The 144,179-nt window shown below is 35.4% G+C and overlaps 2 protein-coding genes and 4 non-coding genes across 6 annotated transcripts; 2 read left to right on the top strand and 4 right to left on the bottom strand.

The window, feature by feature from the left end:
• The first annotated feature begins 1,614 nt into the window (after nt 1-1,614).
• Nucleotides 1,615-1,687, top strand: TRNAK-UUU (transfer RNA lysine (anticodon UUU)). Its single transcript has one exon. It is a non-coding gene; the product is annotated as a tRNA-Lys (tRNA).
• A 301-nt stretch (nt 1,688-1,988) lies between these two features.
• On the bottom strand, nt 1,989-2,059 carry TRNAG-GCC (transfer RNA glycine (anticodon GCC)). The gene has a single exon. It is a non-coding gene; the product is annotated as a tRNA-Gly (tRNA).
• A 46,332-nt stretch (nt 2,060-48,391) lies between these two features.
• TwdlE (TweedleE) lies at nt 48,392-77,539 on the bottom strand. The gene is made up of 3 exons (XM_073966387.1): nt 77,330-77,539; nt 76,886-77,106; nt 48,392-49,574 (listed from the first exon to the last, which is right to left on the bottom strand). Exons 1-3 carry the CDS (start codon nt 77,345-77,347, stop codon nt 49,214-49,216), a joined length of 600 nt encoding a protein of 199 aa, XP_073822488.1. The 5' UTR covers nt 77,348-77,539; the 3' UTR covers nt 48,392-49,213.
• A 17,744-nt stretch (nt 77,540-95,283) lies between these two features.
• On the top strand, nt 95,284-95,356 carry TRNAK-UUU (transfer RNA lysine (anticodon UUU)). The gene has a single exon. It is a non-coding gene; the product is annotated as a tRNA-Lys (tRNA).
• A 286-nt stretch (nt 95,357-95,642) lies between these two features.
• On the bottom strand, nt 95,643-95,713 carry TRNAG-GCC (transfer RNA glycine (anticodon GCC)). The gene has a single exon. It is a non-coding gene; the product is annotated as a tRNA-Gly (tRNA).
• Nucleotides 95,714-110,138: 14,425 nt separating this feature from the next.
• LOC141395460 (uncharacterized) lies at nt 110,139-122,636 on the bottom strand. The gene is made up of 3 exons (XM_073971336.1): nt 122,308-122,636; nt 112,328-122,238; nt 110,139-112,258 (listed from the first exon to the last, which is right to left on the bottom strand). Exon 2 carries the CDS (start codon nt 117,522-117,524, stop codon nt 116,139-116,141), a length of 1,386 nt encoding a protein of 461 aa, XP_073827437.1. The 5' UTR covers nt 117,525-122,238; nt 122,308-122,636; the 3' UTR covers nt 110,139-112,258; nt 112,328-116,138.
• Nucleotides 122,637-144,179: the final 21,543 nt, after the last annotated feature.

Genomic DNA, 144,179 nt, shown 5'->3' with positions numbered 1-144,179 from the left:
CAGATATAATTGATTTTGGAGATGAAAGCACTTGTTTTGTGTATATTAAAAACCCTGAAGGACAGATTTGCCGTGAGTCGAACTTCCTCGTTATGGCGTGATGAAGTTTTTGCAAGAGACCCTGTAAGCCATCATGAATTAGCATTATATCTTTGTTTGTTGTTTCTGTAGAGCACTTAAGCAACAGTGAACAAAGATATAACGCTAATTCCTGATGGCCCACAGGGTCTCTAACAAAAATTTCATCAAGCCATAGCGCGGAAGTTCGACTCACGGCGGATCTGTCCTTCGGGGTTCATAATATACTCACCAAGGCCTTTCTTCCCCAAGAGGAATTTTCCGTGCCCCAAACTTTCACCTCCATTTTGTTGCACAGTGTTATCTAATCTAATCTAAAAAAATGTGTTCAGCTAGGTGAAAGGTGCCATTTACGGGGCTATATGAAAGAGTCAAACTATCTTTACATTTTTTGACGGAAAAGTTTTATAGCTGCAGGGAACTTCAGGAGTCAAATTGAGGTTAGTTTCATCAAAACAATGTAGACCCTCAAAAATGGACCCATGTTGACGAATTTTAGTGAAGAAATTTCGTGACCACTGAAAATTCCCGAAAATCGGGAGGTACAGTTATATGGGATGATATACCAAAACATAGACCTATATTGACGCTTATTTTGTGAATAGACAAAATTGTAGCTAAAATTCTCAAAATACCGATCATTACAGCTAGTTCGGTTAACAATTGCAGCTAAAATTCTTAAAATACGGAAAATCGGGAGATACCGTTATATGGGGGCTATACCAAAACATGGACCTATGTTGACGATGTTTGGTGGAGATGTTTCATGACCACTGAGAACCTCAAATAGCAAATTACAGCTAGTTCGGTTAAAAATTGTAGCTAAAATTCTCAAAATACCGAAAATCGGGAGGTACCGTTATATGGGGGCTATACCAAAACATGGACCTATGTTGACGATGTTTCGTGGAAATGTTTCATGACCACTGACAACCTCAAATGTCAAATTGCAGATAGTTCGGTTAAAAATTGTGGCAAAAATTCTCAAAATACAGAAAATGGGAGGTACCGTTATATGGGGGCTATTCTAAAACATGGACCTAGATATGTTGATAATAACGTCAAATGTAAATTGCAGTTAGTTCGGATAAAAATTGTAGCTAAAATCCTAAAAATACCGAAAATTGGTAGGTACAGTTATATGAGAGCTATACGTAATCATTGCCCTATGTTGAACATATTTGGTGGAAACATTTTGTGACTGCATGGAACATTAAATGTGAAATTACTGGCAGTTCAGACAAAAAATGAAGCTAAAACCCTAAAAATACCGAAAATCGTGAGATACCATTATTTGGGGGCTATACCTAAACAGGGACCTAAGCTGACAATTGTTTATGGATAAGTGTTGAGACCCCCATGAACCTCAAAAGTCAAATCACAGTCAGTTTCGCTTTGTATCATCAACTATTGTCAACTAAAATCAGTATTAAATCCAATGTATTCTTCTAAATAAAGAACGGATTTAAACATTTTCGTGACCGGCTTTAATTTTGTCCACATTTAAAATTAGAATGGGATAAGCTCCCAGCATGTGCCCGGGTAGCTCAGTCGGTAGAGCATTGGACTTTTAATCCAAGGGTCCAGGGTTCAAGTCCCTGCTCGGGCGAAAGTTTTTTTTTTATTTTATAAGAAAAATAAATCTATTATATTAAAACTGGCCTTTTAATAAAGCTTCATGATACACATTTTTTTGATTGCTGCTCATTTTTTGTAAATTTCACCATTTCTATGTTTAACCGCCATACACACCACATTAGACCTTTTCGCCGAATTAGTCAATCTCATTTATGAAGATTTATTTGACGTATACGTAATGGAACAGAAGCTTGAAATCCAGGGGTTTTATTAACTGCTTATTTTAATAACATTTACCTATTATTTTTTTTTTCTCAATAAAAAACCCATTCTGCATCGGCCGGGAATCGAACCCGGGCCGCCCGCGTGGCAGGCGAGCATTCTACCACTGAACCACCGATGCTATATACAAAGACGTGTTTACAACAACATTACAATTTGTTATATATTTGATAAAAATTCCATAGTTAATAGAAATATTTTGTTTTGAGAATATTTCTATAAATGGAAACAATTTTAAAATCTTTAAAATTTTTAAATTCGCTTTCTTGAGTGGGATTTAGTACATTGAAAAATTACCTACTAATTCTCAAAGACGCCACCTCATTCACATTTTGTGCAATCATTTATTGTTATTGCTTTATTTTGCGGTCTTTGCTGAGACAATGCCGAGATGACACCCCAGACTACAATGACCCTCATATTCACACGAAAATTAATTTTCCAAAAAGCGCTGCAACGCACAAACAAATAAGTGAATGACGAAAAAAAAGGTTCCCCTAATGTTCATTGTGATGATTATTGCATTGTTTAGTGATATGTTAAACATGACATCTAACAGCCTACCAGAAAAACAGAAACAAAAACAATAAAAAAGTAATCAAATGAACATTCAACGGCAACAGCAGCAAAGCAAACATCAGTATTGTCATCCAAACGTTATCGCCATCATCCATTGTCGTCGTCATCGTCATCTATATATATAAAAGAGTAGTGAGGTGAGTGACTGACTGACTGACTGACTGACTGATTGACTGACTGATTCATCAACGCCCAGACGAAACGGCTGAAGCTAAAAACTTGAAATTTTTAGTGTGGGTTGCTGTTGGTGTGTAGGGGTGAGATAAGGCTGGATTTTTCGAAATTCGAACTGGAAGGGTACGAAAAGTACCAAAAGGTACTAAATATGGTACCCTTTGTATTACGCGAACGCGTAGAGCTAGAACTCTGAAATTTGGAACGTGGGTCCCTATTTATGTGTACGATAGATGTACCAAAAGGTTTTTGGAAAATCGTACTATAAGTGTACGAAAAGTACTGAAATGTACTAATTTTGGTACCATTAGGTATCATGTGAACGGATAGAGCTAAAAGCTTGAAATTTGGAATGATAACTAAGGTTGAGAACTAACGATTATATAAGGAGTTGTTTTCTGGTTGTGAACTCATGTGTACTAAATGTACTAAATGGTACTAAATTTGGTACAATTTTGATTGTGGGTGAACGAATAAAGCTGAAATCATGAAATTTGAATTTATGATTACTGCAGGAATGTAGTCTTGAGATATGGAGATACTTTTGGAAATGGATACTTATGTGTACTAAATGGTACTAAATTTAGTACAATTTGGATTTTAGGTGAACGAATGGAGCTGGAATCCTGAAATATGGAATTAAGATTATTGTTGGAGTTTAGGATTGAAATGTGGAGGCAGTTTTGGAAAATCGTACTTATGTGTACGAAAAGTACTAAATGGTACTAAATTTGGATTTGAGTGAACGAATAGAGCTGGAATCGTTAAATTAGAACTATGATTACTTTTGGAGTGTAGGATTGAGATATGGAAATAGTTTTGGAAATGGGTACTTATGTGTACTAAATGGTACTAAATTTAGTACAATTTGGATTTGAGGTGAACGAATGGAGCTGGAATCCTGAAATTTGGAATTAAGATTATTGTTGGAGGGTAGGATTGAAAAGTAGAGGCAGTTTAGGAAAATAGTACGAAAAGTACTAAATGGTACTAAATTTGGATTTGAGTGAAAGAATAGAGCTGGAATCATGAAATTTAGAGCTGCGATTACTATTGGAGTGTAGGAGTGAGATATGGATGTAGTTTCGGAAATTCGTATTTATGTATACTAAATGGTACTAAATTTTGTACACTTTGAATCTGGGTGAACGGATGGAGCTGGAATCCTAAAATTTAGAAAAAAAAGATTACTGTTTTAGTTTAGGATTGAGATATGGAGGTACATTTAGAATGTCGTAATTATGTGTACTAAATTTGGTACAATTTGGATTTGGGTGAATCGATAAAGCTGGAATCCTGAAATTTGGATTTAAGATTACTACTGGAGTTTAAGATTAGATTTGGAAATTCGTACTTAGATGTACCAAAGAGTTTTCGGAAATTCGTACTATAAGTGTACGAAAAGTACTGAAATATACTAAACGTGGTACCACTAGGTATAATGTAAATGGATAGCGCTATAAGCTTGCAATTTGGATTGATAATTAAGTTTGAGAACTAAGATTTATACAAGAAGGTGTGTTCTGGTTGTGAACCCATGTGTACGAAAAGTACTAAATTTGGTACAATTTCGATTGTGGATGAACGAATAAAGCTGGAATCCTGAAACTGGGAATTAATATTACTGCTGGAGTGTAGGATTGAGATATGGAGATAATTTTTAAAATGCGTACTTATGTGTACTAAATGGTACTAAATTTCGTACAATTTGGGTGAAGTAATAGAACTGGAATCCTGAAATTTTGAATTAAGATTTCTGTTGGAGTTTAGTATTAAAATGTGAAAGGAATTTTGGAAAATCGTACTTATATTTACGAAAAGTACTAAAAGGTACTAAATTTGGATTTGAGAGAACGAATTGAGCTGGAATCATGAAATTTAGAGCTGTGATTACTATTGTAGTGTAGGATTGAGATATGGAGTTACTTTTGGAAAGTCGTATTCATGTGTACTAAATGGTACTAAATTTTGCACAATTTGAATCTGCGTGAACGAATTGAGCTGGCATCCTTTAATTTAGAACAAAGATTACTGTAGGATTTGGATATGGAAATAATTTTGAAAATGCGTACTTATGTGTACTAAATGGTACTCAATTTCGTACAATTTGGGTGAACTAATAGAGCTGGAATCCTGAAATTTTGAATTAAGATTATTGTTGGAGTTTTGTATTAAAATGTGAAGGCAGTTTTGGATAATCGTACTTATGTGTACGAAAAGTACTAAAAGGTACTAAATTTGGATTTGAGTGAACGAATTGAGCTGGAATCATGAAATTTAGAACTATGCCTACTATTGTAGAGTATGAAATATGGAGGTGGTTTTGGAAAGTCGTACTCATGTGTACTAAATGGTACTAAATTTTGCACAATTTGAATCTAGGTGAACGGATGGAGCTGGAATCCTGAAATTTAGAACAAGATTACTGTTGGATAATTGTACCAAATGGCACTAACTTTGGTACAATTTGGACTTGGGTGAACGGATAAAGCCGGAATCCTGAAATTTAGAATTAAGATTACTACTGAAGTTTATGATTAAAATAATTTGTACTCATATGTAGTAAATGGTACTAAATTTGGTACAATTTGGATGTGGGTGAACGGATGGAGCTGGAATCCTGAAGTTGCAATTATGCTTACTAAATAGTAATAAAAATTTGGATTTGGGAGAACGAATAGAGCTGGGCGTGTTGGATTTGAGATATGGAGGTAGTTTTAGCAGGTGATACATATGAGTACTAAATGACACTAAATTTGGATTTGAGTGAACCAATAGACCTGAAATCCTGCAATTTAGAACTATGATTACTATTGAAGTGTAGGATTAAGATAAATGGTACTAAATTTGGTACACTTTGGATTTGATAAGTGAATATAAGAACTTGAACACTGGATCTGGATTGAGAAATAAAGGTAATTTTGAATATTTATACTAATGTTGACGCGTTATATACGGTCTACATTCCCATGCTCATTAAGTACAATTTTTTATTAAATTTTTTTTCTAACCTTTCATGCCACAAATTCCGAATTTCGGTTGGAAAATGTGCAGAAGATCTTCAAAATACTCTAAATATTCAAAATATCTTTTCTAATAAACGTGGATTGAAGTGGGCATTTTTTTATTAAACTTTTATATCCTCTGAGTAATCAAGGTCCAAATTTAAAGAAAATTGGACGATATAGATTTGTTCTTCTTTTAAAATACACTAAGTCGAGGGGTGCCGTTAAATGAGGATATACGAAAACGTGGGTTTTATGGCCATTTTGAATGCCGAAAAATTTACGGACCTATTCGGGTTCTGGCGAAACTGCTAAAGCTGGAACCTTGAATTGTGAATGTGCGTGATTGTTGTTATGAAGGGGTGATATAAAGTTTAGTGTATGGAAATTCGTACTGGAAGGGAATACTGTGTTAGTAAAGGGGTAAAACCAGGAGTCAAGTCTGAAATTTGCAATATGAGTCGCCGTTGGTATATGTCTGTGATATGAGGTCGTAGTTTTGGAAATTCGAAATAAAAAATATGATAGCTGTTTAGGGACTACAGTGTACAGTACTAAAAGGAATTAAATCGAAAAAAATATTGCTAATAAAAATAGGTCTTAGTACAACAGAATCTCCAGAGTTCACCATTTCCATATTATGCTTATATATATTTTGTTGATATATATTTTGTTCCCTTTCCGCATACGAAGTAGCGGGCATTTGCTAGTTATGTTTATAATTGTGTTAAAAGTATGATGACGAGTTTTTTGTTCATCATCTCCCTGGGCTCTTCCAATACTCCAAAGTAAGCAAAGCCTTAACAGATTACCTACATGCGCCATCTGGGCTACGTGCAACATGCAACAATTGTTTTTGTTGTATTTTCCAAACAACAACGAAAAAACTAATCGTGCTTTAATAATTACATTTCAACAAATGCTAAACCATGGGTCTATGGGAGCGATAGGCATGGGCCGGAATATCATTAGCAAGTTGAAAAAAGTTAAGCATGGTAGTTTGTGGGTGGTTGCGGGTTTAGTGTTGCAACATAATCAATTAAAGTGACATCAATCACATTATGATAGACAAATATTGGATTTTTAAAGCATCTTTTTGGAGAGACATTAGACCACGTGGATTTTTTAAAGAATATTTTTTCAACGACTATTAGACCACGTGGATTTTTTAAAGAATATTTTTTCAACGACTATTAGACCACGTGGATTTTTTAAAGAATATTTTTTCAACGACTATTAGACCACGTGGATTTTTTAAAGTATATTTTTCATCGTCTATTAGACCACGTGGATTTTTTAAAGAATATTTTTTCAACGACTATTAGACCACGTGGATTTTTTAAAGAATATTTTTTGTCAACGACTATTAGACCACGTGGATTTTTTAAAGAATATTTTTTCAACGACTATTAGACCACGTGGATTTTTTAAAGTATATTTTTCATCGTCTATTAGACCACGTGGATTTTTTAAAGAATATTTTTTCAACGACTATTAGACCACGTGGATTTTTTAAAGTATATTTTTCATCGTCTATTAGACCACGTGGATTTTTTAAAGAATATTTTTTCAACGACTATTAGACCACGTGGATTTTTTAAAGAATATTTTTTTCAACCACTATTAGAGCACGTGCATTTTTTAAAGAATATTTTTTCAACCACTATTAGACCACGTGGATTTTTTAAAGAATATTTTTTCAACGACTATTAGACCACGTGGATTTTTTAAAGAATATTTTTTGTCAACGACTATTAGACCACGTGGATTTTTTAAAGAATATTTTTTCAACGACTATTAGACCACGTGGATTTTTTAAAGTATATTTTTTCAACCACTATTAGAGCACGTGCATTTTTTAAAGAATATTTTTTCAACCACTATTAGACCACGTGGATTTTTTAAAGAATATTTTTTCAACGACTATTAGACCACGTGGATTTTTTAAAGAATATTTTTTGTCAACGACTATTAGACCACGTGGATTTTTTAAAGAATATTTTTTCAACGACTATTAGACCACGTGGATTTTTTAAAGTATATTTTTCATCGTCTATTAGACCACGTGGATTTTTTAAAGAATATTTTTTCAACGACTATTAGACCACGTGGATTTTTTAAAGAATATTTTTTGTCAACGACTATTAGACCACGTGGATTTTTTAAAGAATATTTTTTCAACGACTATTAGACCACGTGGATTTTTTAAAGTATATTTTTCATCGTCTATTAGACCACGTGGATTTTTTAAAGAATATTTTTTCAACGACTATTAGACCACGTGGATTTTTTAAAGTATATTTTTCATCGTCTATTAGACCACGTGGATTTTTTAAAGAATATTTTTTCAACGACTATTAGACCACGTGGATTTTTTAAAGAATATTTTTTCAACGACTATTAGACCACGTGGATTTTTTAAAGAATATTTTTTGTCAACGACTATTAGACCACGTGGATTTTTTAAAGAATATTTTTTCAACGACTATTAGACCACGTGGATTTTTTAAAGTATATTTTTCATCGTCTATTAGACCACGTGGATTTTTTAAAGAATATTTTTTCAACGACTATTAGACCACGTGGATTTTTTAAAGTATATTTTTCATCGTCTATTAGACCACGTGGATTTTTTAAAGAATATTTTTTCAACGACTATTAGAGCACGTGCATTTTTTAAAGAATATTTTTTCAACCACTATTAGACCACGTGGATTTTTTAAAGAATATTTTTCAACGACTATTAAACCACGTGGGTATTTTAAAGAATATTTTTTCAACCACTATTAGAGCACGTGCATTTTTTAAAGAATATTTTTTCAACCACTATTAGACCACGTGGATTTTTTAAAGAATATTTTTTCAACGACTATTAGACCACGTGGATTTTTTAAAGAATATTTTTTGTCAACGACTATTAGACCACGTGGATTTTTTAAAGAATATTTTTTCAACGACTATTAGACCACGTGGATTTTTTAAAGTATATTTTTCATCGTCTATTAGACCACGTGGATTTTTTAAAGAATATTTTTTCAACGACTATTAGACCACGTGGATTTTTTAAAGAATATTTTTTGTCAACGACTATTAGACCACGTGGATTTTTTAAAGAATATTTTTTCAACGACTATTAGACCACGTGGATTTTTTAAAGTATATTTTTCATCGTCTATTAGACCACGTGGATTTTTTAAAGAATATTTTTTCAACGACTATTAGACCACGTGGATTTTTTAAAGTATATTTTTCATCGTCTATTAGACCACGTGGATTTTTTAAAGAATATTTTTTCAACGACTATTAGACCACGTGGATTTTTTAAAGAATATTTTTTTCAACCACTATTAGAGCACGTGCATTTTTTAAAGAATATTTTTTCAACCACTATTAGACCACGTGGATTTTTTAAAGAATATTTTTTCAACGACTATTAGACCACGTGGATTTTTTAAAGAATATTTTTTCAACGACTATTAGACCACGTGGATTTTTTAAAGAATATTTTTTCAACGACTATTAGACCACGTGGATTTTTTAAAGAATATTTTTTCAACGACTATTAGACCACGTGGATTTTTTAAAGAATATTTTTTCAACCACTATTAGACCACGTGCATTTTTTAAAGAATATTTTTTCAACGACTATTAGACCACGTGGATTTTTTAAAGAATATTTTTTCAACGACTATTAGACCACGTGGATTTTTTAAAGAATATTTTTTCAACGACTATTAGACCACGTGGATTTTTTAAAGAATATTTTTTCAACGACTATTAGACCACGTGGATTTTTTAAAGAATATTTTTTCAACGACTATTAGACCACGTGGATTTTTTAAAGAATATTTTTTCAACCACTATTAGACCACGTGGATTTTTTAAAGAATATTTTTTCAACGACTATTAGACCACGTGGATTTTTTAAAGAATATTTTTTCAACGACTATTAGACCACGTGGATTTTTTAAAGAATATTTTTTCAATGACTATTAGACCACGTGGATTTTTTAAAGAATATTTTTTCAACGACTATTAGACCACGTGGATTTTTTAAAGAATATTTTTTCAAAGACTATTAGACCACGTGGATTTTTTAAAGAATATTTTTTCAACGACTATTAGACCACGTGGATTTTTTAAAGAATATTTTTTCAACGACTATTAGACCACGTGGATTTTTTAAAGAATATTTTTTCAAAGACTATTAGACCACGTGGATTTTTTAAAGAATATTTTTTCAACGACTATTAGACCACGTGGATTTTTTAAAGAATATTTTTTCAACGACTATTAGACCACGTGGATTTTTTTAAAGAATATTTTTTTAACGACTGTTACACCACGTGGATTTTTTAAAGAATATTTTTTTAACGACTGTTACACCACGTGGATTTTTTAAAGAATATTTTTTCAACGACTATTAGACCACGTGGATTTTTTAAAGAATATTTTTTCAACGACTATTAGACCACGTGGATTTTTTAAAGAATATTTTTTCAACGACTATTAGACCACGTGGATTTTTTAAAGAATATTTTTTCAACGACTATTAGACCACGTGGATTTTTTAAAGAATATTTTTTCAACGACTATTAGACCACGTGGATTTTTTAAAGAATATTTTTTCAACGACTATTAGACCACGTGGATTTTTTAAAGAATATTTTTCAACGACTATTAGACCACGTGGATTTTTTAAAGAATATTTTTTCAACGACTATAAGACCACGTGGATTTTTTAAAGAATATTTTTTCAACGACTATAAGACCACGTGGATTTTTTAAAGAATATTTTTCAACGACTATTAGACCACGTGGATTTTTTAAAGAATATTTTTTCGACGACTATTAGACCACGTGGATTTTTTAAAGAATATTTTTTCAACGACTATTAGACCACGTGGATTTTTTAAAGAATATTTTACAACGACTATTAGACCACGTGGATTTTTTAAAGAATATTTTTTCAACGACTATTAGACCACGTGGATTTTTTAAAGAATATTTTTTCAACGACTATTAGACCACGTGGATTTTTTAAAGAATATTTTTTCAACCACTATTAGACCACGTGGATTTTTTAAAGAATATTTTTTCAACGACTATTAGACCACGTGGATTTTTTAAAGAATATTTTTTGTCAACGACTATTAGACCACGTGGATTTTTTAAAGAATATTTTTTCAACGACTATTAGACCACGTGGATTTTTTAAAGTATATTTTTCATCGTCTATTAGACCACGTGGATTTTTTAAAGAATATTTTTTCAACGACTATTAGACCACGTGGATTTTTTAAAGAATATTTTTTTCAACCACTATTAGACCACGTGGATTTTTTAAAGAATATTTTTTCAACCACTATTAGACCACGTGGATTTTTTAAAGAATATTTTTTCAACCACTATTAGACCACGTGGATTTTTTAAAGAATATTTTACAACGACTATTAGACCACGTGGATTTTTTAAAGAATATTTTTTCAACGACTATTAGACCACGTGGATTTTTTAAAGAATATTTTTTCAACGACTATTAGACCACGTGGATTTTTTAAAGAATATTTTTTCAACCACTATTAGACCACGTGGATTTTTTAAAGAATATTTTTTCAACCACTATTAGACCACGTGGATTTTTTAAAGAATATTTTTTCAACGACTATTAGACCACGTGGATTTTTTAAAGAATATTTTTTCAACGACTATTAGACCACGTGGATTTTTTAAAGAATATTTTTTCAACGACTATTAGACCACGTGGATTTTTTAAAGAATATTTTTTCAACGACTATTAGACCACGTGGATTTTTTAAAGAATATTTTTTCAACGACTATTAGACCACGTGGATTTTTTAAAGAATATTTTTTCAACGACTATTAGACCACGTGGATTTTTTAAAGAATATTTTTTCAACGACTATTAGACCACGTGGATTTTTGAAAGAATTTTTTTCAACCACTATTAGAGCACGTGCATTTTTTAAAGAATATTTTTTCAACCACTATTAGACCACGTGGATTTTTTAAAGAATATTTTTTCAACCACTATTAGACCACGTGGATTTTTAAAGAATATTTTTTCAACGACTATTAGACCACGTGGATTTTTTAAAGAATATTTTTTCAACGACTATTAGACCACGTGGATTTTTGAAAGAATTTTTTTCAACCACTATTAGAGCACGTGCATTTTTTAAAGAATATTTTTTCAACCACTCTTAGACCACGTGGATTTTTTAAAGAATATTTTTTCAACCCCTATTAGACCACGTGGATTTTTTAAAGAATATTTTTTCAACGACTATTAGACCACGTGGATTTTTTAAAGAATATTTTTTCAACGACTATTAGACCACGTGGATTTTTTAAAGAATATTTTTTCAACGACTATTAGACCACGTGGATTTTTTAAAGAATATTTTTTCAATGACTATTAGACCACGTGGATTTTTTAAAGAATATTTTTTCAACGACTATTAGACCACGTGGATTTTTTAAAGAATATTTTTTCAAAGACTATTAGACCACGTGGATTTTTTAAAGAATATTTTTTCAACGACTATTAGACCACGTGGATTTTTTAAAGAATATTTTTTCAACGACTATTAGACCACGTGGATTTTTTAAAGAATATTTTTTCAAAGACTATTAGACCACGTGGATTTTTTAAAGAATATTTTTTCAACGACTATTAGACCACGTGGATTTTTTAAAGAATATTTTTTCAACGACTATTAGACCACGTGGATTTTTTAAAGAATATTTTTTTAACGACTGTTAGACCACGTGGATTTTTTAAAGAATATTTTTTCAACGACTATTAGACCACGTGGATTTTTTAAAGAATATTTTTTCAACGACTATTAGACCACGTGGATTTTTTAAAGAATATTTTTTCAACGACTATTAGACCACGTGGATTTTTTAAAGAATATTTTTTCAACGACTATTAGACCACGTGGATTTTTTAAAGAATATTTTTTCAACGACTATTAGACCACGTGGATTTTTTAAAGAATATTTTTCAACGACTATTAGACCACGTGGATTTTTTAAAGAATATTTTTTCAACGACTATAAGACCACGTGGATTTTTTAAAGAATATTTTTTCAACGACTATAAGACCACGTGGATTTTTTAAAGAATATTTTTCAACGACTATTAGACCACGTGGATTTTTTAAAGAATATTTTTTCGACGACTATTAGACCACGTGGATTTTTTAAAGAATATTTTTTCAACGACTATTAGACCACGTGGATTTTTTAAAGAATATTTTACAACGACTATTAGACCACGTGGATTTTTTAAAGAATATTTTTTCAACGACTATTAGACCACGTGGATTTTTTAAAGAATATTTTTTCAACGACTATTAGACCACGTGGATTTTTTAAAGAATATTTTTTCAACGACTATTAGACCACGTGGATTTTTTAAAGAATATTTTTTCAACCACTATTAGACCACGTGGATTTTTTAAAGAATATTTTTTGTCAACGACTATTAGACCACGTGGATTTTTTAAAGAATATTTTTTCAACGACTATTAGACCACGTGGATTTTTTAAAGTATATTTTTCATCGTCTATTAGACCACGTGGATTTTTTAAAGAATATTTTTTCAACGACTATTAGACCACGTGGATTTTTTAAAGAATATTTTTTTCAACCACTATTAGACCACGTGGATTTTTTAAAGAATATTTTTTCAACCACTATTAGACCACGTGGATTTTTTAAAGAATATTTTTTCAACCACTATTAGACCACGTGGATTTTTTAAAGAATATTTTACAACGACTATTAGACCACGTGGATTTTTTAAAGAATATTTTTTCAACGACTATTAGACCACGTGGATTTTTTAAAGAATATTTTTTCAACGACTATTAGACCACGTGGATTTTTTAAAGAATATTTTTTCAACGACTATTAGACCACGTGGATTTTTTAAAGAATATTTTTTCAACCACTATTAGACCACGTGGATTTTTTAAAGAATATTTTTTCAACGACTATTAGACCACGTGGATTTTTTAAAGAATATTTTTTCAACGACTATTAGACCACGTGGATTTTTTAAAGAATATTTTTTCAACGACTATTAGACCACGTGGATTTTTTAAAGAATATTTTTTCAACGACTATTAGACCACGTGGATTTTTTAAAGAATATTTTTTCAACGACTATTAGACCACGTGGATTTTTTAAAGAATATTTTTTCAACGACTATTAGACCACGTGGATTTTTTAAAGAATATTTTTTCAACGACTATTAGACCACGTGGATTTTTTAAAGAATATTTTTTCAACGACTATTAGACCACGTGGATTTTTTAAAGAATATTTTTTCAACGACTATTAGACCACGTGGATTTTTTAAAGAATATTTTTTCAACGACTATTAGACCACGTGGATTTTTTAAAGAATATTTTTTCAACGACTATTAGACCACGTGGATTTTTTAAAGAATATTTTTTCAACGACTATTAGACCACGTGGATTTTTTAAAGAATATTTTTTCAACGACTATTAGACCACGTGGATTTTTTAAAGAATATTTTTTCAACCACTATTAGACCACGTGGATTTTTTAAAGAATATTTTTTCAACGACTATTAGACCACGTGGATTTTTTAAAGAATATTTTTTCAACGACTATTAGACCACGTGGATTTTTTAAAGAATATTTTTTCAACGACTATTAGACCACGTGGATTTTTTAAAGAATATTTTTTCAACCACTATTAGACCACGTGGATTTTTTAAAGAATATTTTTTCAACGACTATTAGACCACGTGGATTTTTTAAAGAATATTTTTTCAACCCCTATTAGACCACGTGGATTTTTTAAAGAATATTTTTTCAACCCCTATTAGACCTCGTGGATTTTTTAAAGAATATTTTTTCAACGACTATTAGACCACGTGGATTTTTTAAAGAATATTTTTTCAACGACTATTAGACCACGTGGATTTTTTAAAGAATATTTTTTCAACGACTATTAGACCACGTGGATTTTTTAAAGAATATTTTTTCAATGACTATTAGACCACGTGGATTTTTTAAAGAATATTTTTTCAACGACTATTAGACCACGTGGATTTTTTAAAGAATATTTTTTCAAAGACTATTAGACCACGTGGATTTTTTAAAGAATATTTTTTCAACGACTATTAGACCACGTGGATTTTTTAAAGAATATTTTTTCAACGACTACTAGACCACGTGGATTTTTTAAAGAATATTTTTTCAAAGACTATTAGACCACGTGGATTTTTTAAAGAATATTTTTTCAACGACTATTAGACCACGTGGATTTTTTAAAGAATATTTTTTCAACGACTATTAGACCACGTGGATTTTTTAAAGAATATTTTTTTAACGACTGTTAGACCACGTGGATTTTTTAAAGAATATTTTTTCAACGACTATTAGACCACGTGGATTTTTTAAAGAATATTTTTTCAACGACTATTAGACCACGTGGATTTTTTAAAGAATATTTTTTCAACGACTATTAGACCACGTGGATTTTTTAAAGAATATTTTTTCAACGACTATTAGACCACGTGGATTTTTTAAAGAATATTTTTTCAACGACTATTAGACCACGTGGATTTTTTAAAGAATATTTTTCAACGACTATTAGACCACGTGGATTTTTTAAAGAATATTTTTTCAACGACTATAAGACCACGTGGATTTTTTAAAGAATATTTTTTCAACGACTATAAGACCACGTGGATTTTTTAAAGAATATTTTTCAACGACTATTAGACCACGTGGATTTTTTAAAGAATATTTTTTCGACGACAATTAGACCACGTGGATTTTTTAAAGAATATTTTTTCAACGACTATTAGACCACGTGGATTTTTTAAAGAATATTTTACAACGACTATTAGACCACGTGGATTTTTTAAAGAATATTTTTTCAACGACTATTAGACCACGTGGATTTTTTAAAGAATATTTTTTCAACGACTATTAGACCACGTGGATTTTTTAAAGAATATTTTTTCAACCACTATTAGACCACGTGGATTTTTTAAAGAATATTTTTTCAACGACTATTAGACCACGTGGATTTTTTAAAGAATATTTTTTGTCAACGACTATTAGACCACGTGGATTTTTTAAAGAATATTTTTTCAACGACTATTAGACCACGTGGATTTTTTAAAGTATATTTTTCATCGTCTATTAGACCACGTGGATTTTTTAAAGAATATTTTTTCAACGACTATTAGACCACGTGGATTTTTTAAAGAATATTTTTTTCAACCACTATTAGAGCACGTGCATTTTTTAAAGAATATTTTTTCAACGACTATTAGACCACGTGGATTTTTTAAAGAATATTTTTTCAACGACTATTAGACCACGTGGATTTTTTAAAGAATATTTTTTCAACGACTATTAGACCACGTGGATTTTTTAAAGAATATTTTTTCAACGACTATTAGACCACGTGGATTTTTTAAAGAATATTTTTTCAACCACTATTAGACCACGTGGATTTTTTAAAGAATATTTTTTCAACGACTATTAGACCACGTGGATTTTTTAAAGAATATTTTTTCAACGACTATTAGACCACGTGGATTTTTTAAAGAATATTTTTTCAACGACTATTAGACCACGTGGATTTTTTAAAGAATATTTTTTCAACGACTATTAGACCACGTGGATTTTTTAAAGAATATTTTTTCAACGACTATTAGACCACGTGGATTTTTTAAAGAATATTTTTTCAACGACTATTAGACCACGTGGATTTTTTAAAGAATATTTTTTCAACGACTATTAGACCACGTGGATTTTTTAAAGAATATTTTTTCAACGACTATTAGACCACGTGGATTTTTTAAAGAATATTTTTTCAACGACTATTAGACCACGTGGATTTTTTAAAGAATATTTTTTCAACGACTATTAGACCACGTGGATTTTTTAAAGAATATTTTTTCAACGACTATTAGACCACGTGGATTTTTTAAAGAATATTTTTTCAACGACTATTAGACCACGTGGATTTTTTAAAGAATATTTTTTCAACGACTATTAGACCACGTGGATTTTTTAAAGAATATTTTTTCAACCACTATTAGACCACGTGGATTTTTTAAAGAATATTTTTTCAACGACTATTAGACCACGTGGATTTTTTAAAGAATATTTTTTCAACGACTATTAGACCACGTGGATTTTTTAAAGAATATTTTTTCAACGACTATAAGACCACGTGGATTTTTTAAAGAATATTTTTTCAACGACTATTAGACCACGTGGATTTTTTAAAGAATATTTTTTCAACGACTATTAGACCACGTGGATTTTTTAAAGAATATTTTTTCAACGACTATTAGACCACGTGGATTTTTTAAAGAATATTTTTTCAACGACTATTAGACCACGTGGATTTTTTAAAGAATATTTTTTCAACGACTATTAGACCACGTGGATTTTTTAAAGAATATTTTTTCAACGACTATTAGACCACGTGGATTTTTTAAAGAATATTTTTTCAACGACTATTAGACCACGTGGATTTTTTAAAGAATATTTTTTCAACCACTATTAGACCACGTGGATTTTTTAAAGAATATTTTTTCAACGACTATTAGACCACGTGGATTTTTTAAAGAATATTTTTTCAACGACTGTTAGACCACGTGGATTTTTGAAAGAATTTTTTTCAACCACTATTAGAGCACGTGGATTTTTTAAAGAATATTTTTTCAACGACTATTAGACCACGTGGATTTTTTAAAGAATATTTTTTCAACGACTATTAGACCACGTGGATTTTTTAAAGAACATTTTTTCAACGACTATTAGACCACGTGAATTTTTTAAAGAATATTTTTTCAATGACTATTAGACCACGTGAATTTTTTAAAGAATATTTTTTCAACGACTATTAGACCACGTGGATTTTTGAAAGAATTTTTTTCAACGACTATTAGACCACGTGCATTTTTTAAAGAATATTTTTTCAACCACTATTAGACCACGTGCATTTTTTAAAGAATATTTTTTCAACGACTATTAGACCACGTGGATTTTTTAAAGAATATTTTTTCAACGACTATTAGACCACGTGGATTTTTTAAAGAATATTTTTTCAACGACTATTAGACCACGTGGATTTTTTAAAGAATATTTTTTCAACGACTATTAGACCACGTGGATTTTTTAAAGAATATTTTTTCAATGACTATTAGACCACGTGGATTTTTTAAAGAATATTTTTTCAACGACTATTAGACCACGTGCATTTTTTAAAGAATATTTTTTCAACCACTATTAGACCACGTGGATTTTTTAAAGAATATTTTTTCAACCCCTATTAGACCACGTGGATTTTTTAAAGAATATTTTTTCAACGACTATTAGACCACGTGGATTTTTTAAAGAATATTTTTTCAACGACTATTAGACCACGTGGATTTTTTAAAGAATATTTTTTCAACGACTATTAGACCACGTGGATTTTTTAAAGAATATTTTTTCAATGACTATTAGACCACGTGGATTTTTTAAAGAATATTTTTTCAACGACTATTAGACCACGTGGATTTTTGAAAGAATTTTTTTCAACGACTATTAGACCACGTGCATTTTTTAAAGAATATTTTTTCAACCACTATTAGACCACGTGGATTTTTTAAAGAATATTTTTTCAACGACTATTAGACCACGTGGATTTTTTAAAGAATATTTTTTCAACGACTATTAGACCACGTGGATTTTTTAAAGAATATTTTTTCAACGACTATTAGACCACGTGGATTTTTTAAAGAATATTTTTTCAACGACTATTAGACCACGTGGATTTTTTAAAGAATATTTTTTCAACGACTATTAGACCACGTGGATTTTTTAAAGAATATTTTTTCAATGACTATTAGACCACGTGGATTTTTTAAAGAATATTTTTTCAACGACTATTAGACCACGTGGATTTTTGAAAGAATTTTTTTCAACGACTATTAGACCACGTGCATTTTTTAAAGAATATTTTTTCAACCACTATTAGACCACGTGCATTTTTTAAAGAATATTTTTTCAACGACTATTAGACCACGTGGATTTTTTAAAGAATATTTTTTCAACGACTATTAGACCACGTGGATTTTTTAAAGAATATTTTTTCAACGACTATTAGACCACGTGGATTTTTTAAAGAATATTTTTTCAACGACTATTAGACCACGTGGATTTTTTAAAGAATATTTTTTCAATGACTATTAGACCACGTGGATTTTTTAAAGAATATTTTTTCAACGACTATTAGACCACGTGCATTTTTTAAAGAATATTTTTTCAACCACTATTAGACCACGTGGATTTTTTAAAGAATATTTTTTCAACCCCTATTAGACCACGTGGATTTTTTAAAGAATATTTTTTCAACGACTATTAGACCACGTGGATTTTTTAAAGAATATTTTTTCAACGACTATTAGACCACGTGGATTTTTTAAAGAATATTTTTTCAACGACTATTAGACCACGTGGATTTTTTAAAGAATATTTTTTCAATGACTATTAGACCACGTGGATTTTTTAAAGAATATTTTTTCAACGACTATTAGACCACGTGGATTTTTGAAAGAATTTTTTTCAACGACTATTAGACCACGTGCATTTTTTAAAGAATATTTTTTCAACCACTATTAGACCACGTGGATTTTTTAAAGAATATTTTTTCAACGACTATTAGACCACGTGGATTTTTTAAAGAATATTTTTTCAACGACTATTAGACCACGTGGATTTTTTAAAGAATATTTTTTCAACGACTATTAGACCACGTGGATTTTTTAAAGAATATTTTTTCAACGACTATTAGACCACGTGGATTTTTTAAAGAATATTTTTTCAATGACTATTAGACCACGTGGATTTTTTAAAGAATATTTTTTCAACGACTATTAGACCACGTGCATTTTTTAAAGAATATTTTTTCAACCACTATTAGACCACGTGGATTTTTTAAAGAATATTTTTTAAACCCCTATTAGACCACGTGGATTTTTTAAAGAATATTTTTTCAACGACTATTAGACCACGTGGATTTTTTAAAGAATATTTTTTCAACGACTATTAGACCACGTGGATTTTTTAAAGAATATTTTTTCAACGACTATTAGACCACGTGGATTTTTTAAAGAATATTTTTCAATGACTATTAGACCACGTGGATTTTTTAAAGAATATTTTTTCAACGACTATTAGACCACGTGGATTTTTTAAAGAATATTTTTTCAAAGACTATTAGACCACGTGGATTTTTTAAAGAATATTTTTTCAACGACTATTAGACCACGTGGATTTTTTAAAGAATATTTTTTCAACGACTATTAGACCACGTGGATTTTTTAAAGAATATTTTTTCAAAGACTATTAGACCACGTGGATTTTTTAAAGAATATTTTTTCAACGACTATTAGACCACGTGGATTTTTTAAAGAATATTTTTTTAACGACTGTTAGACCACGTGGATTTTTTAAAGAATATTTTTTCAACGACTATTAGACCACGTGGATTTTTTAAAGAATATTTTTTCAACGACTATTAGACCACGTGGATTTTTTAAAGAATATTTTTTCAACGACTATTAGACCACGTGGATTTTTTAAAGAATATTTTTTCAACGACTATTAGACCACGTGGATTTTTTAAAGAATATTTTTTCAACGACTATTAGACCACGTGGATTTTTTAAAGAATATTTTTTCAACGACTATTAGACCACGTGGATTTTTTAAAGAATATTTTTCAACGACTATTAGACCACGTGGATTTTTTAAAGAATATTTTTTCAACGACTATAAGACCACGTGGATTTTTTAAAGAATATTTTTTCAACGACTATAAGACCACGTGGATTTTTTAAAGAATATTTTTCAACGACTATTAGACCACGTGGATTTTTTAAAGAATATTTTTTCGACGACTATTAGACCACGTGGATTTTTTAAAGAATATTTTTTCAACGACTATTAGACCACGTGGATTTTTTAAAGAATATTTTACAACGACTATTAGACCACGTGGATTTTTTAAAGAATATTTTTTCAACGACTATTAGACCACGTGGATTTTTTAAAGAATATTTTTTCAACGACTATTAGACCACGTGGATTTTTTAAAGAATATTTTTTCAACCACTATTAGACCACGTGGATTTTTTAAAGAATATTTTTTCAACCACTATTAGACCACGTGGATTTTTTAAAGAATATTTTTTCAACGACTATTAGACCACGTGGATTTTTTAAAGAATATTTTTTGTCAACGACTATTAGACCACGTGGATTTTTTAAAGAATATTTTTTCAACGACTATTAGACCACGTGGATTTTTTAAAGTATATTTTTCATCGTCTATTAGACCACGTGGATTTTTTAAAGAATATTTTTTCAACGACTATTAGACCACGTGCATTTTTTAAAGAATATTTTTTTCAACCACTATTAGAGCACGTGCATTTTTTAAAGAATATTTTTTCAACCACTATTAGACCACGTGGATTTTTTAAAGAATATTTTTTCAACGACTATTAGACCACGTGGATTTTTTAAAGAATATTTTTTCAACGACTATTAGACCACGTGGATTTTTTAAAGAATATTTTTTCAACGACTATTAGACCACGTGGATTTTTTAAAGAATATTTTTTCAACGACTATTAGACCACGTGGATTTTTTAAAGAATATTTTTTCAACCACTATTAGACCACGTGGATTTTTTAAAGAATATTTTTTCAACGACTATTAGACCACGTGGATTTTTTAAAGAATATTTTTTCAACGACTATTAGACCACGTGGATTTTTTAAAGAATATTTTTTCAACGACTATTAGACCACGTGGATTTTTTAAAGAATATTTTTTCAACCACTATTAGACCACGTGCAGTTTTTAAAGAATATTTTTTCAACGACTATTAGACCACGTGGATTTTTTAAAGAATATTTTTTCAACGACTATTAGACCACGTGGATTTTTTAAAGAATATTTTTTCAACCACTATTAGACCACGTGGATTTTTTAAAGAATATTTTTTCAACCACTATTAGACCACGTGGATTTTTTAAAGAATATTTTTTCAACCCCTATTAGACCACGTGGATTTTTTAAAGAATATTTTTTCAACGACTATTAGACCACGTGGATTTTTGAAAGAATTTTTTTCAACCACTATTAGAGCACGTGCATTTTTTAAAGAATATTTTTTCAACCACTATTAGACCACGTGGATTTTTTAAAGAATATTTTTTCAACCCCTATTAGACCACGTGGATTTTTTAAAGAATATTTTTTCAACGACTATTAGACCACGTGGATTTTTGAAAGAATTTTTTCAACCACTATTAGAGCACGTGCATTTTTTAAAGAATATTTTTTCAACCACTATTAGACCACGTGGATTTTTTAAAGAATATTTTTTCAACGACTATTAGACCACGTGGATTTTTTAAAGAATATTTTTTCAACGACTATTAGACCACGTGGATTTTTTAAAGAATATTTTTTTAACGACTGTTAGACCACGTGGATTTTTTAAAGAATATTTTTTCAACGACTATTAGACCACGTGGATTTTTTAAAGAATATTTTTTCAACGACTATTAGACCACGTGGATTTTTTAAAGAATATTTTTTCAACGACTATTAGACCACGTGGATTTTTTAAAGAATATTTTTTCAACGACTATTAGACCACGTGGATTTTTTAAAGAATATTTTTTCAACGACTATTAGACCACGTGGATTTTTTAAAGAATATTTTTTCAACGACTATTAGACCACGTGGATTTTTTGAAGAATATTTTTCAACGACTATTAGACCACGTGGATTTTTTAAAGAATATTTTTTCAACGACTATAAGACCACGTGGATTTTTTAAAGAATATTTTTTCAACGACTATAAGACCACGTGGATTTTTTAAAGAATATTTTTCAACGACTATTAGACCACGTGGATTTTTTAAAGAATATTTTTTCGACGACTATTAGACCACGTGGATTTTTTAAAGAATATTTTTTCAACGACTATTAGACCACGTGGATTTTTTAAAGAATATTTTACAACGACTATTAGACCACGTGGATTTTTTAAAGAATATTTTTTCAACGACTATTAGACCACGTGGATTTTTTAAAGAATATTTTTTCAACGACTATTAGACCACGTGGATTTTTTAAAGAATATTTTTTCAACCACTATTAGACCACGTGGATTTTTTAAAGAATATTTTTTCAACCACTATTAGACCACGTGGATTTTTTAAAGAATATTTTTTCAACGACTATTAGACCACGTGGATTTTTTAAAGAATATTTTTTGTCAACGACTATTAGACCACGTGGATTTTTTAAAGAATATTTTTTCAACGACTATTAGACCACGTGGATTTTTTAAAGTATATTTTTCATCGTCTATTAGACCACGTGGATTTTTTAAAGAATATTTTTTCAACGACTATTAGACCACGTGCATTTTTTAAAGAATATTTTTTTCAACCACTATTAGAGCACGTGCATTTTTTAAAGAATATTTTTTCAACCACTATTAGACCACGTGGATTTTTTAAAGAATATTTTTTCAACGACTATTAGACCACGTGGATTTTTTAAAGAATATTTTTTCAACGACTATTAGACCACGTGGATTTTTTAAAGAATATTTTTTCAACGACTATTAGACCACGTGGATTTTTTAAAGAATATTTTTTCAACGACTATTAGACCACGTGGATTTTTTAAAGAATATTTTTTCAACCACTATTAGACCACGTGGATTTTTTAAAGAATATTTTTTCAACGACTATTAGACCACGTGGATTTTTTAAAGAATATTTTTTCAACGACTATTAGACCACGTGGATTTTTTAAAGAATATTTTTTCAACGACTATTAGACCACGTGGATTTTTTAAAGAATATTTTTTCAACCACTATTAGACCACGTGCAGTTTTTAAAGAATATTTTTTCAACGACTATTAGACCACGTGGATTTTTTAAAGAATATTTTTTCAACGACTATTAGACCACGTGGATTTTTTAAAGAATATTTTTTCAACCACTATTAGACCACGTGGATTTTTTAAAGAATATTTTTTCAACCACTATTAGACCACGTGGATTTTTTAAAGAATATTTTTTCAACCCCTATTAGACCACGTGGATTTTTTAAAGAATATTTTTTCAACGACTATTAGACCACGTGGATTTTTGAAAGAATTTTTTTCAACCACTATTAGAGCACGTGCATTTTTTAAAGAATATTTTTTCAACCACTATTAGACCACGTGGATTTTTTAAAGAATATTTTTTCAACCCCTATTAGACCACGTGGATTTTTTAAAGAATATTTTTTCAACGACTATTAGACCACGTGGATTTTTGAAAGAATTTTTTCAACCACTATTAGAGCACGTGCATTTTTTAAAGAATATTTTTTCAACCACTATTAGACCACGTGGATTTTTTAAAGAATATTTTTTCAACGACTATTAGACCACGTGGATTTTTTAAAGAATATTTTTTCAACGACTATTAGACCACGTGGATTTTTTAAAGAATATTTTTTCAACGACTATTAGACCACGTGGATTTTTTGAAGAATATTTTTCAACGACTATTAGACCACGTGGATTTTTTAAAGAATATTTTTTCAACGACTATAAGACCACGTGGATTTTTTAAAGAATATTTTTTCAACGACTATAAGACCACGTGGATTTTTTAAAGAATATTTTTCAACGACTATTAGACCACGTGGATTTTTTAAAGAATATTTTTTCGACGACTATTAGACCACGTGGATTTTTTAAAGAATATTTTTTCAACGACTATTAGACCACGTGGATTTTTTAAAGAATATTTTACAACGACTATTAGACCACGTGGATTTTTTAAAGAATATTTTTTCAACGACTATTAGACCACGTGGATTTTTTAAAGAATATTTTTTCAACGACTATTAGACCACGTGGATTTTTTAAAGAATATTTTTTCAACGACTATTAGACCACGTGGATTTTTTAAAGAATATTTTTTCAACGACTATTAGACCACGTGGATTTTTTAAAGAATATTTTTTCAACGACTATTAGACCACGTGGATTTTTTAAAGAATATTTTTTCAACGACTATTAGACCACGTGGATTTTTTAAAGAATATTTTTTCAACGACTATTAGACCACGTGGATTTTTTAAAGAATATTTTTTCAACGACTATTAGACCACGTGGATTTTTTAAAGAATATTTTTTCAACGACTATTAGACCACGTGGATTTTTTAAAGAATATTTTTTCAACGACTATTAGACCACGTGGATTTTTTAAAGAATATTTTTTCAAAGACTATTAGACCACGTGGATTTTTTTAAGAATATTTTTTCAACGATATTAGACCACGTGGATTTTTTAAAGAATATTTTTTCAACGACTATTAGACCACGTGGATTTTTTAAAGAATATTTTTTCAACGACTATTAGACCACGTGGATTTTTTAAAGAATATTTTTTCAACGACTATTAGACCACGTGGATTTTTTAAAGAATATTTTTTTAACGACTGTTAGACCACGTGGATTTTTTAAAGAATATTTTTTCAACGACTATTAGACCACGTGGATTTTTTAAAGAATATTTTTTCAACGACTATTAGACCACGTGGATTTTTTAAAGAATATTTTTTCAACGATTATTAGACCACGTGGATTTTTTAAAGAATATTTTTTCAACGACTATTAGACCACGTGGATTTTTTAAAGAACATTTTTTCAACGACTATTAGACAACGTGGATTTTTTAAAGAATATTTTTTCAACGACTATTAGACCACGTGGATTTTTTAAAGAATATTTTTTCAACGACTATTAGACCACGTGGATTTTTTAAAGAATATTTTTTCAACGACTATTAGACCACGTGGATTTTTTAAAGAATATTTTTTCAACGACTATTAGACCACGTGGATTTTTTAAAGAATATTTTTTCAACGACTATTAGACCACGTGGATTTTTTTAAGAATATTTTGTCAACGACTATTAGACCACGTGGATTTTTTAAAGAATATTTTTTCAACGACTATTAGACCACGTGGATTTTTTAAAGAATATTTTTTCAACGACTATTAGACCACGTGGATTTTTTAAAGAATATTTTTTCAACGACTATTAGACCACGTGGATTTTTTAAAGAATATTTTTTCAACGACTATTAGACCACGTGGATTTTTTTAAGAATATTTTGTCAACGACTATTAGACCACGTGGATTTTTTAAAGAATATTTTTTCAACGACTATTAGACCACGTGGATTTTTTAAAGAATATTTTTTCAACGACTATTAGACCACGTGGATTTTTTAAAGAATATTTTTGGAACGACTATTAGACCACCTGGATTTTTTAAAGAATATTTTTGGAACGACTATTAGACCACCTGGATTTTTTAAAGAATATTTTTGGAACGACTATTAGACCACCTGGATTTTTTAAAGAATATTTTTTCAACGACTATTAGACCACGTGGATTTTTTAAAGAATATTAACTCAACGACTATTAGACCACGTGGATTTTTTAAAGAATATTAACTCTACGACTATTAGACCACGTGGATTTTTTAAAGAATATTAACTCAACGACTATTAGACCACGTGGATTTTTTAAAGAATATTTTTTCAACGACTGTTAGACCACGTGGATTTTTTAAAGAATATTTTTTCAACGACTATTAGAGCACGTGGATTTTTTAAAGAATATTTTTTCAACGACTATTATACCACGTGGATTTTTTAAAGAATATTTTTTCAACGACTATTAGACCACGTGGATTTTTTAAAGAATATTTTTTCAACGACTATTAGACCACGTGGATTTTTTAAAGAATATTTTTTGAACGACTATTAGACCACGTGGATTTTTTAAAGAATATTTTTTCAACGACTATTAGACCACGTGGATTTTTTAAAGAATATTTTTTCAACGCCTATTAGACCACGTGGATTTTTTAAAGAATATTTTTTCAACGCCTATTAGACCACGTGGATTTTTTAAAGAATATTTTTTCAACGACTATTAGACCACGTGGATTTTTTAAAGAATATTTTTTCAACGACTATTAGACCACGTGGATTTTTTAAAGAATATTTTTTCAACGACTATTAGACCACGTGGATTTTTTAAAGAATATTTTTTCAACGACTATTAGACCACGTGGATTTTTTAAAGAATATTTTTTCAACGACTATTAGACCACGTGGATTTTTTAAAGAATATTTTTTCAACGACTATTAGACCACGTGGATTTTTTTAAGAATATTTTTTCAACGACTATTAGACCACGTGGATTTTTTAAAGAATATTTTTTCAACGACTATTAGACCACGTGGATTTTTTAAAGAATATTTTTTCAACGACTATTAGACCACGTGGATTTTTTAAAGAATATTTTTGGAACGACTATTAGACCACCTGGATTTTTTAAAGAATATTTTTGGAACGACTATTAGACCACCTGGATTTTTTAAAGAATATTTTTGGAACGACTATTAGACCACCTGGATTTTTTAAAGAATATTTTTTCAACGACTATTAGACCACGTGGATTTTTTAAAGAATATTAACTCAACGACTATTAGACCACGTGGATTTTTTAAAGAATATTAACTCTACGACTATTAGACCACGTGGATTTTTTAAAGAATATTAACTCAACGACTATTAGACCACGTGGATTTTTTAAAGAATATTTTTTCAACGACTGTTAGACCACGTGGATTTTTTAAAGAATATTTTTTCAACGACTATTAGACCACGTGGATTTTTTAAAGAATATTTTTTCAACGACTATTAGACCACGTGGATTTTTTAAAGAATATTTTTTCAACGACTATTATACCACGTGGATTTTTTAAAGAATATTTTTTCAACGTTTATTAGACCACGTGGATTTTTTAAAGAATATTTTTTCAACGACTATTAGACCACGTGGATTTTTTAAAGAATATTTTTTGAACGACTATTAGACCACGTGGATTTTTTAAAGAATATTTTTTCAACGACTATTAGACCACGTGGATTTTTTAAAGAATATTTTTTCAACGACTATTAGACCACGTGGATTTTTTAAAGAATATTTTTTCAACGACTATTAGACCACGTGGATTTTTTAAAGAATATTTTTTCAACGACTATTATACCACGTGGATTTTTTAAAGAATATTTTTTCAACGTTTATTAGACCACGTGGATTTTTTAAAGAATATTTTTTCAACGACTATTAGACCACGTGGATTTTTTAAAGAATATTTTTTCAACGACTATTAGACCACGTGGATTTTTTAAAGAATATTTTTTCAACAACTATTAGACCACGTGGATTTTTTAAAGAATATTTTTTCAACAACTATTAGACCACGTGGATTTTTTAAAGAATATTTTTTTAACGACTATTATACCACGTGGATTTTTTAAAGAATATTTTTTCAACGTTTATTAGACCACGTGGATTTTTTAAAGAATATTTTTTCAACGACTATTAGACCACGTGGATTTTTTAAAGAATATTTTTTCAACGACTATTAGACCACGTGGATTTTTTAAAGAATATTTTTTCAACAACTATTAGACCACGTGGATTTTTTAAAGAATATTTTTTCAACGACTATTAGACCACGTGGATTTTTTAAAGAATATTTTTTCAACGACTATTAGACCACGTGGATTTTTTAAAGAATATTTTTTCAACGACTATTAGACCACGTGGATTTTTTAAAGAATATTTTTTCAACGACTATTAGACCACGTGGATTTTTTAAAGAATATTTTTTCAACGACTTTTAGACCACGTGGATTTTTTAAAGAATATATTTTCAACGACTATTAGACCACGTGGATTTTTTAAAGAATATTTTTTTAACGACTATTAGACCACGTGGATTTTTTAAAGAATATTTTTTCAACGACTATTAGACCACGTGGATTTTTTAAAGAATATTTTTTCAACGACTATTAGACCACGTGGATTTTTTAAAGAATATTTTTTCAACGACTATTAGACCACGTGGATTTTTTAAAGAATATTTTTTCAACGACTATTAGACCACGTGGATTTTTTAAAGAATATTTTTTCAACGACTATTAGACCACGTGGATTTTTTAAAGAATATTTTTTCAACGACTATTAGACCACGTGGATTTTTTAAAGAATATTTTTTCAACGCCTATTAGACTGCGTGGATTTTTTTAAAAATATTTTTTCAAAGACTATTAAACCACGTGGATTTTTTTAAGAATATTTTTTCAATGCCTTTTAGACTGCGTGGATTTTTTAAAGAATATTTTTTCAATGCCTTTTAGACTGCGTGGATTTTTTTAAAAATATTTTTTCAAAGACTATTAAACCACGTGGATTTTTTTAAGAATATTTTTTCAACGACTATTAGACCACGTGGATTTTTTAAAGAATATTTTTTCAACGACTATTAGACCACGTGGATTGTTTAAAAAATATTTTTTCAACGACTATTAGACCACGTGGATTTTTTAAAGAATATTTTTTCAACGACTATTAGACCACGTGGATTTTTTAAAGAATATTTTTTCAACGACTATTAGACCCCGTGGATTTTTTAAAGAATATTTTTTCAACGACTATTAGACCACGTGGATTTTTTAAAGAATATTTTTTCAACGACTATTAGACCACGTGGATTTTTTAAAGAATATTTTTTCAACGACTATTAGACCACGTGGATTTTTTAAAAAATATTTTTTCAACGACTATTAGACCACGTGGATTTTTTAAAGAATATTTTTTCAACGACTATTAGACCACGTGGATTTTTTAAAAAATATTTTTTCAACGACTATTAGACCACGTGGATTTTTTAAAGAATATTTTTTCAACGACTATTAGACCACGTGGATTTTTTAAAGAATATTTTTTCAACGACTATTAGACCCCGTGGATTTTTTAAAGAATATTTTTTCAACGACTATTAGACCACGTGGATTTTTTAAAGAATATTTTTTCAACGACTATTAGACCACGTGGATTTTTTAAAGAATATTTTTTCAACGACTATTAGACCACATGGATTTTTTAAAAAATATTTTTTCAACGACTATTAGACCACGTGGATTTTTTAAAGAATATTTTTTCAACGACTATTAGACCACGTGGATTTTTTAAAGAATATTTGTTCAACGACTATTAGACCACGTGGATTTTTTAAAGAATATTTGTTCAACGACTATTAGACCACGTGGATTTTTTAAAGAATATTTTTGGAGCGACTACCAGACCACGTGGATTTTTTAAAGAATATTTTTTCAACGACTATTAGACCACGTGGATTTTTTAAAGAATATTTTTTCAACGACTATTAGACCACGTGGATTTTTTAAAGAATATTTTTTCAACGACTATTAGACCACATGGATTTTTTAAAAAATATTTTTTCAACGACTATTAGACCACGTGGATTTTTTAAAGAATATTTTTTCAACGACTATTAGACCACGTGGATTTTTTAAAGAATATTTGTTCAACGACTATTAGACCACGTGGATTTTTTAAAGAATATTTGTTCAACGACTATTAGACCACGTGGATTTTTTAAAGAATATTTTTGGAGCGACTACCAGACCACGTGGATTTTTTAAAGAATATTTTTTCAACGACTATTAGACCACGTGGATTTTTTAAAGAATATTTTTTCAACGACTATTAGACCACGTGGATTTTTAAAGAATAAAATTATTCACCATGTTTGCAAGTTACGATGAATAGTTGCCTTAAAACTTTTTGACACATGTGTGAATAGCCAAGTTTGACAAATATGAGTGCAAATGATTGTCCAAAGCGCACATACCTTCCTTTTGATGTCGTTTCGACTGCACATCTATCTGCTTAGCAAAAACTAATATCACGACTAAGATCAGAAAAATGCAACGACTACAGTCGGGTAGATTAAAAAATGTAACTTATAACCTGTTGTTGCTTATAAAAATTGGAGGATGGAACCTCAAATGAGAGGTTCATTTGAAAGTTTAAAGATAAATAATTTTCTATGTGACACTTTGATTGTTGACAACATGAAAATTCATTCATTCACACATGCAAAGGCAATTAATTACCTACGTAAAATAATTATATGTGCAAACTAATATTGTGATATTTATCGTCGAAAACAAAATATATTTCCAATATTATTTTTACATTGTAGTTAGTGCTTGCGATTGCTTTTAAAATATAAAAGAAAATTGCGTTCTTATTAATTTAATATTAGAGAAAAATAATTTATAAAAAATTTGTCATAGAAAATAATTATATGTGCAATAACGAAAATTTTTAAAAAATGCATAATAATGAACAAAATTGTTGTACATTTAACATGATATTGTATTGTCCTTGTGGATTAGGACTTGTTGTAGCCTTCGTCTCATAGAACCGACTAGGTTTCTTAAGGTGTTAGTGGTGATATACTCCCATTCCGCCAATAATGCACATTTCAATGCTTTCAGCTTCGAGCACTCCTTTGACTTCGCGAAAACTTTGGCGGATAGTATGCCCCGAAGGTCTTCAATGGGTTTGTGGCCATGAGTTATAGCTGGCCACTCCAATAACCGTACATTTCGTGCCTTTAAAAACTCCTTTGTAGGTCCAACAGGGTGATTCGGGACAATATCCTGCTGGAAAGTCCAATTATATCCGTACAGTTCTCCAGCAATATCTATTAAGTTGTTCTCTAACAACTCAACATATGTTTCGGCATTTATTTTTGTCGGAACAAAACTTAAATTAGGCTTTCGTCCAGCTCTGAATTCAGAGCTCCTCCTCGAAAACTTCCCAATTCTCAAATAAATTCTAACGGTATTAAATTTCAATTTTTTTCTACATTTTGCTGATGTCCTCTCACTTTTTGCTTAGTGGTAATACCTTAATTGGATTTAATTTGTAATCCCGTTAGTTGAGACATTCGATTTTAATTTACAAACCAATAAAAAATAATTATATGAGAATTATAAAACATTCGCATCTGTCACGTCATAAAGGGAACACTTAACATCGACGAAAGTCTACTTTAAGTTTTGTTCCGACAAAAATGAGTGCCGAAACATAAATTTAGTTGTTAGAGAACAACTTAATAGATTTTGCTGGAGAACTGTAAGTATAAAATTGGACTTTCCAGCAGGATATTGTCCCGAATCACCCTGTTGGACCTACAAAGGAGTTTTTAAAGGCACGAAATGTACGGTTATTGGAGTGGCCATCTATAACTCATGGCCACAAACCCATTGAAGACCTTCGGGGCATACTATCCGCCAAAGTTTTCGCGAAGTCAAAGGAGTGCTTGAAGCTGAAGGCATTGAAATGTGCATTATTGGAGGAATGGGAGTATATCACCACTAACACCTTAAGAAACCTAGTCGGTTCTATGAGACGAAGGCTACAACAAGTCCTAATCCACAAGGACAATACAATATCATGTTAAATGTACAACAATTTTGTTCATTATTATGCATTTTTTAAAAATTTTCGTTATTGCACATATAATTATTTTCTATGACAAATTTTTTATAAGTTATTTTTCTCTAATATTAAATTAATAAGAACGCAATTTTCTTTCATATTTTAAAGGCAATCGTAAGCACTAACTACAATGTAAAAATAATATTGGAAATATATTTTGTTTTCGACGATAAATATCACAATATTAGTTTGCACATATAATTATTTTACGTAGGTATCTAGAAATTGCATGTAGACATAATTATCAAAACAAAAATGATAATGATGTTTGTAATGTTACTTCTATTTATAATAGTGTTGATGATGATGGCAAAATGAACATTCAAATGGTTTTGTGGTGGTTAAATTATTTGATCATTCACAACCATAATTAAAATTAGACGACGGTAATGTCTGATGAAATATGAATAAATTTAGGGTTATATTACCTCATTTCTGGGGGCGTACTATGATATTGTGGGTAGTGAAAATTGAAAGCAATTAGATTAATATCAAGGGTTAATATGGGTATATTATTGTCACGAACATATGGAAGGGGTGTGTCATTGTTAGCAAAATTTATGCTGGTTTCGAGAGTGACATTAAGGGAAATATTCGGTGGCAATATTTGTGGAGATCCTGTTTGATTATAAAAAAATAAATAGAAAGATCGAACAAATCAATAATTAATTAACGAGAAAAAATATTTTTCCCCTTAACTTCTAATCCAGCAACTCTAAATAAACACATTAGGTCCCATATGTGATCGAGTTTCCACGTGCCACCACCATTTCTTGCAACATTATTCATCAAACAGAAGCATATACCCCATTAACATACATATATTTTATAGTTAATAGACAAACCCTCGATTCTCCTACGAACCATGATCCTAGAAAATAACACCCTTGCACTTTACATAAGTGCCGCCACCGAAAAATCCACCCACCTCATGCAGTCAATTGTATGGTTGGTTTATCAACACCTTAAGGAACTCCTTGACTTCTGTGTCAATGATTTGCCTCACCTTTCATCTGGCATATTTTTACATCTTTATGATTTCTTCAAATACTGTTAACCGTGTCTATGGATGGCTTCCACACACTAGCACTTGTTGAAAATCTCCTTCTCTGCTTTGGTATTTACATTAGTCAAATCATATCCTGTTAGCAGCACCATATTGAGAAAATATAAAGTGAAAAATGTAAAAAGGATTTTGAAAGGCAAACACTTGTCTTGTGGTTGTCACCCAAGTTAGTTGAGGTTTGAAATGGTTTCTGCATTGTAGACACTTTTGTAGTAGCACATTGCCACACCATTAAACGCTTACAACTGTAGTAAGTTGTGTTCTTAACATCGACATTCGTTAACAATAGATTCGCAACTTAAGGATTCGCTACAAAGTGGTTGAAGGTGTGTAACAGGAATGGAAAGGAATTCCCAAATTGTTAAGAAAATAGGAGTGGAAAACACTAAACTGAATTTTTTATTCTAATTGTCGAACAATAACTATTGAAATGTCTCTAATTTTTCAAAATTGTTTTGACAAGTAAAAACGAGTCGTAACACTTTGCGCTTGTAATTTCGGCTGAGCCTATAATGGCTATAATGAAATATTTTTTGATACAATTTTACAACAGTTTGGGAATGACTGATATGTAGCATTAATTTACTTACATTCATAATGCTGGCGAATAAATATAACAATACATATTGTTAGTAGACGTCATATAGTTTTAAGTTCTTTTCTTTACATTTACAATGCAGAATACTGGGTACACTAAGAAAGGCCTAGTCAAGGACCAAGGCAAGTAAGTGTTGAATCCTTTTAAAGTTTATATTTGCCTTTGTAAAAGAGTAAAGAAAACTAAATATGTTAATATGTATAACTGAATGTGAGGTATAATCGGTTTAGTTGATTATGTGAAGGAAAGATTTTGTCGCTCAGTACATTGGCATTTAAGATCTGAACGTATACTGAAGGCAAACCTGTATATCAAGGAAAATGTACAAATCTTTCAAAATTGACCCCGGCCGCGGGGTATAAATTGTGTATCCTATGTGGAAGCAGAGCTGAATGCTATCGGGTGCGTCAACAGGTTGCAGATAGTGAATCGCTCTGTTTATAAACGGAATATTTGCAGAAATGTAGACACGGACAGTCAGCGGTTTTGGAAGCAGGGTTTCAGGGGGTCTCCGATCAGGGGGTCTCCGATTTGGATCGGATTCCAATCAAATCCTGAATACCCATGATACTCGAAGTGACAAGACGGATATTTGGCGCCTTTAAACATAGATGGTAAAAAATACTCTTAAATATGTTTTAATGGAATAATTAAAACAGCGTTTTTGATAAAATTTTTTACATTTTAAATATTTTTAAGAAACGGGCGGCATCTTAAACATTACAAAAAAAATTTTATTAAAAATACAATAACAAAACAACCCATAAATGTTTATTTATGTTGTTACAACGAAGAGAGAAACAAACCACAGCAACGCTGGCGTGCGAGAAAGTCCATCTATGCCTTTAAATAACCGAACTTCTAACTCAAAGCGGTCCTCTGACTTCACAGAGGGTTGCTCGCTGGCCCGATAAGCCAGAGCGATGTTTCTCTTATTTGTTAACAGCAGTATATGCTTTGGAACTTAAACTCTGAACTTAATATGTGTCCCAGAGCTAAATTTAGAAATGGTTTTGATATGCGCCACCAGACTAACTATACACTTTAATACGGGCAAAATGTGTCTCATCGAACTAATGGTTTTAGACCCCAATACGGGCGGAACCACTGCCCGTGAAAAAAAATCGAAAAATGTATGGGAACAAATTTGATTGCGATTGAAATAAATATTCTCTAAACACATCAAGTTGTTTATATCTAATATCATTTTCGCCAATTTACAGAGGTAATACATATGTGAAGTTAAGCCGAAGAAGTTGAAATTTGTATGTGGTGCCTTAAAAACGTACTTTTTATACACTCCACCATAAAATATTCTTTACTAAAATGAAATAATTTGCTTCTTTCCCTGTCCACAGTTTAGGGCGCAAAAGTTTACGACCATTTTTGGGTTGGGAAGTTTCGTGACTACAGAGAACCTCAAACTTCAGGTAGTTCCGTTAAAAAATGTTGTCAAAACGCTGAAAACACAGAAAATCGGGACCTGTATTGACAACTTTTGTTGGAGAAGTGTTTTGCACAATATATGCTTAAAATGTCAAATTAAAGCAAGCTCGGTGAAGAAATCACGCTAAAATTCTCAAAATACCGCAAATCGGGAGATATGCTTAAATTGGGCCTATACCAAAAAGTGAAAAGTTGTATTGAGAACGTTTTGTGACTATGGTTAATGTCAAATTACGGATAGTTCCGTCAAACAATGTATCTAAAACCCTCAAAATATAGAAAATCGGGAGGACCGTTATATGAGGGCTCAGCACAACGCGAGCCAATGTTAACATTTTTTGATAGAGAAATTTTTAACCACTTTTAATCATATAAGCAAAACGACATCCAATTTTAACCGAAAATCTAGATAAAAACTAAAAAACCTGAAATTGGTGCTACCGTTTTATAGCTCCATAAACCGTTGAATAATGTTGACAATTTTTGTTGGAGACGTTTTGTGGTAGCTGAGAAACTCAAATGTCACATAACAGTTAGTTCTGCCAGCAAATGTAGCTAAAATACTGAAATTTCTTACAGGCAATTCAGTCAACAAATGTAGCAAAAACCCTCAAAATACCTATACTTTATACCTTAACATGGACCTATGTTGACAGTTTTAGTGGAATAGTGTTGTGACCTTTATCTGTTCGGTTAAAAATTGTAGCTAAAACGCTCAAAATACGAAAATCGGGAGGTACGGTTCCACGGGGGCTACACCTAAAAACAGACCTATGTCGACAGTTATTTGTGGAGTAGTTTTATGACCCCTAAGAACTTTAAATGTCAAATTACAGCTAGTTCGGTTAAAAATTGTAGCTATAACCTTCAAAATACCAAAAAGCGGGAGGTGCCGTTACATGGGGGTTATACTTAAAAATTGACCTATGTTGACAGTTTTTGTTGGAGTAGTTTTGTGACCCGTAAAAACCTTAAATGGCATAATACAGCTAGTTCGGTTTAAACATTTAGCTAAAACCAACAAAATACCGAAAATCGGGAGGTACCGTTATATGGGGGCTACACCTAAACATGGACCTATGTTGACAGTTTTTGGTGGAGTAGTGTTGTGATCCCTAAGAACCTTAACTGTCAAATTACAGCTAGTTCGGTTTAAAAATGTAGCTAAAACCTTCAAAATACCGAAAAGCGGGAGGTACCTTTATCTGCGGGCTATACCTAAACATGGACCTATGTTGAAGGTTTTTGGTGGGGTAGTGTTGGGACCTTTAAGAACCTTAAATGTGAAATTACAGCTAGTTCAGTTTAAAAATTTAGTTAAACCAACAAAATACCCAAAATCGGGAGGTACCGTTATATGGGGGGCTACACCTAAACATGGACCTATGTTGACAGTTTTTGGTGGGGTAGTGTTGGGACCTTTAAGAACCTTAAATGCGAAATTGCAGCTAGTTCGGTTTAAAAATTTAGCTAAAACCAACAAAATACCCAAAATCGGGAGGTACCGTTATATGGGGGCTACACCTAAACATGGACCTATGTTGACAGTTTTTAATGGAGTAGTGTTGTGACCCCTAAGAACCTTAAATGCGAAATTACAGCTAGTTCGGTTTAAAAATTTGGCTAAAACCAAACATGGACCTATGTTGACAGTTTTTAATGGGGTAGTGTTGTGACCTTTAAGAACCTTAAATACGAAATAACAGGTAGTTCGGTTAAAAATTGTAGCTAAAACCCTCAAAATACCGAAAATCGGGAGGTACCGTTACATGGGGGCTATACCTAAAAATTGATCTATGTTGACAGTTTTTGGTGGAGTAGTGTTTTGACTTTTAAGAACCTTAATGCCAAATTGGAACCAATTCGGACAAACAATTTATCTAAACTACTCAAAATACTTTAAATCGGGAGGTACCGTTATATGGGGGCTATACCTAAACATGGACCGATATAGCCCATTTTCGAACTTGACCTGCCTATGAAAAAAATATGCCCGAGTGCAAAATTCCAGATCTCTAGCTCAATTTTTGCGTGCGCTAGAGTGATTACAACATACGGACAGACGGACATGTCTAGATCGACTCAGAATTTTATCCTTCAATGAGTTACAAACGGAAAAACAAACTTAATATACCCTCCATACTATGATGGAGGGTTTAAAAAGATTAAAGAGGTAAACTTATAGTTGGTGGTATTGACAATGTTTTTACGAAAAAATATTCACAAATCGTTTTCTAATACCCTAGACAGACGACAGAGTTAATTTGCATTAAAAATTTGTAAATTTGAATTAAGTTTTTACCCTGACAGACAGATAGTTTCTGCGTTTATGTAACATCTGTTGTACCCAACATACCAGTTGTTTATGTTTAAAAAAAGTTAGCCAAAATGTGCGAAACAAATATACTTTCTGAGATATAACGCTAATTTCGAGTCTCTAACAAAAATTTCATCATAACGCGGAAGTTCGACTCACTGCGGATCTGTCCTTCGGGGTTCATAATATACTCACCAAGGCCTTTCTTGCCCAAGAGGAATTTTCCGTGCCCCAGACTAATCTAATCTAATCTAAAACAAGTAAGCAAAGGCTATAGTCGGACGGAGCCGACCATGTGATACCCTACACCACAACCTGTAGGAATTAGCTATGTGCAACCGCATTGCAGGCTGAATGTCCGGGTATGATTCCCAGGCCTGGCCACATCAAATTTTCAACGGTGGCATAATACCCCTTTGTAATGTTGCCGATAATTCCTGATTATTTCAGCCATGAAAAACTTCTCTACAAGTGGCAACTTGTACACGCCTTTCGGATTCGGCGATAAAAATACGTCACATATCAATGACATAACATGAATTCATTCCCTCCCTTGTCCCTACCGGGATTTTGTGGAACAATTTTTTATACATTTCTAAACAATATGCCAAAATTGGAAAATTCACATTGATTGTGGGTTTGTTGAAGATCTATCGTCCTCACATATGCTTGGTAATGCACGCAGTTTTGTGATTTTCAGGGCATTTCGAAAATAGTTCATTGTGGTTATATACATATTTTATACCGATAGAAATAACTAATAATAATGAATAGAAATTCAATTAATTTTAATGCAAACAAATTTATAAATCCCAAAATTATTCATATTCAATTACACACTAAGTAAGATAGTACTTATAAGTCAGCTCCGCTAACGGTGATATACCCTCAGCATCTGACCAAAAAAGAAGCAAACACAATAATTATGCCGTATAAAAATATATATTTTGTAGGTATCGTAATGTAAGGTTTTACCAAATCTAACTTCTGATTTTTGAAAAAGTTTGAGAATTATTTTTTGGAAATTTTGGACCATTATCTCAGGAAGTATGGACTTACTACGGAAAAATTGTACCGCTGAAATAGGTACCGTAAAAAGAACCTTCTTCAAAAAATTCAAATAGATCCGAAACTGGTCCTTAAACTGCACTTTTCCCAAATTTTGTGTAAGAGGTACTCGAAGAACGGGACCGATATAGTCCATATTCCAACCTGATACATGACTGGATGAAATAATAGGATGTGCAAAGTTTGGACCAATCAGAAAATCCCATTGAGAGTTATCTTGCGGATTTGCCATTTTAGTTAGGTTTCTTGCTTGTTTTTCAGGGTTTCTTGGACCTTTTCGGCCATAATCTCTGGAGGTATGGACTTGCCACTGCAATTGTACCATCGCAAATAGGAGGCGCAAGGACAATCTGCTGAAGAAAATCAAAACGATTCGATAGGACTCTTAAATTTCACCTTTCCAAATTTTGTGTGGGAGATACTTGAAGTTGTGGAATGATATAGTCTTACCGGATCTATATCTGGAAGGAATACTAATATATGGAAAGTTTGGACCAAATAGATTTCGCATTTCGACAATTATCGTTCACACAATTTTTCAGACAAATTTTGAACTTTTGTGGGGGAGGTGTTGAAGGAGTGAACCGATGTGGCCCATATTCGAAATTAAACTAAGTTTTGTCAAAAATTATGAAGTGCAAAATTTGGTTCCAATCGGTAGATCTGTTTGGGAGTTATCGTGCGCACCAGCCAGCTAGACAGTAAGAGAGACAAATGAACGGAACTTAAAATTTCTCTGTCATGATATAAGACAATTGGTAGCATGGGAGGAAATTATGGTTCTCTACAGAAACCCGATTACATATTAGGCAGTATTCCCGTTATCTGACAGACACATTATTGCAATTTGCATCAGGGGAAAGGTCAGTAGTTATTATTCCATATGTAGGCTACTTTGCCGGTATATGCCTTCCAGAAATTAAAACATGGACCCAAAATAAAATCTGAATATTTTTCATACAAAATTAATGATCAATGTCACCCGCTAAATAATATCAGATCATCATTCCAAATTATAGGCATTTTCTTCTACCTAAACTCTTACCACGTGCAAAATTTCGTGACTATTGAACTATAATTGCGACCTCTAGCGGGTTTATAATTATACTACAAACAAAAACTGGATATATTAGGCTGTCACTCTGTTATCTGATCACGTACATCGACATAATTGACATCAATTGAAAGGTCAAGAGATCGTCTTCCAAATGTAACTCACGAGTGGGGAATGTGTCTTTCAGGAATAAAGATATAAGCTGTTTATAAAAAAATTTCACAATTTTCACACAAAAGTTGTGGTCCTTTTAACCCTCTAAATATTATCTGATCGCCGTCTCAAATCGCAAGCTTCTTATTTGTCATATACTCTTATCTTACTTAAAATTTCGAGGCTATCGGACTATTATTGCGACCTACAGAGCAACTACAAAATCGGATAAAAATTATGTTTTTGGTCCATTTCACCCGCTAAATATTTCACGATCATCACCAATTAAAATAGCGATCTATTCTGATGTGAAACCAACCTCCATACGAAATTTCGTGACGATCGGTCCATAATTGCGGGCTGGAGTTTGATTACAATTTATAATGGACAGACGGACACACGGACGGACGGACGGACGGACGGACGGACACACATCTCAAAATCGCTTTATCTCGCCGAGATATGAAGATTGGTATACCACATTGGGGGTCTCCGACGAATATTTCGCGGTGTTACATGAATTTTTCCCAAAACAAACTTATAATACCCTTTCTACATAGTAGTGTAGGGTATAAAAATGTGTTCAGCTAGGTGAAAGGTACAACCTACGGGGCTATATCAAAGAGTCAACCTATCTTTAAATTTTTTGGCGAAAAAGTTTTATAGCTGCAGGGAACTTCAAGAGTCCAATTGAGGGTAGTTTCATCAAAACAATGTAGACCCTCAAAAATGGACACATGTTGACGAATTTTAGTGAAGAAATTTCGTGACCACTAAAAATTCCCGAAAATAGGGAGGTACAGTTATATGGGAGGTATACCAAAACATGGACCTATATTGTCGATTATTTTTGAATAGACAAAATTGTAGCTAAAATTCTCAAAATACCGATCATTACAGCTAGTTCGGTTGAAAATTGCAGCTAAAATTCTCAAAATACCGAAAATCGGGAGATACCGTTATATGGGGGCTATACCAAAACATGGACCTATGTTGACGATGTTTCATTCGAGATGTTTTATGACCACTGAGAACATCATATGTCAAATTACAGCTATTTCAGTTTAAAACTTTAGCTAAAATTCTTAAAATACCGAAAATCGGGAGGTACCGTTATATGGGGGCTATATCAAAACATGGACCTATGTTAACGATGTTTGGTGGGGATGTTTTGTGACCACTGAGAACCTTAAATGGCAAATTACAGCTAGTTCGGTTACAAATTGTGGCTAAAGTTCTCAAAATACCGAAAATCGGGAGGAACCGTTATATGGGGGCTATACCAAAACATGGACCTATGTTGACGATGCTTGGTGGAGATATTTCATGACTACTGAGAACCTCAAATGGCAAATTACAGCTAGTTCGGTTAAAAATTATAGCTAAAATTCTCAAAATACCGAAAATCGGGAGGTACCGTTATATGGGGGCTATACCAAAACATGGACCTATGTTGACGATGTTTCGTGGAGATGTTTCATGACCACTGAGAACCTCAAATGTCAAATTGCAGATAGTTCGGTTAAAAATTGTGGCTAAAATTCTCAAAATACCGAAAATCGGGAGGTACCGTTATATGGGGACTATACCAAAACATGGACCTATGCCCATATCCTTTGGGATATAAGTTTGTTGATCACAAGGAACCCTAAGTGCCAAATTATAACTAATTCGGTCTTCGAACTTGACCTGCCTATGGAAAAAAGACCCTCGGGTGCAAAATTTCAGCACTCTATCTCAATTATTGCGGACGCTAGAGTGATTACAACAGACGGACATGGCTAGATCGTCTTAGAATTTTATCCTGATCAAGAATATATATATACTTTATAGGGTCGCAAATGATTAGTTCGATGTGTTACAAACAGAATGACAAACTTAATATGCCTTCCATACTATGGTGGAGGGTATAAAAAGCTGTAGAAAACTGTAAAGAAACATTCGATGAAGATACTACTTTCGATAGAATTGGTATGTTTAGTAATGAAATATTTGTGTGAATAAAATTGAAAAATTAGAACTGTTAAAAGGCGCAAAAATAGTGCAGGAATGTAGCATTTGGGAAAACCGCTACTTATTTGAAAGAAAAGTGAAAATTGCTAATTTGTTTCCATTTTTTATCTTCAGAAACATTGATATTTGGTAAGAGAATATTGATTTTCAACGGCATTGCCATATTTAAATTCCTAAATTCAATATGAATTCAGTTTGATTTTGTGCATTAACAACACATACAAATAAGGACAATTTTCAAATTAATTAAACAAAAAAGAACAAAACAAAAAAAACAAGTGAGAAAAGGCTATATGATACCCTACACCACTCCATCTGTGCATAATCTTTTTACTTGAAAACATTTCTTTTAGGGAGATACGAAAGTTTTTACATATCTGGCTTTTATACCAAATGACTTAAGGCGAACTGAACCAAAATAATTAATTATAATTTTATATTTGGCTACTATCGACATCACCAACATCAATATGCTTCTATGTATCTCTGGGAGAAAATTTCGTGATGATCCGATGAAAATTCCGACCTGTGGTGTGATTGCGATATCTCTATTACACTGTACAACACAAAAAACAATTACAAGATAATTCGGTCAGATTATGAAAGAGGACCGAAAAAAAAGAAGACATGTGTATCGGCGTTTTGAAAGTTTACGTCGAGAAGTAACCTAAATAGGCGTGGCAAGTTCCGCCCATTTCTACAGGTTTTGAAATATTCGACATCAGATTCCTTAGAATCCTTGCATTTTAGGTATAAAGTGTCTTTGGCAATATTACTGGCAACAATGCGGGGTATCTTTTTATGAAAAAAATTAACCCTCATGCGAGTCACTAAGGGGGTCTTTTTGGTCCATTTTTTCAAAAACGTTTAAAAAGTCCTTTAAAATGAGATCGTATCTGATCAAAATTTTCTACAAAATTATTTGTCATAAAATTTTATTTTAGGTCCCCAAATACACCAAATCTCTAAATCGTACCTAAACGCCAGGAATCCGCCAAAAGTAAAATCACGTTTTAGGGTTAATGTTGTACTTTATCTGAGTTTATTAAGCTTTGTCCCACAAAACTTCATTCTAGATAGAAGACGTCAAAGACAAAAATATTCTCCATCAAATTTCAATATAAGTCGCCGAATAAATGAAATATGTATTTACAATATATATCAAGAAAATATATACATGAAGTTTGCCAACAAAACACAAAAATATTTTTTGAATAAATTAGTTTTGTTCTTTTTTCGGGTTTATGCATGAACGTAACATGACATTCAGTTTTAGACGAAAGTTGTTAAAAGAAAAAATATTCTACACAAAATTTCACTATAAGTCCCAGAACAAACTATATATCTAAGTAAAACACTTTGTTAAGAAAATTACGTTACAAAATTAGATATTATAGGTAGAAATTATTTGTTAAACTTTTAGGCTCTTAATTACAATTTATTCCATACTGAGTCAAAATCTCCCAAAATACTTCACTTTTTGGGGATTGTGTCAAAAGAAGAAATATTCCAAATCAAATTTCATTATGAGTCTCTGAGCAAAAGAAATTTGTAGCTTTAATATTTAACATCTCCCGAAGCTTTCGCTTTTTATATGCGATTTAGGACCACATTCTACCGTTTGTTTTCAAATTTTCGTTATCTGCGGTCACAAAATATAGTTTGTTGATGTTTTTCATAATAATTTCTTTCAGAAGATAATGTGTGCTCGATCCAAACCGTTTTTGAAATATCTATGTTGAATATATATAGGGAAAATATTGACAGCCCAGATCGGACTTTGTAAAATTACTTATTTTAGTACTATAAACTAAAATAAAATCATCAGGATAAGTCGTAGGTTCCTTATATTGTATGTGAAAATTCGGGAATTGTCTACGGCTATTGTCCAGTGAATATATATCTGACATACGAGTCCTAACATTCATGATTTTGGCATGGTCCTAAAAACTATAATGATGACAGCTACTCCTGCTCTGATAAAATTGACTGAATTAACCCTAGAAACTGACATACATGTGTGTATAATGAACGATCATAACAAATTTAGTTAAGATATGACTAGTTACATCGAATTCAAGGGTTAATTCAGTCAATTTTATCAGAGCAGGAGTAGCTGTCATCATTATATAAATACTATACCAAAATCAATCAATAGGCTTCTTCCTATGTGAGACCTCCATTAACCCTTGAAGTTTCGTGACGATCCCATCAAAATAGCGACCTGTTGCGTGATTTCCAAAAAAACAAAAATTGAAAAATGGGATGTATTACCGACTATTGCGATATCTCCGTTAGTTGGTCACCTACGCCGACCTAGTTTGCATCATTGTAAAGATGGGATCTTCTACTTTCATAGTCAGGCTTTGCTTTTTGAAAGTCCCCGGCCAAAGCTGTGATATTCGTCATTATAGTTAAAATCGCAAAAATAAAAAGTTGGGTTTTAGTTGCGACTATTATGATATCTTCGTTGTTTGATCACCTATGAGAACCTACTTTACATCATTAGAAAGTTGATATTTTCTACTTTCATTGTCATGTCACCTACATATGAGAACCTACTTTACATCATTAGAAAGGTGATATTTTCTACTTTCATTGTCAGGTTTTGCTTTTGCTATACTCCTTATAGAAGCTGAGATATTCCCTTTGGAAAAAAACGTTGTCTTTTTATCCAAATAAGTTTTTTTGGTTTGTATCCGACCATAACCAAACTCAATAGGCTTTTTCCTCTGTGAGGCCCCCATTAACCCTCAAAATTTCGTGACGATCCGATCAAAATTGGGACCTGTAGCGTGATTTCCAAAAAAATGGAAAAATGGAATGTATTACCGAATATTGCGATATCTCCGTTATTTGGCCACTTCGCCAACCTTTGTTGCGTCATTGTGAAGATGGGATTTTCTACTTTCATAGTCAGACTTTGCTTTTGGAAAGTCGCCAACCAAAGCTGTGATATTCGTCATTATAACTAAAATCGCAAAAATGAAAAGTTGGGTTTAATTTGCGGCAATTGCGATATCTTCGTTGTTTGACCACCTACGACAACCTCCTTTACATCGTTACAAAGGTGATATTTTCTACTTTCATTAGCAGTTATACCCCTTATGGAAGCTGAGATATTTGCTTTGGAATAAAACATTGATTTTTTCTCCAAATAAGTTTTTTGCCCATTCCGACCCCTAAATATTATCCGACCATCACCACAATCAATGGGCTTCTTCCCCTCCGGGACCCTCACCAACACTCAAAATTTGGTGACGATCCGATCAAAACTGCGACCTGTAACGTGATTACAAGGTTTAGATGGACAGACGGACAGACACACATAGCCAGATCGACTTAGCTCGTCGAGACAATCATTTTGGTAAATATAAGTATGGTCTACCACCATTATTTCGATGCGTTACAAACGTTTTGGGTAAAACCAACTTATACATAATACCCTCCCCACATAGTGGTGTAGGGTATAAAAATTCCACAATTTTTATACATTTCGCACCGTATCTCCAAAACCGTTAATTTTTCCTGAATATTTTCTTTTGGAAAAATATTCCCTGGAATGTACTACATAACTCTTCAGAACATGTCATTGGTGTAAAATGCCTCTATGCCGTTGTTTTCAGTACATTACGACGATTTAATAAATATGCCAATAATGTGGTGGGAACTGAGTTTGAAATACGTGTTGTAAAAGATATGATGCAAAATACTGTTGAAACAGCATGAAGTAAGCATTTTAGGGTTTCAGAATGTTGTAAAGAATTGTTGAGAACTTTATTTGGAAGATTTTTGCAAAAGGTTACTTGGTTTAACTCCCAATAGTTTAGCCGATACTGACCAGAATTTCATCAATTATGTACAATTTTCTATATTTAGATTTGTATACCCTACGCCACTATGTGGGGAGGGTATTATAAGTTGGTTTTGGCCAAAAAGTTTGTAACGCATCGAAATAAGGGTCGTAGACCCATACTTATATATACCAAAATGAATGTCTCGACGAGCTGAGTCGATCTGGCTATGTGTGTCCGTCCGTCAATCCGTCCGTCCGTCTGTCTATCTAAACTTTGTAATCACGCTACAGGTCGCAATTTTGATCGGATCGTCACGAAATTTTGGATTTTGATGGGGAAGAAGGAGGGGAAGAAGCCTATTGATTTTGGTGATGGTCGGATAATATTTAGGGGTCGAAATGGGCAAAAAACTTATGTGGATAAAAAGACAACGTTTTTTTCCAAAGCGAATATCTCAGCTTCTATACGGGGTATACCAAAAGCAAAACCTACAATAAAAGTAGAAAATATCACCTTTCTAATGATGTAAAGTAGGTTCTCGTAGGTGATCAAACAACGAAGATATCGCAAATAAAACCCAAATTTTCATTTTTGCGATTTTAATTATAATGACGAATATCACAGCTATGGTTGGGGACTTTCCAAAAGCAAAGCCTGGCTATGAAAGTAGAAGATCCCATGTTTACAATGATGTAAACTAGGTCGGCGTAGGTGACCAAATAACGGAGATTTCGCAATAGTCGGTAATACATCCCATTTTCACACTTTTTTGGAAATCACGCTACAGGTCGCAATTTTGATCGGATCGTCACTAAATTTTGAGGGTTAATGGGTGTCACACAGATGAAGAAGCCAATTGATTTTGGTGATGGTCGGATAATATTTAGGGTTCGTAATGGGCAAAAAACTTGTTTGGAGAAAAAGACAACGTTTTTTTCCTAAGCAAATATCTCAGCTTCAATATGGGGTATACCAAAAGCAGAACCTGGCCATGAAAGTAGAAAATATCGCCTTTCTAATGATGTAAAGTAGGTTCTCGTAGGTGATCAAACAACGAATATATCGCAATAGCCGCTAATAGAACCCAACTTTTTATTTTTGCGATTTTAATAATAATGACGAATATCACAGCTTCGGTTGGGGATCTTCCAAAAACAAAGTACGACTATGAAAGTAGAAAATACCATCTTTACAGTGATGCAAAGTTGGTTGGCGTAGGTGGCCACATAACGGAGATATCACAATAGTCGACAATACATCCCATTTTTTCATTTTTTTTGTAATCACGCTACAGGTCGCAATTTTGATCGGATCGTCACGAAATTTTGGGGGTTAATGGGGATCCTACAGAGAAAGAAGCCCATTGATTTTGGTGATGGTCGGATAATATTCAGGGGTCGGAATGGGAAAAAAACTTATTTGGAGAAAAAGTCAACGTTTTATTTCAAAGCGAATATCTCCGCTTCTAAAAGGGGTATATCAAAAGCAAAACCTGCTAATGAAAGTAGAAAATATCGCCTTTGCAACGATGTTACGTAGGTTGTCGTAGGTGGTCAAACAACGAAGATATCGCAATAGCCGCTAATAGAACACAACTTTTCATTTTTGAGATTTTAATAATAATGACGAATATCACAGCTTTGGTTCGGGACCTTACAAAAGCAAAGTCTGACAATGAAAATAAAAAATTCCATCATTACACTGATGTAAAGCATGTTGGCGAAGGTATCCAAATAACGGAGGTATCGCAGTAGTCGGTAATACAACCCATTTTTCCACTTTTTGGAAATCACGCTACAGGTCGCAATTTTAATTCGATCGTCACGAAATTTTGGGTGTTATTGGGGGTCCCACAGAGGAAAAAACCTTTTGATTTTTGATAATGGTCGGATATTATTCAGGAGTCGGGATGTGATGGTTGATGGTTGGCGTACATCCCAATTTTCCATTTTTATTTTTTTTTTTTTTTTTGAGTTATTCTGACGATGCACTTAAATGCGTTTCAAAAAAATTGACCTGTGTTAATGAAGACATTCAGAGCGAAGGCGCTAAGCTATCCCAATTTTAATATTTTGAATTTTATTAGTCAAAAGCTTATGAACAGGGGTAGTGGTGTAGGGTATCACATAGTCGGGCCCGACCCGACTATAGCCTAGGCTCACTTGTTCTATTTATCTAGATTTTGATGCCCTAGATGGAGTTTTTCTTATGCGGTTTTTTCAAAAGATACTTTCTACTAGTTTAGGGCTACAATATTGCTAAAGACAGAGAGGCCAAATTCCTATTCGTTTCTGAGATAAAGGCCTGATAAATGATAACTGATAAATGTCTTCAGGATCAAAATCGTTAAGGTCAAATTTGAGTTATAAGTTTTTCTCGGATTTTGGTAGAGATGTTGTTTGGGCTTAAGGTCAATCAATACATGATGAGGATGGAATTTGTAAAGTATTTTCCCAATAAAAAATCAATTGGTATTAAAATAGTCCTATATTACCCTAAAAAATTCCCGGTCGTTTGAAAAGATCTGACTAAAGAACTGCGACCGTAATATTCCCTCCATAATTACTGATGTGTAATGTAGAAAAACTGCAAAATTAATTAGTTTTCTATAAAAAATTTTTATTAACTTTGTTTATACACAAAAATGAACATTGTTATTTATCAAACAAAAAAGTTTTTCTCTTCTTCTTTTTTTTAAATAAAATAATAATAAAATACTAAAATGCGTTACAACAGAAATGATGATGTTTTTGTGTTTTTCTCTATGAAACTCAAATACAAATGAGAATAATGCAAAAAATAAGAACTATTTGCTTGTGAACGAAATGTGTACAAAATATGTTGGTATGTATAAAAATAGACAAAAAATAATATAATATTTATAATGATTTTTTTTGTTATTTTTTATATGAAACAAACAGTCTAACTAAACAGTACGGCCAACAAGGCTCGAGGATTCCGGAAGAGGGCGACAATGATAAAATGCGTCCTCTTTTGCTATGGTGGGTGGTTGATTCTATTTTTGGTGGTCGTGCTCCTCCTTTCTTTTATGTTTAGTGGAAGAAACAACAAAAATATATTTATAAAAATATTTAATGCTAAAAATACTTATAAATTAATTGTCACACGTTAAAAAAGTTTTTCGTTGCTTTTTTATAAAAAAATACAAAATTCTTACGACTAATTATGTAAACAAAAAAGAGAGATGAGTAAAAGATGAGGTAAAGACAAAAGAGATGGGATAGATATAGAGAGCAGAGTTCGTTTTTTGGTAGACTTAATTAACTAAAACTTGAGTAATCTGTCCGTCTGTCCAATAACAAAAACACAGTTTCACATTGAGTATTCAGTTGGTTTTTTTCTCTTTTTTGGTCTCTGTGGTCAGCCATTGTGGTCTTCATGTGGGGTAGGAGGTCCGTCTTAATGTGAGGGTACACCATATGAAGAGCTTGGCGCCGATGGTGCTGAGGGCACAGATGGAGCACCATAATCACCAGAAGGAGCTGGAGCAATACTGTTGGGATATGGACCAGCAGATTCTTCTTTTTGTGTCTTGTAGCGAATGAAGTAGACTTCAGGTTTGCTGGGTTGTGTTGGTGCTGGTGTGGGAATAACAATGTCGGGTTGTTCTTCGGGTTTCTTAACCAACACATAAACCAAAGTCTTCTCTTCGGTCTGTGGCAAGACGGGAATGACTGGTGCTGTGGGTGCTGGTGGTGATGGAGCCTTAATGAACACAATTTTGTAGTGCTTCTGAGGGGGTGGCACTACAATTGGTTTTCTGCAAAAGAGAAAAGAGGGGAAATGGAATATTAAAATATGGGGTTTAAAGAAAAAATATTTTTGGAGACATTATTGGACCACGTGGATTTTTTAAAGAATATTTTTGGAGCGAATATTTTTTCAGTGGTTTTTGACCTCGTGGATTTTTTTGAAGAATATTTTTTCAGTGGCTATTGGACCTCGTGGATTTTTTTGAAGAATATTTTTTCAGTGGCTATTGGACCTCGTGGATTTTTTAAATAATATTTTTTCAGTGGCTATTGGACCTCGTGGATTTTTAAAGAATATTTTTTCAGTGGCTATTGGACCTCGTTAATTTTTTTAAGGATATTTTTTCAGTGGCTATTGGACCTCGTGGATTTTTTAGAGAATATTTTTTCAGTGGCTATTGGACATCGTGGATTTTTTAAAGAATATTTTTTCAGTGGCTATTGGACCTCGTTAATTTTTTTAAGGATATTTTTTCAGTGGCTATTGGACCTCGTGGATTTTTGAGAGAATATTTTTTCAGTGGCTATTGGACCTCGTGGATTTTTTAAAGAATATTTTTTCAGTGGCTATTGGACCTCGTGGATTTTTTAAAGAATATTTTTTCAGTGGATATTGGACCTCGTGGATTTTTTAAAGAATATTTTTTCAGTGGCTATTGGACTTCGTGGATTTTTTAAAGAATATTTTTTCAGTGGCTATTGGACCTCGTGAATTTTTTAAAGAGTATTTTTTCAGTGGCTATTAGACCTCGTGGATTTGTTAAAGAATATTTTTTCAGTGGCTATTGGACCTCGTGGATTTTTTAAAGAATATTTTTTCAGTGGCTATTAGACCTCGTGGATTTGTTAAAGAATATTTGTTCAGTGACTATTGGACCTCGTGGTTTTTTTAAAGAATATTTTTTCAGTGGTTATTGGACCTCGTGGGTTTTTTAAAGAATATTTTTTCAGTGGCTATTGGACCTCGTGGATTTTTTAAGGAATATTTTTTCAGTGGCTATTGGACCTCGTGGATTTTTTTGAAAAATATTTTTTCCGTGGCTATTGGACTTCGTGAATTTTTTAAAGAATATTTTTTCAGTGGCTATTGGAACTCGTGGATTTTTTAAAGAATATTTTTTCAGTGGCTACTGGACCTCGTGGATTGTTTAAAGAATATTTTTTCAGTGGCTATTGGACCTGGTGGATTTTTTAAAGAATATTTTTTCAGTGGCTATTGGACCTCGTGGATTTTTTAAAGAATATTTTTTCAGTGGCTATTGGACCCAGTGGGTTTTTTAAAGAATATTTTTTCAGTGGCTATTGGACCTCGTGGATTTTTTTTTGAAAAATATTTTTTTAGTGGCTATTGGACCTCGTGGATTTTTTAAAGAATATTTTTCAGTGGCTATCGGACCTCTTGGATTTTGTAAAGAATATTTTTTCAGTGGCTAGTGGACCTCATGGATTTCTTAAAGAATATTTTTTCAGTGGCTATTGGACCTCGTGGATTTTTTAAAGAATATTTTTTCAGTGGCTATTGGACCTCGTGGATTTTTCAAAGAATATGTTTTCAGTGGCTATTGGACCTCGTGGATTTTTTAAAGAATATTTTTTCAGTGGCTATTGGACCTCGTTAATTTTTTTAAGGATATTTTTTCAGTGGCTATTGGACCTCGTGGATTTTTGAGAGAATATTTTTTCAGTGGCTATTGGACCTCGTGGATTTTTTAAAGAATATTTTTTCAGTGGCTAGTGGACCTCGTGGATTTTTTAAAGAATATTTTTTCAGTGGATATTGGACCTCGTGGATTTTTTAAAGAATATTTTTTCAGTGGCTATTGGACTTCGTGGATTTTTTAAAGAATATTTTTTCAGTGGCTATTGGACCTCGTGAATTTTTTAAAGAGTATTTTTTCAGTGGCTATTAGACCTCGTGGATTTGTTAAAGAATATTTTTTCAGTGGCTATTGGACCTCGTGGATTTTTTAAAGAATATTTTTTCAGTGGCTATTAGACCTCGTGGATTTGTTAAAGAATATTTGTTCAGTGACTATTGGACCTCGTGGTTTTTTTAAAGAATATTTTTTCAGTGGTTATTGGACCTCGTGGGTTTTTTAAAGAATATTTTTTCAGTGGCTATTAGACCTCGTGGATTTGTTAAAGAATATTTTTTCAGTGGTTATTGGACCTCGTGGATTTTTTTAAGGAATATTTTTTCAGTGGCTATTGGACCTCGTGGATTTTTTTGAAAAATATTTTTTCCGTGGCTATTGGACTTCGTGAATGTTTTAAAGAATATTTTTTCAGTGGCTATTGGAACTCGTGGATTTTTTAAAGAATATTTTTTCAGTGGCTACTGGACCTCGTGGATTTTTTAAAGAATATTTTTTCAGTGGCTATTGGACCTGGTGGATTTTTTAAAGAATATTTTTTCAGTGGCTATTGGACCTCGTGGATTTTTTAAAGAATATTTTTTCAGTGGCTATTGGACCCAGTGGGTTTTTTAAAGAATATTTTTTCAGTGGCTATTGGACCTCGTGGATTTTTTTTTGAAAAATATTTTTTTAGTGGCTATTGGACCTCGTGGATTTTTTAAAGAATATTTTTCAGTGGCTATCGGACCTCTTGGATTTTGTAAAGAATATTTTTTCAGTGGCTAGTGGACCTCATGGATTTCTTAAAGAATATTTTTTCAGTGGCTATTGGACCTCGTGGATTTTTTAAAGAATATTTTTTCAGTGGCTATTGGACCTCGTGGATTTTTCAAAGAATATGTTTTCAGTGGCTATTGGACCTCGTGGATTTTTTAAAGAATATTTTTTCAGTGGCTATTGGACCTCGTGGTGTTTTTAAAGAATATTTTTTCAGTGGCTAGTGGACCTCGTGGATTTTTTAAAGAATATTTTTTCAGTGGCTAGTGGACCTCGTGGATTTTTTAAAGAATATTTTTTCAGTGGCTAGTGGACCTCGTGGATTTTTTAAAGAATATTTTTTCAGTGGCTTTAGGACCTAGTGGGTTTATTAAAGAATATTTTTTCAGTGGCTATTGGACCTCGTGGATTTTTTAAAGAATATTTTTTCAGTGGCTATTGGACCTCGTGGATTTTTTAAAGAATATTTTTTCAGTGGCTTTAGGACCTAGTGGATTTTTTAAAGAATATTTTTTCAACGACTAGTAGACCACGTGGATTTGTTAAAGAATATTTTTTCAGTGGCTATTGGACCTCGTGGATTTTTTAAAGAATATTTTTTCAGTGGCTATTGGACCTCGTGGATTTTTCAAAGAATATTTTTTCAGTGGCTATTGGACCTCGTGGATTTTTTAAAGAATATTTTTTCAGTGGCTATTGGACCTCGTGGTTTTTTTAAAGAATATTTTTTCAGTGGCAATTGGACCTCGTGGTTTTTTTAAAGAATATTTTCAGTGGCTAGTGGACCTCTTGGATTTTTTAAAGAATATTTTCAGTGGCTAGTGGACCTCGTGGATTTTTTAAAGAATATTTTTTCAGTGGCTTTAGGACCTAGTGGGTTTATTAAAGAATATTTTTTCAGTGGCTATTGGACCTCGTGGATTTTTTAAAGAATATTTTTTCAGTGGCTATTGGACCTCGTGGATTTTTTAAAGAATATTTTTTCAGTGGCTTTAGGACCTAGTGGATTTTTTAAAGAATATTTTTTCAGTGGCTTTTGGACCTCGTGGATTTTTTTAAAAGAATATTTTTTCAGTGGCTTTTGGACCTCGTGGATTTTTTTAAAAGAATATTTTTCAGTGGCTATTGGACCTCGTGTATGTTTTAAAGAATATTTTTCAGTGGTTATTGGACCTCGTGGATTTTTTAAAGAATATTTTTTCAACGACTATTAGACCACGTGGATTTTTTAAATAATATTTTTTAAACGACTATTAGACCACGTGGATTTTTTAAAGAATATTTTTCAACGACTATTAGACCACGTGGATTTTTTAAAGAATATTTTTTAAACGACTATTAGACCACGTGGATTTTTTAAAGAATATTTTTCAACGACTATTAGACCACGTGGATTTTTTAAAGAATATTTTTCAACGACTATTAGACCACGTGGATTTTTTAAAGAATATTTTTTCAACGACTATTAGACCACGTGGATTTTTTAAAGAATATTTTTTCAGCGACTATTAGACCACGTGGATTTTTTAAAAAATATTTTTGGAGGGACTATTAGACCTCGTGGATTTTTTAAAGAATATTTTTGGAGGGACTATTAGACCTCGTGGATTTTTTAAAGAATATTTTTGGACGGACTATTAGACCTCGTGGATTTTTTAAAGAATATTTTTGGACGGACCATTAGACCTCGTGAATGTTTTAAAGAATATTTTTGGTGGTACCATTAGACCTCGTGAATGTTTTAAAGAATATTTTTGGTGGGACTATTAGACCACGTGGATTTTTATAAGAAAATTTTGGAAGGGCTATTAAACCATGTGGGTTTTTTAAAGAAAATTTTTGGAGGGGCTATTAAACCAAGTGGGGTTTTTAAAGAAAATTTTTTAAATGGCTATGGGACCACGTGGATTTTTAAAAAATATTTTTGGAGGGACTGTTAGGCTATGGGTATTTTATAAAGAACATTTTTTTCAATGGCTATGGGACCACGTGGATTTTTTAAAAAATATTTTTGGATGGACTGTTAGGCTATGGGGATTTTATAAAGAATATTTTGGAAAGACTATTAGGCAATGGGAATTTTTTAAATCATATTTTTTACGGCATTTTTTTACGCCTTAAGGCAACCTTTTATACCACAGTGCTGTATTTACAATGCTGTAATAATTATTTAATTTCATTTATTTCCAACTAATGTTTCATATTAATTATTTCATTACATTATTTTACATGGAATAACAACAAACCATTAATATTTAACAAAATAAAAATGAAAGGAAATTTAAACCAAAATACACACACTTTTACTTTTAAAAGCGAAAAAAAACACTAACGTTTTCTAAAACCATTATAACGTCGTCGTCGACTATACCACTACTCAATTACACGATTATTATGAATATAATTTAAGGTATACAATATAATTGTTTAGTGTTGTAACTAAATGAGATATTACGTTATGCCATGGCACCTATCTTCACTATCATCAGCTTGGTTTTGCTTTGATAAAACAAAAAAAGAAAAAGAAACAAAATAGTTTGTTCCGCTTTTGGTAGCTTAAAATGTATTAATATTTATTATATTTTACTAACTTCATTTTTCACCCATTTGCGTTACTTTTCCTTACTTAAACTGTGAACAGTTAGTTTTGCATAAGTGGAACACGATTAACGGGTAAACTAGCGGGCGAAATTAAAAGTAGTTAGCAGAGCATAAATAATACAGCGAATCATACCGTCAAAGTATGCCACAAAAATACCACAAAAAATTAATGGGGATTATCATCCATCATTAACTACTGCTACTTATGTCCAAATCAGTTTATATGATTCTCTCTTCAAGTACCGTTTAAATTATTGTTACAAATATCTATATATGTGCTACCATATAAATCGCAATTATCCACAACCCACTGTTAAATATGAGATATCATCATAAGAGGGAAGAGTAAGGCTTTATGGTTAGCTATGAATGAATGTAGGGGGACTTTCAGGCTTGCGTTTAATTTTTGTCACGACTACGACTCACACAAAAAATGTTGGTTAAATGCTTTTCCATGGAACAATTAATAAAAAAGAAGACATTTCTTTGTTTTTCTTTGCTGTTTACAAAAGAAAATTTTAACTGGATCACACGATATCACACGACAATCATGTCTGCATGAAGACTACGAGTACTTGTATCGAGAGCATGAAATACCCAACAAAGTTAAAGAAAAACTTCCTGAATTGCCACACTTTTACGCTTGGCAGACTTTGTGTGCGGGGTGTCTATTTTCCAAGTAATGTCTAGAATAACATATATTTAACAAACTGTTACAGACATTTAGATATGTAACTTCCATAAACGATATGCTAACGGTATGATTAGATTTCGTTTTCGTAAAATGAATATTTTTTTTCTATTTAATTAAAAATTGAAATAAGTACTTGAAGGTAGTGTCGTTGCTGAAATAATTACAATATTATTAAATGAAATACAATTGTTTAAATAAAGAGGAACTATGAAAGAGTGGTTTCCGTTCGCATAGCTACTGTAGTAGTAGTAGGAAATAATACTGGCAGGAAACAGTAAAGGCGAAAACTCAATCAGTTCCTCACTTCGTTTCTTCGTTTTCCAAATGCCAAATTATAAAAGAATGCCAGAGTCTCTGTGCAATTCCGCCGCAGTTCTCCTCTATAATTTGTCTTCGGAAAGCGAATCAACAAAGCGAAGAGCTTACTGAGTTTTGGCCTTAATGGGTTCATGAAACCTTTTTAAAAATAAAATTTTAGTATTTTAAACAAAAAAAAAAAACAGACATGCAGCTAAAAATGAAATACAACCGATTCATTATCTTATGACCCTAAAAAAGTATAAATGGTGACTCCTGACCTATCGAATGCAAAACTGTTCGAGGACAAAGCCGTGCTTGAAACTTTGGAAGAGCCGTAGAGTGAAACAGACAGTTCCCTAAGGTGAGATGATATGTGCGGAACTGTTTAACTATTACATATACGAGAGCAATGGGTGGCCATTGCAAACACATTAGAAGAAATTTTAAATGGTCCTTTTGATACGTCTTTTGTATAAATAACCAGCTTGTTAGTTGAATGGCGCCCAATGTGGGGCACAGTGTATTTAAGTGGGGCACAGTGTATTTAAGTGGGGCACAGTGTATTTAAGTGCTTATTTCTACCAGAAATGTACCTGAACCATGGAAGAGTACATATGTTCCCACAAAATCACTGAAGAGGCAAGGGAGGCTTTATGTTGGTTCAATGAGGCTGAACGATGCGCCTTAACAACACCACTTGTAGAGGAGTTTTTCATAGCTGGAATGTTTCGGAAATGTAAACCAACATTACACTGAGGCGATTTGTCAGAGTCGAAAATTTTGATTTTCTGGCCAGGGATTGAACCGCAGACCTTCTGAGTGCAAGACGGACATGCTTACCACAGCTCTAACTTCCCACACTCTCCAGACGGCATAGAGATCGATCACGGGATCGGGTCCAATCGTATGTGACATATGTGACAGATTTAATATCAACATAGCTGACAGAGTGCTGTTATCCAATCTGAGGAACAACAAAATATCCGCCGCTTAATCCACTGCCACTATGTTCACCACTTGGTCGTCTGAAATGAGATTTCCACTGAACATATTGGTCGATGGTGTCCTGATTCCGACCAATAACTACCCTAAACTGTTGGGTGTAACGTTTGAGAGCATGTTTAAGTCGTTTGCGCAAGCCACTGCTAGTTGCGAAAGTATTAGAAGTAGGGACAAGGTAGGGTGCTAACAAAGACACCTTGTTGACCTCTTATAAAGCAATAGGCCGGTCAGTGGTATGCTATGCATCGCCAGTGTGATATGCAAATGTTAGCACTACGCAGCGGATGAATATTCAAACCTGCCACAGTGACTGAGAACTGCAACAGGGTAGCTCTTCGTAGCACCACGGAGGAGACGAAAATTTTACCAGTAGTTCAGCACAAAAAATGATGTCGTTGCAGTACCTGCAGTACACTTCTAAATTCTTGTGTACCGACTTGGCTCAACCAGACACGCCAGGAATGATCTTCGTGATCTGGAGAGAGAGAGGTCCAAAGGTACGAACACCTCTAGATCAACGAGCCTATGATGTAGGCTTGAATAGCATTCATACTGATGCAGATGCCAGAAAGCACAAAGATACAGGGTGAATGTTGTACTCGGAGACCATCTCCCATCCATCGCAGCAGAGCATCCCTGTTCTTTGGTATTGTTGAAGTTACGAAGTTTTTCGGCAAATCACACACACATGACCCGAACGCAAAGAAAAAGCGGACAAGAGAGAGCAAATGTTTTGATTTGTTGTTGTTTTGTAGCTTGCGTGCATGCAAACAGTTTAACTACTTAGCTAAACCCACTCACTTGTCACCTGATTCTTTATGACCGCAGCCAGTCCAGGTTGCAGAATTTTTGAATATCGATTTGATATGTAGACTATCTACTATTAAAATTTCAGCAAGATCCTCTGGCCTTAAACTGGATTAAAGCACAAATGTAATGAAATGTTGCAGAGGAGGTACCTGAAAGAATGGACGACATAACCCAAATTGTAAATGGATCGAAGTTTGGGAGTCAGCTCAGACATTAGGAGGCATGGACTAGCACACGAACTTCATCACAAGAACTACAATCGACAAAAATGTCAAAACAATCCTCGAACATGCCTTAAACGGAACTTAAGCAAAAATTTTGATTTATTATGAGGGATGTACCGGAGAGAGTTGTCCGATACAGTCCAAGCTTGTATTCGAAATGTTAGTAAGTTTGAGAGAAATATTACGATGTGCAACGACCAATGTCGATAGTTATCGTGCCCACCAGCCACTTTAGTTGGTCACAGTAGGATTTTTAGAGTTGTCAGGCAACACGGACTTACTGACAAGAAACATTAGATCGCTGTTGTAGGAGAACCTTTGGGAAAAAATTCAAAAAAGTAACTACTGGACATGGAAAGCTCTTATTCTTGTCATTGGTAGTGTCTTCTTTCCTTATACCCATACATACCCCTTATCAGAGTATAACATTCGGTTTTTAACACCTCAGTTGGCCCCTGCGGCTTTATTATTCTTCAGCTGGTGATGTCATTACCTCATCTTGGCCTGGCGGTGTCAATGCCAAAAAATGCTGTTTCCATAACTTGAGCACGCAGTATGTATCGGTTACCAGATTACCTTGGTCGTCCCTACCGGAGAATGTGCCTATAGCAAAGCTGTCACTTTGATATTTCTCTTTTTGGTAGAATTTTCGAACTTTATTATGACTCCTGTACATTTCGATTTCCTCACATACCCACTTTTAAATTTCTCTCTCTTCTTCCTTTTTCCCGATACGTCTACCGGGCACAACGTCTTGTTTCTGTTTGCTAAGCAGCACTATATGTGTCATTTTCTCTTCGATCCTTGAGAAGGACAATTTTAGAGAAAAATTGTGAACTATTGTGGGAGAGCTGCCCGAAGGATAGGGCCGAATTGGCCCATCTTCTGCCATGATTTAAGTGTGGACAAAATTTTATTAGGTGCAAAGTTAGGATTGATCCGTTCGAGAGTTAATATGCGCAGCAGCCAGACAGACGGTCGGACAGGGTAAAATCGACACCAAATTGTCTGAAATTGATTTCCTCCAAGCATACTTGAGGACCAAAAGCATTTTTTCGATGGTTAAGACTGGGTGTTATCTTTTAATATATATTTTTGCTCAGACGTCTTTGCAATGAGAAAAATATCTTCATTCATTGATTATTTTAAAAAAATCACATTTCATTTGAAAATCCCATTCATTTTATTACATAATTGTTATTGCCTCAAAAATAAATCTTTATACCCCTCTAAGTGATACACATTCATTCATTGCATCATATCTGTCTATACTTTCCCTTTTTGACTTTGAAAATGAATTACATTTCCGCTTAGCACTCAAAACTCTAAAAGACATAAATTGTCAAATACTGCTGCTGCCAACGAACGTCATTGGTAGTAATTCATTTCACATTTCACGGGAATATGGCTGTCACCTGGTTTGTGCAAAGACATTAACAAAAAGTTGATGGTGTGCTTAAATCCTAAGCCCCTCATGCACACAGCAAGCAATCCTTGGCAAATAAGGAGGACTTGGGAAAACCCCCAGAAATCAGACTAAAAGCACGAAACAGTAGCTGTGACAACCGTGTAAGCCATCACTTTCAGTTAACAGCCAGCCAGACCATCAGTTAACAAGCGGACGTACAAAAGATACAAGTTTGATGGTCATAAACAGTCAAAAACAAAGCAAACAAAACATTCCTAAAAATCACCACAGAAGAAGGACCAGTGGCAAAAACATGGTGGACAACAAAGTGCCACCAAACACCACCATAACCACTACTGGACAAAATTTTCACATTATTAACGCTAAGGCCGAACAATGATAACAGCAACAACAACCGGCTATCACTACTGTTATTGCCTGCTGCTTCTACATCAATAACGGTGGGGGCAATCCAACAAAAAGCCCATAATAATTGCAATTTAGCAGCAACAACAACAATACGAAATCCTCTTCATTTTCAACATGATTTGTCGATTAGCTATGGTTGAGCTCATGGTTATCATCGCCAGCCTTCCAAAAAAAACCGACAAGAGAAACAGACAACATTTTTGGCATCGACATCATCATCAGCATCATCGTCAGATTCACTGGTGGCAGCAACATCCTCAACGTTGTATTGTTGCAGATCATCACATGGGCATGAAGATGATGCTAAAGCTGGTAGCTTTTGGCATTGGTGGTCATTTATTGTTTGGCAGTTGATGTGTTTGTTGTAGAAGAACAGGAGAACAACAACAATAATGGTCGTAAAAGTATGGTTTTTTTTTGCTGGCCGTTTGTGGCCAAAAGCAAAACTACAAGTGGTAAAAGTTCAATGAAACGGTCTGGGTCATACATTTAAGAGATATGCATCTGAAACATTTTGGACATTACAACAAAAAAATAACAACAATCAACAGAAACAACCACATTGTCTTCGGCAGCCATAACATCAATGATTTGGCATTGAAAATGTGGTGTTGGGTTTTTTTAGGGGCCAAAACATAGTGGCGGGCGGGTCTTTAGTAGGAAATTTAGATAAGCAGAAGGGAATATGGTGGTTATATTAATGCCCGAAGATAAAATTTGAACATTATCCAGCAACAATTTGAGCATCACAGGATCGAATAACCCATTACCAAGTAACATAAACAAGCATTGCCACCAATTAATCACTGTGTTATTTAAAAATGTCAATGCCAAACTTCTCATATTGTTCGTTACTATGTAATGGGTAATGGTGGTACAAAGTGTGCTAGTCCGGTTACAAAAACCGAGGGTTGTGAGTTCGACACCCACTACCCAAAAGGTTGTAATTGGCTATTTGGCTACCAACATTTTGCAGAATTAAAGTCAACGATTATTAAAAAAAAAATAGAAATATCAACCCAGATTCTTACCCTAACTCGAAGTCTGGATACAGATTTCTGTAGCGTGTTAGCTATACACTATTTCTGGGTTTACTGCTCTACATACAAACTAAAAATTATGATTGTAATATTGTTCCTACAATTATATTTTGTGTATGTATATGGTTGTATAAGTATTATAATTCGACAATTTGGGCCAATCATTTAATTTGGTATTGGAAAATGAATATGCGAATTATATACAACCAATATAAACATTTTAGCAACTACCCTTTCTATAAGTTTTATGTTTGCAGAAAAGTTGTTATATTCAGATTTGCAATTGCATGTTTGTCAAAAACAAAAAAAAGTTGGCACAAAAATACATAACAAATGAGACAGATATGTTTATTTCAAAAATAGAGACAATTTTTATTTGCCTGTAATTCCAATGAAAGTCAACTCGGGGCATAGCACATTGGAAAATATCGCGTTCTTTGCAGGCCTGTGATGTCGACAGATTCGCCTGTCCTCTTTTCTGATATTACAAAGTTGTTTATATCAATAAAATAATCTATTTCGCCTGATATGAGGGTCACTTGGCACCTGGTTGACAACAGCAGCCTTAAATTCAAAGCTGCAGTCTTTTACATATTAAGAATCTGGTGGCCAATTGTTATAAGCAATTCTGATCTCTACAAACGTCGCAATACCGATCCAATAACAATCATCAGAATAAAACAAGTAAGCAAAGGCTATAGTCGGACGGAGCCGACCATGTGATACCCTACACCACAACCTGTAGGAATTAGCTATGTGCAACCGCATTGCAGGCTGAATGTCCGGGTATGATTCCCAGGCCTGGCCACATCAAATTTTCAACGGTGGCATAATACCCCTTTGTAATGTTGCCGATAATTCCTGATTATTTCAGCCATGAAAAACTTCTCTACAAGTGGCAACTTGTACACGCCTTTCGGATTCGGCGATAAAAATACGTCACATATCAATGACATAACATGAATTCATTCCCTCCCTTGTCCCTACCGGGATTTTGTGGAACAATTTTTTATACATTTCTAAACAATATGCCAAAATTGGAAAATTCACATTGATTGTGGGTTTGTTGAAGATCTATCGTCCTCACATATGCTTGGTAATGCACGCAGTTTTGTGATTTTCAGGGCATTTCGAAAATAGTTCATTGTGGTTATATACATATTTTATACCGATAGAAATAACTAATAATAATGAATAGAAATTCAATTAATTTTAATGCAAACAAATTTATAAATCCCAAAATTATTCATATTCAATTACACACTAAGTAAGATAGTACTTATAAGTCAGCTCCGCTAACGGTGATATACCCTCAGCATCTGACCAAAAAAGAAGCAAACACAATAATTATGCCGTATAAAAATATATATTTTGTAGGTATCGTAATGTAAGGTTTTACCAAATCTAACTTCTGATTTTTGAAAAAGTTTGAGAATTATTTTTTGGAAATTTTGGACCATTATCTCAGGAAGTATGGACTTACTACGGAAAAATTGTACCGCTGAAATAGGTACCGTAAAAAGAACCTTCTTCAAAAAATTCAAATAGATCCGAAACTGGTCCTTAAACTGCACTTTTCCCAAATTTTGTGTAAGAGGTACTCGAAGAACGGGACCGATATAGTCCATATTCCAACCTGATACATGACTGGATGAAATAATAGGATGTGCAAAGTTTGGACCAATCAGAAAATCCCATTGAGAGTTATCTTGCGGATTTGCCATTTTAGTTAGGTTTCTTGCTTGTTTTTCAGGGTTTCTTGGACCTTTTCGGCCATAATCTCTGGAGGTATGGACTTGCCACTGCAATTGTACCATCGCAAATAGGAGGCGCAAGGACAATCTGCTGAAGAAAATCAAAACGATTCGATAGGACTCTTAAATTTCACCTTTCCAAATTTTGTGTGGGAGATACTTGAAGTTGTGGAATGATATAGTCTTACCGGATCTATATCTGGAAGGAATACTAATATATGGAAAGTTTGGACCAAATAGATTTCGCATTTCGACAATTATCGTTCACACAATTTTTCAGACAAATTTTGAACTTTTGTGGGGGAGGTGTTGAAGGAGTGAACCGATGTGGCCCATATTCGAAATTAAACTAAGTTTTGTCAAAAATTATGAAGTGCAAAATTTGGTTCCAATCGGTAGATCTGTTTGGGAGTTATCGTGCGCACCAGCCAGCTAGACAGTAAGAGAGACAAATGAACGGAACTTAAAATTTCTCTGTCATGATATAAGACAATTGGTAGCATGGGAGGAAATTATGGTTCTCTACAGAAACCCGATTACATATTAGGCAGTATTCCCGTTATCTGACAGACACATTATTGCAATTTGCATCAGGGGAAAGGTCAGTAGTTATTATTCCATATGTAGGCTACTTTGCCGGTATATGCCTTCCAGAAATTAAAACATGGACCCAAAATAAAATCTGAATATTTTTCATACAAAATTAATGATCAATGTCACCCGCTAAATAATATCAGATCATCATTCCAAATTATAGGCATTTTCTTCTACCTAAACTCTTACCACGTGCAAAATTTCGTGACTATTGAACTATAATTGCGACCTCTAGCGGGTTTATAATTATACTACAAACAAAAACTGGATATATTAGGCTGTCACTCTGTTATCTGATCACGTACATCGACATAATTGACATCAATTGAAAGGTCAAGAGATCGTCTTCCAAATGTAACTCACGAGTGGGGAATGTGTCTTTCAGGAATAAAGATATAAGCTGTTTATAAAAAAATTTCACAATTTTCACACAAAAGTTGTGGTCCTTTTAACCCTCTAAATATTATCTGATCGCCGTCTCAAATCGCAAGCTTCTTATTTGTCATATACTCTTATCTTACTTAAAATTTCGAGGCTATCGGACTATTATTGCGACCTACAGAGCAACTACAAAATCGGATAAAAATTATGTTTTTGGTCCATTTCACCCGCTAAATATTTCACGATCATCACCAATTAAAATAGCGATCTATTCTGATGTGAAACCAACCTCCATACGAAATTTCGTGACGATCGGTCCATAATTGCGGGCTGGAGTTTGATTACAATTTATAATGGACAGACGGACACACGGACGGACGGACGGACGGACGGACACACATCTCAAAATCGCTTTATCTCGCCGAGATATGAAGATTGGTATACCACATTGGGGGTCTCCGACGAATATTTCGCGGTGTTACATGAATTTTTCCCAAAACAAACTTATAATACCCTTTCTACATAGTAGTGTAGGGTATAATGAATAGGGCACATGATGAGGAAAAATAGCGATGAACTATGAACGGTAGCGATGAACCCAAGGTAGTCTATTGAAGCAGTTAGAATTCACCGGAAAATCATGGAGCGAAATAAAGGTAATAGCAAATGACCATTCTGGAGGATGTTTGTAGAGGCCCTATGCTTCTCAAGGAGTTAAGCAGAAAAGAAGAAGAAGGGGTCACTAGAGTGCGATTCTGGTTAAATATTTTATTCCCACCTGCTGGATGGATATTGTTCCTAGAGGCAATACTAATGATAGACAAATGAATAACCTCTTCGAATACTTGAGAGGACACCACCTCAAGCGTTTTGTCTACTGAGAATGAAGAAACCTAGTATCTCTAAGCGATGTCTGCAATGGTACCAACTTTGGTTTATTATAGGACGGGACAGAGGCAAATTGCAAATAAAATATGGTCGGAGCGAACATAGTTTAAGAGCAAAATATGGTATTATATATATAATGTTGTCTCACCAAATATATATAAGGTTGCAGCAACAATATATATATATAGTTAAGTACAATACCTTATATCGCTCTTAAAATATGTTTGTTCTGACCATATCTCTATCCAAATCCAAAATTTTGTTCAAACTTAGCTTAAGTTCGACAAAAGTTCAAATCTTTTTACAAAAATTATGCGCATGATAGCTCTCAAAGGGACTAACCGATTTGTTCCATACTTTGCACATCGTAATATTTCTACCATGGGACGATCAGTAAAAGAAGTAACCGATACCTTTATGAAGATCGAAGGAGAATCTGCTAAAGTGGGTCTGGCGGTAAACGGCGAGAAGACCAAGCTGATGGTGTCGGCGCGCAATGCGTCCATTGAGATCGGACCAATTGTTGAAGTTGGTTCCTATAATTTTGAGGTAGTAAAAGACTTCGTATACCTCGGCACCGCCGTAAACACAACAAACGACATCAGTTATGAAATAAGTAAGCACTTCAAAAACAAAGCCACATCTCGTCAAACAAAAATAACGCTCTACAAAACACTGATACTACCCGTGCTGATGTATGGTTCCGAAGCCTGGGTACTTACGAAAGCAGATAAGGCAGTGCTTGGCGTGTTTGAGAGAAAAAATCTTCGAAAGATCTACGGACCAATCTGCGTGGACGGTGAATATCGACGTCGTATGAACCTCGAGCGGTATCTGCTATACAACGACATCAATACATTTAAACGTATCGATATGCAGCGATTGCGTTGGCTCGGCCATATAATAAGAATGAGAGATGATGAACCCGCTAAAAAGGCGTATAAATTCGAGCCACATGGCGCAAACAAGTGGATGAAGAGATGACAAGGCGCGGTATTCCAGAAAGCGAAGCACTAAACAGAGAGAATTGGAGATATTTTCTTAGTTCGGTTCATGGAACAAATGTTCTGTAATGGGCCAACTAAGTAAGTAAATGATTAATATTTCTACCAGACCTAGATTAAGTTCGGATATTTCTACGAGACATAGATCAGCGTATAATATGGACAATATATGTCAACTCCTTCGGGTACCTCCCACACAAAATTTCGGAAAAGTGCAGTTTAGGACTGCCCTTTAATAGTTTGGATTTTTATTACAAGAGAATGCACTCAAGGCCCCTATTACCATGGTAGAAGTTTTTTTTATGCGCAAGGAATTATTCTTCTTGAGCAAATGACCCAAAAGCAGAAAAACCCCTACAGCCAGCAAGGGTAGTGGCTAGTGCCACTATGCATATGGTGATATATCTTCGAATATTAGATATAATTCGAAGATGTTGCTTATAGGTCCACTCCTTCCGGTACCTCTCCCACAAAAGTTCGAAAATATCTGCTATAATGGTAAGCGCAATATCTCATAAACTGAGCAACCAATTTGGTCCAAACTTTGGACCTCGAAATATTTTTTCCCAACTTAGGGTGGGTACCTACCACACAAATGTGCAATATTTTTGTTTAAGTGTGGTTAAGGGTATGTTCGAGAATCCTTTGTAAACCGAAGGCACTGCCAGTGTCCCTGGTTACAGTGGACATGTCCATATTTCTTGATAAAATGGTCCAAAGGTCTAAGTTATATGGCGACCAACTGAAATGACTGGTGGTCGCGATATCTATCTAGAATGATTCCCAAAATAAGACCTAATTCCAAAATGGACTATGCCGGTCCATTCCTTTAGTTACCACCCCTGCAAAACATTGTAGCCTTAATCCAAATCCATATTTTTGTCGGCATGAATTTAACATCCAAAATTCAAACAGTGTCTCAATTCACACAGGCTAAGAGCAAAGCCGACAGATACTTTTTTTTGCTTGTTTTAATTAATTTCTCTTCGTCCCAATAGGCAAAGTTTTCAAATAAATACAAAAATCATCTTCAGCCAGGCTGGGGTTTGATTCCATGTCCTTGAAAGTCATGTGAGGCGTTCAGAGCCAAATTCATAATTTCCGAAGACTTCGCTAAAAAGCGTTTGTCGTAAAAGCCATACAGGAATGGGAAAAAATCTCAATGTAAAAAATAGTTGGTGAACGACAAGCCACTCCACAGCCAATATGTCTGATGAGTAGCTACCAACAGCGAAACCAGGTCACATAGTGGTGGTTGTGTGGGTTCGAATCATTGGCTTTCCTTTTTTTACTTGCAAAACTCGACTCCAACGAGATATTAATTAAAAAAGTTTTTTTTTTTTAATTTTTTGTAAAAGTCTCTACACTCGCGTCGTTATAGCAGAGCATCCTCCTCATATGCCTGTATCATAGCGTCAGGGGTTTCAACATAAAATTATATAAAATCTTAATTTTGAGGTGATTCGGTGAAAAAAACTCTCGCACAAAATGAATTCGAATTTATAAGAATTATGGGCATTTCTTTGAAGTCACTTTAAGCAGATACCCTATTATGTATAATAAACTTTAGAGCCACATGAGATAACCAAACTCAAAGTGGTTTCTCCATGATCTTGTTCAATATTTGAAAGGAAACGGCTTAAGTTTATTACTTCCTGTAACAGGAAATAATTTTTTTAGATTTTTTTTATTTCATACATTAATAAAATCAAGATAGTTGAACTTGAGGTCAATTATCTTGATTTTATTAGAATTAAAAAAAAAATCAGAAGAAATGTCGGCAAGTCATAACCCTAATATGTATATATGTATGTACGTTTAATTTATTATTTTCGCATCAATGTAATTAAGAAAAAGTATATGGGAATTATGTGGACAAAATATAGTCCTAAGATGATCATTAAACTGTTGTTGGCATCGCTATTTTCGGTCTTTAGTCCTCGTCGTTGACGCCATCTCTGCTGCATGTGGGAACTTGCGCCAACTAATGTTGTAGGTCACAAAGGTTAACCTTTTAAATCAGAATCGGTTAAACACCGATTGAATAATATGATTTAAGGTTTGTGTCTTTTGAATGGGAAAATGTTAAATAGTATTTAAAATGGGTCATAGATTTTGATAAGAAATTGAATTGAATTGTCGGACTATTTTTGTATGTTGTATTTCGTATGTTTTTTTCTACCAACACTACCTTGAATTATTTTATTGGTTGAATTCATAAACCAAACCCATCTTTATTGCGTTTGGGTTGTGTTTCAAATAAATTTTGAATAAAGGAATTAGGAAACTGTTCATTAAAAGTTTTTTTCTGTGCACCCAAATGTTGGAAAATTTAATCATATCACTTTTTGCGGTTTCCAAATTTTTCACGAGAAGCGGGTGTACGTCTCAATATTTATGTGTGTGATCAAACAATATTGACAAATAGTCATTGTGCTTCTCCAAAATTTTACTACTGAACAGTAGACATAAATTACTCCCCCGATAATATATTCAAAAGAAAAAGGAAGATAAATTTAAAAAATTATTTTCCAACAAAAAAGAAATGTTTAACTTCCAAATAACATGACTTTAAAAGCTTAGAGGCGGCATTCAAAACTTCAACGAAACAATCAACAATTGCTAAAATGAATAATTGATATGTTATTTGTTAGCAATTTGTTATAGAAATACAATAATCACATTTGCAATGAATTGTAATTCAGCTTTTGCCGAAGGCGAATAAAGCAGACCAAACCATCAAGCAACGGAGTCAACGACAACAGTCAAGCAAGCAAACATTCGACCACCTAACAAACATTTGACCAATGGCCAAATACCTCTTTGAGGTATTTTTGGATTTGCGGTATAAACAAAAAAACTTTCAATTTCATCGAAATCATTGGAAATATTTTGTGGTGGTGTTTCAAGAAACGTTTTTGCTGTCCAAAGCCGTTTGTTTTTGTAATGAACTTTTTTCTGGTAAAGATTTTTTTAAACGTTTCGAAAAGGCTTAAAGGAGTTTTTTATTTTGTACTATGACCAATCGTCGTTGGCACTTGTAACCAATAGAGCCATTCATTCCCCCCGCCAATAATGATTAATCTTTCGAAAGGTATTTGTCGAACCCTCCTCTTTGGCTTCCCAAACTCTATGGGCCCATGTATTTGATGTTAGGTAGCACAGATGGCGCGCGCCTCTTTTTTGTATTGCTAAGGCAAAAAAAAAGCTATTGGCTTAAGAAAAGTTACTGGCACGCAAGTAGCATTAAACGGAAATTATAAATATGTTTTTTATGTTTTCCTAACTGTTTTCATTCATAAGTTTTTTCTGTTGTTTCTTGAAGTTTCGAATAAAGTGAGTGAACAGCGTCACTAAGAGGTTATTAGGGAAATAACTGAGATTTTTTAGCAGATATTTTTAAAATAGTGGTTTTAGAGTATAATTGGCGGGAATTCCTTAAATTTTAAACTTAACAACGCTTGGATCTCCGGACAAGGCTCTGGCATGCGTTATGATAAAGATTTCATTTAAGGACCTTCTGTCTTCAAGTGTTTCAAACAATATTTTTCGACTTACTATTACAACACTTGGATTGGATTTTGGACAGTAATATTCGAGGGTCCTATGGGGAATGTTTTAAATTACACTTTTGTGAAGTTGCTCCATCTTAGACTCCCTTAGAATTTTAACATTTGTCTGCATTAAAAATTTTATGAATATAATTCTGAGCTGGCAACACTAAAGCGCTTTGCCAACAATTCCAAGCCAATGCATTGAAAGCATTGCAATGCTTAGCTTCTAACTACCGTGATCAACACTTTTGTTTTTCATTAAACTGTTGTTGACACAGTTTTTTGTTTGGTTTAAGCGATTTGTCTCTGTCCTCATCGCCATTATCAACATCTCTGTTGCATGTGGCATATTGCGCATTCTAATGTGTTGCAGGCAACAAAGATCAACCTGTTCAAATCAGAATGGATTAAAAACTACCATGTAAGCATGTTTTATCTGGCATTTTATTGCACCGTTGAATAATATGATTTATTGCATGTGGCAACCATTGAGGACGCCGGAAGCTTTGATCTTTTGGAGGGGAGAAAAAATATGTTAAATATTAATTTAAATGGGTTATAGATTTTCGTAAGAAATTTGATTTTATCGTGAGACAAATTTTGTGTAGCTTTTTCACATTTCCTACAAAATTTTATCGAGCTTTTAGAGTGCAGTATTAAAGCTTATGATATATGAAATAATCGACTCATTAGACCCGGCAAAACCCCATTCATTGATCTAGTATGTTTGAGAGAACAATTCCTGGTATGGTGCATCTCCGTCACCGTGGAATGTAGGCGGTGAAAATGGCGAGATATTTCAGGTATCTACCAACATTCACATACTTAAACACGTTGATTTACATACAACAATTACGGTGGCTAAATCGTGTCATGGGAATGAATAATAACACTCCCATGTGAAAGACAGAAGAAGACGTGTACGGTAATGTCAAGACTTTGATGTAACGAATCAAGGGTGATATCTTAAAGCATGTAAGTCAAATTGGTGGAAAAAGAAAGATATTGGATGCGATTGGATATCTATTCATAGTTCGGCTTATGCGATAAACGTTTGGTATGGGCCACCTAAGGAATTAACTACGCAACGAATTCATTACATTCGTACTGTCAAAAATAAAACAAATTATATTACGTTTACTTTGTACTGGATTTAGTAAATCCAGGGGATTTATATTATCAATTCCTTTGTATATACGTCAAATAAATCAACATAAAGGTGCATAACCTCGCAAAAAGGGCTAATGTAAGTAGGTTCTTGTATCACTGACCTCCCCATGATTTCATCTGGGGAACTGCCTTTAGCACCCGTTAAAGGTAATGAGCTAAAATGTGCCGGGCGTTCAACCATACGACAGATAAAAACTTGGGCTGGCGTCGGATTAGTAACCCACCCCTATATGAATTTTGTGGCCATTTTTGGACATTAGAATTTGCCGACAAAATGTGCATTAGGATTATGGATTATGGAAGTGGATGGTATTGAGTGCATACCGCCGTACCAATATAAGGTAAAGGCAACAAGACTGTGTGCGAAAATTATAGTGGCATAAGTCTGCTGCATATAAGATAGCGTTCGGTATATTGTGGGAACGAATAAAGCCTATGGTCAATGAAATAATTGAGCCGTACCAATACGACTTTAGACCCCGCAAAACCATAAATCCACGTTTCCGGGTCTAATAACCCCACAAAAGATATTATTCATAAATCTACGTTTCTTGGTCTTGTGGCCCATCAAACATATTTTTTAAAAGACCCACGTTTCTGTGTCGGGTAGTCCCACAATTAATATTTTGAAAAATCTTTGTCTGCCTGCCAGTACCTCAAAAATTTTGTGTCCTTTTTGGACATTAGAACTTGCCGACAAAAATGTGGATTAGGATTATGGTTTATGGAAGTGGATCTAATTTTGGGAGTCACATCTTTTCTATAGATATCGCGCCCAATAGTCATTTCAGTCTGTCATCGTATATATTTTTTTAACCAGTATGCCAGGAAGCATGGACTTGTCCACGGAAAACATAATATCGCTGTAAACAATACCACAACGAACAGAATCGGTATACATTTGCAAAATATCTTCGAAAACCCTAAACTGAACTTAGACACAAATGTTGAACTTTTGTGAGGAAGGTACCCTAAGGAGAGGACTGATATGGGTCATTCTAGAAGATAAACTAAATTTGGACAAAAAAAATTAAGGGAAGTTTGGACCGTTCAAGAGATATCGTTCATACCATTTTAGTGACATTTTTTATTTATTCGGCGGAAGTACTGAAGTACGGAAGTACGGAAGTTGTGGACCGGTATTGCCATCTTCGAACTAAAACTGAGTTTGGACAAAATATTTCGAAAGCCAAATTTGGGACCAAATCGATTGAACAGTTCGAGATTTATCGTGCTCTTCGACCGCTACATATTGTGACATAGGGATTTTTTTACACCTTTCGGGCTGTTTCCTCAAGAAGTATGGACTTTCCCTTGAAAAAAAAATTACCGTCGTAATGGAGGTAAAGAATACAAGTTGCTTCAACAAAAATCACAGTGATTCCAGAGCAGGTCTTAAAGTGAAATGATGCAAAATTTTGTGTGGCAGGTACCCGAAGGAGTGGACAAATATAGTCCATATTCGAACCTGACCTATTTCTGGTAGATATATTAGGATGTGCAAAGTATGGATCACATCGGTCACTCGCTTTAAGAGTTTTCGAACATTTTTGAACTTTTGTGGGGGAGGTATCTGAAGGAGTCCACCGATATTGCTTATCTTCGATCTAAAACTAAGTTTGGACAAAATATTACGAAGGCCAATTTTAGACTGAATCGGCAGATCCTTTCCAGAGTTATCTTGCGCTCCGACCACTACACATGGTGGCATAGGTTTTTGTTTTTGCAACTTTCAGACTATTTTCTCAGCAAGTGTGGTCTTGCCCCTGATGAAACTTGTACCGTCGTATGGGGACAGTGTATACAAGTTGTTACAACAATGATCAAAGCGACTCGAGAACAGGTGCTAAACTGAACTTTTCCAAAATGTTGTATGGGTGGTTCCCGAAGAAGTGGACCGATTGAGTCCATATTGGAACCTCATCTAAATCTGGTAGAAATTAAAAAAAATAAAAAAAACACGAAACCGTGAACACTTTGTGATAGCTGGAAGACATTAATCGAGTGTTTTGAATGTACGATCCTTCCGAGAAGCAAACGTCGAATGGGATCACTATTTTATCGCAGCAAAGGTTAGTACCCTATTAAACGTTACAAGTAGTATGTATAGTACGGTTATGACTTTTTTACAACCTTATATCCCGGTATCATAGCGTAATGTGTTTCTACATAAGATTGCAAAAAATCTTAATTATAAGGTGATTAGCTGAAAAAAACCTCACGCACAAAATGATTTTAAAATTTGAATTTATCAGAATTATGGGCAACTTTAGAGCAAGCATGGTCACATTTGGCACGGCGGTGCCGATGATTTTAGACAATTTACACGCACACGATCCGAATGCACAGAAAGAGTGTACAAAAGAGAACAAATGTTTTGATTTGTTATTGTTTTATAGCTTGCGTGAATACAAACTTACTACCACACTGTTATAAGTTGCCAATATTTTGAATACATTCACGTTTTCTCCGTTCTCTTTTTGGTCATGCCTGCTTTAGAGTCAAATGAGATAACCAAACTGACATAACATTTGTTTCTCACTAATTATACCCTACACCACTATGTGGGGAGGGTATTATAAGTTGGTTTTGGCCAAAAAGTTTGTAACGCATCGAAATAATGGTCGTAGACCCATACTTATATATATCAAAATGAATGTCTCGACGAGCTGAGTCGATCTGGCTATGTGTGTCCGTCCGTCAGTCCGTCCGTCCGTCTGTCCGTCTGTCCATCTAAACCTTGTAATCACTCTACAGGCCGTAATTTTGATCGGATCGTCACGAAATTTTGGATGTTGATGGGGGTCCCGGAGGGGAAGAAGCCTATTGATTTTGGTGATGGTCGGATAATATTTAGGGGTCGGAAAGGGCAAAAAACTTAGGTGGATAAAAAGACAACGTTTTTTCCAAAGCCAATATCTCAGCTTCTATATGGGGTATACCAAAAGCAAAACCTGACAATGAAAGCAGAAATTATCACCTTTCTAATGATGTAAAGTAGGTGTTCGTAGGTGATCAAACAACGAAGATATCGCAATAGTAGCAAATAAAACCCCAATTTTAATTTTTGCGATTTTAATTATATTTACAAATATCACAGCTTTAGTTGAAAATTTTCCAAAAGCAAAGCCTGACTATGAAAGTAGAAGATCCCGTCTTTATAATGATGCAAACTAGGTCGGCGTAGGTAACCAAATAACGGAGATATCGCAATAGTCGGTAATACATCCAATTTTTCTATTTTTTTCGAAATCACGCTACAGGTCGCAATATTGATCGGATCGTCACGAAAATTTCAGGGTTAATGGGGGTCTCACAGATGAAGAAGCATATTGATTTTGGTGATGGTCGGATAATATTTAGGGGTCGGAATGGGCAAACACTTATTTGGAGAAAAGTCATCATTTTATTTCAAAGCCAATATCTCTGTTTCTTTAAGAGGTATATCAAAAGCAAAACATGGCAAGGAAAGTAGAAAATATCACATTTACAACGATGTAAAGCAGGTTGTCGTAGGTGGTCAAATAGCAAAGATATCGCAATAGTCGGCAATGCATCCCATTTTCCGATTTGTTAGTAATCACGCTACAGGTCGCAATTTTAATCGGATCGTCACGAATTTTTTGGGAGTTGATGCGGGTCCCACATAGAAAGAAGCCTATTGATTTTGGTGATAGCCGGATAATATTTAGGGGTCGGAGTGGGGAAAAACTCATTTGGAGACAAATTCAAAGTTTTATTCTTTGTGAATATATCGGCTTCTAGTAGGGGTATTCCAACGACAAAGCCTGTCAATGGAAGAAGAAAATATTACCTTTACATTGGTGTAAAGCAGGTTGGCGAAGGTGGTCAAACAAGGGAGATACCACAATAATCGGTAATGCATCCAATTCTTCCATTTTTTTGCAATCAAGCTACAGGTCGTAATTTTGATCGGATGGTCACGAAATTTTGGTTGCTTATGGGGGTACCAGAGACAAAGAGGCATATTATTTTTGGTGGTAGTCGGTTTATATTCCCTAAAAGAAATGTTTACCAGGGAAAAGCTTATGCACAGGGGTAGTGGTGTAGGGTATCACATGGTCGGCCGCGTCCCGACTATAGCCTTTGCTCACTTGTTTTCTTTAATTTTGAGAATCATACAAACGTCGTAAACGCGTTCATCAAAGATATGATTTTTTTACAAAATAAAGAAATCAAATTTTTTCAAAGTGGTATGTGCATGATCTTTTTCAATATTTGAATGGAATAAACGTTATTTTAGTTAAAGGTATGCCTTAGTTTATTCTTTCGTGGAACAGGAAAACATTTTTGAGATTTTTTTTTTTCATTTTATAAATTTTTCAAATATATAGAGATAGGTAAGTCGACTTTCGGTTAATCGATTAAACGACTTTTTGCAGTCAAACTTTTGTCTTGAGTGAAAATCGCATATCGATTATCTTGTGATCGATGTCCGTCGATTGTTGACTTGACGGTTTTACACTTTTGGCGGCTTTACAGTTTCAGAAGAAAACTCGAAAATCGACGAATAGTCGATTTTAATCGGATTTCTGCGGTTATGAAAAAGTCGATAGTCGAGTTCTTGTGATACATTTTCGAGTTTGTCCGTCGATTGTTGACTTGGCGGTTTTACACTTTTGCGGCTTTACAGTTTCAAAAGAAAACTCGAAAATCGACGAATTGTCGATTATAATCGATTTTCTGCGGTTATGAAAAAGTCGAATGTCGAGTTCTAAGACAACTGAAATAATCGCAAGACCGAAAAATCGCATTTTTAGTTTTAGACGAAAATCGAAAAATCGATTATTGCTTTCCACTACTTATCCCTAGTGCGATACCTTTTTTATATTTCAATGGAATATACGTTATTTTAGTGAATATTAGGCAAAAGTTCAGTCATCTGTGCTACAGAAAATCATTTTTGAGACAAAATTTCGAAAAGTCATAACCCTAATGCACACACACACAACACGGACGTTGGACATCGGTTAGCTGCAATCACAACAAATAGCCACAGCATATTCCACTCATTTGGCTCAATGGCATAATGAAAGCACTCCTCGTTCCGATAACATATCAGCACAGTGGAAAAGTATTGTCCACTCTATTCAAACAACCGCAAATCCATACTTGGATACCAGAGGATGGTATTGAGTGCATACCGCCGAACCAAGATGAGGTAAAGGCAACAAGACTATGTGCTAAAATCATAGTGGCATAAGTCTGCTGCACATAAGATAGTGTTCGGTATATTGTGGGGACGAATACAGCCTATGGTCAATGAAATAATTGAGCCTTAGCAATACAGTTTTAGACCCCGCAAAACCATAAATCCACGTTTCCGTGTCTAATAACCCCACAAAAGATATTATTCATAAATCCACGTGTCTTGGTCTTGTGGTCCATCAAAAATATTCTTTAAAGACCCACGATTCTGTGTCAGATAGTCCCACAAGAAATATTTTTAAAAATCTTGGTCCGCCTGCCAGTTCCTCAAAAATATTTTTTTTTTAAATACCAGCTTTTTGGTCTCTCGAAAATATTCTTTAAAAACCACATTTGTGGTCCGATAGTCCCTCAATATATTCTCTAAAAGACCCACGTTTCTGTGTCTAATAGTCCCTTAAAATATTCTATTAAAAGCTCACGCTTCCTGAGCTAATATAATAGCCCCTCAAGAATATTTGAGAAAAAATCCATGCTTTTTTGTCTGATAAAATAATATTCTTTAAAATCCGTGTTTCTGGGTCTGATAATCCCTCAAAAAATACTCCCTCAAAGTCCAAGTTTCTGGGTCTTATAGTCCCTTAAATAATATTCTTCAAAAAATCCAAGCTTCTGACATTACCACAAAAGTATTCTTTAAAAGAATCACTGGCTCCCTCAAAAAAGAGTTTTAAAAATCCACGTTTCTTGGTCTGATAATCCTTAAAAATATGCCTTAAAAATTCACGTTTCTGGGTCTAGTAAGCCCTTAAAAATATTTTAAAAAAATCAAAGTTTTTGGCCCTGTTATTTTAAAAAATTCCCGTTTAGTGGTCTAAAAGTCCCTCAAAAATATTCATTAAAAATTCGTCGTTTAGTGGTCTAAAAATCTTTGAAAAATATCCTTAAAAATTCAATGTTAGTGCTATAAAAGTATTTACAAAATATAATTTAAAAAAATTCACGGCTATTTGCCTAAAATATTGTTTATAAAATCCACGTTGAATTGTCAGAACATATTTTTTAATCCATTTTTAATGGTCGAAATAGGATATTCTTAACAAGAAAAAATTATTTTAAAATTTCAATATTTGTTGTGTTTCTAGCTATTCATCTTCAAAAGAGTATTCCAACTTAAAAATTTAACCAACTATGACCCTCATAATGTATAGTAGCGTAGAGAATTTTAGTTATTTTTAAGAAACGGTTTTGTTAGAAAATCTACTTAAAAAAATATTCTATACACCACCTCTACCGATTTTTTTGTAAGTCGGAGTTTATCCTTCAACATTTACGAAACACCATAATGTCCACGAAACACCATACATGTCCTTTTAGTATGGAAAATATTCTTTATCACCGTATGTTTCTGGTTTTTAATTTATTTTTCTTTATGGAGACCGTTTTTGTCCTGATCACCGAATGTTCCTGAATGTTTCATTGAATTGTGTTATTCCACGTTCATGGAGACCTTATATTGCCCGAATGTATCAAAATAAGATTTTATTTTTTTTTTAATTTTTGTAATTACTTATTTTGTCCTGAGAACGATTGTTTTCACTTCAGTTCTGCTGTATTTCTGATTACACATATTTTTTCTGATTGTCCTTTGTCGCAAAACTTACCTTGGTGCTTGATACTCGGGCTCTGGTGGTGGAACATGAACGTAAACATGTTTGTGTATCACTGGGGCTTGTTGTGGTGGTCCATATACGGGTGCTGGAGCACCATAACTACCGCTTGGCACACTGGGGGCATAACTGCTTGGGGGTGGGGCAGCATAGCTATCACGTGGTGGTTCTGGTCGGGCCATGGCCAGACCAGTGGCGCACAAAACAACTAAAACCTATTTTGTAAGAAAAACACACAAAGAGAAGGACACACATCAGAATCATGTTTTTCACAATTTTTTGTTTCAGTTTAATTTTTCATTATTTTTAATTTTTATCTTTAAAAATATTTGTTTGTGTTGTTTTTATTTGTTTTTCTTGTTCTTTAATATTATTTAAAATATTTTGTTTATATTCCATTTTTATTTTATATATTTTTTTATATATCTTGGCACATACCACACAGAAAGGCTTCATTTTGTTTATTTTTGTTTTTTAAATCTTTAAAAACGCAAAATTAAGTTTTTTTGTTTTAAGGATTTCTTTGCACACGAACACACACTCTGTTGTTTCTGTAACCTCTCTCACACACAGACGCTCAAATCGTATCCTCGTTTTGTTAGTCGTTGATCGTTGTAACGGTTTGTTGTACACTTCGTTGGTGTCTGTGACGTTTGGTTGGAACATCAGTTTCTTTTATAGTTACGTCGTTTTGTTTGGTGGCTTACAACGATGACGACGACGCCGACGAATTTCGATGGTTGCTCCAAAATATCACGAACTCTAAAATTGCCAAAATGCTGCTGCAAACAATAGCAACAACAAATGTAATGTAAAAACCTACAACAACAAGGAGAGTAACGAGACTGACAGAAGCAGCAGCAACAACCAACCAACGGTGGTAACAAAAGCAAAACAAAACCAAAATACCGTAAGTACGAGAAGAAGTCGTAAAAGCTGAAACTCAAAAAAAGCCCAAAAACAGCAGCGCCACTATAAACGCAACAACAACAGCCACAAGAAGAGCAACATTGAATAATATCAGAAAACCAGAGGGGATGCATGGCATAGCAAACGATCATTTTTTCTTTGTTTTAATAACCAACAACGTCTTTGTTGTCGTAGCTTTGGTGTGGAAGATCGCTAAGACACCCCTTCAACAATTGTTGCTTGTAATGTGCGTAGACTCTACGCCGTAGAGTAGCATTTCTGTTGCTTCCTCAGCAACAAACATTCAAAGTTACCAGATTGAAGTTCATTTATAGGTCTGGATATTATAAATAGAAAAAAACTCATTTGAATTATAATAGCAGATGAGAGATGGGCCTTAGGAGGATTCAAGCTTATCAGTCAAAATGGGAATATTTTATCAAAACCACTTGTAATGCAGAGTCTTGAAAAGATTACACTATGCACTGTCTACAGCCTATATGCTTTGGTGTGTGTATGGTACCAATTTCTTTAGAAGGATTTTTCGTGCGGATTACGTTATAAAATCTTGCACAGTCTTATGTATTATGTGGGGACCCAACTCATACATGGCTTGGAACTCCCTTGACCCCAGAGGGCTCTCCAAAGCAACTTTATAGTCAACAAGTAGTCTTTGCTATTCCTATTACGGCCATACAATTTTTTCGGAGTCAAATCCATACATCCTAAGATATTGGCCCAAAAGCTCTAAAAACCCGCCAGCAATAACTAAAATGCTTGACGAGTAGTAATTCGCGGTGGCGGATTCGACTTCTGATTGACCTGGAACATCTCTACATCAGCTAGGCACCTCAGTGTACATATATTTGTATTTTTATCACTTTTCTATATTCTGTGTAGTTTTCTGTGCGCATATCCCGGAATACCTGCTCCAGAATCTTTTGTTCCGTACCGGGCCGAAGGAAGACTCATGAGCAATTTACATTTGCTTGGTTAGTAGCATCCGCATCAACCACACTCAAACTTGTGTAAGATGCGGGAGATAGAGAGAGCGCACCCAGTGATTCATCATCGTCATCAGAATACGAGTATACCCCGCAGTCCTCCAGCACCTGAACCACCAGCAGCAATGAACACCAGCCATTGCTATTCCAATCCCTGAAAATTAATCTATTTTGGAGTTTAATTGTAATGGGGTTCAAGGAAAGATTGTAGAAATAGAACATGTTATGAGTCGGAAGAATATAATGGCCGCGGCGGTGATGGACATGTAGCACAATAAGAATTGCAGCTTGCAGAGTTGTGATGGTTACAACGTCTTGAGGAAGTAGGGATTAGCTTTCCTATTGCACCAGTCTGTTCAATGCAGGCCTATCACAGTTAAGCTTGGCTTGAATGATCCGTACATGGAATGTAGGAGGTAGCAGTCAGGTGTGGAACTGGCGTGGTAGAGTTGCTTAACGCTTTTGGAAGGTCATAGCCGACTGGTCTTAGGGTACTATAATACTCATCATGAGTTTTACATTACGTCCTAAGCAATGACCAGTGGGGTATAGTGCTGGCTGAGCAGATTGTTAGCTCAACATCTTACACGGTCAATGAAAACACCGCCAGGATTATTGGAGAGTGTCACAGTACGCCAAATATAACCATAACCATATGTAACTTCTGTCGATTAAAAAGTTGTTAATATTTATTTTGTTTTTGTAACATCTACAAAACAAACAAATGAAGTTGTTGTAAAATAAACAATGAGTAAAGACGTTAAAAAGTTTTTAATTTTTTTTTGTTTTTGGTAACAACTACAAAACAAACACATGAAATTGTTGAAGTGAGACCAAATTTCCCAGCAGAGGCGGCGGGATTACCAAATGATGGTGAGGAATTTCGTCGATCCAATCCCAGTGACCCCAAAGTCAAGGAGCTGCATTGGAAGTTAACAAAACGGTCGGTGAGAATGCAACACCGGATTGTGGACACGGTCAAATTACTCTCGAAAACTGTGAAGAAGGAAGATACGACCTCAGTCACGTCACGACGTTAACGCTGACTGATACGAAGATGTGTACAAGTTATTTAAATCGACAGTTTGTCGAGAACACCTGGTGTGGCAGGGCGAAGAGAAGAGTACTGCGTTTCATTAGATCTCTTCCTGGCGAGAAGGAACCACCCCAAATACTGAATACTGAAACAGGCGGAAGTTCAGTACCTCACGAAAGTTCTTAATCTGACGCCAGCCACCCACAGCGTGTCTGGAAAATGGACCGGGTAGTCCCACTTGAGGCTATACTCCTCCACAGAATCAGAAATAGTCATTCAGTTGCTAATCATCAACATGGGTTCCGTAAGAAGCACAGCATTACAACAACACTACAAAATGCCGCACGCCGTCTTAGCACATAAAAGTCGAAATGTAGAAACCGTAGAGTGAAACCAGAGCTCCGATTTACTCGCGAGTGAAAATTTGGGGGGAGGTTGTAAGTTTTTTTGGGTGCAATTTTTTGGTGGGGGTGGGGCATTTTTTTTTTTTTTGTGAGAGTGAGGCAATTTTTTGTTTGGTTGGGGGAAGGGGGCAATTTGCCCCCCCTCAAATTGATCGAATTCAAGAAGAGTTTCACTCGCGAGTGGAATTCGAGGGAATTAGAGCAAGTATTCGGAGCTCTGAGTGAAACAGTTGCCCAAGTTTGGGTCATATCCCCGGAACTGTTTAACATCCATCTGTCTCCATCCATCTTCTATTCCACCGCCTCTAGATAACATTGAAATCGTTAGGTATGGTTTTGATTGCACGTTCTTGACCTAATGTAAATTGTGAAATGCTGGACACCTGCGATTCTCTAACTCATTTTTGAGTTACATACAAAAATCGGTAAAATTAAAATGCCTTTAATTTCGGTAAATAATTAACGATATTTTTCGGTAAATGAGCGACCAACAAAAAGTAGTCGTAAAGTTCTACCGAGAAGAAAAGTGATGTCAACTTTTATTGATAATTTTCATTCATAATTTTGCGTTTTATTTTGCCGATTTGTGTCGTTAACTCAAAAAATGAGTTACAGAATTTCACTACTGTTTGATCGATCTTACCAACATGGACTACTGAGATAAGCACAGAGTTAAATATCATGGTCGATGATAACAGAATGCCGACCACTAACTACCCTGATATTCTATAAAAGTATTTTCACGTCGTCCGAACATCCTACAGCTACATCTCTTACACGATGGGATGCTGGAACAAGGTCCTCAACCTTTTCACCACATATTACGCAGTAGATAGTTCGGTCGGTTGTAAGCTATGGGGCGACAAGGTTTTCCGCCAACATAAGTGCAATGCGATGGAGCCTCTGCCCTAAGAACTGCAACAGGGTGCCTCTTCATGACATCAGTGAGCCATCTTCATGAGAAGTATAAGAATTTTCCAGTACGGCAACAACACAATGGTATGCTCTAGTTGCCATACTGGGTCGGGTGCTACCGTGCGTCTATATACCTTCTCTAACCTTTTCTGAAAGAAATTATGCTTTCGTAGACCCTTTCTTAAAGGACGGGTGATTCTGTTGACCCTCTCTGACCCTTTCTGAATAAAAATGTGCTTCTATAGACCCTTTCTGAATGAAAAGTTTCTTCTATAGACCATTTCTGAAGGAAAGGGTGCTTCTATAGACCCTTCTGATTGAAAATGTGCTTCTATAGACCCTTTCTGAATGAAAATGTGCTTCTAGAGAAACTTCCTGAATGAAAAGGTGTTTTTATAGACCCTTTGTGAAAGAAAGAATGCTTCTATAGACCCTTTCTGAAAGAAATTGTGTTTCTATAGACCCTTCCGGAATAAAAAGGTGATTCTATAGACCTTTTCTGAATGAAAAGGTGCTTCTATAGACCCTTTCTGACTGAAAAGGTGCTTCTAGGGAGCCTTTCTGAATGAAAAGGTGTTTCTACAGACCCTTCTTGAAAGAAGAGGTGCTTCTTTGGACCGTTTGTGAAAGAAAAGGTGTTTCCAACTATTTCAAATGGGATTTTCATGATCTAGAGAGGGAGCTTTAACGGTATAAGAAACAAGTAAAAAAGTATCAGTCGACATTGCCGACAGAGATATACCCTCAGCCTGTGTGGATTGAAATACTTTTTTCCAAAAAACTTACGTATTCAGGGGGGTTTGCAAAACAATATGGATAAGGTTAAAGCGAAAAAATTTGCGGGGCTATCGATAGGCAGGCCTTTTTTAAACTGATTTTCGACAATATTTAGAGTACCATTTTAGCGAATATTTTCGAACTTTTGTAGGGGAGGTATCGGAAGGTCCACTCCTTCCACCTTCGAATTTCATCTAATACTCGAAGAAATATTACGATATCCAAAGTGTGGACGAACGCAGTATTCGGTTCGAGCTCTCCAGTCACTACATATGGGGCCATCAGGGGTTTTTACAACTTTCGGGCTTTTTTCTCAAGAAGTATGGACTTGCCCTTGAAAAACTTTTACTGTCGTAATTGAGGCAGCGAATGCAAGTTACTTTAACAATTATCAAAATGATCCGAGAGCAGGTCTTAAAGTGAATTTATCCAAAAAATGTGTGTGGGAGGTATCCGACGGAGTGGACAAATATAATCCATATTCGAACCTGACCTATACCTGGTAGATATATTACGATGTGTAAAGTATGGACCAAATCCGTCACTCCCATGATACTCACAATTTTTCCGAACATTTTTGAACTTTTGTGGGGGAGGTACCTGAATGAGGGGACCTATATGGCTTATCTTCGATCATAAACTAAGTTTGCACAAAATATTACGAAGGCCACATTTTGGACCGAAACGACAGATTCGTTCGAGAGTTATCTTACGCTTCAACAACTACACACGGTGTCATAGGGGTTTTTGCACCTTCCTGGCTATTGTTTCAGGAAGTATGGACTTGCCCCTGATGAAACTTGTACCGTCGTATGGGGGACAGTGAATATAAGTTGCTACAAAAAAAATCAAAGCGATTCGAGAGCAGGCCCTAAAATGAACTTTTCCGAAATTTTGCGTGGCAGGTACCCGAAGGAGTGCACCGATTGAGTCCATATTGAAACCTTATCTAAGTTTGGTACACATTTCACGATGTGCAAAGTATGGACCACATCGGTTACTCCCTTCAAGAGTTATCATGCGCACAAATTTTTCGAACATTTTCGAACTTTTGTGGGGGAGGTACCTGAAGGAGTAGACCGAAATGGCCCATCTTCGAACTTAAACTGAGTTTGGACAAAATATTACGGTAGCCAAATTTTGGACTAAATCGGCTCATCCGTTTTCGAGTTATCGTGCGCACCATCCAGCCAGACAGACAGACGGACGGACATTGCTAAATCGACTCCAAATTGTCTGAAACACATTTCGTCCAAACATACTTGGGTCTAAAACCATTATTTCGATGAGGCACATTTTGACCGTATGAAAGTGTATATACCCTTTCTAGCCTAAAGGCTGAGGGTATACAAACCCTAGATTATGAAGCCTATCAATCAGATTAGGATAGGACTCCCCCAAACCAGGCCTGACAGGAGTGAGGAAGTCAATCAATCAGGTTGGGATAGCATTCACATACCTGCAATCGCGGATACCGGAAACAACTATGGTGTACATCCCCCATATATCGCAAGTTAAGAACGACAGCAGTCTCTATAAACAAAAGTAGTTTGGCTTAACTACGTTCGGGATGATGCAGCCGTCTATATTTCTAGAGATATTTCAACACACTCAGCCACATTACTAGACCTGGAGGTAGAACCAGATTAAGTAGGAAAATTAACATAGAATCATATCATATGCTGTTGGAACAACAACAAATGATCACGACAACTTAAAAATATTTGTATTTGTAGAGTATGAAATTTCAAAAAATCCCATTCAAAGTGACTTAATATCAAGTGGTAAATTCTACCGCCGCTCCATATCAAGCTACCGCCGCTCCGTATCAAGCACCTATACAGGTCAAGAAATTGCACGTGAATATGTCAAATGTCTCTTCTGTTTTTCAGACCAATATCGTAGCATACATAATAAGCGGCACATGATGGCAACGCTAAACAAGACCATATTTTTTGCATTGTTTTTTGTGACTCTGTTTGTTGGAAATCCCCGCAAAACATTCTCTGTGCTGTAATATTTGCTTAGCTACTGGAGTTTACCTACGACACTCTTATCACTGGTCTGTGTGTGTTTGTTTGTTTGAACCAACAAACTTAAAGCCAAGTTTGTGTGGCTTGTAACCTCTGTTTGTGGATCGTATTTTTTGTTGTTAAACCACAAAGACGAAATACGATCACTTTCGTTTTCATTCGAACCATATTTTCTTTACTCTCTTCAGGTGTTCGTTTTTCGGTTGGTAAGATGACTGGTTGTCTGTTTGCATCGTTAACTCTCTGCCTTTTAACTTCATCATCATATTCAAGGTGATCTTCAACATCTCTTCTCGAATTAAAAAAACTTGTTGTTTTTTTGTCTTCAACAGAGGTTATTTTTGGTGACTTTTCGGTAATGAAAGGTTTATTTATTTGGAGCTTCATATTTCGAAGGGGTTTCTTTTTTTCTCAACTTGTTTCATTGCAATTCGGTGGTGATGGTGATCGGATCGGCTGGTGTTTGTTACATTGGCTAGAACGGACATATTCATGTCCATCTGCCACATGTTACACAATAATTTTGGTTGTTTTTTCGTCTTCTTCAGTAGCAATCAATGTCAGAATTTTTTGAATGTAAGGTTCGTTAATTTTAAAATTCGTGTGATTTTTTTCTGAAATAGTGTTTGTCGATGGTGGTCTTTGCTGAAGCCATTAAATCAATTTGTTTGCCGAAAATTGCCAAAGAGACTTGATAGACATTTTTTGTTAAATGTGACCACTGGAGATAATTGATGAACGAATATTTAAGAAAAATTGTTGTATGCAACATGCGTGTAACCTCTAATTGTTATTTCATTAATATCCATAAATATAAACATATGGCTTAAGCTGTCTGTGTGAATTCTGAATACTAGTAGTAAACAGAACCACTATTTAAATATCGATATGACTGTTCAGTATTCAATGTACGAAATTAAAAAAAGGTTTCAAATATCAATCGCATTTTTACAAAAATTAAATTTTGTTGTAAATTATGTACAGGATGATATGGCATAAAATGTTAATTTTCCATTTCTTTAAAAGGCAGATAACAATGACTTCCAATGTAGGCTCATTATTTCAAGATTAGAAAATGCCGTTTTGGTATTTTCAATCGAAGATCATGCATTTTGAAGTATAAACCTTTTAGATGACAGCTGATATCCTGTAACAAACCTATTTCGATTCATACAATATTTGTTCGGAATTAATATTGAAAATGAAAGCTGATAGTTCTGATGCGTTCGACCAATATGGGAATGAAACCTATTACATTGAATTTTTTTTGTTCTACATTCACTGAATTCAAGATGTCTATCAGTTTAGCATGTAGAAGTCCAAGTCATTCTTGTTTGAAGCATTCATTTTTTGTGGCGTTTCTGTAGATCTGCATGGAGAAAAAGCTTCTGGGGTTCCCACAACTTTTTGAAAGCAAACTAAGACGTTTCCATTCGCACATTGAGTATATTCTTGAGTGACGTAGGGGATGAAAGATACCAAGGAACAGCCCTGACCGGCTATAACATAGTAAAGTCCAGGATTGATCTTGGTCAGTTTCTCATCTAAAGTGGACACGGACACCCGTTAAAGGAAGTGAACTAAAATGTGCCGCGCGTTCACCTATAAGAACTTTGAAAACTTGGTTTTGGGAACCTGGTTAGTAACCCTCCCCTAGAAAAAACAGCTTACTATGAAAAAAGAAAAGAGAAGAAAAACAAATTCTTCAAAATTTGACGACCTCCGCAAACGTTTTAAGGACAATGATCTGCGTATCTGCACCTGGAATGTTAGCACTCTTTACAGAGAAGGTGAAGTTTAGGCATGGGCAGATGTACTTCAAAAGTATAAAAGTACGTTTATACACTAGCGGTCATCTGAATAGGTTTGCATTTTTTTCTTTTTATATGTTAAGGTATCTTCTGATGTGTTCGTACTGCAGACCCATAGTATTTAGTTTTTGAGAGTCCTATACTATGCCAACATTCCCAAGAAAAAACTTGACGGTGTTGCCATATTTTCGGAAAATATCCCAATTATAATAAAAAATGTACAAAAAAGTGCCCAATTTTTGCGATCATCAGAATAGGTTTGAATCAAATAAAATTGAAAAATTGTACTACCCAAGCAAATATTGCGCAGTTTTTTGGTTTAGTTTAGTAAAATGGAACATTCTGATAAATCCTACAACAAATTTGACCCGCTTTATTTGGAACGTGGGTTCAATTCTCAACATGGAAAAGTTACCAAGAACTTTCAGATAAAATCAAGGAATATTCAAACAAAAACGTTTTATAAAAGAGCTTTAAATGACTTTTTGAGTTCGTTAGATCTCTTCTGAGCTTCGAAAATTGTCTGAAAGCAAATACCAAGTGTAGCCATATTATTAGGATCGATAAAATAGAAAGGTCATTGAAAATATTTAGTATTTTAGTTCAAGTTTCATTTTTTAACTAACATTGCAGTACAAATTTAAGTATTATCATGCTCACAACTCGACCATAGTTGACCACATGTATCATAAATGTTCGAAAATTGGTCTGGAAAAATGTTTATTCGACGACAATAAAGTAGAAAATTGTAATTCAAATTTAAGTCAAAGGGGCATGATATCACCGACTTTTATAGTGCTGTAATACCTATATAGTCTGGTCAAAAAGTTTTTTTCTGTTCACAAGTCATAAAACAAACACGAATAAGTACAAAAAATGGACTACTCAGGTTATACTTACTTATTTATACTTAGTTGGCCCATTAAAGAACATTTGTTCCGTAGACCGAACTAAGAAAAGATCTCCATTCCTCTCTGTTTTTCGCTTGACTTTTCGGAATACCGCGCCTTTTCATTTCTTCATCAACTTGTATGCTCCATCGAAGCTTAGGCCTGCCGATTCTGCGTGCACCGCAATGTGGCATGTATTCATACGCCTTTTTAGCGGGTTCATCATCGCTCATTCTCATGATATGGCCTAGCCAACGCAATCGTTGCATCTCGATACGTTTAACTATATTCATGTCTTTGTATAGCTTATATAGCTCGTGGTTCATACGACGTCGATATTCACCGTCAACGCAAATCGGCCCGTAGATCTTTCGAAGAATTTTCCTCTCAAACACACCAAGCACTGCCTTATCTCCTTGCGCAAGTACCCATGCTTCGGATCCATACATTAGCACGGGTAGTATCAGCGTTTTGTATAGTGTTATTTTTGACGAGATGTGGCTTTGTTTTTAAATTGCTTACTTAGACCATAGTAGCATCTGTTGGCCAATACAATTCTTCTTCTTATTTCACAACTGATGTTGTTTGTTGTGTTTATGGCAGTGCCGAGGTAGACGAAGTCTTTAACTACCTCAAAATTGTAGGTACCAACTTTCACAGTTGGTCCGAGCTCTATGGACGCTTTGCGCGTCGACACCATCAATTTGGTCTTTTCGCCGTTTACCGCCAGGTTATACAGTACTATTAAAGTCGGTGATATCATGTCCCTTTGACTTAAATTTGAATTACAATTTTCTACTTTATTGTCGTCGAAGAAACATTTTTCCAGACCAATTTTCGAACATTTATGATACATGTGGTCAACTATGGTGGATTTGTGAGCATGATAATACTTAAATTTGTACTGCAAGGATAGTTAAAAAATGAAACTTGAACTAAAATACCAACTATTTTCAATGACCTTTCTATTTTATCGATCCTAATAATATGGCTACACTTGGTATTTGCTTTCAGACAATTTTTGAAGCTCAGAAGAGATCTAGCAAACTCAAAAAGTCATTTAAAGCTAGTTTATAAAACGTTTTTGTTTTAATATTTCTTGATTTTATCTGAAAGTTCTTGGTAACTTTTCCATGTTGAGAATTGAACCCACGTTCCAAATAAAGCGGGTCAAATTTGTTGTAAGATTTATTGGAATTTTCCATTTTACTAAACTAAACCAAAAAACTGCGCAATATTTGCTTGGGTAGTACAATTTTTCAATTTTATTTGATTCAAACCTATTCTGATGATCGCAAAAATTGGGCACTTTTTTGTACATTTTTTATTATAATTGGGATATTTTCCGAAAATATGGCAACACCGTCAAGTTTTTTCTTGGGAATGTTGGCATAGTGTAGGACTCTCAAAAACTAAATAGTATGGATCTGCAATACGAACACATCAGAAGATACCTTAACATATAAAAAGAAAAAAAATCAAACCTATTCAGATGACCGCAAGTGTATATAACCGGATTTAACAATCCCAATGCGTTTCAAATGCCAATTCCATTTATATTATATTTCAAATAAATCCTCATAAAGAAGTTTAACGCTGCAAAAGGCTATAATATAAACATAGCCTAAGGCCGACATTACGTCACAACAACACCTAAAGGTGACGTACTGTATTATAGCTGCCATGGCATAAAGCATGAGTTTGGTTGCGGATTTGTAGTTGGTCGGAGGTTAAAACACCTGGTCTACAGCTTCCCACCAGTGAATGAAAGACTTGCTACCATTCGAATAAAAGCAAAATGCTTCAACATCAGCTTTATTTGCGCTCATGCTCCCACTGAAGACAAGGACGAACTGAACAAAGATATATTTTATGAGCGTTTAGAAGAAACATTTGACCGTTGTCCAGCCCATGACATTAAAATCATTCTAGGCTATTTTAATGCCAAAATTGGAAAGGAAAATATCTTTGGCCCAACAGTCGGAAAATTCAGTCTCCACAGTGAAACTCTGACAATGCACTATAGGTAAATTGGCCTGTTTTTGAGGCAAAAATTAGTAGCGGTGGATATGTCGGCTTTTTATACATTTTTATTGCTTTATATGTAAAAGTAAGATAAAACAAAGAATTACAATGTAAAATTCGGATATAGCGAACATCGGTTATAAGAAACTACGTTTATAGCGAACAAAGTTTTATGTTTCCAAAGAAATTTTCTTAATATTTGTACATACATTGAACTTCTTAAAACGATCACGATTATAACAAACAAAAATTGTTACTCCGCGAGTAGAATTTTTCACAATTTGTTAGTATTTTCAGGCCCGTTTTAAAAAACACGAGCGATAGCGACGAATTTAAGCACTGTTTCAAATATTTTAACATATGGTATTTAAAAGTAGGCTTTAATAAGAATTTTACAGACGAACTCGTTTACAACAAACACCGGATATAACGAACAACTTTTCTTTTTCCTACTCCCTGTTCTCATTTTACCTATTTTATTCGTTCCAACCCAATGAACACGGTTAAAACAAAAGAAAAATGGTTACAATGAACTAAATTACTGATCCGCCAAAAGATTTTTATAAACGTTGATATGTTTAAAATATTGATTCGCGAAAAGATCTTTATAAATATTATTTTTTTAAAGGACCAAATAAATCACGCAATCGTGATCCCTAGTTAGAACATATTACGGCTATAATTAACAAAAATGTTGACCACAACACGCCTGTAAATTTTTAGAACACCTGGTGAATATTTCTTTAAAGAAAATGTCTTTTTAGTTCAAATCGGATGCTTTTTTGTGTTTAACATTTCCTTCACCAAACAAAAAAATTAAAAAAAAAATATATTTTTCCGCAAGGAGGTCACCTTCAAAAAAGTGATATAACTCAAAAAACGCAAAAAATCGCACCTTGGTAATTATGTAGTTTATTCAGAACCCTTTGCTGAAGATATTCCCGGTAGCAGAATTACGGTCAAAGTTGGACAATTTTGTAAAAGTCTATAATTTAAAACTATAATTTTGTAAAAAAAATAATTCTTAGGTTGTATCCTATATGACGATTTCTTCTGCTGTAACAAACATTTTGAAGAAAATTATTTCTTAAAACAGAAAGTACACACCACCACCATTCCACTGAATATCATATCTTTGTATTTAATTATTACCAAACTCTTACAAATTGCGTTTAAATACTGCTCTGACTTTTAATCTTTTTTAACATTTTTTATTTTTTATTTTGTCTTCGAAATTTTGATTTTAACTTCGATTTATACCGCGAGTTTTAAATATTTTTGAAAACAAATTGCACATCCATAGAATTTGACATGTTAGTTCTTCGAATCAAATTAGAAAACTCGCGTTATTAAAAGTGCAAAAATTTTCTTTTTGCCTAAAAACCTGTCCAAATTACCTATAGTGCAATGGTATGAGGCTGATAGACTTCGCTGCGGCAAAAACATGGTAGTTATCAGCACAAAATGTAAGCATCTCGACATTCATAATGGCACCTGGCTGTTTCTGGGTCAGAAAAAAAGAAATCAAATTGATCACGTTGTGATAGATGGGAGACATTCATCGAGCGTGTTGGAAGTACATACGTTCGTTCCGAGGAGCAAACATAGATACGGACTACCACCTTGTTGCAGCAAAGGTACGTACCCGTCTAAACGTTGCAAATAAAACACCAACAGATACAACGCGGAAGTTGGACCTCGGTAGGCTGCAAACACAATGTAATGGGCCACCTAAGTAAGTAAATATTTAATTGAGCATTGCGCATAAGATAAGAAGATGAATGAATGAATTCATTAACTTTAAAATTTCAGAAAGAATATCTTAGATATTTTGTTGCAGATTCCACATGTGTTCTACTGAATGAAGTTCCTAATATATTTATTTTCTTCAGTAAAAAAAGCAACATTTATGTAGTTTCTCAGAGCATCTTTTCAATACAATGCAAAATCGGCGTTATTCTATGGGAATTGAAATCGTCGTGTAGCGGTTATAATCTTTTAAACACAATACGTTATAAAATTTGTCAGTATATGTCAACGTCTTAATATAGCCCCCATAGAGCGGTACCTCCCGATTTTCGGTATTTTTAAGGATGTGTCCTCAACATCCCCCCGAAATGGCTGAAATTTGGTATTTAGTCTTCTTTGGGGTATTAAAATGTCATCCTCAAATTTTGTCGGTATAGGTCCACGACTTCATATAGTCCCCATAGAATGCTACCTTCCGATTTTCGGTATTTTGAAGGTTGTGTCCATTAAATTTGTTATTTAGTCTTCGTTGAGTATATTAAACATTCCACCAGGAATTTGTCGGTATAGGTCTTCATATAGCCCCCATAGAACGGATCTTCATTATTTTGAAAGTTTTAGCCAGAGTTTTATATCAGGTACAAAACATTCCTTGCAAAAAATCTGACAGCGTACGTCCACGTGTTGCTAAAGGGCCACCCACCACCACCACCCAATTCAATACTTTTTGACGAATTTAGTCACATTTTCATAACGTATTGATTGTTAATTGGAATTTTGTGTTCCCATAATTGCTGTAATGTGGTACTGTGTTTAGTCAGACCATAGAAAGAACAACGATGAACTCTTTTAAAGAGCTGTGCAACATTTTCCTTTTCTGGCATTTAGGAATATCAATGGGTAGAAAACCTCCACGCACAAAATTATCAGTATAAAGTTGTTATCATCAGTTAATATATTATGTTCCTCCAAGGAATTATATTTATTTTTGATAAAGAACTTAGTAGTTATTAATCGTTCATATTTACTTCAATACAGTGGGGTGGGGGTAAAAAAATTTCGGCCGAACATAACGCCGCACAGTGCACTATAGGTCAAACGGGGCATTTTATTAGCCAAAAGTCTTAAAGCTAAAACAAGTATTTGGTTTAAGTTAATATAGCCTTTTTAGATTCAGGAAGAAAAATGGAACAACGTGGGCCAAAAAATTAACCCTTTATGGGCCAAATACACAACTGGTACCTTAACCCTTTGGGAAGAAAAACTGGAAAGTCTGTTATTTGTCTACAGAATTGAAGGCATCGACGCCCGATAAATTCAGAAGCTTTTTTGTTGTGTTTCGTTTTAGTTTTAATGTGAATATGCCTTAAAATTATTACATTGAAAATCCCACAATATGATGTGACATATTTTGACTATAACTGTACATATTTATAAAAGATTTGTAAATAATTTGACTTTAGAACACAGCAGAATGCTGTAGACTCCAATTTGGCTAACATTATTTGGTAAGAGGTTTTACCCTGACTTCAAAAAAATCTATATTATGGAAAATATGGTAACCTAAAAAAGTTGTATAATTCTTGTCGAGCAAATTTACGCAAACTCACATAAAATTTTCTGCATTCGGCACGAGTTAATGAACCAATTTCAATTTTCACTTTCATTGCCGAACGTTGCCGAGATTTTAAAAGCGTACATAACCTCAAAATGTTCTACTTTCTTCTAACATTCAAAGTGAACACCCATTTAATAACTATTTATTTACATAAATGATGATAGGAGGGCATTTTTGATAAATAGATATCGAATACTTTCTAATCAAATCGTTACTTATGGTAATATTGTGATTTTGTTTCACCCTAAACGTATACAAGTAAACATATTTCGTTGACAAGTTTCTAAAGATATTTGTATAATACATATTTGGCAGCCTGCCATGTAACGGTATAATTTCTCATACAAAAACAAAATATATTTTTATTATAATTTAAGTGCTTCTTACAAGAAAGTAACACAAAATAAGTGAAAATACAAAGTGTGAAATCTAACTTTTGGCCAGTAAAATGGGGTGTTTGACCTATAGTGCAGTGTTGCCGCTTCCATACAAAAGTGGAGAAAAATAGAAGAAGTTGACCTATGTTGATGAATTTTTGCACAAGTACTTATGAAGTTCAGATGTAGGTATAGCTCCCATATATATCTTCCCCGATTTTACTATAACTCGTTCAATTTTAATCGAAGAGCCTTCAAATTTAATATGTTACATTAGGTTGGTTTTAACTCAAAGCGAAAAAAAAAATGATATCGGATGTTTTACGCGGCAACCCCTAAAGTGTTAAGTTTTATTAGATTTTAAGATTGTCAAAGATTGACACAATTGGAATATGTTAACTCGTGCCACTGGGGCCTCAAAGTTTCTATAGTAATTTGAATGGGGCCAAAGGTGAATTTTAACGAAATTACTTTAAAGTCCGTAATTATTGTCCAATCGATGAGAACATTTTACCAGTTCATTTCTATGGCTAAAAAAGTAATCCTAAACAAAATTGTGAAAATCGGCTGGATTTTAATATAAAGCTATATTATAGGACCCAAATTATCTAAAATTTGTCAAATCGTCGGTGTCATGCTTAAGTGTTCCATACGCCATTTTCCCGTTTTGAGATAATCGCATTTTAATGTTGTGCGTCATAACTGTGTGGAGCTGACTAAAGAAAACATTTATATTTTTGACTTGAAATATTAATAATAGTATATAGAACATTTTTGCAAAAATTTAGAAAAATATGTATTGGAATATAAAAGTTATAGAGATTTTTTTAAAAAAAGAATTTTTGTCGATTTGTTCCATATCCGCACTTATGACACAAATGTGAAATATTGTAAATCACATGGAACAAAGTGACAAAGGAAATTTTCATTTTTGATTTAATTAACTAAATACTTCTAAATCGAAAATTAAAATTCTGATTTCGATTTCGGTTAATCGATTAATCGGTTTTTTAAAAGCCGTAGTCGACTATTGAATGTGCGAAAACCGGATAATCGATTATTCTTAATCGACTTTCGGAAGACGGAGTCAACTATTATTCGTAGTCAACCATTAGTCGTAGCCTATTATTATTCGTAGTCGGCTATTAATCGTGGTCGACTATTAGTCTTAGTTGACTATTGGGTGTGTTAAAACCGACTGCACTTTTTTATACATATAACCATCACGGATCGCATCAACGAAAATGATCGATTACATTCGATTATATTGAAATGTGTTTTTAAACTTGTAAGTTTTTAAAATATTAATTTCATAACTGAAAAAAGTTTATGCTTTCCCGTCGAGGCGTGGATATCTCGGAAACTAGAGCAGATGGGAGAAAGCAGACTTGAAATTCAGAAAGAGCATACCGGAAAACACTAGAAACCACCTGTATCTCAAAAAGTCAAAAATGGCGTATGGAACACTTAAGCATGACACCGAAGAAATGTACTATTGGAGCAATATCAAAATCTTACCCGTTTTTCATAAATTTTTGTAGGATTCATTTTATAGCCACAACAATAGAAATTGCTCATCGATTGGACAATAAATGTTGCTTTTAGACCAATTTCATGAAAATTCACTTTTGTTCCCATGCAAATTACTGTGGAAACACTGAGACCGGGCCGAACTTTTGATACCCTCCACCATAAAATACTCTGAGCTAATATGGAATTATGCGTTTTCTTTCCCACAATTTTAGCTGGAAAATTTACTTGACCACTATAAACCCTAAGTGCCAAATTATAGCCAATTCGGCCGGAACATGTAGCTAAAAACTTCAAAATACCGGAAATCGGACGGTACCGCTATATGGGGGCTACAAGAAAACGTGGACCTATGCCCATAATTTATGGTGGTGAAGTTTCTTGGTCATTATATCTAATTCGGTCTGAAAATGTGCCTAAAAGCGTCAAAATAGGTGAAATCGGGCGGTACCGCTATATGGGGGCTACAAGAAAACGTGGACCTATGCCCATAATTTATGGTGGTGATGTTTCTTGGTCATTGGAAACCCTAGATGTCAAATTATAGCTAATTCGGTCTGAAAATGTAGCTAAAAGCGTCAAAATAGGTGAAATCGGGCGGTACCGCTATATGGGGGCTGTACCAAACCGTGGACCTATGACCACAACCTATGGTGGAGAAATTTCTTGATGACTAAAAACCCTTAATGCCAAAGTATAGCTAATTCAACCAGATCATATACCTAAAAGCGCCAAAATACCGGAAATCGGGTGGTACCGCTATATGGGGGCTATAAGAAAACGTGGACCTATGTCCATAATTTTTGGTAGAGAAGTTTTTTTTTGCTCACTGGAAACCCTAAATGTCAAATTATAGCTAATTCAGTCTGAAAAAAATACTGAAAAGTTAAAAATAAAAAATAATTAAAAAATGAGGTAACAGTATTTAATGTATAAAACTAAAAAATAATTTTTCTTGGTGGAATCTCTCAAATAAAACGCTTGCATTTGAATTAAAAATTGTAACAATATTAAACGGCAAGCGTATTATTTGAGAGATTCCATCATGAAAAATTAATTTCTAGTTTTAAGTGCATTTATAGATAAAACACTGTAACTTAATTTTTTTTTTTGATTATTTTTTATTGTAGGTTACATCTTTTATTAATTTTTTAACTTTAATGTCTCCAAAAATTAGATTAAGAAATTAAAAAAAATAGATAAATATTCGAAAATATTCTCCTATTTGTGTACCAACAAAAATCGAAAGAGAATTGATGGAAAAATTTAACCGTTGTGAGCACCGCTGCTCTACACTCACAACTCTGCTACAGAGCCCGGGTAGCTCAGTCGGTAGAGCATTGGACTTTTAATCCAAGGGTCCAGGGTTCAAGTCCCTGCTCGGGCGATTTGATTTTTTTAACATAATTATTTAAAATATGAACTAAATTAAATTAACAAGAAATCGACAATATTAACAATTCTCTGTTTCTGTTTAAAAATATTTTATCATTTTTTTATTACGACGGTGGTGTTCAAAGTATTTTGAGCATTAGTCTCTCTGAGCGGGTCTTTCCTTTGCTAAACCACGATAGATGAGAATAAAGAGAACATTTGTTGTTGTTGCAGTCACGTCAACGTATATGGGTGATCTTATCTGTATTACGATATGAGTTTTACAAAAAATATTGATTTGCATCGGCCGGGAATCGAACCCGGGCCGCCCGCGTGGCAGGCGAGCATTCTACCACTGAACCACCGATGCTATATATGTATGTAAATATATGAACTTAAAAAAATTGTGTGTATTTATTTTATGTTATATTTTTAAATAAATTAATAATTTAATTTAATAATTAAACGTATACACAGAGGAAATTGGATTGTTCCAATGGTTTATGGTTCAAATCAAGATACAGCTCTTTTAAATACAATGACTCCTTCTTATATTAGTGTAATATAACAACTTTGTATTTCAAAAAAATTTAGTTATCAAAATTCATATTGACGATTTGATAGGAGGCGTAAAATGTGTGTAATAAGATTTTAAGAAATCAATCTTCTTTCAGCTTCAGATTTTTATTGAATGTAGGAAGAAGTTCTCCTTGATTAATGACGTAACCTCATTATTTTCATAAAGCTTTAACGGATTTGTTATGCCTTGTATAGTTTATTTACAAAATCCTGCAATGTTGTTTGGAACTAAAAAAATTATATTTCACGATTTTAAATCCAGTTATTACAACTTTAAATCCAGTAAATAAAATCAATACCTTGAACACCTGAGGGCTGAGAAATATGCCTTGTATTTCTACTTTCATTTCTATGATTACTTTCTGAAGAAAATATCACGCAATATTTGAAAGATATTGTATTTCTATTCACTTTTCTTCCCACTACATGTCACCGTAAGAAACCACTCAGGCAGCTGATAACAATTGAAAAAGCAGGAAGATATCACCACCTGGACAATGATTGTCCCCCCAAGTCGCAAATATTTGCTCAATTTCGGAAAAAGTAGATGCACCTCAAAGAAAAAAGCAGATTCGAAAAAAATGTTCAAATTGCGTGTGACACTTGTCACATGACGATCAATTCATCGAAACAAATCTCTTAACTAATTGGAACGTGTTTACGCAAGCTAACAAACACCAAACAACAAAAAAAGGTTCCAAAAATGGCAATGAATGCCATAACATGCGCATTTTCAAATGCTGGGGGGCAATCTTCACACGCTATCCGCGGAAAATGTGTGCAGATTTTATTGTAAGCAAATCAAGAAATAGTCCTTGGGCAAAGATACAAATATTTTTTGAAATTGGAAATTCATAATAGATTGGTGACTTTTTGTTTCTTTTTTAATGGAGCAAGTTTTCGTTTGGTCAAACAAGGAAGCTGTGAAAGAAAATAAAGCATTGCTATATTGGTGGACAATAGAAGATGAATCGCCACCATCTCCACTACCACCGCCATGTGCATGTTGTAACAAACGCATTTCGATGTTGCATACAAATGACTTTATCATTTGCGTATTTTTCATTTGTCCAATCTCCTTCCCCCCTGCTGTTACAAAATTCTTCAGGCTAATACAAAATGTGACAAAGATGCATTTTGACTGATTGTCGCAGCAAAGTCGTTATGTCCACTTTATAGATATGCCTTGAAGTCATTATAACAAGCCGGGCCGCTGCCAACAATTGCGAAGTATTGGCCAATGGTCTTCGTAAAGATGCTGCTACATCAATTGTGATCGTCAGCTCAACATGTGAAACTCGTGCAGAGCAATAATGCCACATGTTGACTGACCAGACACGCAAATGTGAAAAAAAGGTAATAAAATAGGACTTAAGTTAGCAGTGTTTACCACGCGATAGACTACGTTAATATAACTCTATATATTCTATAACAAATGGAATAACAAACCTAGTATGCCATCCATCTACGAGTAGTGATTATCAAAAGAAAGCAAACGTACTCCACATCTTTAAATTTCATTCAGAGCAAAGTTAACCAAGTAACATCGTTTTTTATGGCAACGATAATGTCTCGCACAGCCGGTCAACCAGAAATCAATTGTAGGTGAAATGATGTTAACGAAAATGTAAATGCGAATACTCAGCAATAAACCAAAAATCCATAAATAAAACGTTTATTAAACATGATTTTTATGCAATCACATTTTACAGTGCACGGTGCTCTTGAAACAATTTTAAATGGAAGGTGCTTACACCTCGGAAGTTTTTGTGGATTCTGAAACTACAATGTTTATAGATGAGAAAAATCAAAAAACAAAAAAAATCGCCGGAGCGCTTTTTAAATAAATCGCGATTTAAGTTGACATTTTTAGGTGTTGTTTAGGTTTTCACGATTTTGCTTAGAAACCACAAGTCCTATCAAAATGGGACTAAAGAAAATGTTGTAGCTATGAAAATTCTCTACAAGATTTACCTTTATGGTATTCTCGTCGGTTTTACCGTTTTTCAGATATAGAATTCAAATTGGGACAATTCAATTCTGTTTCGCCCCCTTATAAAACAATGTCATGACTGCAAATTCACAACTTAAACTCATATATCTAAAATAATGGTACAACTTAGGATAAGTTACTAAAGCCAGTCTTGTAGAGAATTTTCACAGCTTTAAGTTTTGCTCAGGTCCCATATCGATAAGACTTACCGTATTCAAGCAAAATCGCGAAATGCTAACAAAAAAATCTAAAAATTTAAACTGAGCTTCTTTATCTCAAAAATGGTACAGGCTGGCAACAAATGATAAACGTCAATCCTCTAGAGAATTTTCACAGCTACAACATTTTCTTTAGCTCCATTTCGATCGGACTTACGGTTTCCAAGCAAAATCGTGAAAATCTATAAAACACCTAAAAATGTGAATTTTGACCGCGATTTATTTAAAAATCCCTACAGCGATTTTTTCTTGTTTTTGGATTTTTCTCATCTATGAACATTGCTGTTTCAGAATTCACAAAAACTTCCCCTGTGTAGGCGGTTTTCATCAAAAGTTAGTTAAGGCGCACCCTTCATGACATTGTTTTATAAGGGGGCGATACAGAATTGAATTGAATTTTAATTGTCCCAATTTGAACTTCTATGTCTCAAAAATGGTAAAAACTACGAAAATACCATTAACGTCGATCTTGTAGAGAATTTTCATAGCTACAACATTTTCTTTAGTTTCATTTTGATTCGACTTGAGATTTCTAAGCAAAATCGTGAAAACCTAAACAACCCCTAAAAATGTCAAATTAATTCGCGATTTATTTAAAAAGCGCTCCGGCGATTTTTTTGTTTTTGATTTTTTTCATCTATGAACATTGTAGTTTCAGAATCCGCAAAAACTTCCAAGGTGTGAGCACCTTCCATTTAAAATTGTTTCAAGAGCACCGTGAGTGTTCACAGTTTACAAGCTGTGAATTTGGTAAAAAAAGATTTACGATTTGTTATTTAGAGGGTAATAAAATGATACTTTTTTACTAAAATTGGAGATTTTTTTCAGTTGTCATTAACGACTTATATGTATATAAACTTGCCAAAATTTAGCTCAGGATATTCTAAAAGCTGTCAATTTTACAATCGTTTATAATTTCAATTTCCATTTCATCAGTGTTTCCGACCTCTGTTTGGTTAGGGAATAAACTGTAATCTCTCTTCGTTCTACTTTTAACCTACCTATTAAAATTTAAATATACTTTCTGCTATCCAACCACTGTGATCTGTGAACTGTCATAAACTAAAGAAATGGACTATTGTCAATCATAAATAAGTTAGCCACATTGGTTGCCTGGTGAACCGTTTGAAATTAAAACGACGCTTTTCTCTACAGCCCCCTTCACACGAACAATCATAAAACTATATTAACGGGAGCACAAACATTTTCTCACAGACTTTGCCCAAATTGTTAGTGTTTAGGAGTGTCAAACAAATGTCCATTCAGATAAATACGGAAGAAGTTTGGAGGACGATGTAAAATGTATAGTGTTACAGTATTAACAGTTAATGTTTATTTTTGGCATTTTCTTGTTATTGTTTTCTTTGCTATTGCTTGCATCGTGTTAGCCAACAATGCCGGTAATTTGATTCCCAAAATATTTTGTGGTTTTATAAGTGGTCCAATCACGTGATATATCTGTCACAATAAATGGCTGCGAAATGTGTGGGACTCGCAAATTTTGTTAGGCTAACATCTACGGCCACACTCATTTTCCTTTACAAGCCATTTATGTCATAATCGCAGACAATTAACACTTTTCATGTAATTTTTTACATAAATGTAAAGTTTTGTGGAAACTGAGCCCCACATTTAGTGCGATTCTGTAACTAGTTAATAGGTCTGTACGATAACTCAAAAGTTTGTACAAATTTGTACAAAACTTTTACAAAATGCTGTTCAATAACAAACTTGTCCAGTAAAAGAGAAATGAGAAGTACATGCAAGTAGTTGCAATAACTTGCAAATACTTTTTACTTGCGAAGTTATCGAACAGGCCTAATGACAGAATTAACGACAATCGTCACACAGTGGGGTGAGATCTTCAAAGAGGCAGGTGAATTCAGTTAATTTTTGGAATGTTTACCCCTCACTCAATATAACGGAACACAGTTTTGGTGCATATTAATAGGAAGAGGGTTTTCCGAAGCCCAAAATGGGTACCATATTAAATATGAATGCTGTCTTATTAACTAGCACGCGGTCCTCTGCTAGAATTGAGAAGAACGACTCCATATTATTATTATATTATTACTAGCTGACCCGGTCCGCGTTGCTGGCCCGTTGTTTGGGTTCTCCGTGTAAACTTTAGTTATCTATCCAGTATTGATACACCCATAATTAGGCATCCCTCTAGAAACTTCATAATATAAATCAATGTTTTGACATAAATTCCATATAATGGTATCCCCCAAATTTAAGATATAAAATCTCTTTTATTATACCCTTCACCATAAATCGACAGTTTAAAGCACTTTGTGACCCACATATAATGGTCGGTGCACGTCAATTAACATTGCTATATATTGGATTGTTGGTCTCGGTTGGGGTCGTAATTATTACTGCAAAGAATTGTTGGTATAGGTCCACGTTTTGATATAGCTCCCATAAAACAGTACTTCCCGATTTTCGATAGTTCAGAGATATAGTCACTGTTCAGTATACGTCCTCGTTTTGATATAGCTTCCATAGAACGGTGGCGCCTGATTTTCGCTATTTTTGATGGATTTAGCCTCATTCAGCCCGATCGAACGTAACGCCTTTTTTCTTCGCGCTCTATATGCAATAGTGGTAAAATACCCCTCAGCGAAATGTATAGTCCTTCGGGATATCTATGGCAACATTTATATAATTCATAAAAAAATTACTTCTATAAATTGTAGTTGTTATTATCGAGATTTTGTTGTATTTAAGAAAATGTATCTTTACCTAGCTATTCCAAGGACTGAAATCAATGCTCATGAAGTTTCACTTCCCACATTTTGAGATTTTATCCGTAATTATAATATTTTCAAAAATCGAACACGATCGTGGTATTCTGATTCCAATGATGATATTGTATTGTATATCAAAAACTTTGTCTGATTTCCAATTGATCTTTCTGGAATTTCGATCTTGTGACATCTCAAGTTATCCGGATTTTACTGTATTCCAAAATGTGGAGTTGATCGCGCTGTCCCACTTATTGTTTAGTGTTCAGCGTTTATAGCGTTTTTAGGCACACTTACAAAGTTATGTATATTATCTGAAATAATAAATGTTTGCAAATTTTGTGATGACCGCGATATTTCACTTTTCGCGGTATTTCACTTCCGCGAAGACCATTCAGGGTCAAGACAGTAATTACAGTAGTATTGCAAACAATCTGTAAACAATACGTTCAAAAATATCATGGACTTCAGATTTAAAAAAAAAATTGAAGGGGAACCTCCGGTCACTACACTTAGCCGTATTAAAATATCTCACGACCGCGCTATCCCACTTGTTCAAGCTAGTGTTTATATAATTTTTGTGTCACGCTTACTAAAATTATGTATATTAATTGAAATAATACATTTTTGAAAACTTTGTGATGACCGCGATCATTCAGGGAAAACAATCTGTAAACAATACGTTCAAAAATATCAAAGATTTCAGATTTTCTTAAAAACATTGTGGGCGAGGACCACCGGTCACTACTCCTAGCCGTATAAAAACAGCTTACGACAGTTCTAATTAATTGAAATAATACATTTTTGAAAATTTTGGGATGACCGCGATTTTCACTTCCGCGACGACCATTCAGGGTCAAGACAGTAATTACCATAGCAATGCAAACAATTTGTAAACAATATGTTAAAAAGTATCTTGAATTTCGCGGTTTTCTTAAAAAAATTGTGGGGAGGACCACCGGTCACTACACTTAGCGGGATAAAAAAAATAGATTACGACCTATTCTCAGACCTAAAAACTCCACATACAAAATTTCATAAGATTTCCCAATCGATTTTTCGGAAATTCTATATAGTGACATCTCAAGTCATCGGGATTTTACTGTATTCCAAAATATGGCGTTGACCGCGTTATCCCACATATTGAACCCAGTGTTTAAGCGGTTTTGTAGTCACGCTTACTAAAATTAGGTATATTATCTGAAATAATACATTTTTAAATAATTTGGGATGACCGCGATATTTCACTTCCGCGACGACCATTCAAAAAATATATATAGCCTATTTTCACCACCGGTGTTCCCAGTACATTATCTGAAATTTTCAAGAAAATCTATTCAGCCGTTTTTGAGTCTATTCGGAACATACAAACAAACAAACATACTAACATACACACATTGCCTTTTATATATTAGATAGTGTTGGGCAATCTCGTTCATTGAGCGGATCGATCTTTTTCATTCCGTTCACCAAAAAGATCCGGGTCGTTAACTTCGTTCGTTGGCTCTTTTTCGTTCAACAATACATTTGACTGTATTATTTTCTTTTGAAGTCGTTCGTTCTCTGTTGCATATGACTCCGTCGTTCTTTTTACCGAATCGTTCTTTTGAAAATGTTCGTTCACGAATGACACAACTGTTGTGTTACTTGCTTGTTTGTGTGCTAATGGGGGTGGTTTTGTTTCTGAACGTAGTGGTGGTGGTTTTGATATGAAAGAACCAGATGAACGAATGATGCAAAAGAAAGATATGATCGATATGTGCTACTGAATGAGGTGAGTTACTGAGCGAGAGTAGCTCTCTGAATCATTGTTTGTTTTGTGTGGAAATTTATGCTGATTGCGCTAACGCAGCGTTTGTTTTGAGTTTGACTGCAAAACCAATGCTGTTAATTTTGTAAGCAGCAATGACTCGTCCATCGGGGATCTAATGAACGATATAAAAGAATGAGCTGGATACGAATCCGTTCGTTCTTTTCACGGAATCGTTCCTTTGAGCCGGTTCGTTCATGAACGACGCAACTCTAATATTAGATTACTAAAGCATATGCCTATGCATGGGTGAAAAAAACAACAACCACATGATATTCATCGTTTGTTTATGTACACTTACAGTGTACGTGAGGGAGAGAAGCAAATGCAAAAACAACTCAGTGGGCGCCCTCACTATACAAAAAAAGCAAAGAAGCTTGCCCCTGCTCTAGTGTAACATTTTAAATATCTTGCTGAAGAAGGTCTTGCGAGATGCCATTGGAAAGCCAAAAAGCCGCATGTTACCTACTTATGCAGAAATCGTTGGTAGACTTTAAAAGATTTAGTGGAAGAAAGATTTCTCATACTCTGGAAATTTGGCAGCTAAACTTCATTATTAGTGATTGTAGTAGGTAGCTCTGTTGTCGCTTGAGCAGAATCTAGAGGATAAGCTCCATTAAAAGTATGACATGAATATGACACTTGAAAATCCGTTTGTTCAGAGTGCTCTCTCGTTTTCCACAGAGACATAGCCTAATGTCACCTTTTGTAATTTCATTACGTCATTGTATTATTGTTGCAAAGAGAACTGAGCATTCCAAAGTATCCACGTCAGCTTAAATCGACAGTTTTTATACCCTCCACCGTAATATGGAGGGTATACTTAATTTTGTCAGTCAGTTTGTAAAACATCCAAATAGTCGATGTAGCATAAAATTTAAAGCCGATATAACCCCGCCCGTCTGTCTGTAGAAATCAAGATACAGCTAGCATTTTAAAGGGCTTTATAATTATACCCTCAGCACTTATGCTAGCGGGGGTATATGTTAAAAACCAAATTTCCTTTACAATTCCATTTGAAAAAAATTAAAAAAAAAATTGCGAACACAACTACGATTTTTGGTATATTGGCCGATGCGCGCAAAAGTAATTGCGGTTTTTATTTTCTTATAAAGAAAAAAATATTTTAAAATTTCTTATTTGTAGTATTGAGAATATGTGCATGTATCAATAACAGCATCCGATACCCATCCGTAGATGCACCATTATTTCTAAAATTAAAAACAAGATAGTATCAATCAGCTGTGCTGACGAGATATACCTCAGCCACTGGCAAAAAAAAAAAAAAAAAAAAAAAACCAAACACAATAGTTAATTGATTTGGTATCACGACTTTGCTTTAAAATATGGAAGTACCAACTCATTGACATAACCCCAGCTTCTTCATAAAGGACTCGAAATATTTAATTAAAAAATTTAACCGTTGTAAATGAGGCCGCTAGAAAAACCTTCTCTTAGGAGCAATTAAACTTCTACTTACTTACTTAGTTGGCCCATTACAGAACATTTGTTCTATAGACCAAACTAAGAAAATATCTCCATTCCTCTCTGTTTTTCGCTTGACTTTTTGGAATACCGCGCCTTTTCATTTCTTCATTCACTTGTATGCTCCATCGAAGCTTAGGCCTGCCGATTCTGCGTGCACCGCCATGTGGCATGTATTCATACGCCTTTTAGCGGGTTCATCATCGCTCATTCTCATGATATGGCCTAGCCAACGCAATCGTTGCATCTCGATACGTTTAACTATATTCATGTCTTTGTATAGCTTATATAGCTCGTGGTTCATACGACGTCGATATTCACCGTCAACGCAAATCGGCCCGTAGATCTTTCGAAGAATTTTCCTCTCAAACACACCAAGCACTGCCTTATCTACTTGCGCAAGTACCCATGCTTCGGAGCCATACATTAGCACGGGTAGTATCAGCGTTTTGTATAGTGTTATTTTTGTTTGACGAGATGTGGCTTTGTTTTTAAATTGCTTACTTAGACCGTAGTAGCATCTGTTGGCCAATACAATTCTTCTTCTTATTTCACAACTGATGTTGTTTGTTGTGTTAATGGCAGTGCCGAGGTAGACGAAGTCTTTAACTACCTCAAAATTGTAGGTACCAACTTCCACAGTTGGACGAGCTCTATGGACGCTTTGCGCGTCGACACCATCAATTTGGTCTTTTCGCCGTTTACCGCCAGACCCACTTTCGCAGATTCTGCTTCGACCTTCCTAAAGGTATCAATTACTTCCTCTACTGATCGTCCCATGATGTCTATGTCATCAGCATAAGCAAGTAACATGTGGCAATTGGTGTAAATTGTGCCATTTCTTTTGACATTTGCATCTCGTATTACCTTTTCCAGCAAAATGTTGAAAAGATCACACGAAAGGCTGTCTCCTTGTCTGAAACCTCTTTTGGTACAAAATTCTTCGGAGAGGTTCTTTCCAATTTTAACTGAGGACCTAGTATCAGTTAAAGTCATCTTACAAAACCGGATGAGCTTTGCTGGGATACCAAATTCAGACATTGCGTGGAATACCTTTGATCGGAGGGGACTGTCGAATGCTGCTTTATAATCGACAAAAAGGTGAAATGTGTCGATCTGCATCTCTTGGGTCTTCTCTAGGATTTGCCGCAGGGTAAATATCTGCTCAATGGTGGACTTGCCAGGTCTAAAGCCACATTGGTATGGTCCAATTATTTCGTTGACCATTGGCTTTAGTCGTTCACACAATATCCCTGACAGTATCTTATAGGCAATAGGGAGAAGACTTATGCCCCTATAGTTTGAGCATACAGTCTTATCTCCTTTCTTGTGGACGGGACATAGGATGCTCAGGTTCCAATCGTCGGGTACGCGTTCTTCCTGCCAGATGGTGCTAACTAGCTGATGCATACACCTTATCAGCGCGTCGCCTCCGGTTTTAAACAGCTCGGCTGGTAAGCCATCGGCTCCTGCTGCTTTATTATTCTTGAGCCGGTTGATTGCTGTTTTTACCTCATCTTGGCCGGGCGGTATACATTCTATACCATCTTCTGGGATTGGATCTGTGGTATCATCGTCTTCGCTACTATTGGATACCAGCAGATTGGAGAAATGTTCCTTCCATATCCTGAGCACGCTATCTGCATCTGTTACCAGATTACCTAGCTGGTCTCTACAGGAGGATGTGCCTGTACCAAAGCCATATGTTTGATGTTTCACTCTTTGGTAGAATTTTCGGACTTCATTCTGGCTCCTGTACATCTCGATTTTTTCACACTCTCGCTTTTCCATTTCTCTCTTTTTCTTGCGGAAAAGACGTTTCTCTTCTCTCCTTTTCTCCCGATATCTCTCTCGTGCGCTACGCGTTGCTACTGATTGTAAAGTAGCTCTATATGCCGCATTTTTCTCTTCGGTAGCAGCACGACACTCCTGGTCATACCATGAATTCCTTTGTGGAGGTCTCTGGAATCCAAGTATGGATTTTGCGGCTGTTTGCATTGAGTGGGCAATATGTTGCCATTTTGTTGTTATGTTATCGGGACAAGGAGTGCTCGCGTTAAGCAATTGGGCTAGTTGAGTGGAATATGCTGTGGCTATCTGTTGTGTTTGCAGCCTATCGATGTCCAACTTCCGCGTTGAGTCTGTTCGTGCTTTATTTGCAACGTTTAGACGGGTACGTACCTTTGCTGCAACAAGGTAGTGGTCCGTATCAATGTTTGCGCCTCGGAACGATCGTACATCCAACACGCTGGATGAATGTCTTCCATCTATTACAACATGATCAGTTTGATTACTTGTTCTTTGATCTGGAGACAGCCAGGTGCCCTTATGAATATCGAGATGATTAAATCTGGTACTGCTAACTACCATGTTTTTTGCAGCTCCAAAGTCTATCAGCCTCATACCATTGTCAGATGTTTCACTGTGGAGACTGAATTTCCCGACTGTTGGCCCAAAGATATTCTCCTTTCCAATTTTGGCATTAAAATCGCCTAGAATGATTTTAATGTCATGGGCAGGGAAGCGGTCATATGTTTCTTCTAAGCGCTCGTAAAATATATCTTTGGTGTTCGTCCTTTTCTTCAGTGGGAGCATGAGCGGAAATAAAGCTGATGTTGAAGAATTTAGCTTTTATTCGAATTGCAGCAAGTCTTTCATTCACTGGGGTGAAGCTGGTTACCAGATGTTTTAGTCTCCGACTAACTACGAATCCGCAACCAAACTCATGCTTTACGTCATGACAGCTATAATACAGTGCGTCACCTTTAGGTGTTGTTGTGACGCCTTTCCCAATCCATCGTATTTCCTGTATGACAGTAATATCGGCCTTTCAAGTACGTCTGCCAATGCGAAAACTGCACCTTCCCTATAAAGAGTGCGAACATTCCAGGTGCAGATTCGCAGATCATGGTCCTTAAAACGTTTGCGGGGTTCGTCAACTTTAGAGGGGTTTGTTTTTCTTTTCTTTCGTTTTTTCATAGTAGGATGTTTTTTCTAGGGGAGGGTTACTAACCCGACGCCCAAACCCAAGTTTTTAACGTTCTTATAGGTGAACGCGCGGCACATGTTAGCTCACTACCTTTAACGGGTGTTAAGGGCAGTTCCCCAGGTGACACCATGGGGAGGTCAGTGTCTACTTGAGATGAAAGAGGGACCAAGATAAATCCTGGGCTTTGCCATGTTAAAGCCGGTCAAGACCGTTGCTTGGTATCACTCATCCCCTACGTCACCCTATTAAACTTCACTTTTTCCATATTTTCTTGGGAGGTACCCGAAGAAATGGACCTATATAGACCATATTCCAACCCCATACATGACTGTAAGTAATAATACGATGTGTAAAGTCTGCACCAATCAGAAATTTTCTGCGAAAATTATCTTGCGGATTTGCCATTTTGGTTGATGCCGTAGGATTTCTTGGAGCTTTTAGATTAATATCTCAGTAAGTATGGACTTGCGCAAGAAAGAAATTGTACCATCGTAAAGGGGGCCGCAAAGACAACCTACTGAAAAAAATTCAAAACGATCCGAGAGGAGCTCTTAAGCTTCACTTTATTTTGTGTGGGAGGTACACGAAGGAGTGGACCGATATTGTCCATATTCGAACCCGAAAATTTACCCAAATGGACGAGTATTTACCCAAATGGTGGGTACAAACTATTTAACTGCCAAACCAATTGGCGTAGGGTGCCAAAATTTTCCTCAAATGAATAGAACTTTAGGAATTGAAAATGGGGGTTTTCGGTCCATGTTTTGATATTGCCCCCATATAACCGTACCTTCCGATTTAAAGTATTTTCCGAAATTAGCCACATTTTAAGTCATATAGGATGTAATTTGGCACAGTGAGTCCTCAATATAACCCCCATATAACTCTCAATTTCGAGTATTTACCCAAATGGTGGCAAACTAATTGACGTAGGTGCAAAAATTTGGTTTGAGTGTTTTTTTAAACCAACAGAACTTTAGGAACTGAAAACGGAGGCTTTGGGTCCATGTTTAGATATGGACCCCACATAACCGTACCCCGAAATTCCGGCTTCAAAATATCAGCATCAATTTTAGGTGGATGCAGTGGATATACTGAAAAATCATACACTAGTATCATGTTGCTATAAAGCATTCTGTGATTCTTTCTTTGGGCATAGGTCTATAAAATACAAGGTTAAGCCAGAAATCGGAAGGAAACATAAAACAAAAAAAGTATTTGTCGGCTTTGCCGACAGAGATATACCCTCAGCCTATGTGAATTGGACAAAAATATGGATTAGGATTTAAGTTCAAAAGTGTTGCGGAGGAGGTACTTGAAGGAATGGACCGACATAGTTCATTATGGAAGTGCACCTTATTTTGGAAGTCATATATTTTCGCTATAAACAGGGCCACAACGAAAAGCATCGGTGTACATTTCAAAAGGATCTTCGAACAGACCCTAAACTGGACTTACACACAACGATGAACTTTTGTGGGGGAGCTACCCTAAGGAGAGGATCTATATGGTCCATATTAGAAGTTGAACTAAATTTTGACAAAATATTAGAAGATCCAAAGTTTGGACCTAATTGGTTGCCACGTTCAAGAGACATCGTTGTGACATATTTTTAAATACTAGGGGGAATTATTGGAAGTTGTGGGCTGGTATTGCCCATTTTCGTGTTCTCCAGCTACTACATATAGTGTAGTAGTATGGACTTGCCCCTGAAAAAAATTATCGTTGTAATGGAGGCAGCGAACGCAAGTTGCTACAACAAAAATCAAAGTGATTCGAGAGAAGGTCTTAAAGTGGACTTATCCAAAATTTTGTTTGGGAGGTACCCGAAGTAGTGGACAAATATAGTCCATATTCGAAGCTGATATATATCTGGTAGATGTATTAGGATTTGTAAAGTATGGATCAAATTGGTCAGACCCTTCAAGAGTTATCGTGCTCACAATTTTTCCAAACATTTTTGAACTTTTGTGGAGGAGGTACCTGAAGGAGCGGACCGATAAGATCGAACTTAAACAATGTTTGGACAAAATATTACGAAGGCCAAATTTTGGACTGAATCATCAGATCCGTTGGAGCGCTCCAATCACTACACATGGTGACAAAGGGTTTTTTTTGCAACTTTCAGGCTATTTTCTCTGGAAGTATTGATTTGCCCCTAATGAAACTTGTAACGTCGTATGGGGGACAGTCAATACAAGTTGCTAGAACAAAAATCAACCTGATTCGAGCGTTGGTCCTACACTGAACTTTTCCGAAATTTTGGAGTGGACCGATAGAGTCCATATTTGAACCTCATCTAAGCCTGGTAGAAATTTCCCGATGTGCAAAGTATGAACTATATCGGTTACACCCTTCAAGAGTTGCGTGCGCACAAAATTTCCGAACATTTTCGAACTTTTGTGGGGGAGGTACCGGAAGAAGTGTACCGATATAACCCATCTTCAAACTTAAACTTAGTTTGGGTAAAATATTTCGAATTGCAAAATTTGGTTCGAATCGGTTGATCCGTTCGAGAGTTATCGTGTGCACCAGCCAGCCAGACAGACGGACTGACATGGCTATATCAACTCCAAATTGTCTGAAACGGATTTCGTCCAAACATAATTGGGGTTGTAACGTTCAGGGGCGTATGTGGAATTGTAGGTTGGTTTGGCCAAGGTGGTAGGGGCCAAGACTAGTTGATGTGCACCGGCTACACTCAGTCGCCACATACGGCTACGTACAAAAAAAAAAATATTATTGCGTCACAAAGAAAGTCATCACTAATCGTTATTGTTGTTGTTGCGGTCTGACAAGTTGTTGTTGTTATCGTGGGTACCCTTAGGTGGAGTTGGGTCCCTTCTTTCCCTCCCATGGGTTCTATGAGAACCCCCATATGGGCTTCAATAATACATGAAGACCCCCAAAATATATCTTGACTGAACCCGCCCGCTTACATATCCTTTTTAAATAAGTTTTCTAGAACATGTTCATTTCATATTTCATAAATCACAAAAAATATATATATTTGTTCAGGAAGAGATCAAGTTATAATTCAGATCTATTATAATTCAAATCCGTAAGTAAAATAAAAAGAGTAGATACAATCAAAGGTACAATATAGTAGGATACATACAAAAATTATTTAATTTTTGTTTGTTAATCCCATTTCTTGGTGCCAATGCGCACTAAATATTTATACCAAATGATACCTAAATCCTATCGAGCTCAATGGGTAGGTTTTCTTTTCTTTTTAAAAATTTTGAAAAAAAATTTCGTTTTGACTCAACGAAGTGGGATCAACAATTGACAATTTAAGAATAAATTTCAAAACAAAGGATGACGGAAATATTTATATTAGATAAATGGACTCTGGTCCTTACTAAATTGTTATTGATATAAAACATACATATAAATAAATATATATAATGTTTTATATACATACATCCGAGTAAAAAAAAATATTTAATATATAAGTTCAATTAGTTTTTGAACAAATGTTTTACATTTTAAAGGGGAAATCCATAAACATCCAACACAAAAAAAAAATATATTTCAAGGATGTCCCGGAGTGGATCCGTCGTCACGACCGAGAAACAATGTTGTTTCATTTATAATTGGAGAATTCACTATCTTAATCTGGTTTACTAGATGTCGGGTTAAAATTTAGTGAATCTAACATTTGAAACACAAAAACCCATATAAAAAAATTGAATTTGATTCGGACCTTTTTCGGACGATGTACTATAGACCGGACTATCGCTGCATGATTTGGAATACGCCAGAATATTGAACAAAACAAATTTTGAACAGGTTTCAACCACAAGTCTAATTAGACAAAGTTATGCTATAATTCAGCGTACACCAGAGCGTAGAAATTGAATTTATAAAAAAAATGAATCAACTTGTTTCTCTAAAGCTGCATAATTGATTTGTTAAAATTATGTTGCATGTGCCCACGACACATTCATGGTTATGAAACACAACGGGATCGGACGACGAACCGTTATTCCGTGCAGACGAAATCGTTACGAACAATATATATAACTATGTGAACATATATGGTTTATATATATAATTGAAGGGGGTATGAAATATTAATATGGTTGAGAAGTTAGCAATTTCCATAAATTAAATCCATAACAATAAAATACAAGTCGGCTGACCGTCGACGAACACGAGTAAAGATGTGGTCCCAAACCTCCCGGTCTGTGACTGGTTGGTTATGGGCACCAAATATGATAAAACAACTGCTATCTGCTTCTACAGGTTCTTACTTTACTTACAGTTGACGGGAAACACAAACCCTTACTGGCGACCTTTCGTTTTACACAGCTGGAAATGTTCACACAGGACTGCTCGCTAGGTGACACAGCAGATGGTGATGTTGTCCACAGATGGGTTGTCAATATGATGTTTTCTGAGCAAATGTCAAGTTGATGGCTCACGAGACCGTTCAAGACTTATCTGGGCGACACTAGGACTGTAGTTGCAGTTGGTTGAATACGTTGATGGTCAACAAAAATGTTGATGACTGGCCAAAGCGTTCGCTGAAGTTGACATTAATTCCAAATGGTTCCAAAAAAAAAAAAACAAACACTCCGATTTGCTTTCAATAGCCGATTGCAAAATATTGAAATTTCGTGTTCATCATGGGGTATTCAGTGGTTTCGGGCAATGTTCATGGCACTTGGCCGACAGGGGCAAAAAAAGGTTTCCCAATTGAACAACACTTTAGTTCCAGAATCCAATACGTGGTGGTGGATTGCAAACAACGTGGATTTATGGCATTGGTGGGAGCAGGGGTACGCCCCAACGATCATGGAAACTCTAGCTTTCAATGGCTTGGTAAAAATTGGTTTACGTCAGCAGGCCGGTGTTGGGTGGTTGCACATAGACATAATAAAGAAATATGCCTCTAAAATTTCATTGGGTTTTGTCACAGCTTATAATCGCGCCATATTTCTTCAGAAAATGAACTTTAATTCGTGCCAATGATTTCGAACGTATACAATGTTGGCGGGTTATGGAGGCAAACACGTGTGGCTGTGATTTAACCAATGTGCACCACGCGGTTGTACACCGTTACTTCTGCCGCTGACGAAATCTCTGGAAAAGAGGAATTCTTTAATTTTATTTCCTGACAAATAGCATTATTTGTAGGAAATACAAACTCACCTAATAAAATGGTTTTTCCAATGAAGGTTGAAGTTTATCCATAATTTATTTCCACGAAAGGGAAATAAATTTGGTCAATCCAAATGCCGCTACTATTCACTATGCTGTACTCAAACACTGGTTGTACTTATTAGCAAATCTTTATTTGCTTGTTGCCGGTTTCTTGTCTTTTTGCGAAAGATCGAGAAAATGCAATTTCTATGACAGCTGCGAATGCATGCTTTTGGCGTTGCCACCCTACCGAGAATGGACAACAAAGTAAGCTGGCCGATCATACTCAACGGCGCTCCTTACGTCGGCGTTTGATGGTGCCAAGTTATGCTAGGTTAACATAACAAACCCGAACAGTCTACGAAGACCAGTCGGAGTAATGCTGATTCGGGACGTTAACCAGGGTGTGTTAGAGAGTGGGGAAGAACTACGACCCTGAGATAGAATTTGCAGACAAAAAAAAAAATCAAAACCAAAAGCCGGGCAACTATTTTAAAGGGACTATATGTTGTAGGTCTTTCGAGTGATAGACACCTATCTTACGTCCTTGCAGATCCTCAATTTCGTAAAGTGAGTTTCCTACCTTTCTGGCAACCCTACATTTGACAAATTTCCGACAAAGTTTTGAATTAAAATGGCGGGCGGCATCACTTAATACAAAGTTGCCTCTGAGTATTTCCTGTCCGGGCTTAAAGTTTACTTCGCGTGTCCTGGTGTTATATCGTGCAGCGGACCGTTCGTACGAATCGTGTAGTTTTTCTTTAATCGAGCTTTTAATCAAATCGTGAATGTTATTTTTGGGTAAAATTTCGACCGATCCGTCCTCCAAAGTGCCGAGTTTTTCCGCCAAAGCATACGCGCTACCGTGTGTGACCATGTGTGTTCCGAACAGTGAAAAATATGGAGAACATCCTATGGATGTATGGATTGTGGACCGAAGTGAACATTCAATAGCTGATAAATATCGGTCCCAATCTTTCTGATCTTCGGACACATACGTTCTAATAGCTGCGATAATTGTTCGGTTGACTCTCTCCGATGCATTCGCTTGTGGAGAATATACCGCGTTTCGGATCTGAGTACAACCATATCGGTTAAGAAAAGAAGTGAATTCGGAAGAAATAAACTGTTTCCCGTTGTCCGAGTGAAGGGTTTGTGGGACACCAAATTTGTGGAATACTTCACTTTCCAAAAATCGAATAACATTTCGCGAGTTTGCCTTCGCTAAAGGCTTCAAAAGTACGAACTTTGTTAAGTGATCTAACACTATGAAAATGTAAGCGTTGCCTAACTTTGACCTCGGGAAAGGTCCTATAAAATCTACATAGATTTTCTGCCATGGCCTATCAGTGACGGTTTCGCTTCCCATTTTCGGTCGTAAAACCTTGTTTGGAGCTTTGGTCTCCTTACATAATACACATGAGTTAATATAGTCGCGAACTTGCTTAGCCATTTTCGGCCAATAAAAATATTGTCGCAGGACTGCTATCGTTCTACCTATACCACAGTGACTCTTTAAAACAGACTTGTGAGCATTTTCAACAAGTGATTCGGTTAATCCGGAGGGAACCCAGAGTTTCCAAAGGAAATTTTCATGGACCGGTGTGCCATCAGACGGAATCGTCCTTTTATAAACAAAAGAATCGGCAATTTTTAAGTCGGGAAGACTGTCTTCGTTCTCACGAACTAATTCAATCAGCTGAGTGTATTCATCATTTTTAAAATCGGGCGAATTTAAGTCGATCAATGGCTTGTCATCAGAGAACATGTTGATTTCATCCATGTGCAAACGGGATAATGTGTCCGCAACAACGTTTTGCGATCCCTTACGGTGCTGAATGTCGAAGTTGAAAGCCTGAAGCTTCAGACTCCACCTCGCCAACCGCCCACTGAGATCTTTCTGTCCCATCAGCCATTTCAAAGCGCTGTGATCAGTGATAACCGTGAAAGGCATCATTTCAATAAAGGGACGGAATTTCTTTATTGCACTGATCACAGCTAGGCACTCTCGCTCAGTGACACTATAATTCCGTTCAGCATTCGTCAGCTGAGCGGAATGAAAGGCGATGGGACGTTCCAGACCTTCAGCGTCTAGCTGGAACAGCACCGCACCTAAGCCTAAATTGGATGCGTCACACTGGACATAAAATCTCTTGTCGAAAACGGGATGATTTAAAATCGGACTTGTAGTCAAAGCGACTTTTAATTTGTTAAAAGCCTCGATCGCGTTATCATCGAATGAAAAAGTTTTGCCCTTTTTCAAGGTGCTGGTCAGAGGGGCTGTTATCTCTGCATAGTTCTTGATGAAGCGCCTGAACCAAGAGGCCATTCCTAGGAACCTGCGGACATCTCTAGTGGACTTAGGAATGGGAATATCAGTAATCGAGTTGATTTTCGATGGGTCCGGCTTCAATTTTCCTCCACCTACAATATACCCCAAATATCTAAGCTCTCGACGACAGAATTTGGATTTCTTCAGATTGATGGTCAGGTTCGCTCTGGTTAGCATTTCACCTACCTTACGAAGCAGTTCGACATGCGAGTCAAAATCCGGAGAAACTACAAGTAAGTCGTCAAGGTATACGAAGACTTTGTTCTTTAGTTCCGGTGAGATCACTCTATCCATCAGCCGACATAACCGTTGGGCTGCATTGCACAACCCAAACGGCATGACGGTGAATTGGTAGTGTGGTCTCCCCGGAACTGTGAACGCAGTCTTCGGACGGCTTTCTGCTGCCAGAGGAACCTGCCAGAATGCATCCTTTAAGTCGATACTTGATATGAAGTACGTGTCTTGAAGTCTCCCTAACAAGGCATCAATAAATGGTAGCGGGTAAGCATCTTTCACCGTAACTTCGTTTAACTTACGAGCATCTAAGCAGAGCCTGTTCTTTTCGCCTCTGCGTACGAGTGTGACTGGCGAATTCCATGGACTTGTACTCGGTTCTATAACACCTAGGCTCAACATTCGATCGAGTTCCTGATATATAAGAGATTCGACAGCTGGCGATACTGGGTAATGTCGCTGTTTTATTGGGACAGCATTCCCGGTATCAATGACATGCTCCTCCAGATCTGTCTTGCCGAGACCGTGCTTCTCAAAATCGATAAAACTCTCTTTAGCTTTTTCAAGCAGAGCCAATTGATCATCGGACAAGATATGCATATCGGAATCTACTTCTTCAGAACTGATCTCTAGGCTGTTAATAAGTTTTGGTGCTACACTGAACTCTTTCCAGAAATCTACCCCGCAGTACATGGAATTCTCGAGACCAGGAATAAGATAAACATCCATGGTCTTCGTCTTACCGTCGTACGAGAGCTCAACACTGACTTTACCAGAACAAGAAACTCGCTGGCCGCTAGCTGTACCAACGCTACATTTATAAACCGGATTAACTTTCAAGTTTAATTCATCAATCAAAGAAAAACAATTTTTACCTAAGCAAGTGACGCTGGCTCCACTATCAAAAAGAGCTAAAACTGATACTCCATTAACACGAACTTCTCTAAATGGTCGAGGATCATTGGGTCTAAAATCAGAAAATTGAGCAGACGATATTGATAACCTTTTAAGTCGCCTACGTTTATATCGCTCACGAGTCTTCATAATACGTTTGGAAACAAAAACAGTGGTATTGGCAGTTATTTCGGAATTAAAAATTCTTTCACGAGTCTTCATATAATTAGCCATGCGGACGTGGAAAGGTAATGTCAAAGCAAGTTTGGTTTTGGCTAAGTTATTGGAAAGTCTGGGTAATATTTTACATGGATCAGAAAAAATTGGATCTGTAGAAGTGGAAACATCAGTGGAGGCTAGTCAATCCACTGTCTGAGTAGCTATGGATTCGGACTTAGAAACATTAGAACGACTAATGTGTTTGCAGTTATTGCATTGTGGAGTGGTAACACCTGGTGATCCGCAGCGGAAGCAAAATACTGAACGATGAGTACTGGAGCAATTCTTAAAAATGTGGCCATTGCTGCCGCAATTCCAACACCGTGAAGGCTCATTTTTGGAAACACCAGTTGGCTTCTGCCGTAAACGCAACTCCTCAACATCATGGACTAAATCATCAAAATCAGAATCGTTAATTTCATTTATCATTCGAGGGGGTTGGCCTGTTCTAAATCTCATCGACGATTCCCTTTCAAGAAACTCTTCAGCTTTTCTAACTTCATTTCGGAATTGTTCAACAGAATAAAAGGTGCCACTGAAAGTTAAATGGGCAAGTCGGGGTTTTAATCCCGCTTTGAGAATGTCTATAACTTCAAAATCTTTCAAAGGTTCCCTCAACTGAGTACGCAGACTATTTATGGCATCTATATATTGAGTAGCAGATTCATCCCTACCCTGCTTTCTGTCCATAATCTGCCTCATCACATCAAGATTTGATTGAAAACGTTGAAAACGGACTATACTGATCTTTAACATTTCCCAGTTCATGTTTGGATACTGTCTAATCTTTCCCCAATACCATTGGCAAGGACGACCTTCCAATAAATGATGAAATTCATCAACCAATTCTTGTTCTGGGCAGCCATAACTATTCCGAAGTCTTTCTACTCGAAAGATGAAATCTTCGACATTTGGTGTCTTTGGGGTAGCATCAAACTTAATACCCCACTTACTGAGATATGGATACCTGGGCCTACTAAAATCTTCCCTATTTCGATTTGGAACTTCCTGGTTTCTACTACCCGAACCTGCATGTCTAGTATCGGTTTGTAGTGGTGGCAAATCATGAGGCCAATCAATGCTTTGAGAATGTAGTTCTTGTCTGTTAATAGGATTAGCTGGAGGAACAGAAGATTGAGAAAAAGCAGCTTGAACTGCAGCAGCAACCGCTTTCTGCATTTCCTTTTTCATGGTTTCAACCATTGATGCTTGGGTGGCCTCTAAGGCGGACTGAACTACCTCAAGAACTCCTGTGCTACTAAGCCTATCAACCTGATCTTCATCATTGCCACGAATAGTCAAAGGGCTAAAAGAAGGCCTAGTAATTGTGCTTGGTTGCTCATTTACTTGCGAAAGAGTAGGTGGACTTGCAAATTCGTTTGGTGTAGGCGGATCATTGCCATCAGCGCTAGCTGGGATACCTGATCCGGTACCTGGTTCAGTTCCAGCAGCTTCTCCCACTGCTTGACTTGTCGACCTAGTCATAATGCCGTAAGTTTTTGGCTTGGCCCCTGTAGCAGGCTGCATGATGTCCAAATCAAGACCAAATCTCAACAAAAAAAATTGAAGAACTTTCCAAAAATGTACTTTTATTACTCAGTACAACAATAAATTTCAATAAAAAGCTCAAAATCCAAAAATGTCTTCTCTAATGACCGACAGGTTTTCAAAAAGGTAGGTATGATACCATAAATTCAACAAAAATACCAAAGATATATAGATGAAACAGTCAATCACGGTTACTGCCTTAAGGTTCCGAAAAGTCCAATATAGAAAATCTCATACGCAACAAAACTCAATATGAAAATTTAAATGGTTCCAACAGGTCAGGTATTTCGAAAAAGGATCGAACCAAAAAAACAATAAATCTTGCAAAGTTTCTCATAAGCAGAAAAAAAAAACTCAAAAATCCTGAAAAACAGAATAAATTGAGACAGTAGATTATCTAGGCTGTGGTAGATCAGGGTAAAAGTTTGTAAGTCCGGGTAAAATTAATTCGAATAATATTCGAATCAGAAAAAGAAAGGTCTTAGCTGGTGAAGAAAAAAAAATATATATATATATATAGGACTTCGATAGGCTCTTCAGTCCTCTTCGCCTACCCTATTGTTCTATGGAGTAGACTGTTCAAACGTAGGAGTGATTGTTGCCGGTTAGAATTTCCTCAAAGAGTTTCTCGAGGTCTCTTCAGTGTATCTTTAGTTAAGCATAGAACGGCTTTCTAAAGATACACTGGGAAATCGACAACCAGACAACAACCAGTCCTACGGAAAATGCTCCAACTCAAGGTTGAGCGCTGCCGTCCGAAGGCTCTCCAGACTAACCGCCCCTACAACCTTAAGGTACTTCAGTTGACCTCGAGTCGAGCTGAAAACCAGTCTTCGGGTACAGTTAGTCCAGTTCTGTGTACACCCTGTGTGTACGTGAAAACAAACAAAAATATATTACTACTTAAAGCTTATATATTTTAAAAGTAAGAACTAGCAATCGGTAGTTTGAGCCTATCAAACCCCTCCTGCCGTCTTTTAATCAAAAAGAGAAAAACAAATGTCTTGAGGGCGACGACCCTATGCCTCACGCAATCGGAAAAAGAATGATAATTAGTACCACGGCAGAAAATCCAGCAAAGTGAATAGTAAATTACTATCACAAATTCCTGAAAAATCTGACAAAAGCTAATGCACCACAGATCTCAATTGAAATCTCGAAAGGCTTCACCAGGTTCCACGACGATGCTTCACATTTAATTCCCAACCCAGACAGAAAATAAAATTTGTGCAAAAAGTTTCTCTAATGCAGGTGCCAGAAAGGAAAGAAAAACTACAAAGTCGTAAAGCGGGCAACAATTAACGTCAATAAATGTATTCCCCGGAAAAAAAATATCCCAACAATCGTAGGTCAAAAGGTATTGAGTAGAAGTTTTATTCAACGTTGATCTAATCAAAATCACCAGAAGCTAAATTTATTCTTTCAAAAAAACTTTGTATCCAAATTCAATGTTTACTAAACTGACGAAGATTGAGTGCAATTTCGTCAAAATATTTGCTTTAAACAAATTCACAAAATCAATCAACGTAAGGTCTCAAAACGTCAAAAGCAAATCGCAAAAAAAAATCAAGAATATAGAAATTGAAATGTCAACAAGGATGATTCCAATTTTCTTCTTCAGAAAATTAAATCAAATAATGTCAAAAAAAACTTTAAAAATTTATCGTTCATATATATAAGGATAATGTAAAAAGGTTTGGGTCAGTCATAAATAATTATAAACAACAACAACAGAATATATGTAATAGCTTTCACATTTACGAAATTCATTCGATTTCAACTGCAAACCAACTATAAGTATCTATATTAGCAGATATCTGCAGAGCAATAAATCTTCTTAAAACTTTCAGTTGATGATCTTCAAGGTGTGACGCAATAACAAGACACACAAGATATCGCTAATTGCCTTGACCTTAAATGTCAAAAGCGAATGACAATATATCTTAAATGACTTGAAAAATAATAATGAATTTGTATCATATTTTATCGCAAATTGGATATTATCATAAGTATAATACTCCAATGACATATAAAATACCTTTCTATAAGGTGAAAATCAAGAAAGTCATTACAATTGATTGCTTTGAATCGCTATTAAGGGTTATCATATTATACCATAACACCTCAAGTCGAAGGAAAACAAAATCAATAAAGAAAAACAAAAATCAAATTACGGCACACCAGGATTGAACCTGGCCAGTACGTTGGGCGCCATTTTGTAACGTTCAGGGGCGTATGTGGAATTGTAGGTTGGTTTGGCCAAGGTGGTAGGGGCCAAGACTAGTTGATGTGCACCGGCTACACTCAGTCGCCACATACGGCTACGTACAAAAAAAAAAATATTATTGCGTCACAAAGAAAGTCATCACTAATCGTTATTGTTGTTGTTGCGGTCTGACAAGTTGTTGTTGTTATCGTGGGTACCCTTAGGTGGAGTTGGGTCCCTTCTTTCCCTCCCATGGGTTCTATGAGAACCCCCATATGGGCTTCAATAATACATGAAGACCCCCAAAATATATCTTGACTGAACCCGCCCGCTTACATATCCTTTTTAAATAAGTTTTCTAGAACATGTTCATTTCATATTTCATAAATCACAAAAAATATATATATTTGTTCAGGAAGAGATCAAGTTATAATTCAGATCTATTATAATTCAAATCCGTAAGTAAAATAAAAAGAGTAGATACAATCAAAGGTACAATATAGTAGGATACATACAAAAATTATTTAATTTTTGTTTGTTAATCCCATTTCTTGGTGCCAATGCGCACTAAATATTTATACCAAATGATACCTAAATCCTATCGAGCTCAATGGGTAGGTTTTCTTTTCTTTTTAAAAATTTTGAAAAAAAATTTCGTTTTGACTCAACGAAGTGGGATCAACAATTGACAATTTAAGAATAAATTTCAAAACAAAGGATGACGGAAATATTTATATTAGATAAATGGACTCTGGTCCTTACTAAATTGTTATTGATATAAAACATACATATAAATAAATATATATAATGTTTTATATACATACATCCGAGTAAAAAAAAATATTTAATATATAAGTTCAATTAGTTTTTGAACAAATGTTTTACATTTTAAAGGGGAAATCCATAAACATCCAACACAAAAAAAAAATATATTTCAAGGATGTCCCGGAGTGGATCCGTCGTCACGACCGAGAAACAATGTTGTTTCATTTATAATTGGAGAATTCACTATCTTAATCTGGTTTACTAGATGTCGGGTTAAAATTTAGTGAATCTAACATTTGAAACACAAAAACCCATATAAAAAAATTGAATTTGATTCGGACCTTTTTCGGACGATGTACTATAGACCGGACTATCGCTGCATGATTTGGAATACGCCAGAATATTGAACAAAACAAATTTTGAACAGGTTTCAACCACAAGTCTAATTAGACAAAGTTATGCTATAATTCAGCGTACACCAGAGCGTAGAAATTGAATTTATAAAAAAAATGAATCAACTTGTTTCTCTAAAGCTGCATAATTGATTTGTTAAAATTATGTTGCATGTGCCCACGACACATTCATGGTTATGAAACACAACGGGATCGGACGACGAACCGTTATTCCGTGCAGACGAAATCGTTACGAACAATATATATAACTATGTGAACATATATGGTTTATATATATAATTGAAGGGGGTATGAAATATTAATATGGTTGAGAAGTTAGCAATTTCCATAAATTAAATCCATAACAATAAAATACAAGTCGGCTGACCGTCGACGAACACGAGTAAAGATGTGGTCCCAAACCTCCCGGTCTGTGACTGGTTGGTTATGGGCACCAAATATGATAAAACAACTGCTATCTGCTTCTACAGGTTCTTACTTTACTTACAGTTGACGGGAAACACAAACCCTTACTGGCGACCTTTCGTTTTACACAGCTGGAAATGTTCACACAGGACTGCTCGCTAGGTGACACAGCAGATGGTGATGTTGTCCACAGATGGGTTGTCAATATGATGTTTTCTGAGCAAATGTCAAGTTGATGGCTCACGAGACCGTTCAAGACTTATCTGGGCGACACTAGGACTGTAGTTGCAGTTGGTTGAATACGTTGATGGTCAACAAAAATGTTGATGACTGGCCAAAGCGTTCGCTGAAGTTGACATTAATTCCAAATGGTTCCAAAAAAAAAAAACAAACACTCCGATTTGCTTTCAATAGCCGATTGCAAAATATTGAAATTTCGTGTTCATCATGGGGTATTCAGTGGTTTCGGGCAATGTTCATGGCACTTGGCCGACAGGGGCAAAAAAAGGTTTCCCAATTGAACAACACTTTAGTTCCAGAATCCAATACGTGGTGGTGGATTGCAAACAACGTGGATTTATGGCATTGGTGGGAGCAGGGGTACGCCCCAACGATCATGGAAACTCTAGCTTTCAATGGCTTGGTAAAAATTGGTTTACGTCAGCAGGCCGGTGTTGGGTGGTTGCACATAGACATAATAAAGAAATATGCCTCTAAAATTTCATTGGGTTTTGTCACAGCTTATAATCGCGCCATATTTCTTCAGAAAATGAACTTTAATTCGTGCCAATGATTTCGAACGTATACAATGTTGGCGGGTTATGGAGGCAAACACGTGTGGCTGTGATTTAACCAATGTGCACCACGCGGTTGTACACCGTTACTTCTGCCGCTGACGAAATCTCTGGAAAAGAGGAATTCTTTAATTTTATTTCCTGACAAATAGCATTATTTGTAGGAAATACAAACTCACCTAATAAAATGGTTTTTCCAATGAAGGTTGAAGTTTATCCATAATTTATTTCCACGAAAGGGAAATAAATTTGGTCAATCCAAATGCCGCTACTATTCACTATGCTGTACTCAAACACTGGTTGTACTTATTAGCAAATCTTTATTTGCTTGTTGCCGGTTTCTTGTCTTTTTGCGAAAGATCGAGAAAATGCAATTTCTATGACAGCTGCGAATGCATGCTTTTGGCGTTGCCACCCTACCGAGAATGGACAACAAAGTAAGCTGGCCGATCATACTCAACGGCGCTCCTTACGTCGGCGTTTGATGGTGCCAAGTTATGCTAGGTTAACATAACAGGGTCTAAAACCATTATTTCGCTGAGGCACATTTTGTCCGTATGCAAGTGTATATACCCTAGTTAGCATAAATGCTGAGGGTATAAAAACTTGTTGGCTTCAACCCATTTTTACGCATTTTTCTACATTTGGGTGTCGACATACCTACTTTCGAATCGCTTTGATTTTTGTTATAGCAACTTGTATTCGCTGCCTCCATTACGACTGTACAAGTTTTATCAGCAGCAAGTCTATACTTCCTGAGAAAATACCTATGAAACCATGTGTATTAGCTGGAGAGCACGATAGCTCTCGAACGGATCTGCGGACCAAAACTTGGTTATCGTAATATTTTGTCTGAACTTAGTTTAAGTTGAAAGATGAGGCATATCAGTCCACTCATTTAGGAACCTCCCAAAAATATTCAAAACTTTTCACTAAAATGGTACGCACTGGTAATGGTACTTCGCACATCGTAATATTTCTACGATACATAGATCAGGTTCGAATATGGACTATATCCCACACAACGGGTCAAAAATACGAGCCCCCATAACGACGGTACAACTTTTTTTCAGTGACAAGTCCATACTTCTTAAGAAAATTGTCCGATAACTCTCGGCGGATATGCCTATTCGGTAAAACATTTGGCCACCGTAATATTATGTCCAAACTTAGTTTAAAACACCCCTCAGTAATGTTGGCGACATTTCCTAAGTATTTCAGCCTTCAAAAACTTATCCACAAGTGGTGTCTTAAGACACGCCGTTCGGACTCTGCGATAAACGGTAGGTCCCATATCATTGAGCTAAATATGAATCGGGGTGCACTCATTGATATAAGAGAAGTCTCCCTTGTCCCGTACGGGATGTTGTGGAACAATGTTTTTTTTCTTAGTTTAACTTTAAAGATAGGTACTATAGGTGAGCAGCTTCCGGTACCTCCCCTTCAAAAGTTAAAAAAATTGCACTAAAATAGTACGGACTATGTCTGTTGAACGGAGCAACCGTCCAAACTTTGGATCTCCTAATATTTTGTCGACATGTAGTTTTACTTCAGAAATGGTTCACATCGGTCTTCTCCTTAGGTTACCTCCCACACAAAAGTTCAAAATTTTTGTTTAAGTGCAGTTTACGATCTGTTCGAAAATCATTTGGAAAATTATCTCGATGCTACTCCTTGTGGTCCTGTTTAAGCGATAAGTGAGCAAGTCAATGCTTCCTGACATAGTAGTTCAAAACCTCTAAGTTATATGGTGACCAATTTAAATGACTGGTGGGCACAATATGTATCAAAAGGAATTGCTCCCAAAATAAGATCCACTTCCAAAAAGGACTATGTCGGTCCATTCCTTATATAATATCCCTCGTATATAAAAAATATATTTAACCAGACCTGAATGCATATATTGTCTTAATGGAGTTATAAGTGTGACCTCTAATGCGGTTATGATACACTAGAAACAATTACACTTATGACACAAAAAACCATAAATAAATAAGTGCAGCTGATGAGGAACACGCCGGGAAATGGGCTTTCTTTTTGTGATCTTCTATCACGCTGCACTGTCCGAATATAGTTTATTCATCATGACATAAAAATTACATACAGTGTTATCAGACCTTTGTAGATGGTCTGATAACACTACACACAGAAAAGAGATATTGTTGGAATAATCATATTCTAAGAACAAAATAGTGTATTTTAAAAATCTGAAAATATATATTGTTGTTTCAACCATATATTTTTTTAGAAAACATGATGACACAAAATATATTGTTGGGCCAATAATACATATTTTAAGAATTTTAAAATACACTATTTTGTTCTTAGAATATGATTGTTCCAACAATATTTTTTCTCTGCGTGTATATGGCATCAATAGAAAGGCCAATTGATTATTTCCATAACCAAGTTTCAAATTTAAAATTTTTTACATAAACGTTCGCTAAATATTATGATAAGCAGCACACAATATTGGTAGCTTCCACAGCTTTTCGAGCCCTGCACTTTTTTGAAATGACATGTCATCATCGGTGTATAAAGAATAAAGTCTACATAAGTAGGCCAAATTTTGCTTTAGACTCATTTCACCCTCCATAAATCAGGAAAGACAGATTTGGCATAGGTCACACTTCTGAGTTAAAGTGTGACAAAATCATTCTTGGCGAGCCCTTGGTGCATGATTAGAAAATGCCGCAATTAAAAATGAATCACTCAAAAGGGAGATCTGTTGTGAACCACTCTTTCCGAATTTATAACACTGTGCAAAATTTTCAATGTAATTTTGTGCAAACAACTTCTAATGCAGTTTTTATGAAAGTACAGACCCAGTATACAAAAACAATCTTTGGGTTTGGTTTTGTTAGATCGGGTTCGGGTTTTATGGCCTTATCTAAATATGGTTAAATATTGACTATTTAAAGCAAATCTGGGCTATATCTTTAAAACCAATACAAATCTTTCCATGACACCGAAGCAAACTTGTAGATAAGAACAAGAATTTTATAATATGTCTAAAAATTCCGTAATTTGTATATCTTTCTAATATATAAAAGGCAATGTGTGTATGTTAGTATGTTTGTTTGTTTGTATGTTTGTATGTTCCGAATAGACTCAAAAAGTGAAATATCGCGGTCAACCAAATTATTCAAAAATGTATTATTTCAAATAATATACCTAATTTCAGTAAGTGTGACTACAAAACCGCTATAACACTGGCTTCAATATGTGGGATAACGCGGTCAACGCCATATTCTGGAATACATTAAAATCCCGATAACTTGAGATGTCACTATATAGAAATTCCGAAATTTTAAGAAAATCTGAAATCTTTGATATTTTTGAACGTATTGTTTACAGATTGTTTTCCCTGAATGATCGCGGTCATCACAAAGTGTTCAAAAATGTAGTATTTCAATTAATATACATACTTTTAGTAAGCGTGACACAAAAATGATATAAACACTAGCTTGAACAAGTGGGATAGCGCGGCCGTGAGCTATTTTAATACGGCTAAGTGTAGTGACCGGAGGTTCTCCTTCAATTTTTTTTTTTAATCTGAAGTCCATAATATTTTTGAACGTATTGTTTACAGATTGTTTGCAATACTACTGTAATTACTGTCTTGACCCTGAATGATCTTCGCGGAAGTCATATATCGCGAAAAGTGAAATATCGCGGTCATCACAAAATTTGCAAACATTTATTATTTCAGATAATATACATAATTTTGTAAGCGTGCCTAAAAAACGCTATAAACGCTGAACACTAAACAATAAGTGGGATAGCGCGATCAACTCCACATTTTGGAATACAGTAAAATCCCGATAACTTGAGATGTCACTATCCAGAGGTTAAATCCACCAAAAATAGCGAAAATCAAGCGCCACCCTTCTATGGGAGCTTTATCAAAACGAGGACGTATACTGAAAATTCTTCTGCAAGACTGTTTACGACCCCCAAAAGTGGCTATATCTCCAAACTATCGAAAATCGGGAGGTACTGCTTTATGGGAGCTACATATATCAAAACGTGAACCTATAACTGTTGCATACCGAGCGCAAATAAAAAGGCGTGTCTTTCGGTCGATCCGAATATTTATGCTGTCCTCTTTAAATTTCATTAAAACCAAATTTTAGCCATTTCGGTGTGATAATGATGTTAAATCCTCAAAAATAGCGAAAATCAGCCGGTACCGTTCTATGTGAGCTATATCAAAACGTGGACCTATACTGACAATTCTCTGCAGTAATAATTACGACCCCAACCGAGACCAACAATCCAATATATAGCAATGTTAATTGATGTGCACCGATCATTATATGTGGGTCACAAAGTGCTTTAAACTGTCAATTTATGGTGAAGGGTATAATAAAAGAGATTTTATATATTAAATTTGGGGGATACCATTACATGGAATTTATGCCAAAATATTGATTTATATTATGAAGTTTCTAGAGGGATGCCTAATTATGGCTGTATAAATGCTGGATAGATAACTAAAGTTTACACGGAGGACCCAAATATATATATATATATATATATTTTGCAGCGTATCTCCAAAAAGGTTAAATTTTTCTTAATATTATATTTGGGGAAAATATTCGCTGAAATGTAATACACAACTCTTTTGAACATTTCAATGCTATAAAATGCGTCTTTCGCGTTGTTTCTAGCATATTTTTCAATAACAATTTGAAAAAATATATAAACAATACATTGAAATTTAAAATATGAGAACAAACAGCCTGTGTGAACGTTGTTTGAAATATGTTTTGTAAAAAGTACGATATGAAATCCCGCCTAAATAACATGAAATAAGTTTTTTACAGTTTCAGAATGTTCTGAAGAATTGCTGAGCACATTATTTGGAAAATTTTTGCGAAAGGTTACTTGGTTCAACTCTCAATAGTTTGGCTGTAACTGACCATAATTCCAGAAATTATGTAAACTTTTATATATTTTATCACTTTTGATGCACTAGTTGCGATTTTCCTATTTAGTCTATTTGACACTTAAGTTCTACTACTCTAGGACTACAATATTCCTGAAGAACGCAAAGCAAAATTCTTAGTAGTTTCTGAGATATAGCCCGGATCAATCGAAAAAAGGGTCGCTTTAGCCCGGTTAGATGAGGCCATAAAATCCAAACCCGATCTAAAAGCACGAAACCCAACAAAGGGGTTTGTAGTCTCAATATGTACTTTCAGAAAATGTCCACTAGAAGTTGTTTGCATTTTCAGTGTTGCATATTATAATATGCTCATGAACTAAACAGTACTTCCAGGTTCTCTGACTGAAGACTAACAACAATTATACCATAAATAAAATGTTGAGTTACTTTTATGTTTGAATTTTTAAAGGATCGGAACTAGGTCACATTTGATCACAGATGCTATTGTCCAAAAAATATCCATTAAACCTAATTTTGTTATATAACCCTGTTTCAATATTTCTCTCATATCCTTTACGAATTCACATCCATTAAGACCACAAACATAATAGGCACAATCCCATAATATGCATGTTCGCATAAAATAGGAATGTGGCACTAACGACCAGTAACTCATTAAGCGGTAGACAAACACAAAAAAATCAATAACGGACTTTCTCAAATTCACATAAATAATACGACCAAGATGTGATCGCATACAACACAGAAACAGGATTCGAACAGGAGATCGTTGTGTCGGATTCATTAAATTACAATATCCGATTCATTTGGTAGAGTATGATCACATAAATTAAGTAATAGTAGACGAAGGCAGGCGGGACAGTGGCGTAGGATGAGAAAGGGATGGGCAGATTCTGCAAAGTTTTGTAGTAGTTGAAGTCTTACTACGCCAATGGCATTTAACCATAAAACCCCCAATACAAATGTGCTGCCACATTAAACAACGGTAGGTAGCATGTGCTGATGTCGGCGGCAAAAACAATCAACAAAAAATGATTCACATGCTACAGTTAATTGTCCAACATAACAGAAGCAGCAACAAAAACAACCAACAATAAAACCACAAAACGCAACATAACATTCAAAACTTTTTAAGGAGATGACTACCACAAATGTTCATTATGATGATGGCGATGACTGCGATGCCATAAAGATGTGAGCTAATGTATGCGAGTTATCCTCTGCAATAGTCATCATCATCATCGTAATTTTATTTACCGTCAATGTCTGTTTTATAACTCTATGAAATGTTGGTTACTGCAACAAATGTGGCCTACAACTTGACCAGATGAAATGCAACAACTCTTACGTAGAAGGTTCGATATCGTTGATTTTCAATTCAATTGATTGTTAAGTAAAGAAGTTGCACTGATTATAGGTTTCATCACATTTCGAATAGTGCACTTCAATTGTAAACTGTGAGCATTGTATTGAACTTACTTTGTCATCCACATAAACACTGCGGTTTACTGCTTGGTTATGCATATCTCCAGCTCTAATAGCAGAGTAACCCAACAAATAGTTGAATAGGAACAACGTAAAACTCATCTAGGAGACCGTCAGGAGGACTTCTATGTATAGAAGACAGTCAGGAGGTCGTCTATGTGTATAGAAGATCTGCAGGAGGGCTTTTATGTATAGAAGATCTGCAGGAGGGCTTTTATGTATAGAAGACCGTCAGGAGGTCTTCTATGTATAGAAGATCGTCAGGAGGTCTTCTGTGTATAGAAGATCGTCAGGAGGTCTTCTGTGCATAGAAAACCGTCAGGAGGTCTTCTGTGTATAGAAGACCGTCAGAATATCTTCTATGTATAGAAGACCGTCAGGAGGTCTTCTATGTGTAGAATTCCGTCAGGAAGACTTCTATGTATATAAGACCGTCAGGATTTCTTCTATGTATAGATGAACGTCAGGAGTAATTCTATGGATAGAAGGCCGTCAGGAGGTCTTCTATGTAGGGAAGACCGTCAGGAGGACTTCTATATACATATAGAAGACCTTCAGGAGGAGGTTTGGAGGTTTTCTACGTATAGGAGACAGTCTGGAGGTCTTCTACGAATAGAAGACCGTCTGGAGGTCTTCTATGTTTAGAAGACCGTCTGGAGGTCTTCAATGTTTAGAAGACCGTCTGGAGGTCTTCTATGTTTAGAAGACCGTCTGGAGGTCTTCTATGTTTAGAAGACCGTCTGGAGGTCTTCTATGTATAGAAGACCGTCTGGAGGTCTTCTATGTATAGAAGACCGTCAGGAGGTCTTCTATGTATAGAAGACCGTCAGGAGGTCTTCTATGTATAGAAGACCGTCAGGAGGTCTATTATGTATAGAAGACCGTCAGGAGGTCTTCTATGTATAGAAGACCGTCAGGAGGTCTTCTATGTATAGAAGACCGTCAGGAGGTCTTCTAGTCAGGATGTCTTCTATGTATAGAAGACCGTCTGGAGGTCTTCTATGTATAGAAGACCGTCTGGAGGTCTTCTATGTTTAGAAGACCGTCTGGAGGTCTTCTATGTTTAGAAGACCGTCTGAAGGTCTTTTATGTATAGAAGACCGTCTGGAGGTCTTCTATGTATAGAAGACCGTCTGGAGGTCTTCTATGTATAGAAGACCGTCTGGAGGTCTTCTATGTATAGAAGACCGTCTGGAGGTCTTCTATGTATAGAAGACCGTCTGGAGGTCTTCTATGTATAGAAGACCGTCTGGAGGTCTTCTATGTATATAAGACCGTCTGGAGGTCTTCTATGTATAGAAGACCGTCAGGAGGTCTTCTATGTATAGAAGACCGTCAGGAGGTCTATTATGTATAGAAGACCGTCAGGAGGTCTTCTATGTATAGAAGACCGTCAGGAGGTCTTCTATGTATAGAAGACCGTCAGGAGGTCTTCTAGTCAGGATGTCTTCTATGTATAGAAGACCGTCTGGAGGTCTTCTATGTATAGAAGACCGTCTGGAGGTCTTCTATGTTTAGAAGACCGTCTGGAGGTCTTCTATGTTTAGAAGACCGTCAAGAGGTCTTCTATGTATAGAAGACCGTCAGGAGGTCTTCTAGTCAGGAGGTCTTCTATGTATAGAAGACCGTCTGGAGGTCTTCTATGTTTAGAAGACCGTCTGGAGGTCTTCTATGTTTAGAAGACCGTCTGGAGGTCTTCTATGTTTAGAAGACCGTCAGGAGGTCTTCTATGTATAGAAGACCGTCAGGAGGTATTCTATGTATAGAAGACCGTCAGGAGGTCTTCTATGTATAGAAGACCGTAAGGAGGTCTTCTATGTATAGAAGACCGTCAGGAGGTCTTCCATGTATAGTTTACTGATCGGCTCTGCCATATATAGATGACCGTCGAGAGGTGTTCTATAGGTCTTCTATGGATAGCTGATCGTCACGAGGTCTGCAATGTATAGAAGACCGTCAGGAGGTCTTCTATGTGTAGGAGACCGTCAGGAGGTCTTCTATGTGTAGGAGACCGTCAGGAGGTCTTCTATGTGTAGGAGACCGTCAGGAGGTCTTTTATGTATAAAAGACCGTCAGGAGGTCTTCTATGTATAAAAGACCTTCAGGAGGCCTTCTATGTATAGAAGACTGTCAGGAGGCCTACTATGTATAGAAGACCGTCAGGAGGCCTTCTATGTATAGAAGACCGTCAGGAGGCCTTCTATGTATAGAAGACCGTCAAGAGGTCTTCTATGTATAAAAGACCGTCAGGAGGCCTTCTATGTATAGAAGACCGTCAGGAGCTCTTCTAGGTATAGAAGACCGTCATGAGGTCTTCTATTTATTGAAGACCGTCTGGAGGCCTTCTATTTATTGAAGACCGTCAGGAGGTCTTCTATGTACAGAAGACCATCAGGAGTTAGAAGACCGTCAGGAGGTCTTATATGTATAGAGGTATTCTGTCAGGAGGTCTTCTATGTATAGAAGACCGTCAGGAGGTCTTCTAGGTATAGAAGACCGTATGGAGGTCTTCTAGTCAGGAGGTCTTTTATGTATAGAAGACCGTCAGGAGGTCTTCTATGTATAGAAGACCGTCAGGATGTCTTCTATGTATAGAAGACCGTCAGGATGTCTTCTATGTATAGAAGACAGTCAGGAGGTCTTCTATGTATAGAAGACAGTCAGGAGGTCTTCTATTTATTGAAGACTGTCAGGAGGTCTTCTATGTATAGAAGACCGTCAGAAGGTCTTCTATGTATAGAAGACCGTCAGGAGGTCTTCTATGTTTAGAAGACCGTCTGGAGGTCTTTTATGTATAGAAGACCGTCTGGAGGTCTTCTATGTTTAGAAGACCGTCAGGAGGTCTTCTATGTATAGAAGACCGTCTGGAGGTCTTCTATGTATAGAAGACCGTCAGGAGGTCTTCTATGTATAGAAGACCGTCAGGAGGTCTTCTAGTCAGGAGGTCTTCTATGTATAGAAGACCGTCAGGAGGTCTTCTAGTCAGGAGGTCTTCTATGTATAGAAGACCGTCAGGAGGTCTTCTAGTCAGGAGGTCTTCTAGTCAGGAGGTCTTCTATGTATAGACCAGCTTGACCAGCATTCCGACTCAATATTTCTATATTGCTCACTAATTATTACCAGGTCTACACTTAGTTCTTGGGATGTTTGCCTTAATAGATCTTGTGCCGCTTCACAGTGATTCATATTTAACTGAATCAGTCTCATACTGAGGTTTTGAGTTTACGCACAGCCTTCTAGTATTGGGGACATACCTTTGACCCTGTTACGTGCTTCGGATTTGATTTTGTGTTTTTGCACAACATGCAGCATGGGGTATTGGAACACGTAGACATCTTATGGCCAGACTCCCCACATCGGAAACAGCAACCTGAGTTGTCGTGTTCGCTTCCGCATTTTGCAGCCGGATGACCGTAGTTCAGGCACCTGTAGCATCTTTTTGGAACAAGTTTTACGCGTGTTCGATAATCAGCCCATCCAATACGTAATTTCGGTCCCTGCAGAATAGTTTTTGCTAGAACAGAATTCAAGGCAATTGTGGCAGTTTGAGTGCCTCTATATGCTTTCCTCATCGACTTTATTGCAGATAATTCCAAGGAAATAAATTTCTCAGAAACTGCTTTAATTGCATCGAGCACATCCTCTTTTGTAGACACCCCGTCTATGTCTTTTATTTCTAGAAGCACTTCATGTGTCAAAGATCGGACTTCTGCCGCACTTCCCAGTATCTCCTTAATTGCATCTCTGAATTTATGTGTTTGATGATGCGATGGCTTATTTAGTTCCAGTATTAACTCTCCAGTCTCTGTTTTTCGTATGTTCTTAACGTTTTCTCCAACAACAGAAGACCGTCTGGAGGTCTTCTATGTATTGGAGACTGTCAGGAGGTCTTCTATGTATAGAAGACCGTCAGGAGGTCTTCTATGTATAGAAGACCGTCTGGAGGTCTTCTATGTATAGAAGACCGTCTGGAGGTCTTCTATGTATAGAAGACCGTCTGGAGGTCTTCTATGTATAGAAGACCGTCTGGAGGTCTTCTATGTATAGAAGACCGTCAAGAGGAGATCTATATGTGGAAGACCATCAACACGTGTTCTGCAGGTAGAAGACCGTTAGGAGGTTTTCCATAGGTAGAAGACTTCCAAGTGTGTTCTATAGTTAGAAGACTTTCGAGACGCCTTCTATCCTTAGGAGTCCTCACGGCGGTCTTCCACCCATATAGGTCCTCCCTACGGTCGTCTATGTATAGAATACCTCCCTCCTCTATCTCTAGTAGTATCGTTGTAACTAGATACGTTTGATTATACCGATATCGGTGTATAGCCGATACAGGCTCGTTATACATACGACCACGACATTCGCCGTCACCGCATATTGGACCGTAGATCTTTCAAAGATTTTCTAGTAGACGTTATTCTATGTACGGAGGATCTTTTGTCTGTCCTTCTGTCTAGAGAGACATCTTTAAGGCTTATCTAATTAAGATTTCTTCAAGATATCCTGTTAGGGATTCCTGCTGAGGGCCTTCTATCTATAGAAGACCTCCTTGCGTTCTTTATTCGTAGAAGATCTCCTGACGGTATTTTGTCAGTATCCTAGAGAAGACCTTCTTGTGGATTTCCCTTTATAGTCGACTTCTTCGTTGTCGTATCCCCAAGGAAGACCTTCTAAAGGTCTTCTGTTTGTAGAAGACGTCCTCACTGTCTTTTCTTTTAGAAAATCTCTTCAGGGTCTTCTCCGTATACAAGACCTCCTATATCTAAAAGACCTGTTGAGTTTTTTGTATATCTTCTCTTTGCTAATGAAATCCTTCACTGGGTAATTAACTTGTAATTGTCGACCATCAAAATTGTAACCATTTTTTAGGAGACCAGAGCGCACCAGACGTGTAGCACATTCATCAACAATTTAATGATGTACGAATATTTATACAATGTCGTTTGTTGCCGTTTTGTCGTCTGTCTGTGGCTACTCTCGTAGACTGTTGTATGTAGTTAATGCACTACATGTGGTTCAGACTACCCATGGAGATCAGCATTGCCATCACCACAATTGACTGCTAACTTTGCCTTTTGGTAATTTGGTTGCTTCTTTGTCTGGTAGTAGGCCTTCTGCGCTAAGAGTGTCTTTAGTTGCACATCAATGTTACTTCAGGTTATAATTGAAGATGACTTGGTTTAGTTTTGTGACCAATGATTATTTTTGTTCATACAGTTGTTGGTTGCGACGACCCTCATTTATCTGTTTTTGGTCATAAAGGAGAAGACGAACCAACAAAAAAAAGGAAAAAAAAACAACAAAGTAGAAGAAGAAGTGTCTTACAAAACGTTGTTGCATTTTTGCACCCCGACATTGCATTATTATGGATTTCATCTTGGAAAATAAATGTTTATTCGAAAAGGTCGGAGATACATAACGGGATTTACCTAAATAGGAAATGTTCACAATTTCAATATCCATAAAATCATGCTTCGATTGTAACGTCCTATAAGCTTCACGAATTACTTTATCTAGAACGTTAGTAACGGGGTGTGCCTCCTCTTTTTAAGGATGTCTTTCCAAGAATTAAAATAATGCATAATTTCTATGTTAAGATGTCTTTATATGCTAAGGGATGTAATTGCTTGTCCTATGAAATTTCCGACCCACTCTTATGTCAACACATATAAGGTAATATAAACTTCGACGTAATATTGTTATGTCTCTCTTCTACGCTGTTGTGTAACACTGCGAGCGACATAAAGTCAGTTGCATTTTTATTTCGTTTCTGTTTCTGTTTTTTTTATGATGACAATTTTTTATGACCAACAAACCAAACAAAAGTTGGTCGAAGATCAGCAACGTAGTAAAAATTTGTAACAACCAACCAACCACCGACCATAAATGAAGTTCTGGAACAACGTTTCACAATATTGCACAAAAGGCGATTCTCTTCCTTGATCAGACGGTTATGTAATGGGACTTTTTCTTTAAAGGGGATATAAAAATTAGGTCAATTGTTTTTCGTTCGCTGTTTATTGTGTGTGTGTCGGTGCGAAAAAATTATGGTTTTATATTTCGTCGTTTTTACGGGATACAGATGTTGGAATATTTTGCTAAGGCAAAGTGTGAAAAGAAACAAGTGAAATACGTATTCCGGAACGTATATATAATAATTAATTTTCACTATCTTATGGGAAGATTTCTGAAGAGCCCAAATACCCAATTTTAGTTAATAAGGTCAGTTAAAGAAGGGCGGTACCATTATAAGGAGGCTATAACACAAACTGGAACAAAATCCATAATATTTGATGGAGACATTTTTAACCACTGGGAACCATAAATGTCCAATCTTGCCTGAAAATGTAGATAAAAACCTGAAATCGGGCCAAAACAAAACGTTGACTTACGATAACAATTTTCGTTACAGACGTTTTGTGAACACTGGGAAACTCAAATGTCAAAGTACAAATAGTTCGGTCAAAGAACGTAGCAGGAATTCTCAATTCTGTAATATCGAAGTTTTAAACGCGGTTTTCTCGAAATATCATTTTTGAAAGCAGTGCCCACTGTATCTCGGAAACGGAAACAATCTTCATATGTTTCTGTGGGATTTTTATGCACATTTTTCAAAAAAAGCCTTTAGGCTAAAGAGGGTATTTACACTTTGATACGACCAAAAATGTGCTCATCGAAATAATGGTTTTAGACCCCAAGTATGTTTGTAAGATATCCGTTTCAGACAATTTTGAGTAGACCTAGCAATGTCCGTCTGTCTGCCTGTCTGTCTGTCTGTCTGTCTGGCTGGCTGGTGCGCACGATAACTCTCGAACGGATCAATCGATTCGGTTCAAATTTTGGGTATCGAATTATTTTGTCCAGATTCGATTTAAGTTCGAAGATGGTCCATATAGGTTCACTCCTTCAGGTACCTCCCCCACAAATGTTCAAAAATTGTCGCAAAACTTGTGCGCACGATAACTCTTGTAGGGAATAACCGATTTGGTCCATACTTTGCACATCGTGTAATTTCTACCAAACTTAGATGATGTTTCAATATTGACTCAATCGGTCCACTCCTTCGGGTACCTCCCACACAAAATTTCGGAAAAGTTCAGTTTAGGACCCGGTCTCGAATCGCTTTGATTTTTGTTTACGCAAGTTGTATTCGCTGTCCTCTATTCGACGTTGTAAGTTTCATTAGGGGCAAGTCCATACTTCCTGAGGAAATAGCCTGAAAGTTACAAAAAGCCCTATGACACCGTGTGTAATGGTTGAAGTGCAAGATAACCCTCGAACGGATCTGCCGATTCGGTCCAAAATTTGGCTTTCGTAATATTTTGTCCAAACTTAGTTCAAGTTCAAAGATGGATTATATCGGTCCACTCCTTCCGGTACCTCCCCCACAAAAGTTCGAAAATGTTCGGAAAATTTGTGCGTACGATAACTCTTGAAGGAAGTTACCGATTTGGTCATTACTTTGCACATTATGAAATTTCTACCAGACTTAGATGAGGTTCCAATATGGACTCAATCGGTAAACGCCTTCGAGTACCTCCCACACAAAATTTCGGAAAAGTTCAGTTTAGGACCTGCTCACGAATCGCCTTGGTTTTTGTTGTAACATCTTGTATTCACTGTCCCCTATACGAAGGTACAAGTTTCCTCAGGGGCAAGTCCATACTTCCTGAAAAATAGCCTGAAAGTTGAAAAACAAACCCTATGACACCATGTTTATGGGTGGAAGCGCAAAATAATTCTCGAACAGAAATGCCGATTCCGGCCAAAATTTGGCCTTCGTAATATTGTTTCCAAACTTAGTTTAAGTTCGTAGATAAGCCATATCGGTCCACTCCTTCAGGTACCTACCCCACAAAAGTTCAAAAATATTCGGAAAAATTGTGCGCACAATAACTCTTGATGGGAGTGACCGATTTGGTCCATACTTTACACATTCTCATAATATCTACCAGATGTAGATCAGGTTCGAATATGGACTATATTTGTCCACTCCATCCCGTACCTCCCACACAAAATTTTGGATAAGTTCACTTTAAGACCTGCTATTGAATCACTTTGATTTTTGTTGAAGCGATTTGCATTCGCTACCTCCATTACGACGGTAAACGTTTTTTGAGGGGCAAGTCCATATTTCTTGGGAAAACAGCCCGAAGGGTGTAAAAAACCCCTATGGCACCCCCATGGTCTATGTCGGTCCATTCCTTTAAGTACCTTTTCCGCAAAAATTTTGAACTTTAATCCTAATCAACATTTTTGTCGGTTCATACGACCAAAATTTTGAAACCCCCTAACTACATAAATTTTTTGTGAAAAAAGTGTTTCAATTTGCCCATGCTGAGGGTATATCTCTGTCGGCAAAGCCGACTGATACTTTTACTAGTTTTTTTTTTTTTTTTTTTTTTTTTTGTTTAAATGGATATTTTTTAAATCAGTTTCGCTTAATGACAAGATAATTAGGTTCTTAATGATCGCACAAACATATATGCTGATCGGTTTATTCATTTTCGGGCTACAGTGGGCACTGCAGACAGCTTTAGTAAAACAGTGTTTCGTAGGCGGTGTTGTCAGAACAAGGTGTGACCTTTCAAATGAAAACGAAATTTTCTCAACAAGCTTCGTTGATTTCTTGAAAAATGGGGTTTTCCGTGCTCAACAAGTGGCCGTAAACCCCTAAAGACCCTTTTAGTGACCCCACGACGGTTAAATGTTTTAACAAAAATATTCCTCGCATTCTTTTCAGTAAAGTTGCCAACGAGACCATATACCTAAAGTATATAGATCCAAGGATTCCAAGGAATCGTAACTCAAATATTTTCAAAAGTATAGAAATGGTACAAACTTCCCCCCTATTTTAGCTTCTTCTTTTTTTGGACACTTGATACCTATGTTTACTTGCCATATAATGCAAATAGAGATTTCATTTCTATAGACAGGCATATATGCCTTTGACATAATTTTTCTGAAATAATGTTTTGTAAGACAAGTTTGCATAAACTTAGATGAAGTACCATTTTAACCCTAAAATAGTGTTTAATTTTTGCATATTTCTGGAGTTTCGATAAAATGTAGAGTATTAATGTGTTCCAGGACCTATAGCGCACGAATTTAATAACTTGCAAACGAATTGAGACATGTTTCTGAAATTTTGCACAAACGTAGTATGTGTCCGTGGGTAACAATGGTCTAAATATGAACAACATCGGCTAATATTTTGGTATTGCCCCCATATAACGACACCTTCTGATATTCGGTATTTTGAGGATTAAGGCAATCATTTCATTTCAAATAAGTTGCAATTTGGTACTTAGGGTTTATAGTGGTCACTAAACCTTTCCACCAAAAATGGTGGACATAGGTCCACATTTGGGTATAGACCCCTTTTTAGGTACCTCCAAATCCGCCCAAATTAGGTGTAATTTGGTATTTGGAGTTCCCAGTGTTCACAAACATTCTCTACCAAAAATTTTGGACATAGGTCTACTTTTTCATATTGCCCCCATGTAAAGGTACCCCCAAATATTTGGTGTTTTGAGGATTTTGTCCACATTTTCAGACCAAACAAGCTGAATTTTGACACTAGAGGTTCTCGTTGGTTATACATCTTCTGTACCAAAAATTGCGAACATAGGTCAATATTTTTATATAGCCCGATTTTTGGTATTTTGATGATTTAAGCTACATTTTCTATGCATTTATCAGCAAGATTTGCGGCTGTTTGCAGCCAAAAGTCAATTATTCGGAATCTACGAAGTCCAATTTAATTTTTCGAAAAAGAATTGGACTGGACATCTAGAACTTTTGTAGTTACGCTCCATTTAACAAAATTATATATTTCGACAAGAAATCAATCCCACGGCAGCGGGTTCTCTGTACCGGATTGACCCGTGACAACACAACATGAGCGTTCCGGCCAGCGGCTGCCACCTCAGTGTACATGTGTTTGTATTTGTTTGGTTTTTCTGTGCGGCATATCCCGGAATGTCTGCTACGGATTCTTTTGGACCGTGCCGGGACGGAGGAAAACCCAGGAAAAATATATTTGTGCTCGGTTTGGGGTTGCTCTGGATTTGCCCACGCGAGGGACTACGATAGGGACTATGTTGCTGTATGCTGCGCGAACACAGCCCCCAGTGAGTCGTCGTCGTCAGATTATGAAACTCCTTCGTCGTCGGATTACGAAACTCCCCCGCAGTCCCGCCAACAGCAGCCGCACGCGCAGCACTGTTGTTCCAATCCCAGAAAATTCATCCTTTTTGAATTTTAATTCCTATGGGCTACGAGGTAAGATCGATGAAATAGTGGACTTTGTGAATCGGAAGAAGATCAAGGTCGCGGTGGTGCAGGAAACCATCCTGAACGACCACAGCTCAGTACGTTGTGATGGTTACAACGTAATAAGGAAGGATCGCACCAGATGTGGAGTTGGGGGATTACCTTTTCTTTTGCACCATTCTGTTCAATACAGACCTATCTCGCTTGAGCCTGCCTCTAACGACCCGTACATGGAATGTATGGGGGCAACAGTCAGGTGTGGAACTGCCGAACGTATACATCCCGCCGAAAAATAGCTGTATCTCAGATTAAAAGCCTGACATTAACCCACTTTTGGAAGGTCATAATCGTCTGGTCCTGGGGGACTTTAATGCGCATCATGAGATGTGGCATTCGGAGCTCGGAAACGACCAGAGGGGTATAGCGCTGGCTGAGCAGATTAATACCTCTACGTTTTGCTCGGTCAATGAGGACGCCCCTACCAGAATTAGAGGAGCGTGTCACAGTTCGCCAGACATAACCATTATGTCACCTGGTCTGACAAATGGCATCACCTGGCAACCCGTCATTTCCCTTGGATCAGACCATCTCCCCATAATTGTTTCCATCAGCAGACCAACCGATTTCACTTCTGAACGCCGCACATTGGTCAATCATGGGAAAGCTGATTGGCCGAGTTTCAGAGAGTTCACCAATCACAGTTTCAGAGAATTGACCAATCCTTCTGATGTTCGGGTAGCGGAAAGGACGTTGCGAGACATCATCATTGCTGCAGCCGGTCGAATACCCGAAGTAAGACTAAATTTCCCAACAGAGGCGACGGGATAAGCAAATGAGCGTGCTGGGCTTCTTCGAACCAACCCCGACGACCCCAGAGTCAGGGAACTGACACTGGAAATTAACAGGCTGGTTGGCGAATATAAGCGGAACAAGTGGTTAAATCATCTGAAGAGTTGCAACATTGGAGCCGGTATAAGTAAATTGTTGACAACGGTTAAGTCGCTCTCGAACCCCTGAAGGAGGGATGACAGGACCTCAGTCACGTTTGGCGACGTTACGTTGACTGACCCGAAGAGGTGTGCAAGTTACTTCAATCGACAATTTGTCGAACACCCGAGAGTGACAGGGCGAAGAGAAGAGTGTTACGTCACATTAGATCTCTTTCTGCCGTGGATGAACCACCACAGTTTACAATGGATGATGTTGCGAATGCCATCAGGAATGCTAAATCATCTAAAGCGTTTGGCCCTGACGGAATTTCCATGGTAATGTTGAAACATCTGGATGAGCCGGGAGTGGAGTATCTTACTAAAGTTCTCAACCTGTCGCTAGCCACCCTTATTGTTCCCGAAGTCTGGAAAATGGGCAGGGTGGTCCCGCTACTGAAGCCAGGCAAGGATGCCAGCAAAGGTGAATCGTACAGGCCGATTTCGCTTTTGTCACCTGTTGCTAAGACCCTTGAGGCCTTAGTCCTCCAGAGCATTAGATATACCGGTCATCTGCATGGAGTACGTAAGCAGCACAGCACGACAACAGCGCTTCACGCCATCTCCACACATATTTGTCGAGGACTCAACCAGTAGCGGCCGTGTGATAGAACAGTGATGGTGGCTCTCGACTTATCAAAAGCCTTTAATACTCGAGGACATCGGGCAGACAACCCTCCGGCCAAGTCTGAAACGTTGGATAATCAACTATATGTGTGGTCGCCAGTCGTATGTGGAATTCAGGAACAAGAAATCCAAGCACCGTAGAGTGAAACAGAGAGTTCCCCAAGGAGGGGTGATATCTCCGGAACTGTTTAACCTCTACCTTTCCTGTATCCCCCCCCCTCCAGATGGCATTGGCATCGTAACGTATGCGGATGATTGTACGAGCCTGGCGTCAGGTACCTACCCCGATGATATCTGTGAGAGACTGAACTCCTATTTATCCGATCTTGCCACCTTTTTCCAAGCGAGGAATATGCAGATATCCGCCACTAAATCGACGGCCACTCTGTTCATCACATGGACGGCGTAGTACAGGAGAGAGTTGAATATCAGGGTTGATGGTAGCAGAATTCCGACCACAAACTGCCCCAAAATTCTAGGGGTCACATTCGACACCACTTTCACGTCGACATTCGACACCATCTGCGATAAACTGAAATGTAAGAACAAGGTCCTGAAATGTAGGAACAAGGTCCTCAAGAGCACTTGTGGTGCAGATAAAGAAACCTTGTTGACCACATATAAGGCGATAGTTCAGTCTGTGGTAAGCTATGCGGCGCCAATTTGGTCCCTGAATTTATGTGAGACGCAGTGGCATAAGATTCAAATTTGTCAGAACGCCGCCCTAAGAACAGCTACAGGGTGCCTCCTCAAATCTACAGTGGACCATCTACATGAAGGAGGCAAATATTCTTCCAGTACGACAACATAATGAGATGCTATCGTTGCAGTACTTGCTCGGGTGTTACCGAGCAATCCCACCGATACACCTAGGCATATCAAGAAGATTATTCATGCTCTAGAGGCGGCGGTCCAACAATATATGAGAGAACCTTTAGATCAACAGGCATACCAGACAGGTTTGAACAGCATTCACACGGACGCAATTGCTAAGACCATAAGCAATTATTTTGTGAATGCAGTCATCGGAGTCTATCGCAGCTGAAGAGCGTCACGACAAACCAGAGCAGTTTTGGCTCAATTACGCTGGGTATATTGCAGTCGCCTAAATTCCTATTGGGCGGAAATCGATCGCACCGTGCCAGACATCTGCCCAGTATGCGGCACAGGCCCGCACGGTACTAAGCACCCATTCAACTGCCCCGCCAAGCCTACTCATCTGACTCCAGTGGATCTGTGGTTACATCCCATCGAAGTAGCCACCTTCCTTGAACTGGAGATAGACCCAGAGCCAGATTAAACAGGAGAACGAACATAATAATAAAACACTGTTACAACAACAACAACGATAACAAATACAAGGAAAATAATAATTTTTGAAAATTTATTGCTATATAACAATGTAGGTACATTGGCCCCAAACAATTTTATTTCATTATACCCTCCTCTATTAATTACAAATTTTTGGTTTTATTATGCATTTATTTAACGATTAAACAAATATAAAGTTTGATAGTTTGCAATAATTTTATTAAAATCTGATGCAGCAAAGTTTCTTGCATTGGATAGTGAATAGCTGAGGGAATATTTACAACAACAACAAAGCAAAAACAAAATATTAGACACCTGAGTGTCTGTAATGGATACAATGGAAAACATTTCTCAGTTTTATCGTCCTGCTAGATCTGTGGTTTCGCCTAGTGTGCAGCGATACGAAAAACATACGAACCCAAGGTTAGGTCAAAATCCATTCATTTTGAGAGTTTTGGCCAGGTTGTACGACGGTCACATTTAGCTGGATCTAACGATAATAACCCAATATCAAATGTTAGTTGGTGGAAGAAATATCCAAGGATGCCTCTATCTCACGGTATATAACATGGTCATCTTGCATTATCCGTTCACACACGACTTAATTTTTTTCCGGCACTATGACCGTGTTTTAACGACCTTTGTTTTTAGTGAATGTCGGCCACGATTGATGGGTTTTTTGAAGTCATTGTAAACATTCCAAGTACATTTAGACTAAAAACTGTAAGACTTTCCAAAAAAGTCAAATGACTTCATGCAACACGTAGTGCCTGAAGCTACATACAAGAATTTTCTTAAAAAATCCACGCCTATATGCCTGAAGCTACATACAAGAATTTTCTTAAAAAATCCACGCCTATATGCCTGAAGCTACATATAAGAATTTTCTTAAAAAATCCACGCCTATATGCCTGAAGCTACATACAAGAATTTTCTTAAAAAATCCACGCCTATATGCCTGAAGCTACATACAAGAATTTTCTTAAAAAATCCACGCCTATATGCCTGAAGCTACATACAAGAATTTTCTTAAAAAATCCACGCCTATATGCCTGAAGCTACATACAAGAATTTTCTTAAAAAATCCACGCCTATATGCCTGAAGCTACCTACAAGAATTTTCTTAAAAAATCCACGCCTGTATGCCTGAAGCTATCTACAAGAATTTTCTTAAAAAATCCTCGCCTATATGCCTGAAGCTACCTACAAGAATTTTCTTAAAAAATCCACGCCTATACGCCTGAAGCTGCCTACAAGAATTTTCTTAAAAAAAATCCACGCCTGTACGCCTGAAGCTACCTACAAGAGCTTTCTTTAAAAATCCACGCCTATATGCCTAAAGCTACCTACAAAAATTTTCATTAAAAATATACGCCTATATACCTGAAGCTACCTACAAGAATTTTCTTAAAAAATCCACGCCTATGTACCTGAAGCTACCTACAAGAATTTTCTTAAAAAATCCACGCCTGTATGCCTGAAGCTATCTACAAGAATTTTCTTAAAAAATCCTCGCCTATACGCCTGAAGCTACCTACAAGAGTTTTCTTAAAAAATCCACGCCTATGTACCTGAAGCTACCTACAAGAATTTTCTTAAAGAATCCACGCCTGTATGCCTGAAGCTATCTACAAGAATTTTCTTAAAAAATCCTCGCCTATATGCCTGAAGCTACCTACAAGAATTTTCTTAAAAAAATCCACGCCTATACGCCTGAAGCTACCTACAAGAATTTTCTTAAAAAAATCCACGCCTGTACGCCTGAAGCTACCTACAAGAGTTTTCTTTAAAAATCTACGCCTATATACCTGAAGCTAACTACAAGAGTTTTCTTAAAAAAATCCACGCCTATACGCCTGAAGCTACCTACAAGAATTTTCTTAAAAAATCCACGCCTGTACGCCTGAAGCTACCTACAAGAGTTTTCTTTAAAAATCTACGCCTATATACCTGAAGCTAACTACAAGAGTTTTCTTTAAAAATCCACGCCTATATGCCTAAAGCTACCTACAAAAATTTTCATTAAAAATCTACGCCTATATACCTGAAGCTACCTACAAGAATTTTCTTAAAAAATCCACGCCTATATGCCTGAAGCTACCTACAAGAGTTTTCTTTAAAAATCCGCGCCTATATGCCTAAAGCTACCTACAAAAATTTTCATTAAAAAGCTACGCCTATATACCTGAAACTACCTACAAGAATTTTCTTAAAAAATCCACGCCTATATACCTGAAACTACCTACAAGAATTTTCTTAAAAAATCCACGCCTATATCCCAGAAGCTAGCTACAAAAATATTCTTAAAAAATCCACGCCTATATCCCAGAAGCTAGCTACAAAAATATTCTTAAAAAATCCACGCCTATATTCCTGAAGCTACCTACAAAAATATTCTTTAAAATTCCACGCCTATATCTCAGAAGCTACCTACAAAAATATTCTAAAAAATCCACGC

The sequence above is a fragment of the Musca autumnalis genome, unplaced genomic scaffold (assembly GCF_047663935.1).
Source record: "Musca autumnalis isolate F117 unplaced genomic scaffold, ASM4766393v1 scaffold_2, whole genome shotgun sequence".
In the NCBI taxonomy this organism is placed as follows: Eukaryota; Metazoa; Arthropoda; class Insecta; order Diptera; family Muscidae; genus Musca; species Musca autumnalis.
This window is presented reverse-complemented; position numbering and strand designations above follow the sequence as displayed.

Excerpts from the sequence above, each read along its gene's own strand:
- TwdlE (XM_073966387.1), bottom strand. Across the intron at positions 49,575-76,885 it reads CCCGAGTATCAAGCACCAAG|AAAACCAATTGTAGTGCCAC; the intron begins GTAAGTTTTGCG and ends TCTCTTTTGCAG.
- LOC141395460 (XM_073971336.1), bottom strand. The coding sequence starts at position 117,524 with ATGCAGCCTGCTACAGGGGCCAAGCCAAAAACTTACGGCATTATGACT.